Source organism: Hirundo rustica, chromosome Z, assembly GCF_015227805.2.
Source record: "Hirundo rustica isolate bHirRus1 chromosome Z, bHirRus1.pri.v3, whole genome shotgun sequence".
Taxonomy (NCBI): Eukaryota; Metazoa; Chordata; class Aves; order Passeriformes; family Hirundinidae; genus Hirundo; species Hirundo rustica.
The window spans coordinates 40,663,080-40,807,258 of NC_053488.1; the positions used below are offsets into that span (position 1 = coordinate 40,663,080).

At 39.0% G+C, this 144,179-nt stretch overlaps 3 protein-coding genes across 7 annotated transcripts; 1 reads left to right on the forward strand and 2 right to left on the reverse strand.

Annotated features, from left to right (window-relative positions):
• Nucleotides 1–10,669: 10,669 nt before the first annotated feature.
• On the forward strand, nt 10,670–41,404 carry HABP4 (hyaluronan binding protein 4). 2 transcript variants are annotated; one of them, XM_040089280.1, is made up of 8 exons: nt 10,670–11,165; nt 21,414–21,561; nt 22,298–22,459; nt 22,654–22,722; nt 24,474–24,557; nt 37,965–38,133; nt 39,670–39,852; nt 40,872–41,404. In XM_040089280.1, exons 1-8 carry the CDS (start codon nt 10,871–10,873, stop codon nt 40,926–40,928), a joined length of 1,167 nt encoding a protein of 388 aa, XP_039945214.1. In that variant the 5' UTR covers nt 10,670–10,870; the 3' UTR covers nt 40,929–41,404. The 2 variants fall into 2 exon arrangements, with proteins under 2 accessions (XP_039945214.1, XP_039945215.1); XM_040089281.2 differs by lacking the exon at nt 22,654–22,722.
• Nucleotides 41,405–50,015: 8,611 nt separating this feature from the next.
• On the reverse strand, nt 50,016–92,952 carry CDC14B (cell division cycle 14B). 4 transcript variants are annotated; one of them, XR_005704360.1, is made up of 15 exons: nt 92,793–92,952; nt 85,000–85,093; nt 84,047–84,122; nt 82,033–82,125; nt 71,257–71,333; nt 69,688–69,754; nt 68,201–68,263; nt 67,254–67,341; nt 66,695–66,925; nt 64,885–65,023; nt 64,597–64,750; nt 63,744–63,844; nt 61,168–61,313; nt 53,720–53,836; nt 50,952–50,967 (listed from the first exon to the last, which is right to left on the reverse strand). XR_005704360.1 is itself a non-coding variant. In XM_040089277.2 (14 exons), exons 1-14 carry the CDS (start codon nt 92,950–92,952, stop codon nt 50,931–50,933), a joined length of 1,497 nt encoding a protein of 498 aa, XP_039945211.1. In that variant the 3' UTR covers nt 50,016–50,930. The 4 variants fall into 4 exon arrangements, 3 of the variants coding, with proteins under 3 accessions (XP_039945211.1, XP_039945212.1, XP_039945213.1); XM_040089277.2 differs by lacking the exon at nt 61,168–61,313 and having other exon boundaries at nt 50,016–50,967; XM_040089278.2 differs by lacking the exon at nt 53,720–53,836 and having other exon boundaries at nt 50,016–50,967.
• A 2,629-nt stretch (nt 92,953–95,581) lies between these two features.
• Nucleotides 95,582–124,283, reverse strand: PRXL2C (peroxiredoxin like 2C). The gene is made up of 9 exons (XM_058424187.1): nt 124,154–124,283; nt 119,415–119,569; nt 117,931–118,033; nt 100,326–100,684; nt 99,762–99,830; nt 97,732–97,785; nt 97,192–97,297; nt 96,818–96,949; nt 95,582–96,275 (listed from the first exon to the last, which is right to left on the reverse strand). Exons 1-9 carry the CDS (start codon nt 124,281–124,283, stop codon nt 96,148–96,150), a joined length of 1,236 nt encoding a protein of 411 aa, XP_058280170.1. The 3' UTR covers nt 95,582–96,147.
• Nucleotides 124,284–144,179: the final 19,896 nt, after the last annotated feature.

The window sequence follows — 144,179 nt, forward strand, 5'->3', positions numbered from 1 at the left end:
CAGTGTGAATTACAGGCCCCAGAGTCAGGGCTCAGCGGCCCCCAGCTAGAGAGAGAGGGTACACCCCACGAGCTGACCTATGGTTCCTTCTGCGTGACCATGGGGAAGATATGGGAAGGTGGGATGGGAAACCCACTTCTGCCCTGGCAGCATGAGTGTGTGAGCTCAAGGAGAGAAACACTAACCGAGGGGGTTCCACTAAAATGAAAGTAGCCTCAGCATCCCATGACCAAGCTGCCAAGTATTATAGAAGTGAGGATATGTCAGATCCCTGTGAAGGAACCTCTACCATGTATGCCCAGGAAGGGAATAATGACCAGTGCTAGAGGGGCCCTGCCTCTAGCCAGGGAGAGCACAGGAAAACCGGGTCTATTGGACGGTGTGGGTCTGATGGCCTGGCACATCAGAGCCACAGAAATATGAAGCTTTAGTTGATACTGGTTCTCAGTGTACCCTGATACCATCGGAATATGTGGGGACAGAACCTATTTCCATTGCTGGGGTGATGGGGGGATCACAGGAACTGACTCTGTTGGAAGCCGAGGTGAGCCTGACTGGGAAGGAGTGGCAGAAACATCCAATTGTGACTGGCTCAGGGGCCCCGTGTATTTTAGGCATAGACTTCCTCTGGAATGGCTCTTACAAAGACTCTAAGGGACTCAGGTGAGCTTTTGGAATAGCAGCTGTGGAGGCAGGGGGCACTAAGAAATTGAATAGCTTGCCTGGACTGTCGGAGAACCCATCTGCAGTAGGACTTCTAAAGGTAGAAGAGCAATGAGTTCCAGTTGCCACCTCGACGGTGCACCGCCGACAGTATTGGACAAATCGAGAGGCCGTGATTCCCATCCACAAGATGATCCGTGAGCTGGAGGCCCAAGGGGTGGTCAGCAAAACCCACTCACCCTTCAACAGCCCCATCTGGCCTGTGTGCAAGTCTGATGGAGAATGGAGACTGCTGTGGATTACTGTGCCTTGAACGAAGTGACTCCACCATTGAGCACTGCTGTGCCGGACATGCTGGAACTCCAGTACGAGCTGGAGTCCAAGGCAGCAAAATGGTACGCCACAATTGACATTGCTAATGCATTTTTCTCTATTCATCTGCCAGCAGAACGCAGGCCTCAGTTTGCTTTCACCTGGAGGGACGTGCAGTACACCTGGAACGGACTGCCCCAGGGGTGGAAACACAGCCCCACCATCTGCCATGGACTGATCCAGGCTGCATTGGAAAAGGGTGAGGCTCCGGAGCACCTACAGTATATCGATGACATCATTGTGTGGGGGAACACAGCACCAGAAGTGTTCAAGAAAGGAGAGAAGATCATCCAGATTCTCCTGGAAGCCAGTTTTGCCATCAAGAAGAGCAAAGTCAAGGGACCTGTTTGAGAGATCCAGTTCCTGGGAGTAAAGTGGCAAGATGGATGGCATCAGATTCCCACTGATGTCATCAACAAGGTTTTGAAGATAATTACAAACTGGCCAGAATGTGAAAACTTTGGCCTCACGGATGAAGAGGAACAGGAACAAGTGACATGTGCTGAAGAAGCTCCACCATACAACTGACTGCCAGCAGAAGAAACACGCTATGCTCTTTCCACTGATGGTTCCTGCTGCATCGTAGGGATGAATCAGAAGTGGAAAGCAGCCGTATGGAGCCCCACACTACAGGTTACACAAGCCACTGAAAGAGAAAGTGGGTTAAGCCAACTTGCTGAACTCAAAGCTGTTCAATTGGCCCTGGACATTGCTGAAAGAGAGAAGTGGGCAAAGCTCTACCTCTACACTGATTTGTGGATGGTGGCCAATGCTCTGTGGGGTTGGCTGGACAGGTGGAAAAAGGCCAATTGGCAGCATAGGGGAAAACCAATCTGGGCTGCTGATGAGTGGAAGGACATTGCCACTCGGGTAGAGAAGCTACCTGTCAAAGTCCGTCATGTAGATGCCCATGTCCCCAAGAGTCGGGCTAATGAGGAGCACCAAAACAACGAGCAGGTAAATCAAGCTGCAAAGATAGAGGTGTCAAAGATAGACTTAGATTGGCAACACAAGGGAGAGTTGTTCCTAGCTCGATGGGCCCATGATGCCTCAGGTCACCAGGGTAGAGATGCCACCTATAAGTGGGCACAAGACTGAGGGGTGGATCTAACCATGGACAGTATTTCTCAGGTTATCCATGACTGTGAGACGTGTGCTGCCATCAAGCAGGCCAAGCGGGTGAAGCCCCTATGGTATGGCAGGCGATGGTCCAAGTATGGGGAGGCCTGGCAGATTGACTACATCACTCTTCCCCAAACCCACCAAGGCAAGCGCTACGTGCTGACCATGGTGGAAGCCACCACTGGATGGTTGGAGACCTACCCTGTGCCCAGAACACCATCCTGGGCCTTGAGAAGCAAATCCTGTGGAGACATGGTACCCCTGAGAGGATTGAGTCTGACAATGGGACTCATTTCAAGAACAGCCTTATAAACACCTGGGCTAGAGAACATGGCATTGAGTGGGTGTACCATATTCCTTATCATGCGCCAGCAGCCGGGAAAGTTGAACGGTGCAATGGCCTGCTTAAAACCACCTTGAAGGCAATGGGTGGGGGGACTTTCAAAAACTGGGAGAATAATTTAGCAAAGGCCACCTGGTTAGTGAACACTCGAGGTTCTACCAACCGAGCAGGCCCCGCCCAATCTGAGCCCCTGAGAACAAGAGATGGGGATAAAGTTCTGGTAGTACACATGAGAGGAATGCTGGGGAAAACTGTTTGGATTAATTCTGCCTCCAGCAAAGACAATCCCGGTCCTGGGGTTGTTTTTGCTCAGAGACCTGGCTGCACATGGTGGGTGATGCAAAAGGATGGAGAGACCCGCTGCATACCTCAAGGGGACCTTGTTTGGGGGTGAACACTGTGACTGTGTCTGTATCCATATTCACATGTATATATGTATATTATTTAAAGGTTTTAATTCAATATATGTTGGTATGGGGAAAAAATTTGGGCTGGATAATGTTGAGGGTTAGGTTTAGTTTTGTTTTTTTTCCTTTCCCTATAGAATTTTCTCTCCCCCCCCATAAGTTGCTAAGAGACTCAATACTGATGCTTAAAGGCTGCTTGACCCACACAAAAGAAGTGTCAAGGGTGGGGGAAGATCACTTAAGTTTAGGGGAGGGAAAGGCACAGTCCTCCAGGAGCTGAGTGTGCCCTTCTCCTGCCTTCGGCATCAGAGAGGACAGTCGGGTGACTGCTGGCTGTGTGAAGAGTCCACTGTTAACCGAGGGTCTGGTCCTGGGAATACTACCGCCATCCATCATGTGCTGGAGTGCCCAGGAATTCAGAGCTCCTCGCCTGCCCTGCTGGAGCTGGGTCAGCCGCTGTCCAGCCATTGTGGCTTCTTCAGCACTGCTCACTTTGCCTGCCAGGACACCCCCTGCCTGCTGGGGACAACCCACCGTTTCCAGTCAACAGCCCCAGAGTGTCCCACCATTTCGGCTTGGTGTTTTTGGGGTCCCAAGAGATCAAACTGCCCCAGGCTTGTGACACAAAGCCCCTCAAGGTTCTCGGTTCTGTTTATTATTATTATCATCATTATTGCTGTAGTTGTTGTTGTTTGCTTGTCCTGTTATATTTACTAGTAAAGAACTGTTACTCCTTTCCCCATAGCTCTGACTGAAAAGCCGTTTTAATTTTCTAAATTATAATAACTTGGAGGGAAGGGATTGGAATTCCCCATTCCTAGAGAGGCCCTGCCTCTCCCTAGCAGATACCTGTCTTTCAAACCAAGACACTAGGAATGGTGCAGTACATTGTGAGCAACTGAATATCACCATATTTGACTCTATGCTGCCCCAATGTGCACATTATGTTTTTTGATAATTTTCAAGAGGCTGGCAGCAGATTAACTTCTTTATGTGGATCTTATCAAATTTTCTAATACCAACTAATAGAATTTTGCTAATAGAGGTGACACAAGAGAAGGAAGAAGTTACTTGATGCCACATCTATATTTTAACTGTTCTGAACAATAGTGTTTCATTTTGTAATAGCCATAGCCAAAGAGAAGTGAACTTTTTCTCCAGATCCTGCTATTGGAAGACAAAATGTGCATATAGAATGTACCTGACCTAAAGGGCTTAAAACACACTGCTTTTCAGTACACAGTCATAGGTATAGTGATATATTATTATAATAGTTCATATAACATTTAAAACCAGTTCTAAAGTAAACCCAGTTCATCTGAACTGCAGTGTCTTAGCAATATTAAATATGTTTGCTTTTCATAGCATTTTGCTGTGCTACTAATTTAATGTGTGTCGTGGTTTGAGCCTGGCTAGATTCCAGGCACCCACCAAAGCCTCTATCATCCCCTCTGCAGCTGGACCGAGAAATTTTAACAAAATTTCTGGGAGGATCTGGGAGGGATCACTCATCAGATACTGTCATGGGAAATCAGGCTCAACTTAGAGACATGAAGTGAACTTATTACTGACAAAATCAGAGCAGGATAATGAGAAGTAAAATAACCCCTTAAAAATAACTTCCTGCCCGCCCCTCCCTCCTTCCAGCTCTGCCTCCTACCCCAGCAGCACAGGGAGACAGGGAATGGGGTTATAGGGTCAGTTCATCACCCCAGGTTTCTCCCATTGCTCAGGGAGGGGAGGTGTTTCCCTGCTGAACTGTGGGGTCCTTCCCACAGGGGACAGTTCTCCACAAATTTCTCCAACACGAGTCCCTCTCATAAGCAACAGCTCTCAGTGACCTGCTGCCATGTGAGTCCATCCCACGGGCAGCAGTACTCCCAAAATTGTTGCAGCCTGGGTCACTCTTCCACAAGGTACAAGTCCTTCAAGGACAGGCAGCTCCAGCATGGGGCCTCCCTTGGGTTCACAGACCCCTCTGTGCATCCACCTGCTCTGGTGTGGGTCCCTGCCCTAGGTTACAATGTAAGATGTGCCCAAAGTATGTATTCTATCACCATCTACGTGAGATGTTGAAGCTAGGTTGGGCAGTGTTTCCCTTGCCCCCTCCCTCCAGACTATCTTCTGTTAATGGCCCATCAATGCCCTGCTGCATGACTCATAGATAACTCCCTCCAGGAGCTATCTCTGTTTAATGGGCAATCAAGGACACATTACAAGACTGATAAAATGATATCAGCCCATTGTGAGATGCTCCACCCAGGGGGAGGAGCCAAGCATTCCCACCTGGATATAATCTGGGATTTGGGACAGCACAGGCAGCCTTACCCACTGGATTCCCAGAGGATGAGAGCCACCAGACTTTTCTGCAGGAACACTGCTTCAACAAGACCACTTCATCTGGACTGCGACCACTACCACAGGGTATCAGGTTGTATTCTGACTCTGTCAGTGATCCTTTGTACTATTGCATGTGTTTTATTTTGTTTTATTTTACCTTTTTTTTTTTTTTTTCCCTATTAAATTGTTTTTTCTGACTTGGAGTATCTCGCTGGTTTTGCCTTCAAGCCAGAACAGTCTCCTGCACCACCTCTGTATCCTGATGGACCTCCATAGTCTGCAGGGGCACAGCTGTCTCACCATGGGCTGTACCACAGGCTGCAGGAGAATCTCAGCTCTGGAGCATCTCCATCCCCCTCCTTCTGCACTGACCTTGGTGCCTGTAGATGTTCCTCTTGATGTTTTCTCACCCTCTTCTTCTCTGGCTGCAACTACATATGCACAATAACTTTTTCTTCTTTCTTCTTAAATCTGTTATCACAGGAGTGTTAGCACCATTTCTGACCAGCCAAATCTTGGCCAGCAGCCAGCGGTCCATCTTTGGAGGCACCAGGGACTGGCTCTGCCAGACATGAAGGAAACTTCCAGCAGCTTCTCACAGAAGCCACCCCTGTAGCCGTCCCCCCTCCAAAGCTGGCCATTGTAAACCCAATTCAATGCATTCAAGTATTAATATTTTAGTGTAGGAACAATAAAAAGTTCTCTCTGAGAGTTAAAGGACCAAAATAATGAAACATGTTACAACCTACAGTTGGATCAAATCCTGCTTATTACAACAAAGCATATCTTTTATCACATGTGACATAAGACAGGAATTATAAAAGGATAGGTAGCAAGGATTCAAGAAAAAGCAGGAGAAGTGCCTGTGTTCTATCTTGCTAGTTAGACTTGAGATAGAAACAACAATTATGGAATTTGAGGATAGTAAACTCTTTTAGAAATGAAAACAACTAACTCTGAAACAGAACAAAGCATGACAAATAAAGATGAAAAGAGGTATTCTACCTCTTTAAAGCATGCACTTTAGATTATGGCCCTTAGGTACATAATAACAAACAATCACACTGCATGTAACTTTACTGTCATGCTATAATATGGATTTACATAAAACTTTAGCAATGATAATATCTTTTATCTAAGTCTTTATTATTACATTTTTCATGTTTCCAGATTTCCTGTCTGAGCATTCAGATTCCACTCTAGGAGTCACATTCACAGTCTGTGAGACTTTCACTGCTGGGCCTGAGGTCCCTTTGCAGTGGGTGGCTTCAGTGACCTGGCGGGTGCTCCATTTCAATCCCTACGCACACCACGCTCATTCTGTCAGACAAGCCTCCTTTGCCATCTTGACCCCATGTTTCCCAGAGCAGCGTCCCAGATGCTGGGTTCCTGGAAGTATCTTGATCATGATGCAGTGACTCTGTAGCAGCACACACTGTTTCTAAAGAATCCCTGGGCTTTTACACCCTTACAATCTATGCGCCCGTCCTACATGCCCCCTGCACTTGCCTCTTTGTCCAGTGGTGGTATTTCGGCTGAGGTCCTCTCCTTGCTCATCAGGTCCTGCAGAGTCTCTAGGGGACTGGCACCCCCACCCCTACCAGCTAGAAGCACAGGCCCCTGTGCCCTTTGTTTGCAAAAGGTCAGTGCCTGTGTATGAGCTCCAGACATTTGGTGCCAGCCCAGGCACAATGTCCAGCTTGCATACAAGCTCTCAGCATTAGGTGTATTCCTCTATAAGCATGTCTGCCTTTGGTGATACAGCTCTCTTTTTGGCTTAAGACTTCATGTAGTCAATTTTGCTTAGTAGAATTGTGTTGCTGGAAAATGTATGTGATGGCTAGATCCTCTAAGTGACACAGTGTTAGCCTCTCTAGCTGTTCTGGTGCCATGCCCGGGAATGACACCTTGAGGCATGTGATATGTTCAGGATGCTTCTCCATCAGGCAGGAGAGATGTAGGCACTAGGAAATTAAATGTCCAGGGATGAGAAAATGTCTGTAAGAAAGGTCAGGTTCAGGATGACCCTTGCTGGTGATGAGGCATTTTGCTGTAAAGGTCAGAGAAACATCAGTCTCCATTCTCAATTCTGTCTCTTGTAATTAGGCACTTTTGCACCTTGGGGGGTTGGGGGGGGGGGAAGAAGTGGGAGGAAGGAAAAATAAGCAAGGGCTCTTTTGGTAAGGAGGTTTTATTCCATATCTACACCTGCTAGGCAACCCTGTGTAGGGTGCTGTTCTGTGTGTGTGAAATATCAGTTTGTGGAGAGAATGTGGATGGAGTAGCCACTTAGGCATGCAGCCCTCATCTTTACTTAACATGAGACACCTTTTGTCAGAAAGGTTAGGCACCTATGCCTAGTACTAAAACTATGAGATTCAGGCTTTGCATGCAAATATGTAATCACGCTGAAACCATCACTGTTACTTTTTGGCATAAAATTCCAGACAGAACATTTGGTTACACTTTGACAGTAAAATTCAAGTTTTCCTTGTCTGTCTCTATTATTTGTGTAAGTATGTAACTTGACAATCACACACTGATTACACATAGTGAAAAGCTGTAAGAGGAATGAGAGGGAGATGTTTTTACAAACAAACTGTGGACCTGCTGGTAGATAAGGCCAGGTACTGATAGGTGAAAGAAGAAATGGCAGGAACCATAAATTCCAGAGGAATTCCATTAATCGACTCAGACTGTTACTCACCCAAGGCTGCACTAAATTCCAGGACTTAGAACAGAGACACAAAGAAAAGGCGGGGGGGGGGAGGGCGGGGGGGGGGGGGGGGAGAGAGAGGATGCACATTAGAAGAGGGTCTGTATTAGGTGATTTGGGAAGTCTGTACTTCTCAAGTACCTCAGACAATGGGGAAAGAGAGAAAAAAAGGAGACTGAGAAATTAGGATAAAAAAGGAGGCTGCGTCCCCCAGCAGTTTGAGAGATCCCAGTTTGGGAAATTGCCTCATGACCTCTCCTTTTATTCATTAATAAAGCTACAGAACTCCTCTGTCTCCTTTTTGGACATAAGCCTCTGGCATTGTGGATTAATTTTCCTGACAGCTGCAAGCAAAAGAACAGATTGCAAATTACTTATATTTGTCATGCAAAAGTTTTAATCATTTGGGATGCTGGAATTTCTTACAGAAATTTTGTTTTGATTGATAGCTCGGAGCATCAGAAAACTAAGATTTTTTTCTAAAACTTTGCATTAATTTAAGGAAATAGAATTATACAGATAAAGGCAAGATATATTTATAGCAAACACTGGGTTTGACTGTCATTGTGGAATCTCTCTGAGCAGTTAGATTTTTTTTTTTCTCTTTTGAGGCTTCACAAAAAGAAGGCCAAATCCCACAGAAGACAAAATCTCTAATCTTACTGCTGAAATATTTCTGAATTCCTCATATTCATCCCTCTCCAGAGATACTATGACCTTCAAAGTACCTATTAAACCTGCAAGGACATTACAGTCAATAATGGCACTGACATGCATAGCATATCTTTGATTCAAAGCTGCAGAATATTTAAATAAAAATATTTCAAAAATTTCTAAAAAAATTCTGGATACAATGTGTGCTGATGAGACTAGTGTAGGCTGCAATGGATGCCAAAAGGCTCCAAAAGGATCTGCAAAAATTTGCTAAGTTTTTTGATATGCTGTAGTAATGTGATGGTGTTAATGTCATTCTCCAGATTAGTGCAGGACAAAGTAGCTTTCCAGTTCCTTAGCACTAAAAACACATGAAGTTTTACCTTTCTACAAAATAAACCAACAATTCAGAGGCAAGTAATATTGTAAGGCAGCTGATCTAAGCAAACATTTCTTATACAGTATTTTATTATTTTACCATATTATTGAAAATTTCTTAATGAATTTTTGTTAATTATAGGTAGCTACATTTTCCAACATAAAAACTGTGCAGAGATAATGATATTTTTCCTTTGTTGACTTGAATATTTCTGCTTTTAATTTGAAGCATTTCAGAGCCTGAGAGATTTGACTCAACTACCAGGATTTTGTAAAACTCCTTGAGAGCAGATAATTGCCTGAGTTTACTGTCATTAATTCCATACAAAACAGTTTGTGATCTCTTAAATGAAACTGAAACTTGAAAGAGCACTAAGTCAAACTAAATTTGTTTTATACTGCAGTAAGCATGCCCTGCACAAGTGGGTCTACAAGTGAAAACCAGGAGAGAGGCAATGACTATGTTCAAAGCTTGGAATAATCTGTAGAGGATACACCATATTTGTTTACAGTGGTGTGCAGAGACTTATCAGCACGGCAAAATGAAAGAGAACAGGGCTGTCTTTAATCCTGCCTTTTGAAACATAGCGAGAATTCTGATACGGTTTCAAGTTACTGTAATAAGGATAAGATTAATTTCAAAACACGGTGGTATATACAGCGACGTTATCATGATAGAGGAAGCACTAGTTTCCCACGAATGATCAGAATAAAGATACCCTCAATAAGCAGAAATCAAGACTGCAATCGCCATTCTTTGGGCAATTGTGGCTGAAGGGCTAAGGTTTTGTTGTTACCATGGCTGACAAAAGAGGTACTGGTATTTCGCCCGCCCAGGTGCCCATCCTCAGCGGAAAAAAGCCTTGATGGACACATCAAGGCGTGTCGCTGTTGGTCATATTTATTGAGACATATTTATTTTGAGACAGCAAAAGTACCCGCAGCTCTGTCCAGAACTGTGAGCAGCCGACACGGCTCTTACAGGGGTGCTGCACTCGAATCTGTGACCGTGGGGGCCTAGTGATGGCTTTCGCCGGACGGAGCAGCCCTCCAGGCTAAACTCTGAATCCCGCACGCTCCGTGCAGCGCTGCGAGCGTGAGCTGGTGGCAGTGCCGCCGTGCGGAACCGCGGAGCTGGCCGGCAGGATGAACACCGCTGCTTTTCTCGGCACGAGGGGGCGAGTCCGACACTTCGTGGCAACGCCGGACTTTATCCAAGCGCGCCGGAGAGTAGAGCTACCCTTGGGAGCTCCCAGAGTAGCGAGCGCCTCTTTCGTCGGTGTCACTTGTTACAGGACGTAGGCTGCACCAAAGGACACCAAAATCACCGTTGTGTCACGGATGGTACCACACCAGGAACGCTCGCTGCGGAGAGCGCAGCCAGACGGCCCGCGGCCGGCCGGAACAGGCGCCGCCCCCCGCGCTCGCGGTGCCCGAGGGTGTCCAGGCGCCCTCCGGATGAATAACAGAGCGGCACGCTGCATTGGCCGGTGGTTGTGATTGACAGCTCCTGTGCTGCACGTTAATTGGCCGAAGCCGGGCCCCAGGGGCGGGGCGGAGCCTAGAGCCGGGATTGGCTGCTCCCTTACTCGCCCGTCGCGCGTGCGGGCCGTGGGCGGGCTTGGCCGTGCTTATAGGCGGCGGCGGCGGTGGTGGCGGTGGCGGGTGCGCTGAGGAGTTCTCTTGGCTGCTGCCGCCCGGCGGCGCTGGGGCTCCGGGGAGGAGCGGCGGTCCGCGGGAGCTGGGGCGGCTTGCGGACCGGGCCGGCGTCGCTCTCGCCCGTCGTCGCTACCCTCCGACGTGCTCGTTGTTTCGGCCCCGCGCAGCAGCGGCAGCCTCGGGCGGGTGGTCGGGGGAGGAGAGGCGGCCGCGCGGATGATGACGGGGCTGGTGGGTAGCCCGGTGGCTGCCGTCATGCAGGATAACTTCGGGTGCTCCGTCGCCAATCGCTTCTACCAGCTCCTGGACGACGAGTCGGACCCATTCGACGTGCTGCGCGAGGCCGAGCGCCGCCAGCAGCAGAGGAAGAAGCGCGACGAGGCGGCGCCCGCCGCCAGGAGAGCCGTGCCCGGTGGCCGGGGGGGCGGCGGCAAGAGGGAGACGCAGAAGGAGCGCAAGCAGCCGGAGAGCTCTCCTGCACCCGCCCCTGCGGCGCCGCCGCCGCGGCCAGGTACTCGGGCGGCGCCCCTGTGGGGCCGGGTGGGGACGGGCGGGACCGGTGGCAGGTTTTGGGAAGGAGGGCAGAAGGTTCCCGGAGCTGCGACGCGGCTTGGATGGCCGTGGGCTCCGCGCTTCGCCGACCTCTTGGCAGCCGTGGCGTAGCAGCTCTGAAAAAACCCGGTTCCTGGTGTGGTCGTCGTGGTGAATGCACCTGAAAGTACCCTTACAGAAAGCAGTGACACTTGGTCACGGTCCTGACACGATGTTGTGGAGCGCTCTTAGCCGAGGAGGGCCTTGAATATCTAAATGTAAACTTCAGCAATATCCCCAAGAGACAAGTGCGAGAGCGTTGACTCCTACGCTGCGGCATCTACAGCGTTCCTGCTGGTTTAGCAGCTGTGTTGCTGCCTTTCATTGCTTGTCACCCTGGACCGTATCCTTCAGTGTCTGAAATTTCCAGGTGTGATTTCTCGGTACCTGTGAGTTTTCTGGCCTTTCAGTGTCTTCAGGGTTCTAACTGTGCTTATTTTGCCTTGAGGTTGCATTGGTGAACCAGCCTTTGAATAAAAACTTATTTCCTGGGGTTGCTCTTCTGCTCGGTGTTCAGGAATGGTCAGCTGCTAGGTTTTGATGCGTAATATTGCTTGGGGAAAGAGGGAGTCAGTTGGCTTTTGTGCTAAAATGTCTGTCACAGTCCTCTTTTCAGCTGGAGGCTTTGTGGGCTACAGCTCCTTGCATTTGGAGCTGATTTTTATGTTTTAGTGAATCTGATTGTTACTGCTTACCTGGTATTGAGCTTCTTGTTTATGGATTCTGTATCTGAAGTATCTGAGAACTGGTGGATTGTTTCCAAATATTGAGAATCTCTGCACAGAAGATTCTGTTTTCACCCTCTCTAGTTGTTGATTCCCATTCTCCTGCAGGAGGCAATGAAGGCTGACACATAATCTGTTATTGAGGTATTTTCTTCCTGTAATTAAAGCTCCTGTTAAACTCACAGTAATTGTACTGTGTGTTTTAATGTCCTAGAAAAGGCCTTTGAACTGGGGTTGCTCCATCAAGTTGTTGCCAGTGCTACCTATTCTATTGCTTAGACTTACAGTCTTAATTAAGCTCTTCCTTACAGCAGTTAGTTGATGCGTTGTTTGTGGAGAAGAGACTCTTGCAATGCCAGATATGTCCCGGATAATGAGCACCTTTGTAGAGGAAGATATCAACAACTTGTCGCTGTCTTTTTGGGCAGTTTTACGAAACTATCTTTTTGATGTTTCTCTGCAGATATGTGACTTGTCCCCTAAGACCAATACTCTGACTATAACAGCTTATTTTATTTAAAGATTACTTTATTGTGGCTGTCTACAGAAGTTGAAGGAGCCTGTTCAGTGAACAGCAAAGTCTCAAGTTCTGGTGAAAAAGTTCTTGAACAAGAATTGGTGTTCATTAGTAACTTAGCAGGAACATTATAGTATGGGAAGACCATCCTTTACCTCCTGCTTGCCTGTAGGTGTCTTCATTCTTGGCAATACACCATTGCCCTGTGGAGTGTCTGACTAGTCTCTGCAACCTTGTGTTAAGAAATCTCTTCTCTCGTACGGAGACAACAGGCATGTGCACCTTGTTTCAATTTTGTATTAATTTAAAATGAAGACTGCTAATGTCCTTAGTGAAAGGACATTAAGATCTATTTTAAGAATAGTTATTTTTCTTCTATATTTAAAAAATGCACTTTCTTCTTTAAATATAGCATCTGTTCTGGATTTTGTGTGTTTGTCTCAGGCTTGTTAGGAAGTAAGGGCTATAAAAGTACAGTGCTTAAGATGCTAAATCAGTGTGGGTAGTCAAGCTTGGTCCGGACTATGTGTTCCTCCTTTGAATGTGCTCTCTTAGCAAGCCTGCTCTGAATAGTAGAGAACCCTCTGAGTTTGGGTAAATACAAGTGATGATGTAGCTGACAAATGTTAAGCAAGTGGCAAGTTGAGAGAAAAATCTTGTGGATTTTTGGAAGGGAGGGGGTCAGCTGACTATTTGGACTGTACAGAATTGGTTTGTTACATAAGGTTCAGCCAGAAAATGTACAGATTTTATATATGATTCAGGTTGCTATCAGCTTAACACCATAAAATAGCATCTAGACCCATCTAAACAGTCGAAACAGATTCTGGTGGTATTAGAGTTGATAGAATTCACTGTATTGTGCTGGTGCTCTTAGAATCATCACAGAACAACAGGGGTGAAAGACCCTGTTGAAAGGGACCTCAAAGGATGGTCTAGTCCAACCTTTCCTAGGAAAGGCAGCCTTGAAGAGCTCATCTGCTGCCTTGTCCAGTTGCATTTTGAAAGCCTTCTTTGAAGGGGGCTTAATCCTGAGGAGGTTGTTTCAATGTAAGGTAGTACCAGAAAAAAATTCTGAACTCAGATGAAATCTCTTGTACAACTTGTACCCACTGTAGCCACTCACCTTCTTCTTGTGAAGAGAGCCTTTATCATTGCAGGCTTTCAAGTACCTGAGGTGCTGTGATGTGAATTACATGAAACTTGGTCCAGGGAGAAGAGGCATGGCTCCTTCAGTCTTTCCTCATAAGGCAGGCTCACCAACCTTTTCATAACCTTCACAGAATTTCTTTTAGAAATTCTACGGCCTGATCCTCTTCATAATCCTCCTTTGGGCCCCTCCACACTGTTTCATCTAATTGCTAGGTTGTTTGCTTGTTTGGATTACAAAAATCCTTGTTATGTTTCATGATTTTTGTTTTATTCTAGTATTATTTCTTGAGCATATTGAATCTCTAAAAAAGGGTCTTTAGAAAGACTTGAAGCACATTTAGTCTTCTATCTTGAAGTATAAGAAGTTTTAGAGTATGTATGAGATTTTTTGTGGTATTATGTTTTAAAGCTTGAGTAAAAGTTTAGTCACAAAGTTCTGTAAGGTGGCTTTTTTTAAATGTAGTTCTTCACTGAGTTTTTCAGAGCAGGTTTTACTAAGTTTCTGGAGATATTTTCAATTTGAAGCAAACCTCCTGAGAGGATTTTGTCAGATAATGTAATAGTTTGACCTTTAGAATCCTAACTGTTTGTTATAAAATGGCACAACTGCAAGGAGGCAGCTTTTTAAGCTTCATTTGTATGGAGAAAATGGACTCCTATTTAATTTTCTATCAAAACCTGTACTTTTGACCTTCAATGTGTATTTTTTTCTCTTCTACTGACTGCTGTTTTGTGGTTTTAGGCTGTATTAGCTGAGGATTAGGGTAAAGGCTGGTTGTAGGTATTGCAGCTCTTAAAATTGCACCACTTGATGTTAACTCAGTTCATTCTTAGCACAGTGACCAAACTGCATTTGCCAGCTCTTTATTCAAATGGCCCAGTTGCAGTGCTTGCATTCTTTACCAGTCCAGGAAAATTTAATTTGTTAATCATGCAGTAATGCTCTCTGTTCTTTTGAAATCTCTAAATCTTTCTTGCTAATACTTCTATAAAGTTTTCTTCTTCCATGTACATATGATGCCTCTGGTAACATTTATATGTAGTTCCTAAATACTGTTCTTTTGAATTTTTTCATCTGTGGTTTTAAAATGGCATGGAAAGTTTCTATGGAATTTTATCTTAGACTACCTGTAAATTTTCTTATTTTTAAATGGTTTATCCTGGTAGTATTCTTTTACCTACAGTGTCATAAGGATTGTCCAGAGGAAAGTTGTGACAGGCAATTCTGTAATTCAGCGAGTACTGGCACACATAAAAACAAAATGCAACAGGATAGAGTCTAACTCCATGTGTTTCTTTGGTGTGCTGCTTGCAATAGCTGAAGCTTTTTTGTATTTTGGGATACCATTATTCTTTTGCAAATCATGTAATTAGCCATGCTTTAATTAGCGAAATTAATCATTTGAAGTTTGGTATTAGAATTGCATGGTCACACACCTTTAAAAGGGGAGAAAGTAAAATTGGTTTTGGAGTCTTAATTCTTCTACACTAAAATATAGCAAAATAAGTGCCTGAGTGCCTGAATTGCTTTTTACTATTTCCAGTTTTGAAATTTTGCTGTAAAGGGAGATTAGTTGCCTTTGTATAAATTGTTAAAGAAGCTTATTCACCCTAGGCTTCCTACAGCTGAGTCTGCATCATCCAGTTTCTGGGGAAAACACACGAATAATTTTGTGGTACTGCAACAGGGACAGCTCAAGCTAGGTGCCTCACCAGAGGGACCCAGAACAAAGAAATACTTGGGATTTTATACCCTTACAACCTGTGTACCTGTTCTTTGCACATTTCACACACCTTGTACACACTTCTTATTCAAATGGTGATTTTTGTTTCGGGGTCTTGTTCAATATCACATTCTTGCTCTGTAGCTGTTTTTATCTGGTTGGATTGCAGCTTCTGGTGATAGCCATTGCTTCTTAATCGTTTAGTTTACACTGGTTTCTCTACTCTTAAACAGTAGTACAAGACTCAGCATTTCAAGGTGAAAGTTTGCAGCTCGTGGCCTAAAACTTCAGCACTTTGCTTGTGCTAAGATAAAATAATTCAGCTAAGTAAACTGAGTCTGCAACAGTCCTCTTTGTTTTTATTAAGCTTTCCCACTATTGTCAGAAAGAACTCATGAAGTCTTTCAAAGTATTTAAGTGCTATCCATAATGTCACATATGGTGTTATTACAAGTAACAGGCATAATATCCTAAAGCTTTAACAGCAAAATAAGTACATAGTAGGATGGTATATGACCATTTCCATTTAGGTTCTAATTTGGATTTCTGTGAAAACACCTTAATTAATACTTCAGCAGTACCACTGAGCATCCTTTTTTTGTTTGTTTTTTGTTTCCCACACATTTATTTAACACATTGGGTCGACCACTGATCTCCAAGAGGCTGGTTTGTAGTTTGCCAAACACTAGTCCTGTTGATGACAGACTTTGATGTTGGCAAGGGCTATTTTCCAACATTGCATAATATCCCAAAGTATACTAAACCTAAGCTTCAAGCCATTATAAACCTATCTGACTAGAAGTTTAAGTTTTTATATATATATATATATATATATATATATATATATAAAAATTTTTGTTTTGTTGAAGCCTTTTGTATGAGTTTGAGAGTGTACAACAGGAATTTCCCTTGAAAGGTTAATAGCTACCAGAATAGGATCTGGATTTAAAATCCATTGGAATTATTATTTTCTGCTGAAGCAAGGGACTCTTGTTTTTTCTGTAGCATACCCATTGCATGACACACTCCAAAAGCTTATTTAGACTCTGTATAAATAGTGACACTTGCTGGTCATGTCACCACAAGGCTGCTTTTGCTAATTCAATTAATTTGGCCTCTTGGGCCATCAGCAAGAGTTGTAGGGGTTCCGTTTCAAGCACCTGAAAATTTCTCAGCAATGCATAGCCTCTGTGTTGTTTTCCATTTACATAGTGTGAAGATCCATTAGTTGTAGATCTAAGGTCTCTAGAGGCTGATTTTACAAATCTGTCTGTAGCTGGCTGGAGTGGAACACATCGTAGCAATCATTATGTGGCTCACTGTTGGAAGGAGCAAATAGTTCCTTTAAAATGACATTCTTTTAAAGTAATAGTAATTAAATTAATGAATTCAAATTCAGAATCATTCACATTTTGAGGGGACAATGTTTGTGTATCATGTTTAAGAATGAGTTCTGCTTTGTGTTACACACATAGTTGTGGCCTGTAACCAATATTCCTTTTACAGCTTGGAATATCCTTTCTTGCTCCAGACTCCAATTCCACTTCCTCTACCTTAATAACTTCTTTCAGTGGTTTACTTAACTGCTGTAGCCCTGGTAGTTGGGATCTTCAGTACCCTACTGTGCCTAAAAAATTTTCTCACAATTGTTTTCTTTCTGTCTTTGTTTGGTCAAGGTATTTCTACCATTGCCTTGGACCTATTTTGGTCTACTTTGTCCTTTTGAAGTATACTGTGAAGAAGGATAGTCTTTCAAATGGATGGGGTTTGCTCCCTATATATTTTTTTTATTATTATTTTTGGAGAGAGGGTGTGGTTGTTGGTTTTTGTTGTTTTGATTTTTTTTTTGTTTATTTGGGTGGCTTCTGTTTAGTGGGGGCTTTTTTGTTTGTTTGTTTTTATTTATGGATTAAGCCCAAGCAATCAGTTCTACATCAATGCTGATTTTACTCCACAGCTTTGGGGCTGTGGATTTCAAAAATTCTGGTATTTTTAGCTCCTTTTGTTAGCTTTTGGTGACCACACTGCTTCCCATAATGATTAGGTGTATCTGTTCAGGCAACAAATGTAATTCCATATCTCAGGTCTGTAAGAGGTCTCTTTTTGTGCTGGGGAGTCTTCTGTCAGTGTGACTCTTCCACAAACACTCTTTTTCCCATTTGCTCTTTGCAATCAGTTACCTCTCTCAGCTTGTGAATTGCATGCCACCATCGCATCCTCATGTTCCCTGCAATGGGAGAAACAGCAAGATTCCTACTTTAGCTTATAGTCGCTGATAGCAGTTGAACGCTGGGCTCCTTGTGGTGTTTGTCTGAAGTCAAGGCTTTCTAAAAAAACCCAGCCACAAAAACAAACAACAACAAGAAAAACAAACAAACAAAACAACAACAAAAAACACCACCAAAATTTAAAAAAGGTGGGAGCACACTCTTTCAGTACAGGCCGGTGAAGAGCCACAAAACATAGAGAGACACCTCTTTCCAAGCAAGAGTCTCACTTGTTTGATGATGGATGATATGGATAGAGAAACTTGCTGAGGGCTGGACCGCAACACTGGAAAGGCAGCTAGATTTTGCTGTATCGTTTTAAATCCATCTGTTAATACATAGATATCCAGTGTCTGGGAAACCAAGCAATGCAGGTTATAAAAATTTGAGTTCTGCTTTTCCAGTTGTAAGTTCTGTGTACATACTTATTAAAAACATTTTTTAGAAAGTCTTCTTATCTGAGTGCTGCAGTGTTAGCAAGACTAATACTAATAGTAAAGTATTATTGTGGGGAAAGTGAAAACTGCTTAAGTATGTTTGCTCTGTATGATTTAGAATTCTAACAATGTCTCATGAAAACTGAGCTTTCTTTAGCACTGTCTAGTTCTAGTACCTGGTAGTTTTAGTATTTACAGATTCTTTCCCTCTAATAATAACTCAGCTGCTTCTGGGGAAAAAAAAAAAAACACCCACAAACCACAAAAACCAAAAAAACCAAACTAGCTCTGAGACATTTTAAACATCAGATTTCTTTTCTGATTCCTCAGTTTAGGAAGTAAAGTGGTAGGCAGCTTAGCCAACAGACTGGGCTGGTGCAGTAACGATCCAGGGAAACTGTGGTGAGATGGAGAATAGTGGGACACATAATCAGGTGAATACAGATTACAGATATAATTTTAAGACACAGGAAAATCACCTTAAAGAGAGGCTAAACTAGGTCACTAGGAAAGAGTATATTTGGGTTTTAGAATTATATTTGTAAGGCCTCAAGTAAATGACCCACAGAACTCCAGAGTTCGTGGTATTGGTTTTTGTTTGTTTGTTTTGGGGTTTGTTTTGTTTGTTTCTTTTTTGTTTTGGTTTGGTTTTTTGTGGTTTTGAAGAAAACCTGCATACCTGACTATATATACAAGCAAGCAGACAAAATTGAGGTGTACTTGGAGTGGTAGTTATTAAGCAGGCATTCAAAGTGTACCCCGGTTCTTTAAATTATTCTGTCAGTATATGAGATGGTTCCTGCTTTGTCTTGATTTGGTTGCCTTGGTTTTTTTTTTTATCCCCTGAAGGGTGGATAGCCCTTGAGCTCTGTAAATTAAACTGAGTCTGTTAGGACATACACATACATAGCAGAGGATTAAAATTGTATAACTTATGGTATTACTGTTGCTATGTTTGGTTTGCACTTAAATGCAGAGCTGGAAGTTGGGCTGGTTTTTTTGAACTGATTTACAAGCAGGTCACATAAACTTCTGCCCTGAGAGTGACTTGTCCTATTGGAGAGATGCAGGTGCTGCATCCAGTACAGTGCTGGAATCCACTACTTCATATCTGTCAAACCAATTAAAGATGTTTTTGTGGCATTTACTACCTGCATAAAAGTCTTTCTAGTGTTTAAAATCCATCTGCAGTAAATGAAATGACATTAGAAATGAGTGCTAGAATCAAAGTGAAATAGCATTGCATTGAAATTGGAGTTGAACAGATGGCTCCATCCAGTATGCTCAGTGCTGCTGACATGTAATACACTGACGTCTCTGGCAAGAAGACTTGTTTTGAAGTACTTCTAAGAGGTACTGGGTAATAGAACAAGGCACTGTATTTTTAAGATAACTTCTGCATCTTTTTTTGGCATTATTTTGCTAGTTCCAAGGAGCTCTTTGAATCGCAAGATGAAATTGAGGTTAACGTTAAGTATGTAGGGATGGGTGTCTCTGACTATTGCATTCTTGCCAAAAGAATAGTTTTAGAATAACTGATGCTTCTGATAGCCAATGAGAGAATCAAAAATTAATAACACCATAGTCTTCTATGCATTGTTGTGCATTCAGATCCAAAGAAAATAACAAAAATTAGGTCAGAAATTAGTAGTAATTTTTTCCACAGCAAGATTCCAACTTAGAATTAACGTTTACGTAGTTGGTAGTGTAGCTGAGATTTGTGTAGAGCAGATGTTTCCCAGTAGCATGTACAACTCTGTATCTTTTGTAATTTTGCTTTGAGTTAAAATGTCGTGATTTGAAAACCTTTCTCAGAAACTGATTTCAAAAGTTGTCCTTTATTGAGAGATTAAATCATAATTTGGGTAATGCAAATCTGCTCAGTGCTCTAAGGATCAAGTAACTGTAAACCTTGAGAAGAGAGAATTACTGGAATGTATTATGTCAAGGGGTTTATAGTTTAAAAAAAAGCAAAGCTGGAGTTGTTTCTGCACCACACATAAAACTCTCTTCTCTGTACAAATATGACTGTTCTTTTGGCGTAACAAAAAGCTTTGTTTACCACTTATTCACCAAGTGGATAGTTCTTTGAAGCTTTCTCTTTATGAATGATACTAGACTTTATCCTCACCACCTAAGCTTTGATCCAAAATCTTCTTATATAGGCATTTCTGTGGGGCTGCGAATTAATTTGCATCGTAATATTGTGACATAAAATAGCCTTTTTTTCCTATGTTCTAGCAACAGAGGTACAGTAGGCAGGGCTGTCACTTGTCTGCTAACCTGAGTTCAGAAATCTGATCAGCATTCCATAGATACTTCTTGTGGAAGCAGTAGCTCAGTTTTGTTTGAGACCAATCTTCCTGTTTATTGCTTGACTTACAGTATTGGCTGAAAAAGGTGTTGGTTTAAATATAGAAGCCTAGCAGACAAAACAGCTTGCTTTCTTTCTTCTCGAGAACTTGGTTCCAGATACAGAACAAAATTTGGGAAAATGGGAAAGGAAGTGCATAAAGAACCTTAATCTTCTGTTAGATCTATACAGCCTGAATGTAAAATTTCAGTTTATTCTAATTCACAATTTCTTTCCATTCATTCTGCCTAACCTGATCCTCCTTGACCCCAACAATGGCTGAACAAAACCCTAAAAAGCTTAAATGTATTTTATCTTGGAATATGTTTATGTTCTAGAATTAGTGGTGTTGAAGTCTTTCTGCTTACTGTTTGGGTCTCTGCCACCTGAGCTCAGCTACCTTTAGTGTTATTGAATGGTGCTTTCCACCATAGAACAGCAATGTGAGTGGGTGACCCTGTGCTGGTTGTTTGATACTGTGGCCATGAACTTAGAGGACCTGGAGGCTTAGACTTCGAAATTGAGCTTATCTGGCAGGAGGTGTTTTGTTTCACAATCAACACCTGTCTGTAAGGGGTCCTTCTCTTTCCCTCACTTTCATTGCTTCTGCTACTATCTTTCAATTGGCCTTTTCCATTGAAGCTTCTCCACCTCATCCTGTGCTATACTGTCATGATCCTTGAAAACATGAGAGAAACAGTTTTTGTTCTCCTTTTCTGTGACTTGTGAGCAAAATGAGATTTTTCTTTGGACTATTTTTTCTGGAATCTCTGACCTGTGTCAAAACCCATAGTATTTTACAGGTTCAGCAGTACAGAAGGTAAAATAAGTACGTGTCCGTCAAACAGTGTCTGCCAACATTAGCTATAAGGCCTTCTAATATTTTGGTGGACTTGGGTTTGGAAGTGTAACCAACTCACTTTATTCAGTAGTTTGGTAACTGCAATTGTGTTACTGTTGAGCTGTCAGTAATCCCTGTGTGTGTTTGTATAGGCCCAAAGCGAGCACCCAGGCAGGTAGAACAACAAGGGTTCAGTAACAGAGGCACAGAGGGAAAAAAAGACAAAACTGAATGGAGACCATCTTTCAGAGACTACCGTCCCTATGGAGCACAAAGAAAAGTGGAATTCTCAATGGAACGGTATGTATTCTGCAGAGAGAACTAAGGTCCCTCTCTACTTAATTCATGCCTGTCAGAGCTGTAGTTTAAGCTTCCTGGAGGATTGAGTTGGAACACTTTTGTTGAATGTTAGAAATATAAAGCAAAACTGAAAACTGTAAAGATCTGAAAATGTACCCCCTAGTCAGCAGCATATTTATAATGTTCGTTTCTGAGCTTGCATACCGAGCTTTGCAGAGCATGTGGGAGGTTCCAAGTTGGAACTTACTGCTTGGACAGTGAATGCATATTGATTTTGCTTTCTTCATAAGTACTAGAAGATTCCACCTTAACCTTTAGTGCTTCAGAATGTTCTCACTTTATACCATGATAGTTGATACTTAGCAGATAATAAATTGTCTGAAATTTTTAGTAGCTGCATACAGATATGAGTTTAGATGGTGTGCCTATTGCGTGATAAAGTTGTGAAGACTTGACAGTTTTTAATGTTTTCTTTAATTTCTGTAATGTTTTCACTGTTAACAACTGCTGATCTTTCTGTTCCTGTGTGCTATAATAATTCCTCTAGAGTTCAGTTTATGTCCATTTTTAATGACAAAACCAGAACAGCTGTAGTGTGTGCTGTATAAAGGTGCACTCTAAAAGTTGTGCAGTAGCTGCTATTTACTGATATGTCCCAAAGCTGCACAAATACAACAATTTTTTTTCTTGTTAACTGTTCTGTTAAAAAAAATCTGACTAATTATCTTCTTTTTAGACCAGTGGAAAGATTAGACTACGAGAGACCAATAAGAGGTCGTGGTGGAGGAAGAGGCAGAATGCGAGGCAGAGGAAGAGGTGGTGGATTAAATGGAAGTTTTGATGGATTTGACCAAAGAAGAAAACGGGAGCCTGAAAGACAAAGTGGGAATGATGAAACGTAAGTGTTCTGTGTGCGGTTTCTTACTTGATATACAAGTCAATAATAGTCAGCACTGCAGTACTATCTTTTAGGTATTCTGTTCCCTTCTTCTATCCAGGTTGGCTGGCAAAAAGTCAATACTGGTTTTAGTTTGAGGTCATAAAAAAAAAAAAGAAAAAACCTCTTAAACTCAGAATTGCTTTCCTCTCTAGAGGAGTGAAAGCAGATGACAGAAAGGGGGGAGGTGGAGCTTGCTGCTGTAGAGCAAATGAAGATATGAGGTATGTCATATAATTGTGCCCATCATAGACCATAATTTTCTGTGGCCTATATTAGATCATAGTTTTCATCAGTTTCTTGTCCATTTTGAGCATTATAAGCATCACTTTCTATTATTGTTGGAACTAATGTAATTTTACAGTTTTTTTAACTTGGCTCCTTCATGATGGTGAGATTAAATTGGACCAAAACATGATGATTCTTACTCACTTAAGACTGACAGAATCTTTTGACTGGAGCTGAGTTGTCTTTTAGTGGAAGTATGTTACTACTTTTTGCAACAGTCAAGTAAGTGGGACTCTGCTGTTTAATGGAATTGCTCCAAAATGCAGATTATAAGATTCAAACTCTGTTACTGGGCCTAAAGTCCAGTCTCTTTTCTGGAGTTTTATGAATACTTTCTAAATTGCAAAACTGTAGTACAACTCACTGTGGCCCTCAAGATTATGTTGAGCTGACTATACCACTGAAGTACATTTTAAAATGCTAGAAAAATCAGTAGCATATTGTGATTAAAGCCACTTCGAATTAAAAAAAAAAATCAGGAAATTTCCATTCAGTTCTGTATATCTCTTAGCAGTACTGGTTTCTGTTCAGATTTGTAAAACCTCCCTGATTATACTGGCTTTTGTCCATTCTTTGCACCTGCAAATATATTACTCTTTCCAGTATCTTTTATTCTCATATAAATTTAGAACTCTTTAAGTGAAGCCTGATAAAGGGCGGAGAAAATGCAGTGCTTTGAACTTACAGCAAATATCTTTGGCCCCATAGACATTCATTGACAAAATTGTTTTAAAAGTAAAATTTTATTTTAAAATAAAATCTGAGTTTTAAAACTTAATGGATTCAGACAATCATGCTGAAAGTTTGAAAAGTTTACAGCCTTGGTGTGTAATAATTTTTGGGTCTTGATATTCCAAATTTTTCTAAAAGGTTATACTAACTTCTTTCCCTTCTACAGAATTTTATATTGAGAGTAGATTGGTTAGGTGCTCTGGCTTTTCAAAGTATCAGCTAGGTTAACATTGTTCTGAACTGATAGTACAAAACTAGTTAGCAGAAAACTATCTTTAGGATATCAGGGAAGGCTTCATAAAAGGATTTTATTCACCCTTACATATTTTCTCTCTACTTATGGTGGGTTTTTTTTCCAGTTCAGTAGCGTCAGAACTTATACCAGTGTTTTCTTGTGATGTGGTAAAAATGGCATAAAATTAAAGCTCTCTGAATTATTCTAAAAGCATGTCTGTGCCTTGTTTGTGCTAATCATGCATTGAAGCTAAAAAGTGTTAATTTTAAATGCGTATGCTTGCTACTGGAATGAAAATAAGTTCCTGCTGTCATTTGACAGTGAATTAAAGACCGTATTACAGAAAATACAAATGTTAATTCTCTAAAAAAGGCAGAAAGGCAATCCCAAATGTCGGTATTATATTGACAACTAATACTAATGATTAGTATTCATGATTGAATTGTTTCATCTTCATGCATGCTTTTCTTTTTAAGGAAATACAACTTCTATTTTCCTAATACTACTCATTTTTTGTTAGTTGCTCAACTAGTTGCTTAATATATATTTTCTGCTTACAATCAAAGAGTTTTCATTTCTTTTTGCTCCTCCTTACCAAGGAATTCTGGTAGAAAAAGTAATGTATTGATTTGGTTTTTTCCAGTGTGACTCATGAAAACTGTGCCTTTGTTTTGGTTTTTTGTGCGTGTTTTGTTTTGGTTTGTTTGCTTATTGTTTTAGTGGGACGGAACAGACTGCATCTATGGAGGAGACTGTGGATACTCCTGAACAACCAGGGACATCTGAAGCAGAGCCTCTGAGCAAGTACAGTCAGACAAATATTTTCTTTCTGAATACAAAGAAAACAATTAACTCTTACTGATGTACTTGTATTGAGGGGCACACTAGAAATGTGAACTGTGAGGTTTTACTAGCGCTTGTATTTAAAAATAGAAAAGCTTTGTCTTGTATTTGTGAGCATTGGTGATTGAGAGATGGGGACATCAGAGTTCTGATCAGAAGCCCTTTTTTTGAGTATACAAGGCATTATATAGGGCTTTATTTGTATGGCACTAATATATATATATAGGGTTCTACTTTTGATAGCAATTTCCCACTGGTTACACATTCTTCATGACATCAAGTCACCTGCTAACATTATTTTATCACAAAGTTTCACAATGTATTTCCTGGTCACCTTTTCACCAGGGAGCATCTGTCTTTGTCTCATGGTTTCTGCTTGATCAGGCTTAAGATATCAGGCTCCTTTATCACTTCCATTGTGCTCAGTGTTCTATTCCCCATAGTGACTATGGAAAATATGTCCCTAATTCTGACTAAAGCTAGGTTTATATAGATGGTGATTGCATTTAATTGCAGTGGTGCTTAACTTCCTAAGATTTGGTGATAGTTTAAGGAGGTGCTTCATATTACATTTTACCTTTTAAAGTTGTCTAATTGGTAGGAACTACCATACTTTTTGACGTTCTCTGAGAAGAGGTATTCAAGGTGCCCATGCAAACAAACACTTTTAAAATACACTGAGCTCCCATAAGTTTGTATTCACCAATCACTAATATCATGCAGATATCATCTATTCATGAGAGGCCATGGCAGATTTTGGAAAAACTTTCTGGAAATGCAGTGAGCCATAGAAGTAGAGAAATTGAGAGAAAAATGTGTCCCTTGTCTTCTGGCTATCATTCTGATTAGTGTCACAACAAATAAATTAACATCGGCTTAAGAAAAGTAACTGGATGGTTTTGTCTAAGAGATTTCAAGAATAATTAAATAGCCTGTGGTTTGCATCTCCTAATGAGTGACAGATGGTCAGTGCAGTATGTCAACCTCTTCTGTTGCTGTTAAGCCTTTTTTACCGCATAAAGTAGCTCCAGATATTAGTGACACGGCTTAGTTTCTTATTTATAAAGGTAACTAGACCACAAAACCTGTTTTATGTGTTGAGGTTATTTAACCCTGTAAGAAGTTCAGTTGCTATAGCTTTGATTCTTTTAATTTTAGAGTAGGCTTTAATATATAGCCAAAGGTATATGGAGAAATCTGTCTTTGAATGACTTATTACTGAAAAAATGTTTCTAGGCTAAGTTAAATCTGTTGGGCAGTGTAGCTACACTGGCAAAATTGCACTGTATTAGCTATATAAGAAAACATCTATTCAGCTTTTTAAAAGTTTTGATTTTGTTGGTTGCTGATACCTTTTACTTTTTCATGCTTGTACTTGTTTCTACTGCAGTTCAAGCTCTTTGTAGATTTGTCCCAATATCAGTTCATTGTAGAGCTTAAGGCATGAGAAGTGTATACAGTGGAAAAGGCCTCCTGCAGAATCTGCCAGTTATCTTTAACTCTTTCATCTTAGAGACTACTAGGTATTCAGTCAGACTGGCAGCCTTTCTGGAGATTTTGCTGCTTTTTTTAAGATTAATTTAGGCATAGTCCACTGAAATTCAAATGATTAAAAAAAGCAAGTGACCTACAAGTACAAAATTCTGCACTCCTTTAAGTGCAATAAATACTTTCCCAAAGGCTTACAAATCTATGTACAAAACATCAGTTATATAAATCTCCCTGCACTTACCTTTTGGAGGGTGTCAGCTTGGTGACCTTATGCATTTTAGAACAGGAGACATTCTGTAACTTACGGGGTCTTGTCTTTTGGACTCTGTCTTGCCATTCCTGAGCTTCTATTTCCTGAGCAGAGTATTGCAGGATAAGAGTTTCTTTAATACTTGTATAATGTAAATCAAGTTGTTTATTCCCATATCCTCAAATTTGAGTGTATCAACAATGTTTATCTCTAGATATATAATATGAAACTGCATGCTAATATGTTTTGTTGTTGTTGTTTTTTTCTGCAAAAGCAAAACCTAAACACAACCCTGTATAAAATACACAGACAGTGCAGAAGCATAAACTTTCCTCAGAGTTGCTTTTGGTTGAGCTTTTCTTCAGAGTCCAAACAATGCAACACCCTTGTGTTGACCAATTCAAATTAGATTTTTTGATTTTATTCAGTATAACACATGGGCTAATCAGTTCCTATTCCTAAAGGCATTTGTAGAGCTTGTATTTATTAATCTTGCAGGGTTTTCTTACATTTTCTCTCACATGACATTTTCTCTCACATGATGGTTTTCCTTTTTGGTGGAACTGTGTATCATTTTGGTTATGTAATAGGGAACTTTTAACAATTTATCTTCAATAATTTTTAGCTATTTGTCTCATTTATTTGTTTTGTTGTTTAATGGTGACATAAAGCTGTTCACAGATCAATCAGAACTCCGTAAGTATTTGAGTCAGTGTTTTTCTTCCATAGTAAGTTTGTATAATTGTTGTTTGGTCTTACTTTGTTTAGATTTTACTACAGCTGGTGATAATGCTCTTCTAAATGTTTACTGGGAAAGCTTCATATCATTGATTTCTTTATAAAAGCTGGCTAAGCATTTGCTTTGTGCAGCTGAATAATACAAAAACAGATCTGAGAGAGACCTGCTGTCATTATTTTTAATGATATGAAAATAATAGCTGAGTAGATGAGCTAAATGCCATTCCTTTCCATTTGCCTTTCTTTCTTTAAAAAGAAGAGATATCTTTTTTACTGTATGCACAGCAATCAAGGCATAGTTAAAGGGTTACTGTAATGCTTTGGAGACATTGAAATAGTAGGAGCTATTACTGAAGGCTCTCATTTAATGATTTGGTAGGACTTTCATTATGAATTCAGTTTTTTCATGTCCATAGATTGTGCCTAGTTGTCTGGCAGTGTTTTGGGAGCATGATTGCTTGTGTCCCTAGGAGCTTATTAATTTGATTAATGAAAGTGCACACCAAGCAGTTACTCAAAATGTGTAAGGTTAGAATGTAGAAAGTAATGCAGAGAATGCACTTTAATGTTGGCTAGGGGCCTAAAATAACTTGCTGCAATTGAGTTTCTGTCCAAAATGCGATATGCAGGTTTCTATTGCTGTGCTTCACTCATAGGTGTTTCTCCTTGGGAGTCTTGACATCCTAAAACAAATTTGTACTGCTAATAACCTAGCAGTTAAATTAAAATCATTCTTTGGAGTAAAGACCAAAACTGTACTTCGCAGTTGAAAAAACCAAATATTTGCAGTGTAAATCCACAAGTATTTCCTTTGGAACTGGCAAGTGGGTGTTTTTGATGTATGTGTACTTTTCAAAGCAATAGCTCTGTTTGCTTTTTGAGAGATCAAGTTGATGTGTGGTCAAATGTTCTTATGTTATCTTACGATCATAGCAATTCAGAGCTGAAAGGGGTCTTTTGGGCCCAAGGCATGACCAGTTTTAATTGTTGCTTCTCATACCTGTCTAGTTGATTTTAATGTACTCTGCTAATGGAGATTTTAATGTTCCCTGGTAATCTTTCCAACACTTAGAAAAACAGAAGCTCCTATGTTAGTTGGTTTTTTTTTTTTTTTTTTTCTCCTGGATGTCTTGCCTTAATGTCATGGATATTCAAAACTTTTTTTAGCATTACGTGTATTTCCTTTGCACATCTTTAAAGGATTCCCATGTACATCATGTGTTTTGCACCTGTCATGCAGTGCTCTTGTGGACTTCTCACGTGTTCCCATGCAGAAGATATTTTTCAGCTGAGATGTTTTTCTACCAGCAATAACATCTGTTCCAAACAAAACTATTGATGTGGCTCCTTATTATTCATAGTATGTTGTTGAAGAAGGCATGCTTCTGCACAGTCTGGGGAGTTGGGGTCCTTCCTTCAAAGCCTCTGCCTTGTTAGCGGTTCTTCCTGTGTTGAGGTGGCTGATACTTTCCCTTGAGTGTACATATTTCTAGTTGTTCCTGGGACTTTCTGGTGATTGTTGTTTTGGTTGCTTGTTATCAAATCACTGGGTCACTTTAGCATCTCATACCACTGAATGGTCAGCCATTCAGTATTCTTGAATACTTGCACTATTGCCCTTATTTTGTGCAGTCTTTGTGCCACAGAAAATGCAGTAAATATAATTTTAGACTGTTAAGCTCCCACTCATATTCTTGGTTTTCTTTTGCAAATTGAAATATTTCATTGATAGCTAGTTCTCGAGTACTTTTTGTTATCAGTTCTGTGTCTTTCTGCAGTTCTTGCAAAGGACTGAAACATTAATGTGTCTCTGTAATGTGGTGAAAGATTCATGGGAGAGGAGGAAAAAAGACTTCCTGAAGTTCAGATATGCAGTTTACTGAGATAATGGATTAGGAAAAAATTAAACCAGTTTAATAGAGACACTTTTATTAGTTATGTTGATCTTTAATTCCTCTGACTGTTGACCACTAGTCTTGTTTTTCTAACATTTATTCCCAAAACTGAAGCTTCAGAGATAATTGATTAAAAGTTATCTGGTTTCTTACTCTAGGACCGCTAAAATGTTTTGGATGGTATGTGTTCTTAGTGCTCTTGCAGATGCAACAGTATTTGTTGCTGTTTTTCCAGAAGGAGCTGCTTCTTTCACAAGTATCCATTTTATGTAACTTAGTAAACTATTTTTTTTTTTCCCTAATAGTCCTTCTAATACGGTTTCAGATTGTAATGGGAGTGGAACTGCCAGCTGCTTACCAGTCTTTTAACCTTGAATTTCTGGTTGATAAAGCTGGAATTTTCAAAATCACAGGGCATAAAGGCATGTCAGAGGGCAGGCATGTAGTACAGGACTTCTGTATTTGTTGTTATTCTTCTGTGAAATAAATTTATAACTGTGTTAATCCTAGAACTAAAAATTAAGGGCTGCCTTAGTGTACAGTTTTGCTTCTCCCAGTCATATGCTGTGTGTTTAGAAAAACAGTCTTATTTTGACTGGCAAGAAATATGAATGCTTTGCTGCAAAATCAGATAAGAAGAGGGACCAGGCCTGTTCCTATGTAGGCTAGTTCTATAATGTATAGAACAGTCCCCAAAAATGTGTATTCCAATGGGTTGCTTGTATAACTTTAAAAACAGAATACACCGTGACTGATTGTCATTTGGGTCTTCATCTTTCTATGATAAAAAAAATCCAGCTTGCACCTAATAAACTGTATCTTTACACTGGGGAAATTATAATTATTTGACTGTGGAGCTATGACAGAATGAGGGAAACTAAATCCACTGTTCTCCCACTAGATGGGTTCTAATGAAGAGGCTTTCCAGAAAACTCATTGCTAGGGAAATATTTAGTTGACTCTGATTGCTATTGTAATTAATACCTAGCAGTTTTCTGTGTAAGGAGAAATGGTTTCTCAAGTGTCTTGGAGTAATCAGTGTGGGCTTTCCTGAAGCTCATGGTGTTTGTCCTGTTTATGCAGCAGACAGTTATGGTGATATAGAAAGTTGTGCATCCTGTATGTGGTGCTGGTTTGTAGGAAATAGCTTTGTATAGGTATCATTAAATGCACATCGGCAGTGTTCTGAAAGCTGCTGTCCTGGGCAGGCCTGTTACGATCATGAGCAGAAAAGTAGTAGAAGAGTACTCATGCAGTGATCAGTGGAAAATAAGATATTTTTGCTTATGTACTGTTACAGTGTGTTAATTGGATTTATATTGTGTTTAATTGGGTTTGTAATGTTTTCCCCTGTCCCCCTTGGAAACTATCACGTGGTCTGTTCCTGCTTGGCTCCGCCCATCCTCCCACACTGGAATGTAACCCAACTCTGTTCCACTCCCACCTTGTCCCTGGTTGGGCAGTGGCTTGTCCCTGCCTCTGGGCCCTTCCGCCCTGGGAAAAAGCCCTCGGCGAGGGAGGGGCGGTCTCTTTTGCCTGGAAACGGGGACAAGGAAGGAGCTAGCTACTGGCTTTGGACTTGTCAAGGGGTTGGAACCCAAATAAAGCCTTGATTCTCCCCCAGAAAGAGCAGACTCTCTTTCTTTTTGCCATCGACGGTTGTCTGGGTCTCTCAAAAGAACTCCCACATCTGGCGCCTAAATGTGCAGCTCAAAGCTGCAAGGGGCTCCCAGAAGGCTGGAAGAACCACGCGTGGAGCACATGGCTGAGGAATCTCATGCAGGCACGTGAGTCCTGAAACGCAGCCCACCCACACAGAGACAGACCCGTCAGGCTTGGCATTCGCTGTGAAGTCTCCAAAGCACAGGATTCCACAGGCCAGGGCTGTAGTTTTTTCCTTTGGACTTAAAAACCCGTCGGAGTGCTGCGAAGAAGCCCCACGAACGTCAGGCTGCTCCCAGAGAAGGTGACCACATGTTTGTGGAAAGCCGACCCTGGAAACCGGGACTGGAAGCTCTTTTTGCACCAAAAGGGTCAGTCTAAGGCAAAAGGTGTGGTTGGGAAAGAAAGGAAAGATTCGTCTGAATGCTGGATTTTTGCTGAGTACCACTTTGGGATATCTAAGGAAAAATCTTATTCAGAGGCATTGTTCCTTCAGGGAAAAGGTTTTTTTCCTTTGGGGGAATGCTTTTGCTTTCAGAGCAAACCTTCAGGGTGCTTTAATAGCACATTCTGTTTCAGCTGTGGGGGAAGGGGGGTGGAAAAGGTAACTCTTTCCCCTTCAGCTTATTTTTTTTCTTTCCAGCGAGGTTTTTTTTTTCCTTTTGGTTTCTCAGTCACAGTTAAAGGGGACACAGAAACCTAAAATCTGAGCCAAAAATGGATGCAAGGCTGTTTGTGTCTCAAAAAAGAGTCTGCTATCAAATTTTAAGTGCCTTGGAAAATGGCAGGACCCATTGTCCAAAGAGACAGTTAAAAAAATTAATTCAGTATTTGTTTTCTCATTTTCCAGATGTATCATCTGAGCAAATAAGCTCCCCAGAATTTTGGGAAGCTGTTGCAAAAAATTGTCTCAATCAAGCTCCCCTAATGATAAAGCAAATTTTGCCCTTTGGAGCTTGCAGTTTCTATTTGCGATGCAAAAACAAAATGAAAAGAAAAAAAAGCTGTTTCCCTGTAGACCTTCCCCAGTTTCCTCAGTTTCTCTCTATCCTGACCCCAAAATCCCTTCCCTAAAATTGGATATTCCTTGAGAAAACCTTAAACTTTCCCCAAAACTCCCTTCTTCCCCAGTTTGTAAACCTGGGGTTCAGTTCACTTTTGCAGGCAGTTGGAGTGCACAAAACCACCATCTTAGTGATTCCTAAACTAGTCTTAATTCAGAAGGGGGGTCACAAGAGGGAGGGGACTCCTTTGTTTCCCAAAATGGCCGAAGCCATGTGCTCTCGAGTCATGACGAGCCTCTCTCTTTGTCTGTCCTTCCTTCCCACAATCCCTTTCATAACCCCTTCCTCTCCCCAGACCCTTCCCTCCCTTCAGTGCCGCCCCTGGCACTGCCCTCTCCTCTGACTCTGCCCCCTACCCTCAAACCTCCGCCCTCCAACTCCTCCCCATGTGACTCAAGCCTCCAGTCCCTCCCTGCCCCTGGTTCCCACGGTTTCCCTACCCAAAGTCCCAGTTCCCACACCCCAGAGGGGAGGGTTGGGGGAGCTGGGAACCTGGAAGCAGGAAGTGATCCCAGCTTTTCTGCCACCCCTGTCACATACTGATGGTCAAAAAGAGGGGGGTGCTGTCCACAGTAATTGGGACCCCTTCCCTCAACAAGCAATTCAGGAGTTATGCAAAGCTCAGGCCAGTTTTGGACGTGGAAGTGAATACTTTCGCAGCCTTTTAAAAGCAAATTTAGTAGGGAATCCTATTGTTCCCTTTGACCTCCAACAGCTTCTTTCTTCCCTCATTTCGTCCACACAGTTCAGGCTTTGGGACTCTACATGGAAAAAAGGATTAAGGTATTTATTTCCGGAGCTTTGGCAAAATCGTGAAACGGCTGTTGATAATAATAATTTTCCAATTCGATTAGAACATCTATGTGGTGATGGTGAATGGGTCTCAGCTCTCAAGCAAGCTCAGGAAATTCCTTTAGCTGTTTTGGAACACATTAAAGATGCTGCTTCCAAAGCATTCTTTTCAATCCAGCCGGATGGACATTTCCTGCCTTACAGTAAAATAAAGAAGCTTCCATCAGAAACTTTTGTAACATTTGTGGAGCGATTAACCTGAGCTATCTAGTTACAGGTTAAGAAAGAAGGAGCCCAAGAACAGGTCCTGGAGGAAATGGCGCTGATCAATGCAAATGAACAGAGCAAGGCAGCCATCCTCAGCCTGCCCATGGAACCAGTGCCAACCTTAGATGACATGCTCCAGGTGTGTACCAGGAGGGTTCCCTTCATGACAGCTCACCTCAACCACAGTTCCAGAGATGCATTCAGACCACTGCAAAGAGCTGCCGCCGCAGATGCCATGCCCTCTGTGCCTGTGCCACAGCCACTGCTCAAGAGAAAAATGATGTGTCTCCTGTGCGATCAGGCTGGACATTGGACATCTCAATGCCCTTTAAAGAAGCAATTTCTGGACTTTTGGGACAATGGGGGCAGGGGGTCTCAAGGGTCCAAAGGGAATTTTTCAAAAAACTAAAATCTGAGCGCCTACTTGCCCAGCGTGCTGACATAAAAGGGGCAAGTCCGAGGAGGCGGGGATAAAAAACTAGAAAATGCAAATGTTAAATTGACTAATTCTGCTATAACCAGCTCTGCCTTTCAGCGGAAGTCTCCAGATATGACCTTTTCAGATCATGACGTGAGCAGATCCTGTCTAACCACAGAATATCTCCAAAAGCCTTTTAGGTTGCACCTAAGTGACACTGACTGGCATTTAGGTTCATTAGATCTGCAGGTGCCAGGCTCCTGGCAGCATGTTGGCAGTAAGTATGTCATCCTTGGGGACACCAAGTACACACCGAGAGAGATTGAGATCCTTCTGGGTCTCGTCTCATGTAACCCTAAACAACTAGTTCTCTGGCTGTGCTGTGTCCACCCACCTTTGTTTCTGCCTAAGGGGCAGATAATAGCTCAGGCATTTCCAGCTCCTGACCCATTCCCTGAAAAAGACATCACAAGGAACAAACACCTTGAGGTTTGCCCCACCCGAGTTATTGTGAGGGACAAATTCATAATAAGGTATGAAGTCTGTCACAGTATGGAAGTAGTAAACCTCAAAGGAGTTTTGGACGCAGGCGCAGATATAAAGATTGTACCAGAAAGGATGTGGCCCTCACATTGGGAACTGCAAAATGTGGCTGGGCACGTAGAAGGTATAGGGGGAATGAAATGGGCAAAACAATCAAAAAGTGTTGTGCAAATTAAGGGGCCAAACGGACAATTAGCTACACTGCGTCCATTTGTTTTAGATTATTCAGAGCCCTTGTAGGGGAGAGACCTGATGGCCCAGTGGGGGGTCACGATTGGCATTCCAGATGCCACCCCGGTTTTTCGGGCTGCAACCACTGAAGAGTGCCCTACCCAGAAACTCAATTGGAAAACTGATTCACCAGTATGGGTAGAGCAGTGGCCGCTCAGTAAAGAAAAATTGAAGGTGCTTCAGGAGCTAGTGGATGAACAGCTAGCTAATGGCCACATTGTAGAAACCACGTCTCTGTGGAATTCCCCAGTCTTTGTTATCAAAAAGGCAAACAAAGGCAAGTGGTAGCACCTCCACAATCTCCGTCAAATTAATAATGTCATTGAGGACATGAGTTCTCTCCAGCCAGGGATGCTGTCCCCAGTGATGCTCCCTCAAAACTGGAATTTGGCCATTATTGATATCAAAGATTGTTTATTCCAGATTCCTCTGCACCCTGATGATGCCCCATGTTTTGTCTTCTCTGTCCCTACCCTCAACCAAGAAGCCCCAAGGAAAAGATACCACTGGAAATTTCTTCCCCAAGGGATGAAAACCTTGCCATCTATTTGTCAGTGGTACCTCTCTTCCCTGCTGTCCCCAGTGCATGCAGCTGTAGGAGAAGCCATCATCCTGCACTACATGGATGATGTGCTCGTGTGTGCCCCCAATGATGACTTACTGTCCCACGTGCCTGACCTGACAATCGATTCTTTGGTTGCTGCAGGTTTCGAGCTTCAGGAGGAACAGATTCAAAGGATGCCGCCTTGGAAGTACCTGGGTCTGGAGATTGGTAAGCGGACCATTGTGCCGCAAAAATTGGTTGTCAAAAATAACATCAAGACCTTAGCAGATGTCCAGCAGTTGTGTGGGTCCTTCAATTGGGTAAGACCTTGGCTAGGTCTGACCACTGAGGACCTAGACCCCCTCTTTAATCTTTTAAAAGGGGAAGAGGAGCTAAGTTCTCCTAGGACCCTCACCCAAGAGGCAAGAGCAGCTCTAGAAAAGGTACAGGACTGTATGGCCACCAGATAGGCCAACAGGTGCAAATCAGACTTGCCATTCAAATTCATCATTTTAGGCAAATTGCCACACTTACACGGGATGATTTTTCAGTGGGAAAGAGTGGAAAAATCAAAAAAGGACAAAGACTGTAGGGATCCCCTCTTAATCATAGAGTGGGTTTTCTTCAGTCACCACTGGTCCAGAAGAATGACCAGGCCACAGGAACTGGTAGCAGAATTGATCCGGAAAGCCAGGATCCGGATCAGGGAGTTGGCAGGGTGTGATTTTGAGTGTATTCACATCCCAATTGAGATAAACTTGGGCCAAATCACAAAAGCAGTGTTGGAGCACCTGCTTCATGAAAATGAAGCTTTGCAGTTTGCTCTGGATAGCTACACAGGTCAAATTTCAATTCATCGGCCTGCTCACAAATAATTTAGAGAACAAATTCAGTTCAAATTGTCATTAAAAAATGTTCAGAGCAGGAGGTGCTTAAAAGCTCTAACCATTTTTACAGTTGCATCCAGAGCCTCTCATAAGTCAGGAATAACATGGGAAGATCCTCCAACTCAGCAGTGGGAAAAAGATATTGTTGAGGTGGAAGGATCACCTCAAGTAACTGAGTTGGCTGCAGTTGTTAGAACCTTTGAAAAGTTTACTGAGCCATTCAATTTGGTCACAGATTTGGCCTATGTAGCAGGTGTAGTATCCAGAGCTGAACTGAGTGAGGTCTCCAATTCTGCACTTCTCAACTTGCTCTCCAAGCTAGTAAATCTGATCTCCCAATGAGAGCAACATGTGATGCACATCAGATCACACACTGATTTACCAGGGTTCATAGCCGAGGGCAACAGAAGGGCTGATGCTCTTGCTGCGCCTGTGGACATGGCCCCACTCCCAAACATCTTTGGACAAGCCAAAATCAGCCATCAGCTTTTTCACCAGAACGCACCAGGCCCAGTCCACCAGTTCCACCTAACTCAGGAACAGGCTCAGGCAATTGTGTCCATGTGTCCCTCGTGCCAGCAACACGCACTCCCAGCCCTAAATGCAGGAGCAAACCCCAGGGGATTGAAGAGCTGTGAGGTATGGCAGATGGACGTGACACACATCGTGTCCTTTGGTAGGCAAAGGTATGTCCATGTATCTGTAGACACCTTTTCTGGAGCTGTCTATGCCTCTGCCCACACAGGGGAGAAGTCTAGTGATGCCATGAAACACCTAATACAGGCTTTCTCCTCCCTGGGCATCCCCAAATCAATAAAAACTGATAATGGACCCATGTACACATCCAAGGAGTTCAGAAGCTTCCTGCAGCAATGGGGAGTAGAGCACAAAACAGGCATCCCCTACTCCCCAACAGGTCAGGCCATCGTGGAAAGGACCCACCAAAACCTCAAAAGGGTCCTCAGCCAACAACATCAGTCTCTAAAATTAGAAACACCCCAAATCCAGTTGTCCAAAGCCTTGTTCACTCTGAACTTTTTAAATTGCACGTTTGAAAATCTTAACCCACCAATTGTGCGCCATTTCAGAGAGAACTGCCAACTGCAGCTGAAAGCAAAGCCTCCGGTAATGGTAAAGGATCCAGCAACCAGGGAAACAGAGGGTCCTCATGATCTGATCACCTGGGGTCGTGGTTATGCCTGCGTGTCCACTCCCTCAGGTCCCAAGTGGGTGCCAGCCAAGTGGGTGAAACCTTTCATCCCTAAAACTGCAAAGCCACCTGCAGAAGTCCTGCAAGTGGCCAGTGCGTCCTGGAGGAGGAGAAAGTGCCGAACCCTCTCCTTCTAATTATCATTTTCCCTTAACAGTATTTTTCTGCACAGTTTATCTGTACTAGGTGTCATTTTTTTTCTTCTTCAGCTTTAAAGGTACTCAAGGTCTGAACTCTGAACATCTCCCACAAACTGAGCCTTCCTCCTTCTCAATTTAATAAGAAAAAGGGAGATGTTACAGTGTGTTAATTAGGTGCATATTGTGTTTCATTGGGTTTGTAATGTTTTCCTCTGTTCCCCTTGAAAACGGTATCACGTGGTTTGTCCCTGCTCGGCAGTGCCCATCCTCCCACACTGGAATGTAACACAGCTCTGTTCCACTCCCACCTTGTCCCTGGTTGGGCAGTGGCTTGTCCCTGCCTCTGGGCCCTTCCCCCCTGGGAAAAAGCCCTGGGCGAGGGAGGGGCGGTCTCTTTTGCCTGGAAACGGGGACAAGGAAGGAGCTAGCTACTGGCTCTGGACTTGCCAAGGGGCTGGAACCCAAATAAAGCCTTGATTCTCCCCTGGAAAGAGCAGACTCTTTCTTTTTGCCATCGACGATTGTCTGGGTCTCTCAAAAGAACTCCCACAATGTACCTTGTCTTATCTCTGTGTCTTACATAAAACCTTCTGTCTTTACAGTTCAAAAATATGCAAGGCAGCCTCTGATGTATTCCATATGTTTTTCTAAAACTTACCATTATTGTACTTAGTGGCAAATGAAAATTTGGCTAGGATTAATCCAGTTTTGCCAAGTGATAAATACTGTTGGCTTGTCTGTTAATACATCTGACAAAAAAAATTAAAGGAAGCATCCTGTGAAATTAACAAGGAAATAATTACCTGGAAGTTCCCATGGTGTGATCATTATATGATGATGATTTTTGATTACTGAAAGCTACACTGAAATATGAACTCATCTCGTATTGTCATTGTGCGGTACAAGGCAATGAGACCATGCAATTGGGGTGTTCTAAAACTTCTTTGTATGCTTTTCTTTTTACTATGGCTGTATTTGCTAGGGGGTAGATCCGCTATTAAGCTGTAGGGTTAAGAATATGCCAGGTCAAAAGGCAGAATGATTTTGTCTAGAATCTAAGCAGTTGAATTGAGGATGAGACTGGATAAGTACTAACATAAGAGGCTGCAGACAGCATTTATTCATATGATTCATTTCAAAGTCTACATATATATATATGTTTACATTGTATATGTTCTTGTTTATCCTGGAATGTTACAAGCTAATGTTTTTTACTTTAAAACTGTAAACTTCTAGAGCTGCTGAAGGAGAACCAATGGAAGAAGTGGTTCAAGAAATGACTTTAGATGAGTGGAAAAATCTTCAGCAACGGAACCGACCAAAGCCTGAATTCAACATCCGGAAGCCAGAATCCACTGTTCCTTCCAAAGCAGTGGTGATTCACAAGTCAAAATATAGCGATGATGTAAGCACTGCCTCAGGAATTCTGTAAACTCCTTTATGACCAGGGTTAGGAAACCGTCTCTATTTTTTTACTACTACTTCTGGTGTTAATCTGAATAGGCAAGAAAATGATATCTAAGCTTTATCACTGCAATGACACATGCTCCAAAAGTGGCTTTAAATTGGGTGGTTTTTTGTGTTGGTTTTTTTATTTGTTTTTTTCCTGACTCAGATTATTGCTGCTATTTTCTATGTAAACATGTAATATATCAAGTTGTTGTACCTTATGGCTCAGCTGCTGCCACCTGTATGGGTCTCTGGTAATTCTGCTAGAAAAACTTGGTTTACTACACACTTCTTTTCCTCAGTTTGAATCCTGTTTAGCTTACTTGCCAGTATATACTTGCATGTATCTCACTGTGCACTTGAATATACAAACTTTTCTTTTTAGGGTGTGGTTGGTTTTTTTGGGTCCTGCTTCTTAGAACTAATCCTGGAGAGCTTGTGGTGCTGTAGTGTTCACCCTCTACCTAGTCCCCCTAAATTTTACTGCATGGTATTATTTAGATTGAAATTTCAGGGAGAACTACTAATTCTGAAAAGAGAGGGGAATCTTCTTTCAGATTCTAGCTTACTTAGATTTCAGATTTTCAGAAGTATGTGCATATGGTCTAGCACAATGGAATTTTGATCCTTGAAGTCTGTGTGCATTTATGAATACACATATTTTCTCTAGTTATAATGTTAACATCAGAACTTGCTTAATCACTTTAGATCATTGAGTCTATGTTGTTTTAAGTGAGATTTCTTAGGTCAGGGTTGCTATTATCCCTTTTTTGTTTTCTGAGAGAGATAGTGGTAGGGGTGGGGGGGAGCATCTTCCACAAACTCCAAAGAGAGAATACAGATGTGTGAAGAGTGCATACAAGTTTCTGTTCCTTTTACCCATAAAGTTTCTGTTCTGGTAGAGAAATCATTAAAATGGACACAGAATAAGAGGTACGGGAGCTGTGTAACATAGGCGAGTGAAATCCCTGAATTAAGACACTGAATAAGTGATTCATCATTGTAAGGGATAAGTTAAGATATACTTTATCATTACTACATTAATGTTAAAGTTACGCTGGGCAATAGTCTGACATGCACTAACTATTAGGAACACACAGTTATAACCAGTAATCTCATAGCTGCAGGCATGAGATAAATACATCAATTAAGTAGCTTTGATATGGCCTTTTATCCATTGCTTGGAGGTGACTATAGGAGTAAGTAGCTTAGGTCTGATGCTCTTTGAAAACCTAGATTATATTTCTGACAAACCTCTTCAGTATTCTGGAGTTGGTATAGAAGTTTTTGTTGTCAGGAATCTCTGAGCCAGCAAAGAACTATCCCAGGCATCTGGGAAGCTGCAATTACCTCATCTATGTTAAAATCCTGTGCAAGTTAAGGCTTGTGTTTTACTCCAGATGCCATCTTGGTTCATCTGCTGCTTAATCTGTAATATAAGTGTGAATGTGTATCTGGGAAGGGAGAAGCTTTAACCAGATCTTCTCTTTAGTTGCAAAAAGAAGACTTTGAAGATGATTCTCATGTCTTTAGAAAACCAGTGAATGATATAACTTCTCAGCTGGATATTAATTTTGGAAGTCTTCCTCACCCTGGCCGTGGATCAAGAGGAGCACGAAGTGGTCGTGGTCGTGGCAGAAGACCTGAAGAGACAGGACCTCGACCAGAAGTAGTGGTAAAGGATTTTATTGCATTGTTGTTGTTAATTTTTTTTCCCCCCGCCCTTTTCTTTTTTTTTTCCCTGCTGTTGATGTTTGTGTGTGTCCTGCCCCTTTCTGTGTGGAATTTTGATTTCCATAGTGACAGACTTGTTTCTAATTCTTGTCTCATCATATGTAGTCTTGCATATTGAGTTTCTGGCCCATATTATATTACTTGAAATTAAATAGTGACTCAGGCTTACAACTCTTAACACATTTCAGAAAGTCTGATTACTAGATGCTCTAAGGGTAACTAGAGGAAATGATGCCATGGGTTTTGAAATTAATTGGGAAGTAATTAAAATAACTAAAGGCTTGTATTTCTTTGAAAACAATCAGTATGATACCGTAATACTTTGGTTACTGACAGTAGAGATCAGTAAATGTGTGATCCTACAGAATGACTCATGTGTTTAATACAACCATTATAAAAAACTTCCTCTTTTTTTTTTTCCTTTGGAAAAAAAAAGCATTTGCACACTGAAACATGGCATCTTCATTCTTCATACTTACAGAAGCTTTACTGTGACTAAAATGCTTTAAGACTAGGAACTTTCAGAATAATATGCAAGTGTTGATGCATTTGTTTCATCTGGAAGAAAAAGGTTCTTTATAGTAACAGATCAGCGAGATTAAAACTACAGCCCAATATGTTCAGTGGTTCTAGAATGCAAAAATACAGTAATGCTGCTTTTATAAATATGCAGTATTTTGCTTGAGACTGTTTTACTTTTTTCTTCATTCAGTGGTGCACAACTTGTGACCTTTTGGTCCTCTCCAGGCAGCATTCACACTGAAAACAAATTACAATAGTCATAACTTCTGAGATGGAAGTTTGTGATAGAGATGGATACAATTTGAGCAGAAGTAGCATTTAGTAGTAGTAGCATTTGAGTAGAAGAATGAACCCTTTTGAGGGTAAAATATGTATACATAGCTGTCAGATACTTTTGAAATGCTTTCATTTTTATAAAACTTCTTTCTTCCTTTACAGGTACAGCTTGTTGCTCCAAATCCCGATGACCCTGAGGATTTTCCGGCTTTAGTTTAAAGACCCATCGTGAATGGTGGTATCTCAAAGTTGCTTTGTAACTATGAAGACACCAGTTCTATGCTGGTGTGGATTAAGGAAGCCTGTTTCCTTCTGGAAAGTTGTTTGGGTGTTTGGTGTGGAATGATTGCAGCTGTCTGCTAATAGAGTTGGGTTCTGGAAATATGGGTGGAGGTGGACTGGGATCCTGTCACAGGTTCTAATGTCAGCCTCCATTTGTGAAACCTATGGGAAGGCTTACAGTACTTCCCTACTAGGCTTCAAGTGAAGTTAAAGGGAAGAGTGTTTAAAAATGTATATATAGAGATTATATCAAGTTCTCCATGACACCATGGTGAAATGTAAACTGTTCAATGTGACCTACAATGTGGGTCTTAGTTTCACTGTACATTTGAAAGCTCTTTCCTTTGGATGAAGTGTATATTTCAGACAGTCACAGTTCTTCAGTTTGGCAAATAAAGAAAAGTGCGCATTGATTTGGGTTTGAGGTATTATTTTAAGAAGTCAGAGTGATAGGTGGAAGGTTTTGCTAGTTGGATGTAGTCTGGGGGGAAAAGCCCCAAACCCTAAACAGCAGTCTGTACTTACCAAAAAAAGTGAACACCTCCAAATGGAAGTGATCTTTAAAATCAAGGCAGCTCAGATGCTTTCAATTGACACCTAACTATAAGTCCTACTTCAGTAACAAGATATCTTCAAAGTAATTGCAGACTAGTAAATAAAATAACAAATTTGATATAATGACTATATTATTAAGGAAGCTTTTAATTTTAGCAGGAACAACTACAAACTAAAATGTTTCATGCCTTACCAAGAAATTTGTGATGTTGGGGATGAGGTGCAATGTACTTTCATTGCAACTTTAACATACTTGAGCCAGATTTTCTGTTTCCTGTCACGGGGACACTGAGAGCCATTCTGGGGGATCTGAGAGCAAGAAGAAAATGGTGCCAGATGTGATGACAGACAGAAATGAGAGGACAAGCACGCTGGACATTTTGGAAGTAGCTGTCAGCCTCACAGGAGTCTTCAAATGCCTGCTCAACTTGAACATGTTCTTTCAATTTACTGGGAAAGCAGATGACTATAAATCTTTCACATTTTCCAGATCTGTGCCTCACTTCTAAGCAATCTCCTTTGAGAACAAATAGTGGATGAAACTTGAAAAAAAAAAAAGTTTTGCTTTGGAGTAAGCTCTATGAGTACTCACCTAATCTTAAAAGACTTTTCTCACTGATGAGGCTTTACTCAAATAGGATGTAGTCATCCTAGAAACTCTTTTCTATATGCTCCAAACAGATGGTCTGCAGAGTAGTTCAGCCCAAAGGATTTTTTTTTTTTACATTGTTAAATTACTTACATGACAATTTGCTGTAACATGAGATTTTGTGTTCTGTAAGAAGTTTATCGTAGTGGCATAGAGATGCTCTGACTTGTAGTAGGAAGAATGTGCAAAAGTGGTGGTGTTAGAGGAACCCATGCTGCTGCTATTTGAATAACTGAACTGGATGAAATAATGCACAACTACTTCACTTTGTAGTCACAAGTAAGTCATTTGAAATCACTGCAGTTTAAGATTTACATGATGCTGCCCTTTTTACAGGTTTTGTTTGTTTTACCAAAAATGGCAATTTAATCAATGTGGAATCGAAGTGATTTTGTCTGTGGGGTTCTTGGAGTATTTTGCTTGTTTTTCCCTTGTTTCCATTTTCCCATTGGACAGGGAAGAATGTGTCTGAATTTTTATTTATATTTTTATTTGCTGGGATGAGCTTCTTTGCTTCTTCTATTTCCTGTCATGTTTTGAATGTAATCTTCTCTTCTACTAAGGCATCTTTTTGCCACAGAAAGTCTTCATATACTTAAACCTCCCTTTTTCTTTTAAAAATTTATATCTTAGCTATGCTGTGCTAGTGAGCTCAATCTGCTGTGATGTGTTCACTTTAGTTCTGACTGTTCTTTGGGAAGGCTGAGAGAATTGTTTTATTTTTCAGTCTCCTTCCTGCTGTTGCAAAGTTACTGTTTATTCCTCTAACTTTGATCTCTCTTTCAAAATAGAATGACAAATAGGTTCTTTGGGGAATGCTTTAAAGGACTTGTGGAAATGTATTTGTATAATCCACTTTTGGTCAACAGATTGTTAAACTCCTGATTAAAAAGAAAAAAGGCTGGTTACAAGACTGTTTAATTAAAAACAGAGCAACCAACCAAAACTAAGAAATACAACTCAGCCAGTCCAAAACTTTATGAGAGTGAGATTTAGTGTAATTAATTACTGCTTAAACCAGAAGTTTCTTAGAGCATCTGTGACAATTTTATTTTTCAGTCTGTCTGACTTGAATATAGCTTAAGAGTTTCTCTAGTTAATGGTATATCCAAGTATGGAAAAGAAATTATTAATTGTAAGTGATGAGTGATGTGATTTCTTTGCCTAGCTGTGATAACAGAACTGTGAATTTCAGTCATCTGTCATATTTAAGGTACCGAAACAGCTGTATCTGTAAAGCAAAGATTTGCTGCTGTCACTCCTTTTGTAGCTTTACTCCTTCGTATAAGGCAGTTGGCAGTGGGTGTAAATATATACACAAATACTAGTAGAACATGGCATGCATATAAAGAAGAGATTAAATTGTATTGAAGATCTTAGTCATGTTATTCTTTAATGCATTACTACCAGCTACTCTCTGGATTAATGTAGTGAGTGGCCTAGGAAAAACTGCTACATTTCAGCTTTAAGTTTTGGATTCATGTAAGTTGCAGTAAGTTTGCAAAGAAAGGAATTCACCTCTCTGTGACTGTCATTTCCATATGATAGTGTTGATACAATGTAGTTCAGTTGAATCATAAGCAGTACTTCAGTTTAGTATTGGCAAGCATATATTAATGTGGAAATGCCTTCAGAGGAAAAAGAGACATGTCTGTGCTTGAGATAAGAATACCAAAGAATGAATAAAAAGACTCAGAAATAAAAAACTGAGTTGATAAATAGGAATATTGGGCATTTGAGCCCACAAGAAATGAGCTTTCAGCTGCTTATACCTTTTTTTTTTTTTTTTTTTTTTTGGTATGAAAACAGGCCTTAGGGTATAAGCGTGCTTTGGGCCCAAACCCAAATACTGTACCTCTAAGTACATTTATGCCTTTAAGATTATTCTTAAATCTTATATTAAAATTTTTTCACATAATTTGTCCTTTTTTTTCCAGAGCTGTCACAGGCACATACATACACATTCATATAAAACCCCAAATATATGTATGTATACACACACACATATATATATATATATGCATGCAGTGTTGGAAGTAATGCAATAGTGACTCATTATCAGTGGATCAGTAATTGAATGTGAAACATTATTATCTTTGCATAAAAAGTACATTTCAATCACTGATTAATGGCCATGAAATCAGAGCTTTTTGTCTTTGAGTAGCATATGCTGAGCAAGTACTGAACAGTTTATGCTTGGGAGGCGGGCAGCCTTCAGTCTTTGGAAGATGTAACAACTGTTACAATTTGGCTGCATTACTTAGAATTTATCTTGCAGTACATTATATCTTCAGCAGCATTTTATTTCTCTGAAAACAAATTCCTTTAAAAATTTGTGATACAAGTGTTGCAGATAGCCGTGTCTTCAGTGCAGCCTGAGATACTGCATCACATTTAACGACAATGTTATATTGGAGATGAACCAGCCTAAATAAATTGAGTAAAGTTTCTGATCTCCCTGTTTAGGTAACTAAACTAGTTACTAGTAAAACTAACTAGTATGACTGTTCATAATCTGTGTTTTGTTGTCTCTACAGATGTTTTAAAGCTAATTAGCAGGATTCAATAAGCTGTTTCTTGCTTTTAAGCAATAGTTCCTCTCTTGAGATTTGTACAGTAGTTACTGTTTGAATGAAAGATACTGAATTTTGCGTATTGTAATTGAATCAGCAGGATAGCTCAGCCAAAACAAAAATAACAGCAAGGTTATAATAAGCTGACATACTCTGATCCAGGAATTCTATACTTGTTAGTTGTTTGGTTATACTTCTGTTGCTTATGGATTGAGTGCTTCTTTTCAGAGTTTTTGCTAGCTTTAGCAAGGACTTGGAACTTTAGAAGCTATTGTGGGAAAAAGTAAAACGTAGTAATCTTTTCAATGAAGCTGCCACCAGCACAAAAGATTGGAGGCTGGAAAGGTCTGATCAGTGGGAGGAAGAGACAGAACTGAAAAAAATCAACATTAAACAGTAGTTCACTTTAAAATAGGTATGATGTTGGTGTAGAGACTGACAAAAAGCACCTAGAAGCATGAAATTAGGAAAAATATCATGAATTGTAAGTACTGACTAGAGATTCAGTCCAGTGAGCACATACCATTTTGGGAAGAACGGTGAAAGATCAATCTAGTAATAAGAGAACATGAACTCAGGAAGAAATACAAGGAGGTCTAGAGAAAAGCTGTGTTTGAAGGAGGGATAATGAGGAGGTTGAGCCCTGCCACTGAGGAAGAAAACAGAAGAAATGGAATTATTCTGCCATATTAAAAGAATGGCATCAAAGCACTGACAGAGGCAAAAGCAAGTGAAGTGATGTTTAGTTATTTGCCCTCCTGCTGTTGGCATCACTCTGACTTTGTATTTTCTTGCATTAGTAATGCCAAGGGTCTATTCCCATTGTGCTGTCAGGGTACAAGGTACAAAGATTTGCCACTTTATCCTTATTAGTGCTGTAACTGAGCTGCAGAAACTGGCATGGTTAGAAGAGCTGGGAGTTGCAGGTGCTAGTGATACAGAAAAGCTTTTCATCTCTACTATGCTTTTATGCAGCAGGGCTGCATAAAATGAGTTGAGGGATCAAAACCACCAGTGGCTGCTTTGCCTGTCTGGACTCTTTGTCAGCCTTGAGAACTAGGACAGACTTTGACAAGGAGAGCATGAACCAGAAATTTTTGTTTGAAGGACAGACTTTCTAGGTGCCTTCTTCCACCTGCTTTGTGACAGTCCAACACTTGACAAGGCTCTTGGAAATATCCCATGGATGGAGGGTGTCATGTTTAATACCACATTTGCTTACTTCAAGATGGTTCATGTCACATGGCATTTCTGGTTTAGAGTGATATAAAGTATACTGAAAACACATACCCACAATATTATACTTAATATAGCAACTGCAGCACACAGATTCATCACAATACCAATGTGACTCCCTTTACTGGTCCCTATGAAATGCATCCTCACTGTCACCATGTCAGGTGTCCCCAGGTGTCAGAAGGAAGGGGAGGGTCAATCAGTTGAAGCCCATTGCTCTCTCTGAAATTCTTATGCCAGTTGTCTGGCTTTTATGTTCTGTGTATTCCCTCTCCCCATGCTGGCCTGGTCTTCATTCTTACTAAAGTACTGGTTGATCACTCAGACTTTGATAGCCATTTATCCAAAACAAAGACCCACCTCATTTTCCCTTTCAGTTGAGATAAAGTCATCTCTGCCACTGCTCTGGTCCATCATTCCCTGAGCTTCAAAAGCACATCACGCTTGTCTAGGTTCTCTTTGCCTTATCCATATTTAGGACTTACAAGTCAGTCACATCCATATGAAACCAACCCCAAAATGAGAAGTGCAAGTAAAGAACATCTCTTCTTTAACAAACCCTTGGTAAGGTAGGTTTAAAGCATAGTTTTGCTATAAAACTAGACTCAGATTTAATGTATAACAGCACATCCTTTTTGCTATAGCATGTTTTTTTTTTCTACTCTTACATAAAAATGTAGAAACTGCAATGCAAAGGAGGCTAAATAGACCCAAAGTGAAGCTACTCAGAACTACTGTAGACAGATTATTCTTGCAGTGCATTAACTTCTCAATGGAATTGTCTTGGGCCACTGTTCAATTTTTTTCTGTGGGATTCTTTAGTCCTCTTCCCTCCCCTGCCCAGTGCCAGTGCTCCTAAAGATGTGATAGGGCTTAACTGTGTTTTCCTGTGGGCATCACATGCATAGATTGGTGTTCTCCAGACAAAACCATTCACTCTTCATCAGGAAACTTGTTTGTTAAGGTGCTTAAACATTCATGTAAGTTTGGAAAGGATCACCTTACAACAGAAGAACACAGATTTTTCAACTATAAAACTCTATCTTGGAGGCAAGCAGAAGTTTACTTGCTTGTCAAACAGGCTCTGCTTGGTGTGTGCAAATTCTGCATTTTCTAATATAGGTAAGGTAAAGGCGGTAAGAAGTATTTCAGTTGGTCATTATTTTTTGCTGTTGGATATTTTTTAAAAATACTTAGCTAGGCAATCCCCTGTGCTTGTGCAAAAATCAGCGTTCCTAAAAATTTAATTGTTTTGGGAAGTCCTCACTGTCGTGGTAAGTATCAAAGTATATATTATATTTAAGATATTGCCTGTTAAGATTTAAGATAATACCTGTTTCTAAAAATTAATACTATATAAACATAGAGGAAGGAGAAATAATAACTAAAACCCCGTTGATCTGTCTTACTGTGCTTTTTTCACTGTGTAACAGTATCCCAACATTTCAAATACAGGTACTGTTTTCCAATGTGAGTTCCCAGAAATGTAGAGTCAGAAAGTCTCTATTTTTGGAATTTTAAAAATGTGTTTTAAGAATCTGTGCTTTAATTAAAGGTTTTCAGGCAGCTGAGTGTGTTGTGTTTTTTTCAGTCTGCTTATGAGTCAGTCTGGTACGGATATGATGGCTTTGTGATCATACTGGAAATAAAACAGAAAAAACCCTTCTGATTACTTTTAATTTTACACAATTCATGCTTACACTTTTCACTATTCAGTATTTTGTATAAAATCAAATGCAATCTGCAGTATTTTCAAATGACACACAAGTGCATATTGAACTAATTAATATTACAAGATAATATGAAGCTTTATCTTAAAAATACCTTCAGCAAAATAAACTTTTGTTCTGTCAAGCCAAGTTAAAAATTATTATTAAAAATATACAGTTTAAATATAATCAGGAATGAACAGTACTGATTAGTCGTGAAGTTTTAGACCTCAATGTACATGAGTTCATGTGTGACAGTCTGCAAACAATATAAAAACTGCAGTGCAGCAAACTGGTGAACATCACATTTATGTTTTTGGGGTTTTTTTCTACAATCTTACTCTATTAAATTAGCAGTACTTCCTCTACTGTCATACTGGGGCAAAAAGATAAGGTTCATAAAGGTCTCTGTTAATGTCTGAGTTTTTTTGATGTTGTAATGCAAAGCAGCAATTTCACGCAAGATATTACAGCTTTTAAGCATATGCTGTCTTTTGAGTTAAGAGATTGAGGAAGAATCCATCTGTCACATTTGACAGAGGAAGGAATTTCTAAGGAGAATCTCCTAACTGATGGTAGCAGCACTAACTTCATTCAGCTGCTCTGTTATACAAAGGTGATGTAGCTGTCACAACACATTCCACTTTGGCATGTAATACTTCATAATTCAGAAGAATTTAGAAACTAAGGACTTCCTCACCCATGTCCATTCTTCATTCTTGTACCTAAGACACCTTTGGTATGGTATATTAAAAATGTTAGAAAAAGTAATAAAAATTCATAAACTAAGCAGTATAACCAGATGGGGCACAATGAGGTAATGAGTTAATTTTCCATATAAGGCTATTTAGAAAGTTCAAATGTAAAATCCGTTTGACATGTATGTGTTTTTCACCAAGATGGTGGATGGGGTATCCTGAACCACATTGATGCCAAACATGCAGTTTTGGTTTAGCTAGACTTGCTATTGTTTGTGCACTTGTGTTACGCAAATTTACTTCTGATGAACCTAGTGACTGTGCTGGTTACTTTAAATGAGACAAATTCTGATCTGGAATTTGGAAGGGGTGAGAAAGAGACCACTTATTTTTAGCTTAAAAAAAGATGCTAAAGGACGCAGCTCAGCTGAGAGAAGGGCAAAGCCAAATACAGTAAATATTACTAAATTTTTATTCTGATTCTCACTTCACTATTTGCATCCCTTTTGCCTTCCAAGATGAGAATTTTGTTGAAAAATAAACATAGACTAATATTTGCACAACACACCTGCTCTTGTGGTTACCTGTACATAAGCTTTTGCACAAATGGCTTACTAACAAACCCATCCCACCAAAAAAAAACCCCCAACCTGAACCCCACTAAAAAACCCTAACCAGAAAATCCAAATAACTCCCCACAAAACAAACAAATCAACCACATTCAATCCCCTCCCCAATTTTAATTGCCTTATCAGGATGAGATCAGTCCTCCTCTTTTAAATGCTTTTTATCTAGAAGAAAAGGGGATGAAAAAGGAATTTTAAGAAGAAAACAAAAAAATATTTTCAGTGTGAGCCTTCAATGGTCCTTTATTTTGCATTAAACTTTTCTTTTTAATTTATATTCATATTTGCAGGTTTTAACTATCTAAGTGCATGGATGTTACCTGTAAGCTTACTTATACTTCACATCCTGTTTCCTCTCCAAATTCATCATTCTCTTGCTAGAAAATGTTTTCAAACCCCTTTGTGATATTCATACTGGCATTCAAAAGTCACCAGCCTAACAGAAGGTTTATTTCCATTTAAAAGGATATAGATTGAAACTAGTCACTAGGCATTTACATTCATTGAAATACACTTCCTTCTCTCACAGAGGTAATCTGCATCTTTAAAATCTTCAGTTATTCCATTTTACTAACATTTCAGATTTCTCCGTTTCTTTCACTTTCTAATGTAAGTCACTAAATCAACAGAAAACTAATTCATATTTAAGGCTATGTGGTAACAGCCCTCATCTGAGGGATATGCAGCTATAACCATCAGCTGGTTGACAAAGGTACATCAGTTTTGAAATGTCATAATGTGAAAAGCAGTAGGAAAAAAAACCCCACTATAGTCCTGTAGGGGATGAAAATTTCAGTCTCAGGCAGATTCCTCTAAAAATTACACTGCTTTATAAACAGGTAAATTGTAGTTCTTGAAGTATTAGGTGTCAAAATTTTTATCTGCCCCCGAATTCCACTACCTCAGTTGTATTACACCCTTATTTTCCTTTTTTTTTTTTTTTTTTTTTTTTTTTTTTTTTTTTTTTGGTGTGTGTGTGTGCTGCACTCATTATGTGTCCCAAAGCTAAATACTAGCACTGTCCACATGTTACCAAGTGTACCAATGAAATCCGGGGGGAATTCTTACCTTTCATATATGGTAATTTAAAATTTCACCTAAAGGACTTGGCAGGAAAAGAAACAGTAATGTTTCAGTGATTAAATAGTAATGACATTTCAACATGACAGCACTGCTTTAAATGGTAGTGGTTTTCCTCCCCTTTTAAATCATACCAGATTTAAAGTAGTTATAACTAGTTCAAAGAGCAATTAGTTGAGAACAACTAAAAAGCTGTCACTATTAAAAATGAGTTAATCACTTACATTTAGTTTTCCCTAAATAAATCACACAACTTTTAACAATAAAGCACTCTTTGGTGGACAATAGTTACATTGTGTACTCAGTAATGCAGGTTCATAAAAAACTTCATACAAAGTAAGAAAGAACAGCCAGTCAACACAGGAGAGTACCAATACTATTAGAAAAAAAGCGTTTGTGGTTGATTCTCAGACTCAAGTGAAGACTTCAGCCCAGTCTGAATGAACAATACAGATTTATATACTTAAAAGCCTCCACCATCTAGTGGTCAGCAGCTAAGTGATTGCCATCACAATTCACCACATGCATCATACATATTAGCAAGCCCTCTTTATAATAGAGAGCTCAAATATTTACACCTGAGTCTGAATATATGTAGATTTTGTTGGTTTTGAGAAAGTGTTAGCATGGTAGAAAAAGATCTACCAAACGTGTTGACATTTCATTTTATTCTGCAAGTAAGAAAGAGATTATTCTGTTTCATTTTCTGCTGAAAAATAGAGCCAAAGCGATCTTCCTTGAATTGCATCAAGTCCCCTCTATATCCCCTTCACTCCTGAATATCCTCTTCAACACTGGTGGTTTATTCGAAATTCAGCGCAATACTGTTCTAGTCTTTGTCACGGATTGGCTGTTGAAATAAAACATATTTGAGGGGAAAAGTTAAAGATTACTCAATGTGTATTTCAAGCAAGAATTTCTGGCAAGGTAAAATGAGCAAATGGTACTTCAAAGAAAGAAAAAAAAGTAAAAGTTACTGCCTTTAATAACACAGCAATACTGATTGTCAAGAATGCACAGACTGGTCTGATCACAGGCAATATGAAGAAAATTCTGTTCCACACAGAAATGCAAAAGGGAATTCAAAGTACCATAATTTCATTAAGTGCATTTGTGTAAAGCATTCCTTTTCTTTTTCTCCCTCTGAGGTATCAGATGGTAGGAAAACTAGGAAGAATAGGACACATTAATATTTGTTTAAAACTTGGTTTAGATTACATATAGACAGGCTCTGAAATGGTGCAGGTAGTTTTCAGTATTTGAACAAGGGGTGTAGAAGGCGACTTTGTAATACCTGGTAAAGCAAAGGCATATGAGATTTTTAAAGTGTAATTCCTATGTGTTAGATTTTGTGATATTCCCATATAACAGTTTTCATACTTTTTACCCCATGCTCCCCATTATAATTTTTGTAATAACTTTATCTACTTCCCTTAAGCACCTCTACCCATCAAAATGCCTTTACCACTTGAGATTTCATTTTTAGTCAACTACTTATTATAAATTTAATTTAAATTCTGTTCTGTGTGGTAACATGGAAAAGACCATTTAACTTGCATCTTATGACTCAGATGGTTTGGATGTGAAATATGCACCTTGTTAAAATACAGACATTAACTTCTCAGTAACTGGAAAATTTACAAGGAAAATGTCTTAACTGGAGAAATAAGGGCATCCACAGAGAAATACTGGGTTACGGGCTAGCAGTGTGATTTCCTGCAATTCAAAACCAGTATTATTTCAATCACAAGATATGTGTTATCTCAATCAGTACTTTCTTTCATAGATGGCAGCTGACGTCTAAAGATGTTCTACAAAGGAAATGCAACGAGCATTATAGATAGGATTGAAATTCCCTGCATTCTCTTTAAAAAGCCAGAAGAGTGTTTTAGCTGTAAATAGCTGTTTTAGCTGAAAAGTCATCCTGGAGACAGTCCACGGTAATGTCTCCAATAGCCTGAAGGATGAAATGGCAAATGAATTCTCTAGCTCTGCAGATTATACTGCATTAGGATGGGTCACAAGTGTGGTTCACATACGGAAAGAATTGACTAAAGTGACATAAAGCAGCAAATGAGATTGACGTAAAAATGATGAAAGATGTTTCCACTGGAATGTATCAGAAAGAAAATGAAAGAATAAGGATACACAGTAATGTCAGAAGTTCAGTAAAGTAAATGAAGTCTTGACAAAGACAGATGTTGGTTAGGGCAGGATATCAATATTGTAGAAATATTTATTCTCTACCCTGCAATCCACTGGATCTGGATCAAGTTCAATGAATCTGAGCACTATGAGATAATGCAAACTGCTCATACTTCAAGAACTGCTCATACAAGAAATTAAACTTAAATGAAAAGGCATGCTTAAAAAAAGACTGATACTTTTTCAAATACTACAGGAAAAATAAAAGGACACCTACAAGACTAACAACAACGTACTGCATTCTAAATCCATTAAATGATAGGATCATACCAAAACACCCTTCAGAGTGACCAGCACCCAATTAGCCCTCTCAGATTATAAAACAATTAAGAGATCCATAACTGACAGAACAAGGACAAATTTGATTATTGGATGGAAATATAAAAGTAACTGAACTTCTTAGACCTCCAAAGTTAAAAGAAAAGAAACAATATATTGTGAAGTATTTGGGGTAGAAATTTTAGAAAATCCATTAAGATATAAAGGCAGTATAATTTATGAAATTTGAGATTGGTCTGGTCTTTGGCCTTCAGAATCTGGCAATACACCTAAAGGACTTCTTACAAAATTAATGAAATCTCCTGTGAACGCTATGCTGTTATCTCCTAAGGATAGCTATTCACATATCACACAAAACAAAGGTCAGTTTGGAAAAGTGCTTTCCAGGAACTGAAAATCTCTCTTCAGATTTCACATGCAGGAATGCAGCTACAAAATGTTGCAAACAGGTTAGGTTAAAACAGGGAGAAATATGAAGAATTAAAACAGCAGGCAGAATCCCATAAATTCTATTCGGACCAAAACTGACATGATGAAAATTAGGCAAAATGGAAAAAAATCCCAACCAACCAAAAGGAAAACCTGGGAAAATACTACTGATTTTTAGTAAAATACCTATTTTGGGAAAAAGGTATTATTTTTTAGTATGTTATTTAATAAATCAAAACAAAGTCACAACTAAAAATTCTCTGAATAGAATTTACTGCAGTCCACTGGCTATTTCCACTGACTAATTGAGCAAATCTTTCATAACTTCATTTCCTTCAAGGTAACAGGATGAAGAAAGAGAAAGAAGAGCTCTGTGAGGAAAAAGTTGCAAACCAACTTAAATTTTCAATGATATTTATAAATCAAGCCACATAGCATAGGAAGTTATGTGCCACCTTTTACTTTTTCCAGTCAAAATCTCTTCATCACATGACAGACCCATCTGAAAGTTATTCACTAAGAATTTAAGACAAATTCCAGTAAATTGTAAGCAATGGAAACTGTCTGAATATCATTTTAAACTATGCTCTCAGGCTCGTCTTTTATAATGACCTGGAGAGTTGCCACAAAGAGGTGTGATCACATGCCTAGAAAACAGTCACAGGATCTGTAAAGAGGGTAACTCTCACCTTTTTAAACTGTTTTTTCTTGCAGCAGACCTGGTAGTTCTTTTAGTAATGACTGTACTGTCAGAAATGCAAGGTACAGAGGTTTTATTTTTCTGAACACTGGACTGCAGAGTTACTCTGTAGAGTAGGAAAAAAGAAAGATTATATAATTGGAAAGTTTCTAAAAACACTGAAAAGAGGGTGTTACAGTTGCAATAGAGCTAAAAAGCATCAACTGACTTCTCACAAATCCTTCCCCGAAGCAAACTTTTTTGCCGGAAATACATCCTTCTCTTTCCTAACATCCCTCTTATAATTAGGGTAAGGCAAGTTGCTTTTATTAGGAACACAGCAGCTTACTTTGCTGGTTGGTTTTGTTGGGCTTGTTTTACTTTCAAAGAATTGATCAAATTAATAGTTTTGAATTTTCTGTTAGGTTTTTGGAAGAAAAGAATATCCAAAACCGCATTTTAAATTATGCTACAAATAAATAAATACAAAAAAAAAAAAAAAAAAAAAGAAAAAACACCCAAAAACAAAAAACAAAAAAACCCCACAAAAACAAAACACAAAACAAACAAAAAAAACCCCCTAACTAACCAAAAAAACCCACCAAAAGCCAAACAACAAAAACCCCACCCCCCCAAACCCCTCAACCCAAAAAACTAAACAAACAAACAAACAAACAAAACCAAACAAACCAAACCAAACAAAGCCCCCCCAAACCCACTCCCACCATGAACTATGCAACAAAAACAAATATTATTTTCCAGACTGACATGCAATACACATAATATATTCAAAATAAACACCAATAAATTCAATTTGTGAAGATCTAAGCCTAAATCTCCTTCAGTTAACTAGGAGTTATCCCCTTCAAATAGGAAAATAACTGCAAATATTAGCATTTTGCTCTTAGAGGGAATTGTTGTGTTTGAAATACTCAAAACTCAGCTTCACCTGCTGGTTGTGCTCAAATGCTTCTCTAAAAGAATCTAGGGTAATATATTAACAATTTCTTAAACAAGCAGATAAATCCTAGTGTTGTTTACATTAAAAAAGAATTCCAGATTGTGAAATGCAAACAACTATTTTTATCCACCAGACAACTGGTTCACAAGAAAGCAATGTATTTTCCTATATACTTGTAGTGAAAGTATGACACTATGGAGAAAGTGACAACTGGTCAATGAAGTCCATGGGTATCTTTTTAGTGCTTCATTTTATACATCTGTTTTCTAGTCCATCTGTGCAAGGTTCCAGCTATGAAAGTATGCACCATTTTAGAGATTCTGACTTAAGAGTAACTTAGCTATTACTCTTTATTCTCCTGCGATTATTTGACTCTAATTTTCAGCGGCTTTACTGAGTCCAGTTGTATGAGCCGATTACACTAGACTGGAAATCAAAACCTTCATTAAATTGTGTAAGTTACAGTCTGGTCAGTTAATACTGTGAAGAAACTACTTTCACAGAATCCTATATATGAATACTGAATGCTAACTTTTGGAGCAAAAATGAACATGAATATATGGGGAGAAAAATATTCATTTATATATTCATGTAACATACTCAAAACAACCCCCCAGAAATGGAAAAGACCTCCAGTGTTTTCATTGTTTTATATGTGTTTGATTTCAGAATTAGAACATGTATTTGAGATAACACAATTTCATCTAAAATATATTCTTTATGCAGTAAAACTGATCAGCAATGCTATTTTTACAATACACTTCCTGATTAGCAAACAAATGAGTACATAATTTCAAACATTTTAAATTCTACTTGAAAAAAAAAAAAACCCCTCTTAATAGTTCAGCCTTGAAAAATACAGTCACATGATTTGCAAATGTTCAAACAAAACAGCCAGTTGCTGAGGTAAGATACAAGGTTTCAACATGAAGTAATGCAGAAATGCAATGCAAATTCTATTGTAAACGCAGAACATCCAAAGTTGAAAGAATTTCTTTTACGGGAGGCAGAAAAAAACACCCTCAGATACCTTCAACCTCATATAATACTTCTTTTGACAGAACAAATTCTACTAATGAAAATGTTTTCCTTGTATAACCAAGGTGAAATTTAAAACCTGGAAGCTTAAGAGTTTCTACTGTGATTGTAAAACAGTTTTAATAAAGGTATTGTTTGTTAAAATATTAAAATTCTTTTTTTTCAGTGCTGCAGTTGTCACACAGAATGAACAAATTCAGTCTACCACATTTTCAACCAAACACTAAAAATTACAGCAGTGGTGAAATAGGACTTGCATTATTCCTTTCATCTGTGCTGATAGAAACTTCTAGGAACAAACAGAAAAGCACAAAGTCTGCTAAACTTCATAAAATTTAGTCACTGAAATATAGACACGAACAAATCATGGCACATTCCGCTTTACTAGTGCTCATGCAGCCAGAAATAAGGAAATATCATGTTTTCTCCTTAAATACATTTGTTGTCTTTCAGCAGAAAATGAATGCAATGTAGATATAAAAGAAAGCAAAAGTTATTGGAATGTGATTTTTGTAATCTTTCTTTCATAAACACCCATTTTTTCTAGATACCAGTGTGGTGATGTGTTTTTGTTAAGTTATTGTGAAGTTATTCTCCCAGTGATTTGTTCCTGTTTTCCCAGATATGTTTGGTTTTACCCCAAGTTTTCTCCTCCCTTGCCCAGCTGTCATTCACTCCCTAGACCCACCTGCCTGTTACCTCATTTACATGATGTCAATCTTTTCTAGTCCCTTCCCTTAGTTCCAGAGAGTTTCCTATCAATCCTTGCTGTCTGTACCCCCTGCCTAAACTCTGCCTGGGAATTCCCCTATTCTTTGAGGCCCTGTTAGCCCATGTCCCCCTTTCCACTCCCCTTGCCTTCCCTATAGGTTGTCGGATTGTGAGTCCCTCCTCACTCCCCTCCCCATTGTATCCCTGATTGGTTTGAGAATTGTATCCTCCCCCTCTTCCTCCCCCATTTAAACGACTGTGCAAGCCCCGGGCTCTTCCGGTTTTTCGCCACTGCTCCCCTTGGGGAATAAGTCCTTTGAGACGCACACAAGAGAACCCTCCCTGTTCTTTGCTCTGATCCATGGCACATCACAACCAACAGCTGCAGAGAGCAGCCTCGCTGCTGCGGTACTTGGCAGCTCTGCTCCACAGCTACCCGAGCCCAATTTGACATGGGGGCAGCCAATCTTGGCACGTGCCGGGGAGTGCAAGCTAGCTGGGTTTCTCCAGCATCGTGTCATACCAGAAGTTCAGAAAGCCAGTCAATGTACATGGCTTAAACCCATATACTTATCTAACATGAACTAAAATATGAGCCAGCAGTGTGTCCTTGTGGCCAAAAAGGCCATGGTGTTCTGGGGACCATCAGGAAGAACATTGCTAGTGGGTCAGGGAAGGTGATCCTGCCCCTTCACTCAGCCCAGGTGAGGCACATCTGGAGTACTGTGTCCATCTCTGGGCTCCTCGGCACAAGAGAGACATGGAAGTCCTAGAGAGGAAGGATATGAAGGTGATGAGGGGACTGGACATCTCTCTTATGAGGAAAGGCTGGGTCTGCTCAGCCTCCAGATGAGACAACAGAGTGGACCTCATCAAATGTCTGCCAGTATCTGAAGGGAAGGTGTCAAGAGGCAGGCTCTGCTCAGTGGTGCTGAGCAATAGGACAAAAGGCATTGGGCACAAAACTGATGCAACAGGAAGTTCCACCTGAATGTGAAGAACTTCTGAACTTTACATCCAAACTTCCTTACTATGCAGGTGACCGAGCACTGGAACAGATTGTCCAGAGAGGTTGTGAAGTCTCCCTCACTGGAGATTCAAGAACCATTTGGATACAATCCAATCCAATGACTCTGCATGAGCAGGGAAGTTGGACCAGATGACCCACTGTGGTCTATTTCAATATTATCCATTCTGTGATTATGTGAAGCACTATCAATTATCAAGATAATATTTTGCACACACTAAATCATTCATCTTTTCAACATATCATAAGGTAGCCCTTACTTCCCAGAGAATTTCATCTTATCTGTTCAAAACAAAGAAAGAAAATAAAAGAAGCTCTAAATGGAAATGTAACTTATAATAAAAATAGCTATCATGAAACCAAAACAACTATGAAAACATCTTTTTAAGTTTGCTGCATTTGCCAAAGGGAGATAACAAGATGCCTTATAGGATCAGCTCAGAGCCAGCTGTGAGCAGGGTAGAGTTTTTAACATAATCTGCTCTTCAGCTGACATGTCATTTTTACATCTCAGATATATACAACTTCACTGGGCTACTCTACAGTAAAGAATAATTGAAATCTCTGTGAACAAAACATCTGCTAAATTATCACACAGACATTTCTAAATCAGACTAGAATTCTAGACTTCCAAGGCTGATAGCACCTCAAGGAAAACAGACAAGGTTCCATTTACACCACTGTCTGATGTGTTGTTGCAAATAAATACCCAGAGCTATCTTCAAGCCTGACAACTGTCAGCTGAGCAGCAGCAACAGTGCCATTACAGCTTTAATTAGAATGCTAATGCATATATGTTAAAGGTGAGAGAAAAACTAATGTATGGAATTTTGCTTTAGCACAATTAGACTAACAGCCTCACTTGATAGCTGGTTCAATAGATAGGTTTTATAATGGATGTGAGATGAAGCCATAGTAGAGGAAATCCTGCCAAAATGTCAGCAGGAAAAAAATATACCAAACTATATTAGAAAAGTGTAAGATCTCAGGACACCTACCTTACTGCTGTAGCTGTTCACATAAAATACTATGTCATAAACTTCCAGAAACACCAGCAAACCCATCTGATGTACACAAAGATTTTCTAACTCAATGGGATATGATAAAAATGAAAAAGAAAAAACCAACCAACAACAATTTTAAAAAACACCACAAAAACAAACAAACAACCACCAAAAACCAAACCAAACCAAACCAAATCAAAAAACCCCCCAAACCAGCAGGCTGCAAGATGTTGTAATAATCACACTATTAAACATACATGTACACTGTAAGAATTTTTCATCTCCAGTTCATCTGTAATGGAAACATAACTTGGTAGTTCTGATCCTAAATACACACCACAAACAGCAGACTAGCTTATACACTGCTTTCTTATTCAAACAAATATCTTAGTCTCTAAACAAATGAAAACCTATTTAAAAGGAACAGTGTTTAGGTCAGTAGAAGCAAATAACTCCTAACATTTTTTCATCATTTATCTCAGTGCAAGGGTGGAGCATAGGCACACCACCAGGACACAGAAGTCCAAACTCCACAACCCAAGACAAAATACACAAAACTTGAACTGCAAGCAGCGTAATACACACAGGACAGAAGTCAATCCACACAACAAGTTTTTTTAAAATACGTGTTTGCAGTATCCTAAGCAGGGATGAAGAAAAGAGAGGTTACACAGGTCTTCTCTGTCTGCAAAGGCATTTTAGTCTTACCAACCAGTCTGGGCAACCTGTCTTACAAGGTCTGTCAAGTGCAATACTGCTCTCTCCTTCATCACCTCATGATTTTTAAGAAAATAGACCTGAGATCTTCCAAGTCACTGGTAGGCAACAAGTGACTGATAACTCTTCAGCACACAGGGTTCTAGCCAACACAACTGCCAGGCTCACCCAGATTGATCAATGAACCTTACTGATAATTTGATCTCTTAAAACACAAGAGACATTAGCTGCAGAATGGAGAGAAAGTTAGGCAAGCTTTTAAGAAAAGCCTAAGTGTTTTCTCCCCTTATACTTAAATCACATTTGTATGATTGTTAGTCCTGAAAATCAAGCAGCAGCACCAGTAATTGGAAATTCACACCAAATGGGAATAAATAAATTGCTTGCATCACATCTACCAACATCAGTCTTTTTTCCTCTAGCAAGGAAAAAGTGTTTCTACTTTTTAGACAGAACACAGACACGGTAAGAGAAAGAAAGGATGATAGTTGATTGAAAATGATCTTTCAGCACAGTACAGCAAAACAAAGCAGATTGTTTCACATCTTTAACCTGTGTTTTAATTTTAGCATTTTAGTATGTGTTCAGAAATCTGAGGTCTGACTTCTAGAGACCAGTGAGAAAAGAAATAGTGCTCCATTCTGTAAAACTTCAAAAACACATTATTTGGAATAATGCGTCTCAAGTATGTTATTTAACAATGTTAAGGAAAAAAAAATAAGCTGAAGTGATCTTTATTTCTTCATCTTTTTTTTTTTCCTTAAAAAGAATAGATTAAGATGACCTCATTGAAGGCTGACTGAATAACTAATCTGTCCAAAGTCTCCCAGTTTTCATTCTATAGTTATTCAGTCACTTAAGTTAGCAGAAAGAGTTTCATGGTTTTTAAAAAGTGCAGACAAAAAGTTGCAAGGCCAAAGGTAAGGATGACAGAAAATCTCAACCCTCATGCCTGTCAGGAGAGAATGCCTATTCTTACTTTGTAAAAGATTTTCTGATCATTTTTTTAATCTGAGAGCACCAAGGTTTCAAGCATTCACCCAAAATAACCATTCTACTTTGAGGGTGGAAATGATGGAGAAGCTCCAGGAAGACTCAGAAGCAAGCAAAAAATTCATTGGCATTTCCTGGTAGTTCTGCATGTTGTTGGAACTTTTGTTTGACTAAAAGATTTAAGTTGTAATTTGATGAAAAATTGCACCTTTAAAGAAGAAGCAAGGCACAGAAGTAATTGCAGCTATTCTGATGAAAGTGCAGTGAAGAAAGAGTGAAAACTGTACTCAAGGAACTGAGATGCAATTAATGTTTTCTCAGCTGATGAATTCAAGTAACAGAATAAAGGAAAGTAAGTAGTCTCCTAAAGCTCTAGGAAACATAACTGTGAACAAAAGACAATGAAACCAGACTGGCTGGGTAAACTAGTGAGCCTTGACCTAACACTGTAACCTGCCCCACCATCTTCTTTTATGTCAAAAAGGTAAAAGTAGTCATGTTTTATGCCATGTCATATAATATTTGATCTCTTTGTAGAAACAAAGACCTACTGACATTTCTGACAAAATCTAATTCTTGGCATTTCATGGGAATGAAGTCATGTGTTGGGAAACTAGCCTACTTTGCAAGTTCATGGACTTCAACGTAAAACTGAAGCTAACATCTGTATCTGCAATATGCAAAGGATAGGATCATATTTCAAAGCAATACTTTTTCTTTCTTACAGATAATTTTGCTTACGTAGTTTTGCTTATCTGCAGAGAAGAAAAGCTTCAAAATTAAAAATTATTCTAATTATAAGAGCTTTTGCCTTTGTATATTGCAAGCTAGCCATAAAAATCACTCAATTATTCCAAATAAGATACGCAAGAATATAACAAAGCCAGAGCAGTGAAATTCACTCTCGCAACAAAGCCAGTAAGAAACATTACATGAAAACATGCATTTATGAGACATACTAGACAGAAAGTGTGAGCTATTGTAGAGAAATGGAATGGGACACTTACACAGTGGCTCTCTCTCAGGGGGTCCTGATGGTTACTATGTTCTTAAACCATCTAGACAGAATAGCAGGCTGGGCAGAAGGGAGCCACATACAATCCACCAGATGACAATGCTACACAGTGTAGACACCAGCATAGCTAGGAGCCATCTAAAAAGGGATTGGAGGGGGAGGTAGAGATGAAAAAAAAATTCAAAAGCAAAAGCTATTGGTGCATTTTAGCCTGTTTCAAGTTCTTCAAAAGGATACTGCTCTATGAACTTTGCCAAGAACTTCTTACTTTCTATAACTAACAATCCAGGCAGTCATAAATTGCCAGTGTAGTACCCATGTGCGGCTGGAATCAAAGTAAATCTGAAATCCTTACCAAAGTTACCTATTTCAAAGAAAGCCTATATAACTCTTGAAAATAAGTGCATTCAGGAGCAATAAATCTCTGACCACTTGCTGCTATCTCTTACGCAGTTGTATCAGCCTGTATTCAAACATCCTACTTCAAAATCACACATTCTGATACTAAAACATTACATCAGAGACAGGTAAGTTTGCAGAAACAAAAAACTTATGTAAACAACCAGATGATGGGGTGTATTACCTTTCCATGTAAGAAGCAAAAGCCAATTCTTAATCTTTTGCCACAGGTGCAGAGTACTACTTATTAGAACCTATTTAAAATATCCAGTCATCAACACATGAAGAATTTATACAGCTAACTTCAGTAAACACTATATAAACCTCTTGTGACTTAAAAGTAAATAATGCCTCTAGTTTTCAAAAACTGTAACTGTCCAAGCTTCTGGTGCTCTTACTTTGCCCCTCCCACCCCCCTTCTTTTTTCCTCTAAAATAAACATGCTTGGAAGATTTGGAAGCTTCTGTTTGTTTGTTTAGATAAAAGTAATCAATTTCATTGCAAGAATAAGTATTTTAATAGCCTAAACTAAAAAGGAAAGAGACAGACGCTTCTTGTAGTAGAAGAAACTTCTGACTCATATAAAGCAGACAAATATTCCTTGCAATAAAACAACAGTAACACAAAGAAATGTATGAATTTACACATTCATTTTTCACTAAAATATTTCACTACAAGTTGCAAACCATAATAATAACTCAGAGGAACATAAAGAGGTAAATTGAAACTCCTTGAGTGAAAATGCACAATGTAAAAACCAGATGTAAGCTCCAGGTCAATTATTTTAATTGTACACATGTACAAGCTAATTAGAGCAGACAGGTTGCAGAATGTTTCATGAGCCAAATAATATTTTAATAGTAGATAGGTCTTGTATTAAGAAGATATTAAGACAATGGCTCTGAATAGATTATCACACAGTGTACATCTATCATATGGAACATACAGTAAGTGTGTGGCAATTAAGTACTTCTGTGCCTTGGAAACTAATCTGCAAGATAGTTGTGTTTTACTGTGCTATTTGAGGTAACTGAGGTCATGTGTTTTGGCATTTTTTATATGTCAGCTGGGCAAAGTCTTTGTTCTGAGTATGTTGTTTCTTATATGTCTGCCTGTGTCAATGACAAGCATGAATAGAAGACAGTAATTTAAAACAAAAGCAGACATCAGCAATATGTGAAGGTTTCCAAAGATTGTATATATGTCCTTTAGCTTAAGCACATTTTTACTACCTAGTTCTCACTTTTTCTAAAAGTCTGATGACAGTGGTGATCTTAAAAAAGAAGAAAATGAAAATAAAAATGCCAGCAAGGTAGCAGCATCATATTCTACAGAAGGACAACAGAACAAAAGTCAAGTTGTCTGTGGCCTGTGACTTTGGTGATATGTACATTTGCAAAAGTCTGACAGCCAGGGGTCACCATTCCTTTCCTAGCAATCAAATGAGATACAGCGAAGTTTTGCAAATGTTGCATTCTCTTGCAGTTTATTTAAGGGCAGGCATAAATATTTTGTACCTAGAGTTGCTACAAGAGATGCAAACTTTCTTTTACAGGTGGTGTTTCAGGACTTGCCTAAAATAAAGAGACTGCCAGTTTCACTGCCAGAAATGCACTTCTTTGAGTTTGTCTGCTGAAACGGTGGCTACTCTACCTTCCAGATCCACCAGACATTATCACAAAGCCTGAAGAATTTAGGGAAAGTTCTTTTATAAGGAAAAGAAAATGAAAGGAAGCTAAAAATCGTTCTTTCAAACTCTTTTTAGGTCGCTGACTTTACTTCAAACAGCAGCACATATCTTATTTGAGCCAATCAAACGAAACTACACAGCCATATTCTTTCATTTTTACACTACCATAGGAAAGACAAGGGAATGTTTGTGATTAAACTAAAAGTAAAGCATTCAGAAGTGCTACAGGAGGTTGTAAAGTGAAGAATACCAGCACTGAAAACTATGCAGAAAACTAGAAAATCAGTCATGGAGTTCTTTAACCAAATTGTCTTGCCTTCTCAGCATTCACCAAGCCTTCAGAGAAATGGTGAATCTCATGTTTGTTTTAAGGGAGTAAAACCAGCATCAATAACAAACATTTGGGGGCAATGGAAAATATGCATGAAGAAGACGATAAAAGTGTTTCTGGCATTTTATTTATTCAGAAACTGACTTACGCTAGTGGAGATGTAGTTGGAGCTTTTGCTTGCCTTTTGCTTTTCAGAGCACGAAGCTTATCCCCTTGTGTTAAACAGTTTGCTTCATCATCATCACTGTACTGGATAAATGGAGGGCAGAAAGGGGTAAATCAAGATTAAATATAGACACTTTGATATTTAAGAATTAACCTTATCTTAATGCTTAAAATTAATATTTCAACAGGATAAAGTCAAAAGAAATTTACTTGCATATAGTTCTGTTCCTTCCAGTTTCCTGTTTGCTGTTTTGAAGCTGTAAACCATTAAGTGGTGTCATGAATTACATGCATCAGAATATTGTCTACTTCTAAAGAATTGGAAGCAATATATTATGAAATCTTTGCTTAGGTACAATATTATCTTCATTAAATACAGCAGTTCCCTCCTTCACTTGCCTTTTTAAAACAGCAGTTCTGTCTTTTAGAAAAAGCACCATCAAAAGGTATTACAGAAGTTGCAATTACTTAGAAACTAAAATGAGTAAAAAAATTCACCCTTTCATCCCCTCCCTTTAAATACATATAGTGAAGCAACAGACAATCCAAAACGAAATCAGTGGTTTTGATTGCAGAATGTGAGTACTTTTTTTCTATTATTGACCTAATTACAAAAGACTAAATCATGATGATGCTCCTACTTCACCTGTGTTCTAAACACCATTTTTCATAATTGCTGTCCCTAGTTTTCCCCCCCATATCCTTTTATACAAAAAAGGTGAACAGAAAAAAAAATTGATTTAACAAAGTTTTAGTGTACCACACAGGTCTTTTAAAAACCTGAGAGATTCTCAACAGTTCCAACTTTTACAAGAGCACAATATTTGGATGGTTACCAGTTCAATGTCCTTTTGGATGGTTCTCCTGTTTCTTGTGTTATTAATTGAAATATCATCTACTCCTGACAGAATTCTTGTTACAGCAATTTTATGGTTTCGTTTCAACTTTGCACGGAAAATATCCCCTTCTGTCCAAAGTTCTGCCTGTTTGCTATCATAACATGGAAAAAAAGGCCCAAAACACAACAAATTAACACTGAAGATTGTTAAGTGTACAATAGAAGAAGAAGAAGAAAAAGACATCTAGATTTATTTTTGGCAGTAATTTACACTCAGTCTACTTACTCCATCAGGAAATGCTGTTGTGGTCCAATCACAGAACCAGGTCTATTTATTCTGATCCAGGCAATAGTTTCAGCAGCTGTCATCCGATAATGCTTCATGATATAACAAGCAATAAGTGTGCCAGTTCGTCCAAGACCAGCTGTGTAAAATAAAATAATGACTTCTTTTATGTATCCATCTTTATCTGGAATCTGTTGTAACTATAGACACTGTTACTTGGACAAGTAGTACCTGCCTAATTTATCAACACAAACCTCTAATTATCAAATGTGGTAAGGGGAACTTACTCTTTGATCTTTTTCTCCCTATACAAAGTTACTAACACACTGTTCATGTTTTTTTTGAGTGAGATAACCTTCCAAAGCCAGCAACTTTACAAATATCCATAAGTTTAGCTACCATTATTTACCTATCGATGAATATGTATGAAGGTATATGTATGTTTTTAAGCATGGGATAAAACAGTTGGCCTTTTTTTTTCAGAATTCTCCCAGCACCTTCTTGCAAACTAATCATACATTGCACTGAAATCAGATGTTCTTCCAGCCCCTCCTCTAATTAATCTCTTTAATTCCCAAGAAAAATACAAATTTTGCAATAAGCAAGTCTGGCCACTAGTACACAGGTTAGAAGTGCTCCAGTGTGAGAAACCTTATTTAAAATGGCCCTCAAAACAGTTCTATTGCCTTGGGAAACATGAGAAGCAGAAGAGGACAGCTCCAGCTAAGTGGCATCTCTCCTCTGTCACTTGCTGTACATTCAAATCACACACCACCTTCTTTCATTTAACAACTGACTGATCAACACCAGTGTAAAATCTGTATAACACAACAGCCAAGACAACCACACAGCACCTTCTATGACCTGCTCAGTTTTAGGAACAGGCTACAGCATTCTATACTTCCTCAAGAGTAAGGCTAGACACAGGTTGGACACCATTAGTATGACATCTACCAAAGAACACCTTAATTTGAGTGAAAAAAGAGCACTTTTATCACTGTTACTCAGTGTTCTGGCATAACCAATTAAGTGATATCCCTAAATTTATCACCTCAGTGAAGAACAAGAGTATGCACTTGTTTCCCCAGAATCAACATGCTGGCAGACACAGGAAGAAAAATGCAATTTTTGCAGGTCCAAAGTAAACAGGTGAAGAAAAGGCCCTTCTCCTTCAATCACGGCATTATCAGGTACACTAGTGATGCAAAGTTGTGGAGAAGAAATGTCTGGTAGACTATTAAAGACTGTGGGAAGGGAAACATACTGCCTCTAGAACCATTCAGAAAAACTGAGTAACCATAATAGCTGCATTGGCCAGGCTCTTAAAATATTCGCAGTCTAACTCCAGACGAATGGAAATTCAGAGCATGCCCAAACTCATACAAAGAGGTTCTGAGGGATGAAGATTTTGGTGGTTGTAGAAGAAGACTCATATATTTTGAGGAATATCCCCAAAATGTTGTACTGTTTCCAAAAGTTTATGACTTGGTATATTTAAACATATTTTCAGAGAGAACTTGACAGGACTTCAAATGCCTGCCCAAAGCATCCTTTGAAAGTATTAACACTTTCTAGCAGAAAGAGCTGTTAATATTGGAAATCTCACATTCCCCAGTCTCATTTTGGGAATGGCTGGGAAGATTTTTCTGGAACTTAACAAAATTAGAAGATGAAGTACTGAATTTGAATGGAAAAGCTGCAGTTTCACAGAGAAGTTAATAACTAGATATAGTAGAATTATACTGCAAAATACCTCATGAACTGTATTTATAAATATCACTTGTAATATGAACTGGTTTTTACATCATACCTTTGCAATGAACAGCTATTACACCTTTAGCATTTTCACAAATATTTAGAAATGTTTTAACTATAGTATCACTAGGTGTGCTTCCATCAGCAAAGAAGAGATCAAAATGCTCAAATCCAGCGTCTGTAAATCGTTTGGCATCATACAGTTTTTTGTTGAGACGTATTATAGTTGTGACCTTATGTTGCTTGAAGTATGGGAAATAAGCCTCTGGAGCATGGTGGGGATAGCCTATTTGAGAACAGAAGATAAAAAAAAAGAGAGTAAGGCTTAAACTGAAGAAATAAGAAAAGACTAAAAAACAAGATATGAAAACATTTTCAAAATAGAGACAACATAAAGAAATAGACTGACTGAAAATGAAATTTTAATACAACCACCTAGGTCAGATACAATTAAACCAAGCATTAAATTTTTACTGCCAGAGTTCTTATAAAAGGAAAAGAGCCAAGGAAAAAACACACTGTTTGAGGAACAATTTTTAAAGCTTGTTCTTACTGATGACAGTCAACTAAGAAAGCAGTGGGCTTGTGTTTCCCACCTCCTTTTTTAAGCATACCATTTTCAATTTTACTTCTTGAATGAGGTCCACTGAAGGCAATGAATTTGTTTGGTATTATCCAGTTAAAATCTCCATTTTCTGCTCTCTGTCAAGAGAAAATGCTTGGTTTATCATTATCCCTGTATTTTCAGCCTTTTCCTTATTGTTTCAAAATACATGCTAGATAGAACTGAGGTACAATTTTTGTCAATTGTGTTAGTTGCCAGCTTTCTTTTTCATCATGAGGATGACAGATGCTCTCAACCTCACATTTCTCCTCTGTGCTCCTGTCTTTATAAATCAGTTTTAGAACAAAGCAACTGATGTGTTTCAGATGAAGAGCATTTTTTATTTTTTATAGGATTCTAAACTGGTCTTACCAATTGGTCTGTTCACAAATTAAATAATAATTTTTTAAGCTCTAGGAGCATTTAATTTTCTCTTTACAGATATCTGGCAGCTCTGCATATCTGAGACTGCATACAGTCAAGAGTTGCAGTCCTTCGTTGTCACAAGAATTTTCCCGATGTCCCAAAGTGAATTTTATGCACTTGGAAGTTTCCGAGCCCTATTTCCTTCTTTACCTTGAAGAGTGTTATTACATTTTTGCCATGTGTTCTTGAATACATACTTTGATTGTTCTGTAGCATTCAGTTAGACTTGGGCTTGTACACCCTTTAGTTTTTCATCAAGACTGCTCAAGAATATACAGAGTTTTAATAATAATGGAGACTCCCATTTATTTTCATTTTGGTTTCTGCTTTTCCCCATGTTTGAGAATAATTACACTTAAATCTGAATTTTAGTATTCTCTCTCTGACCATGAACTTTTATTTAATTATCATAACTTAAAGAGACGAAACAGAAATGGAACTTAATACTACAAAATAATAACAAAAAATATAAGCTATTGTTTTAGCTTTAGTAACAGCAAACAAATCAAAAGATTGATACTGAACACTTACTTCATAATGCTCATATTCATTTACATCAAACGTACTAAAATCCAGGAAACCATACTGCAAAGCCTAAAATTCAGAACACAGCTCTTAACAAAGATGCCTCTTCAATGAGGACCATTTATCACTCTTTTTGGTTACATAAAGTCGTTTAATACACACTCTCCTCTTTCTTCGCATAATTTAAGAAATACAGATAAACTCAGTCTTGCTTCAAAACAAGTTTGTAAATTTCAATATAAGTGAAGTTAGATGAGTAAATCAACTTTTTTTGTTTTCACTGAATCACTACAAAAATCCCAGATTACTTAAGCATTTAGCTTTTTCATTATTGCTAGGTGCACAAAATAAAAACAGCCAGCAAAAAAATTCTATTAAAGCTATGAGTAGATTCGAAAGACCGCATTCAAGGACTGGAAATATTTTTTGTGCATAAAAGCTATTTGCTAGTATCTTCACTCATTTCAAATTGTTTGCAGTCACAAAGTCCTAAGTAGCTACTACTGTGAGTCCATGGTATTACATCATAATTAGCCACAACCATAATATTTAACACTGCACAAAAATTTTAATTATTTGGGTAACTAATAGTTTGTCCACTTGTTAAAACAGAAAGCACAAACACAGATAAATCCCATATCTCCAGATATTAAAAATATTACATTCTAATTTTCTCTTTTACTACCTAATCTTTTGTAGCTTTCCTTGCTGTTCACCAGCAAGAATAGCAATGCACCAGTCTTGGCGTACAAGTTCAAAACTTCAAAATACCCACATACCCAAAACACCAAAATACCCAATTTCAAAATGTCCAAAAATCACAGATCTTCAAGAAGCTAACTTAACCAGTAAAAACATCGTATTTGGTATATACCCATAACACAAAAGACAATAGTACAGTGGAGAGCTGCAGAATTCCCCATTTCACTACTCATACAGACTAAAAAGAATGTTTTGATTCCCCTGTCCTTCACTGCTGCATTACTTCACAACTATATTGCTATAAAAACTAGATCTTATCATTTTATAGTTAAAAAAGAAGCACCTACCTCCTAACATTCATTCTATTTCTATTACTAAAGTAAAACTTGAAATCATTAACATATGCTGCAAATGCCTGAAGTGTATAGAAAACCTGTCCAAAATCATTTTCAAAGGCTATATCCAGCCTAATACATAACAGCAGGGGGCATACAATAGACCTACCACAGCTCTTAGGATTAGAGGTGAATTACTGTCCTGAGAGATTCCGTAAGTAAAACTCAAAATTTCATCTCTAATGTCTTCACTTGTTGATTATATAAGGTATTGTTTGACTTCTATGAATACTGTATCTACTTTTGTGACAATGCATAATGCATAGTAAACTAGGCAACAATCAGCAGATCTACTAATTCACTGCTCTAATTGGATCCTAGTTTTCTAAGCTGTCTTCTTCTGATGAGCAACATCAAGCTAGTTTTTTGAAATGTGAAAAATATTAGTTTACTGACCTTATTTATTGCATGAAAACAGTCCAGTAAGGTCAGATGAAAACTGCAAGTACCAAAGGAAGCATCCCTGTAAGATACAAGGACCAAAACATAATTATTGCATTTTAATCCAAGTGAAAGAAATTGAAGATACTTCTCTAAAACACTTTTTAAAAATTACTTCAAGATAATGATTATTGAATGAAATAATTATGTCAAATGATTACTTCATTTCCCATACATTGAATCTTACAAGAATAACAAAACATAAATTATGTTAACAGATACAACAGTAAGATTACTGTTGCTACAGTTTTTTAAAGCTGAAATGTTCAATTTTTGACATGGACTGTTAGGATAAACATTTTAGTAAATATAATAAAATATTTTCCTTAAGATGCATAAATAGTTCATGCTTAAACAAGAGGAGAAATTAGTTTCATTAAAACATCTTCTTTCAAGTACAAGTTTTTTGATTCTTTTGATCCAGGAATTGCATGTTCTTAGTATGTGACCATTATTAAATTTCATAAGCCCCACAGAGTAAGAATTCTACAGGAATACTATAGTAAAGTAGATAATTAAATAAAATTGAATCTACACCAGAGAATATTATGCCTTGGCAGAAAACTGTGAGACCATGCAGCCCTTATCAGCTAATGTTTCTAAAAAGTAAAAAACATATCATATTCGAATTTCAACTGAGAAGAAGAATTTTGGAGAACCTGGATGGCTGTATCTAGTAATTTTTTTCTATCCCTTCTTTCCTTATAAATCAGTGTGAAGAAATTAGCAGGAGACAGAAACAGTAGAATCTCATTCAAGTAAAAAAAAGGACACATAAAGGTGACATCACAGTAGCACATGTCTCATAGACCACCTGATGAGAAAAAACAAATGGTGAAGCCTTCTACAGACAGACAGAAGCAGCCTCACATTCTTAGGCCATTGTCCTCACAGGGAACTGCAACCACTCTGATATGTGTTGGAGGGATAGCACAGTAGGGCACAGGCAATGCAGAAGGTTCCTGGAATGCACTGATGACAACTTCCCACTCATCAAATATGTACAGCAGTCTGAAAATATTGTCTTGTGCATAAAGAATGCTATTAAGTACTGTAAGCCCTCTGTGGTGAATGAGATATTTTGACATGTTTAACTATCAGCTACTGGCCCAAAATCAGACTGCCAAGTGAGAAGCAATGTAGATCAAAAAAGCTCAGTGAATGGATACAAATGGTGGGGCTCCTTCACCTTCTGCTGGTACACTTCACTACCAGCTGATAACACCTCTGAGTCACTGAGCACCTAAAGTTCACACAGTGAGTGTGTCCCAAGTAAAACTTCAAAACACACACAAAAAAACCCAACCCAAAAAACAACCAACCAACAATCCAACCAACAACAACCCACAAAAAACCCCAAACAAAATAATCCCCAAACAAACAAAGAAAACACCTCAAAGCACAAAACAAAACAAAACAAAACAAAACGCCAGAAAACCAACAGAGCAGAAATTAATACTCAAAAATGTTACATTATTCTTCAAAATATCAAGGTACAGAAAGTTCTATCAACTTGTTATTTACCTGAAAGGAAGATATGAAACACTTCCTGACAATATAAGCCTGTACACATCTTCTGGGGATTCCCTCAGGTATATTATCTATTTTTGGAAAATGACAGAAAATTAAAAAGATTAACTTAAGACAAGCTTCAATTCATTTGTTTACTACAGAAGGCATAATTAATTATCACAGAGTGCAAAAGTGCTGGAAAAGAGTGGCATCAAGCACCAATGTTTGCAAGTGTGCAACAATAAGACTAACAAACAATAAAAAATCCTGTAAATCTAACGAATATGTATTATAAAGCAAACTACATAGATTTATGCAGGAGTTGTTCAGCTAAACACTACAGTGAAAAGGCTCCTGTTCATCTGGATTCTTACATTTCTACTACAACTCTGCTTGACCAGTTTGTAGATTTTTTTTTAAATTGAGCTTTTAAGATGTAAATCAAAACATAAAAACCTGCAGAGATATCAGCAAAACTATGAATCATCTGGTACACAACAGACAAGATTAAAACAGTTATTTATGTATATTTTGATCTTCCTACATCAGAACATTTGCATTTACACAAATTCTGTACTTCCTCCTTTGCACTGCTGAGGCAATATCCAGTAACTAAATCCAGAGCCATAAACGAAGAGAAAACAAAATTAAAAATAATAAAAGGAAATCTGTAGCTTCAGAAGCAAAGTACTAATAACAAAATGAATCAAACTTTCTACTGTAAAAAACACTCAGAAAATAATTCACAAAGGACCAACTTACGAGAAATATCCATATGGTCTTCCATCACAACATGTCTGATCCCTCTTGGATAGTCTTTAACACTAAGGCCTCCTTAAAGAATACCTAAAACTCCTCTTTTTTGATATCTCTTCTTCAAATACCATTAAACACCATCCCCAGCATGGCCAGGAGGTAACAACTGTTAATAACAAGCTGTCATTAACAGGTCAATATTCAGTAATTTCAAGTTAATACTTTTTCTTTGAAATTGCTTTAACACTCTACAGTAAGTTGTGGTGTTATTCACTAATGTTCAGTAAAATTATTTATTTCTTATATACTAACGACATCTTTCCTTAGCATTATTTGAAAGCAAAAATCCTCACGAGTATTAATTAAACATTTTCCAAAACTCAAGGCATGGTGTATTTACTTTCTGTTGCTTTGGACATCTTTTCTTTAAAAAGCCAGCATTGTCTTTCAAATTTGTTTGATGCTGCTGCAAATCAGTTTGAACAAATGGCTTAATATACCCTAAACATCCTTTCTTCACACACACACACACAGAGAAAACAAGAGTTAGAACACATGTTGCTAAAAAACCCCAACCAACAAACCCAGCTTGAAACAAAGCTAAACAGACAGCTAAAACAGATATGGCCAACAGGTGACCCCTTTGATTTTCCTGATTCAATTAATGTGTTAAGTATTTTCTGAGCATTCTTCCCTTGAAACTGGCAGAAGAAAACAGAAAAAGAAATCTTTCTTGAGACACAGCTAAGTAATGAATACTGCATGTTTTGTGTGTGTGTGTGTACTTTCACTGGGGCGAGCTAAGTGACTTCAGCATTTCTGTTTGCAAGTATACACCTAAAAGAGAAAAGCTACTTAAAAATCTTCCCCAAATATCATTGAATAACTTATCCTTCAATGGCAAAATTATTTTTCTATTCTGCAGGCATTCATAGCCTGGTTTGGATGTAAAGATTATCTTCCAAGAAATTTCAAATTGTGTGCTTTTAATACAGTCCTAATTTGCATCTTGCAGCAGAATTAACACATTTTGCTAGCAACCATACAAATCAAGCACTTCTTGTTTATCAGAAAGAGAGCTCTGTCCTGGAAAAACTTACAAACCTGAGACATAAAATGGAATTTAAAAACAGATAGTAATTAGACAGAGTTTGTAGCCAGAAATGAGTCACCTGGAAAAAACATGATTACAGAATCACAGAATTAGTTAGGCTGGAAAAGATCTCTGAGATCATCCTAGTCCAACCTTTGCCCAAATACGACCAGGTCAACTAGACAATGGCACTGTGTGCCATATCCAGTCTTTCCTTAAACATTTTGTCTACCATCTCCCTGGGCAGCCCATTACAATGTTTAATCAATCCTTCACCCTTCCTGTGAAGAAATTCCTCCTAATGTCCAACTGGACTTAAGTGCTATGACACCGTGTAGTATACGGAGTACTAACTGTACCACAGGCAAACAGAAATACAACTACTACTGGCTCATTTTGTAAGCACATATAAAAGCTCAGCTGAGGTATGGGAGAAATCCTTGGATTTCTGAGCTACCATCTTCTTAAAGGAAACAAGACTGAATTCGGAAGCATTTGTTTACAAGTGTAACAGCTGCAAGAATTAATTTTTTTCCATTTCACTGTGTTGTATTAAAATAAGTTAGTTAATTCTAATATGTTAGTTCCCAAGGACAGATCCTGCTTCTGAAATCACATTATGACAGAAACTGCTATAAACACCTTTTTAACATACATGCATATGTGTATGGACTTTCCTTAACACAGTTACATAGGAACACTTCCTCCATAAAAGGACATTTAAAAAACCCAATCTGATTTTGCAAAGCAAAAATACAACTTGTATTGTACAACTGAAGCAAAACACAGCATATTTACTGAAGAAGGAAACTTATTATGAAACAAAGAGAGATCCTGCTACACTCAGCTGTGACACTACTACACACAAGGCACAACAAGTGAACAACTGCAGAGACAGCAGTTGATGAAATGGTCAGATGGTGTACTCAGTGAAAAGTGTTTGCAAAAAAATTAGGTTAGTATGAGAATAGCTGGATAAGTGCAATGGTGTAGAGTGCTTCAAAGGGGAAGAACGACATTCACACATAATGGAAAAGACCATAGACAGATAATTACTTCACAAGGAAAGTATCCTGGCAGTAACAGAACTCAAGAAGCTGTGATAGTCGAAGTGGAGACAGCATCAGTTCCTGACACAGCTTAAGGGAGTACCCAGCTAGAAACCCTGGATATAACCAAGGCTGGATGAAGACTGAACATGGGTGGGGCCTGTTAATAGGCTGGGATGAACCAAATTCCATGTATGGTACTAGGTAAGACAGAAGAAGCAAAGCTCAGAGAAGCAACAGATGTCAAGGCAGCAGAGGCCACACATCTGCCTTAGGAAATGGTTTGCAACAAATGAATTCCACCAGTAGACAGAGAGCCAGCATGGAAGATCTGACATCTTTACTATACACTTCCAGCAGCTTTTAAGCTTAACAGCTGGGTTTAGTCTGGTCCTGTAGACTGAATGTCCATTATTTTTTGGGATTGCTCCTATACTGCTCTGTGAACTGAACCAAAATGCAGTAGTCAGCATTTAAGGAAAGATTGAGTAAAAAGATATTTCTGACACATCTATATTTATATCAAACTAAATATAATACTGTTGCTGACCTGGAGGAGGCCAGTGAAGCCTTAAAGATGAACAACTTAATTAGAATGATGTGAGTGAACAAAGGACTAAAAAAAGCAAATAAATGGGAAAGAGAAAGTCACAGTGATCAAATATCTGTAGCAGACAGAAGTGTTGAAAGAGAGAAGGATTTTCTAAGGCAGCGAGCAGAACTGAAGTTTTAGAAAAGAAGAGAATGGAAATGCTGATCTGATGAATAAAGAAACAAAGATATATTTGTAAATTAATGAGGTATGTACTGGGGGAAGGAGAGGAAATGAGAGAAGACAAACTCCAGAAATTAAAATATACAACAGCTGAAACCAATTTGTCCAGATACTGATTACAATTTATATTTATGCTGCACTCTCTAAGATGATGAAAACTTTCACAAATAAAGTTGTTTTCTTAGGTTAATGCCAGTAAAGCAACCAACAAAAATTACACCTTAAAAAAAAAAAAAAAAAAAAAAAAAAAAAAAAAAAAAAAAAAAAAATTAAAATAAATTTCAAGCAATGATATTAGCTGTTATTTAGCAGAAGCAGGCATTCTCTGGGATAATTTTTATCCTTCTTTGTAAATACAAATGAAGAAATACTATTAGAATTTTAAAATTATTTCTCAGGGGGCTCCTTTTCCACAATTAGGGAAATATTAAAAAAAAACCCAAAAAACCCCACCAAAACCGGCCCCCCCCCCCAAACCAACCAACCAACAAACAAAACAAAACAAACAAACAAACAAAAACACCCCACCAAAAAACCCCCCACACCTTCTTTCAAAAAAAACTTAAGTCAATGCAGCATGCGTCTACAAGTTCAGTTTTTAGAATTTTCCTAGAGTAAGTGCATATGTAAGTGCACTTCCATATGTAAGTGCAGATAGGAGTATACATACATATCTATACACACACAAATACAAAGAGAAAAACTCTTAGAATTTTAGAAATCTTCCACTTAAGTACCTTTCCTGAAACATGTTACTATAAGGAATTGACATCTTTCAAGTTAAACATAAAATTTTATCACAATCTGCAATCATTTTGTATTCAGATAGTTTAGAAATTAGCTTTTTTTATGCATACAAAAAATATCCTACTGAACTTCAACATATAGCCAGGAATCTGCTATTAGCAGTTGAACCACTAACAATGTTCTAATCATCCTTTTCATTTAGGATATCTGTTTCTAATTAGGGAACTACAGACACCTCTGTGAATGGTCAAGAACCATCCAAGCGGTGAACACTGTGAAAGGTGCACTCAAGCACACCTCCTGCTACCGTCGCTGTGCAGTCAAACAGCCACTTTCAAGTTCACTCTATAAAACACAAGGGTTTGCAGGATTAGGTAACCCAGCCTTTATTTATGAGCATTTAAAATGAACAAGAGAAGGAAAGCTTTTAGCAAGCCATGTTTTCATTTGATTCGTTAATGTCTTCAATTCAGCCTTATTTTTTAAGCAACCATTTTCTAGATTACAATCATTGGAATGGTATTCACAAAAGGATGCAAGGTATACTTGGTGGAAAGGGAAATGAGTCTCTGGTTAAAAAAAGGCATCTTAACTTTCAATACATGGCACTGCCAAGTGAAATAGTAATGCTGCATATAAGACAAAACATGTTTAGTAATAATAATCTCTGACATAACTTGTCGCTTTTTCAGCTATTGAAAAATTGAATAGGCTATTGAAATAACCTCTACTCTTAGAAACTATATCAAGTCTGTAAACAGCACTTTAAATTCATATCTATGATATGCTCAATAGCATCATGTTTATCTATCCGTTCACTGTCAATTGAAAAATCTGCTTAAGGTTGCTACCTAAATCATACATTTTACCAACCATGTTGATTTAGAAGCCAGAAAATAATGAGATAATTAATTTTGAACTGCTAACAAGCAAATTTTATGTGATACGACTATGTTCCAAAGATGTCACTCACCCAAGACAGCCTAAACTGCTGTAAAGAGAAAATAATTAAACCCACCCATTCTGAACCAATGCAAGTAACTGCTGCATGTGACAGGACTCAAACACAAGCTTGTACAGTTGTTATAACTTTAAAGGATTAAATATTTTATTTCATTAAAACCTTAATTGGATATACCACTCAGTTAGTAGATTAAATTTCAAACAATATTCCTTAGGACAAAATGCTAGATGTTGCAAAATTAAAACAAAGTTTATTAGGACAAAAAGCTTCCTGTATGGATTTGTGTTGTAGTGAAGAAATGCATGTGGCCAACAGTTTCGTCATTGGCAGAAACACAGTCATTAAGCAGATAAAAGTGATAGAGAGTGAATAACAGCCTGTCTCTGGCAACTGTTTGTTCATCATAAACAAAAGCAAGAAACTTCCAATTACCTTTTAAACAGCAGGAGGAAAGTATAAAAAAACCTGAACTGACTGGACGGGGAACATCACTACTTCAGGCCAAGTAAGAAAGCAACCTAAGACTATAGAGTGAGGGACCTCCAAAAGAATAAGCCTTCTTCTATAGACAAGCAGTTTTGTAGGAACATCCTGGAATAGAACCTAGTACAAACAGCAGGAAAAGTTGCCACTGTGAAGATTAATCACAATAACCCAAATACAACTCCGAGAAGGTAGCATTTTAGAGGACACAAACTCAGAGACTGCCAAGACTCCAGGCAACTTCTGCTTAAATGAAAGGTCAGTACTTTTTCTATCTTGTGTCTACCACTTGCTCATTGAGCACCTCTCACCAAAACATAGCTAAGGGTAAACATGGTTTACCCACTCTAAATCTGAGCACTGCCACAGTTACCCGTTCACCACCACCCAGCCTGGATCACTAGACAGGCTTATCTCAGGCTTAGCCAGAGATAATTCTGCAAGTGTCACAGTAAGAACAGAGCAGTTCAACACCAGTGGGTGCCAACTGATTCTCCAACCTCCATCTTCTACCCAGCATTAGGCCCACAACTAGGAAGGACACTAACAAATTGAAAAGGCAAAAAACCAATACTATGGATTAGAACGGATGAAGGAAACGCTGCTTACCCTGAAGAAAGAAGATGAGAAAATAGACAAAGTACAGAGATGAGTCCTGGAGAAGGTGACCTGAATTACAGCAGTTCATGGGGCGGTACCCTGGGAGGGTCACCCTCCAAGTACATAATTAGTGCCAGGCCTGAGAAAAAAAACACTGTTACTAAGTTAATGTAGCCAAGGGGAGAGGGGGGAACTTGGGAATTGGGTGAACAGGGCACAGAGAGTACATTTTCTTTTGACATAATAGAAGGGGCAATGATGGAAGAAGCAGACTTTCCTCACCCACAGCCAAGTCCTGGTGAAAATCAAGAGAAGCCACTGTAGATACCAACTCAGAAGATCACTGCTGCTTTGGTAGTGTGGTAAGGCCTGAACAGTGCAGATAGCTTTCAAGGAAAAGATTTTTCTTTAAACGGTGAAGAACAAAAGCTTCCCCCCTCCTCCCTTCTTTCCCTTTTCCCCCTCCACCCAAATAAAGTGTAAACATTCAACCCCAACAGACTGAATTCTGGCTACCCTTTGTGTAGCTGAATGTGCCCAATTTTTGCTAACCTACATAGAAGAATATTATTTCCATTATGTCTGTAAAAATGTAGAAACAAAATACAGAATTAAAATAGACGAAAGATGAACAATAATGGGATTATGGTCTAAATTCTTAAGATTTACTCTAAAAAATTAGTATTTTATTCTAAAACTACACATAGAACAATGTATTTGTAAACTTAGTTCTTCATTCTTAAGGCCTTGTTATACTGAAGAGCTTGAGTTAGGCTGTGCTGTCACATCAAAGTACACCTGGAAGGAAGCAGCAGATGCAGGAGGGGGGAGAAAGAAGTATGTAGTCTGGAGAGTTCATAAACTATCTCCACTGAAGAGGAAAGAAAGACAAGTTAGATGAAGGGGAATGGGGGAAATATTAAAACACATCAACTGTGAAGAAAAGACTGAAAACAGATTTTGCTTGAAAACAAGAACTCTAACAGCTGCGCTTAACACACCACAGTTAATGAAGACTTCATAATTGCCTTAGTAGTCCAAATGAGTATATCCCCACATGATATATATACACACATATACATTTGAACAAAAGATGACAAATGATAAATCATGCTAATATATCCCAGTTCTTTTAAGCAGAAATTGTAATATTCTGTTTAAGAAAACAAAATTGAGGTCAACAAGCCTTTGAAAAGACATGCTCAGAAGCTGAATGTATATGAGGGCATAGAAGTCCCAGAGGAGAACTAGTCATATACAGTTCATAACAGCTTTATAGCTTAAATGTAACTGTGTTTAAAAAAAAAAAAAAAAACACAAAAAACAACCAAACAGAAACACACACAAAAAAAACCCAAACCCAAACCAAACCAAACCAAACCAACAAAAAAAACCAAACCACCAACCCACAAAAAAAAAAAAAAAAAAAAAAAAAAAAAAAAAAAAAAAAAAACCAAACCAAACCAAAACAACAACAACAGCAACAACAAAAACCCAACAGAAATCACACAGGCTCTCTGTGCCTTGAAGCCTGTTATTCCTAATTAGTAACTTGTAGCACCTGCACCTACAGAGCAACTTGCACCCAAAATTGTGCCTAGGTCATCAAAAAACTTTCAACACAAGTAGACAAGCACTGTTTTTGTGACTGAATCTGTTGAATCTGTAAAGGCCACATTCCCTTTCTATTTCTTTGCTCTTCCTTGAATGAACTGGAGCTCCCCCAAAGTAATGTATTGCTTAACCACAGAGTTCCTCAACCTAAGGTAAACTGTTGAAATGGGAACAAACCATGAAGCTAAAAAATAGAATCAAGTAAGAAAACACATTCAATCCACAGAAAAAAACCACAGTATCAACCTACAACTTATACTGTAAGATCAGAAAATAAATTATGATAATCAGCTCAAGCAACAAAGAGTATCACCAACATGACACAGTCTGACTAACTAAAATTACAGAAAAACTCCTTAAAAGATTTGACCAGTATCTGGATCTTTCTTTAACAAAAACCAAAGCTTTCTGAACTAAAGAAGGTAGATACTTAAGCCTACATATGTTTTAAATAAAGAAGTCATCAATATTTCCTTTCAATCAGGAAATATGCTTACAGACATGTTTATCAGGCATTCTGAACAGATCCTGTATCACTGTTTGCTCTGCAGAGAACAGAAATATGTGACATATTTCTGCAGAAAGCAGAAATATGGGACAAGTATGTGTGAACACTTGATCAATGAGCCCTGTAATTAAGCTTGCCTTCTCATGAAAGATCATCAAAGCATGCCACAGGGAAAAAGAAAAACCTCAGGGGCATAGTTTTTCTTCTGTGATCTTTCTTTCGTGGAATCCCTCTTATATGAAACTGGGAAGAAACCCTGCCCTACTGTAAAGAAAAAGCAGTACCAAAGCCAAAATGTAGTGCACTGGAAAGAAAATCAACATCTAGCTAGAGCTAGCTCACTATTCCAGACTTGCAAATTTGCAAGATAGACATGCTTACATGCAAGGAGGTAACTGATACTCATACTGTGCTTCACTTTCCCCTGGGCCTTTGAGAGAAACTGCCAAAATATTCAATGTGTACAATACAGTAACATAAGCGTCTGTCCAAACTCTGAGAACTATCGAGAGTTTCGACTAGCCTCTTTCTGCTATATGCCATGTGTCTGTAACTAGCCCTACCACATGCCTTGGCTAGGCATCATGATCTCATGTATCTATGTGAGCATCCTTTCTTTACTCCGCAACTCCCACTTCCTTCACTGCAGCCCTCTAGAGCTGCCTACTCATCTGTACAACAGCCTCCATTTTTAATTACTGTGCTTTGGATTGTCATAAGCCATACATATTAGTCTTAGAGCTTTATTCAAGCCTGTTGAAGCATGTTATTACTGCAATACAGCAGGGCTACCAGATGATCAAAAATAAGATTTATTTTAGATTTTCTGTATACTTTTGCATAGTCAACCACAGTATTTTCTTATCAGATTGTTTTGCCATTAGTTAACCTTTTGTACCAAAATTCTGCTCAGAATGTCAGCTGCTGTGCCACACAATGCTGCTACTTACTACACATATTTAGAAGAAGAGTGTAGGAAAAAACAAAGCCCATTTTATTCCAAATAATGGCTGATAACTGAAGCCAGTCCCTTTTTGTTCTCTGGGCCTCAATTATGATCAAGTAATTAGGAAGAAGTTTTCCTAAAAGTTGCAGCTGTTTTGTCAACATAATCTCTTAACGGCAAACAAGCTTAGTAACTCCTATTTCCAGTCTCCACGTGGTTTAAGAATGCATAGGACTACAGCAAGATTCCTAAGTACCTGTGTTTCAAATACCAAGAGTGCTACATTTTGAAATTTAGTTCTCTACTTGTAAAAAGTGCCACAGAATATAGACAACAGAGAAATCCCAGGGAACAGAAAATGGACATCCTGCATGATGAAGAGAGGCAGCAAGGAGACTGCCTACGTCACAGAAAGTACTATGTTGCCTTTGCAGCCAATAAATAGGAATAACCTACGGCTACATGAACTTCAATGCCTCAAATCTCCAACATCAAAAAGTGCATAGATTCTCATTTCATTTTATTACTCAGTAAACAAGAGAAATGGTTACAACCAAGGTGTGCTACAAGTCAAAACAGAACATGAATATGGTACATCACAGCTTTCACCCTGAAGTATTCAGCATTTTACTCCTTTACTACATTTTTGTGTGACAAACACATGCAGTTGTGATGTAAAGCCAGTCCTTTTCCCCTCTGCGGCCACAGACTTGGCTTAGTACCTTTCCAGCCACATTGTATCATTCAAGGCTTTATACAAGCTTTAAAGCACACATTCTCACTGCTTCTCCCTGGTTAATTGAAGAGATTACCTTGTATTAGAGAGGAAGCAGCTCGGGAAGGAAAGGTTTATTTAAACCTGCACTGGCAACTGATACATTATACTTCATGCAAGATAGTATTTTTCCATTTTAAAAAAGAAAAAAGGTTGCATGGTCGGGGAAAGGCAAAACTTCAAGAACCATTCATTTGAATCTACATAAAAATATTAATACTGATTTTCTTTTTCCAGTGATGCTCTTATTTCTTAAGAACAGAAATGGCAGTAGGGAGGAAAAAACCTAAAATCATACAGCTTCACTCATATACCTGCTAGACTTTAGAAACTCTCTTATTAAGTGGTACATTACTATACTAATTACATTAGTAGGATGATTATTCAAGAGAAAATAATTTTTATCTTGCTATTCTAAAAATTGACTATGAAAAAAATGAACAGAGTTGGCAGCTGATGTAAAAATTTAAATACTTACTGCGTAGGAGCCTATGAGGAATGCAGCGTTCGTTTGCTTTTTCTGATCAAAGCCAGTATAATGAATTATTTTCTTCCTTATCAATGAAAATGACTGTATCAAGAAATGAATGAGATTATGATTTTGCATTTTAGACCTTTTACACCTTTTATAAAATCAGAGGAATGCAAGAGTTTGTTTACTTCTTTTCATCCAGCTGCAGTCAGAGAATGAAAAATACTATAGAGTAGTCCCTCAGAAGCTTTGGAAAACTGTATTGCATCCCTACCTAGATTTTTCCAGTATTTTTCCCAGCACTCAGCCTAAATAATTTTGGTACAAATTACTGAAATATTTTCTTTTACTTCTTAAATTAATTTTTTATATGTATTTATATTTTCTCCTTCTAAAATGCATGCATTTTTAGTTTGCATTTTTTACTTTAAGTCTTACGTAACAGACAGCCATTTATGAGAATAGGAAGTGGCATTCTCAAAAGCTTCACAGGTATATTAAAGTTGCAAAAATTTTAAAAACAGAGTTTACATCTTTTCATTTATTCATCAAACTCAGATGTAGATAAATCCACCAGTATTTGTTTCTAAGGATTAGAATCATACTTAGATTAAAATATTTTGAAAGTATTTCTAAATTTTATCATAAATATTTTTTTAAGTGTCATTTTGCCTTGTCATACAGTTTCTCCATTTATCTTAGAATGTGGGTGGAATGGCATTTTCAACAGAAAGGGCACATTCATATGTGGTGACAGTTATCCCCTTACTGGTCCTTGAAATAAATTCTGATGTACTTGAAACTGCACACTTTCATAAACTGTTAAGTTATCATAAAATATAATTTTATGCATTTAAATAGCGATGTTCCTTGTTCAAGATATTCAATGCACTCAAGACAAAAAACACAAAAACCAGATCTGTAGCATAAATATGTTCTCAGAAATCCTAACACATGGAAAGGGACTATAACATAGACCTGTGTTGTTTCAGAGCATCCTGTATACAAAAATCAGAGAATCTCATCTCTGGCAAACTACAGCTACCCAGGGGGAGTTTGCCACCTCCCAGCATGGACCACTAAACAGGTTATCTTAGACTTAGCCAGAGACAATTCTGCTAGTGCCTCAGTAAGAACAGAGCAGCAACATCACACCCGTGGGTGCCATTTCCTTCCACAATAATAAAGCAACTCTGAATTATGCAAACTATTATCTGTGACAGACATCAAGGAATGAAAAAAAAATTACACTGTTATTCTATAATGTGCTCTATATTTCCCACTTTTCACAGTACAGTGGCAGTTTAAAGATCTAAGTAGTTTTGAAGAGGCAAACCATGACATTAACAAAAATAAGCTTTTTTAACTGCCAAACAGGTTTTATACTCCAACATCTACTAAAAGCCAACTAACTTGTAGTCAAGTGTGTTAATTATTTTAAGAAATCTATTTTGAAGACACTATGCTCTATCAAGAGCCCAATCCCCAAAACTACTGAGCTCCTATAAGAGAGAGTAATCTACACTATGAGCAAAGCAGCCTCCTTCAGGCCAATGCTATCAATGTTACTAAAGATCAAATGTTGCCCATTACTGAAGAATGTCAGCATCAGAAGAGAAGATCAAGTCAAACAAAACCAATTTCAAATAAAAACATAGCACTACACCCTGAAGCTCACTCAATATTGGCAGGTTGCCAAAAATATAGAATTCCAAGAAATAAGCTTTTCCTTTATAAAAAAGGCTGTATTCATTTAGCAACTGATCTTCTAGAAGCTTAACAATATTTACTGCCACAGTTGTACATCTTCTGCTTCTTAAAAGTAAGTGGGTTGACCACCCTGATCCACCTCCTCCCTAAATTCACCTCACTAAAATACAGCATTTATATTCAGAATTCAGCTGGATTAGGAAAACAGTAGTAACAACAACAACAACAAAAATTTTGGCCCATTTGTTTTTGTTTTTGTTTTTTAAAAAGAAGTAATACTGGCTTTTGAATAAAAAACCCCAAGCATTACCTTTAATTTCTTATTTAGCTTGCAGCAGTATCTGTAGACCATTGCCAGATTGAGTGGTCCAAAGTCTGCATAGAAGCTGTTAGAAGAAAGAGGAAAGATTGTACATGATTCCTGTAAATGCTTTTCTTACAAGATGCACAAAGCAAGGAGTAATAATAGACATATTATATATGTACATCCTTCTGAAAACAAGTACACTTTCTTACATAAATACATACTGTTTTGTTGGAGGAAATGTTTTGACCTCTTTAAATATGGACTAAAATTTTTTTGTTTTTCACACAGCACCATTCAAAACCAATGCCTCAGATTTTAAAAACTATTTCTCACTACTGTATCACTCTGTGACAAAAGTTCTTAAACTCTATTTTAAGAGGAACTCATAAGCTTTACTTTAAAAGGAGGCAATTCATAGTGCTAGAGAAAAGGAAACACAGAGAATAAAGATTGATTAGTGCATTAAAAACAGTAAGCATGCCCTTGATCAAAACTATTTGAAGAATTAGCAACATTCCACATCATGTAAAAGACAAACACTGTTCACTACAGAGGAAATAATATATCCACTGTCAGCTCATAAAGGCTTGAATTGTCTTTGCCATTTTCTTCTCTGATTCTAGGAAGTTCAGACATTCTACTTAATACATGAGAAACCAAAGACACCCCTTTTAGGTCTATACAAGAGGCACTTCTGAATTTATATGGCTGCATCATGTTTCCGTGCCTTCTAACAGAAATGGGTACAATGAAAGCTTCTGCTTTGAAAATGTTTTTAAGAAATCCTAATGGAAAAGCAAGAAACCCTAGAAAGGCCTATAAATCATCATGGCACATAAGTCTTAGAAGACCAAACTCATGTAATTAATTCTCCAATAAGACTGAGTTCTCACTGCTGTTGCTCTGACTAATTTATTTCTGTAAAAAACAGAAAAAACCCCTAAGTTGGTACTTACTTCTCATACACAAGTTCATCATCTATGCAGAAATAATGGGTATTAGCAGCTCCACTCTTTGGTTTTTGGTACAGAATTGCAAAATAAAGGCGATCTGAAATGCAAGAAAATTGGAAGCGTTTATAAATATCATGTTTTTCTGCTGAAAGTCTGAAATATTACTTGTGAATGGGACAGCTTTAAATGGTTTAGAATGAAGAAAATCTTCTTTTAAGTATTAAATTAGGTACTATTATTTCTCCAGTGTTAAACAAGCAAGGCACACAAAGATTGAGGCTTTTTGCTCAGCGGCATTCCCATAATCCGCAGCTCTTTAGTGTTCTTTTCCAAAGTGTTCCTTGTTTAATGACTTCACAAAATAGCAGGAGCCTGACCTGCACCCACACACACAGCAGACATCTCCTTTGGCAGGTTTGGTTGTACTCCAAATACCAATGCATACACACCACCCCCCCAAACTAAACCACAAATCCCTCTGCTCCTCTGAGCACCTACGATGAACCACACATACCAAACACTTCTTCCTGTAAAGCCATGATTTTGACAGTAATTAAAGCCTGCTGGTAACAGTCTTGGGAGGGATGCAACTGGGAAGCCCATGCATGCCCATAGCCAGGCCTCCACCTGGACATCTCCAACTGAATCCCCGTCCCCACCCCAGCTGCCCCTTCAAAGCCTGTGTGCCTGCAGGCAGGAGGTATCTTGTACTTGCACTGGCTTCCTTTGTTAAGCTGAGGAGGGAAAAATACCAGTGGCATTCACATAGATATAAATTACTTTTATGGCCAGGGCAGCTGAAGCCCCAGTGAACTTTAAACACTGACTGTGCTCCTGTTATAAATTGCTGTGCTTGCGGTAATTGATCAATAAAAATTCAGGCTTGCACCACCACCACAATACTTGTATGCTTCCTGCTAAGAAAATATTATCATAAAATATTTGGATTAAAATTCAGACCCAAAACGAAAGCTTTTTTTTTGTTGTTGTTTCTGCAAGTTAGTTCCCTAGAACAGATATTTATAAAGTATCAAAACAGATCATGTGCATATATTACTTCAAAATATGATCTGTGATGAGGAAAAACTGTATGTCAGTTTTTAGACAGCGGGGTGGGGGGGAAATCACTTTAACCTTCAAAACATCCTCCATGACTTAGAAATCATTACTTGTATCTTGAAAATACATGTCCAAGTATGCCATGAAAGGAGTTGCCATATCTATATTTCAATAGTCACATGCTCATTGCTCACCAGACAAGCCCACCAAAAATTTTTCTTAATGCTTTTTTTTCAGTTAAACTGCAGCCTGATGTGAATGGTTTGGCTTAAACATTTACAGGTCAGGAGCAACAGTGGGATAGACAGTACCTCCTAAACAAGTCAGGCACTATTTCCTTACTCTCTAACAGAGAAGCAAGGCACTCCATTTGCTAATTTAATTTCTAATAGTCCCATCCTGTAAGCAGAGCTGCAAGTACTAGACGTGAAGTACATTACCTGCTTCCGTACCTCCCAGCATTTACCAAATCATTCCATGAAAACAAGTCAAAGGATAAGATTTAGAGTAATGTGTGCATTTTTTAAGAAGTGACTAAACTGGCCCACAAAGTGAATTATGTGTGGAGAAGTAAGTGCATCAATACTCCAGCTGGTATGCAAAATATGCTATGGTGAAAACTGCTTCATAGAGAGGCAGTCTGGGGTGGACTTTTGGGGACAGTTCCCCACCACTGTGTTAATCACTGAGCTGTGTCAAGGTGATTTGCATGAATTAGAAACTGTAACAGGTATCCCTGGGCAATACTTAAAAAAAAGGGGGGGTGGGGAAGGGATAAAAAAAGAAAGAAAAGAAAAATAAACGGGAAAAAAGAGAAAAGTGTAAAAGACGGTAAAAAGCTGTTTTTCTGACTTATTTTCCTCTGTTCTAAGAATGAAAGCTAGTGTGTGCAGGAGAGCCGAGGGCTAGGGAGGAAACAGAAAGGAGAACTGAGAGGATGTGATACCTAGGGATTGTGTTTAAACTGGCATTGCTAGATTAAACACATATCACTGCAGCCCCAAGCTATAATTTCACACCACTTCTAAACTGATTTAATGGCTAGCTGCCACCAGGTTCCTTAGAAGGAAAAATCTCTGAGTTAGCTCACTGAACCAGCCTGCTGGGGGTTAACAACAGGAATATGCAGCCAAAAGTTTTCCCTCCATGGCATCTGTCCTTAAGTGCCAGTCTAATTACTGACTAGATTGAGCTCTCCCTCTTTAATATACACAAACAATAATCACATCAAAGTCTGGGAAGAACAGCAGTAGTACTCAAACTGAGTACCTAGAGTACTCAAATGCTACTTTTTTGCACTTCAGCTTCTTCAAAGAAACTTCATATCACTTCTGAAAACATAAAACTAGTTTGCAAAGAGCAATCCAAAATCTTCAAATAGAAAATTAGGACAAAAATGAAAAGAAATATAATCTGCACAGGCCATATACCTAAATAATTTAGTGATCTGCTACAAAACAGGATTTGAAATAAAAGAACCACTTGCATCTTCAGTGCTTGTCCTGTTACTGAAATGCTTCTGCAGCTTGCAAAATTGTCCAGCAAAAAAAGAGAAATCCTATTTTGAGCAAGCAGTGTGCATGTGGCCTTCTGAATGGCTATTGGCAATGGTTCTGCTCTGGTATCTCTAAACTGTGTTCATTGTTGCTATTCTTAAAACACCTGAAAGAAACTTGAGTTCAATGAATTTACAGAAGTACCTCACAATAAGAGCAGTGTATATCAAATGCCAATATCCTGACAAGCATTCCTGTGCCCTGCTAACAATTACTCCCTATTATGTAAACAGCAGGCTCCATCTTTTTAACACATTTCCTATGAGGAGATCTTAGAAGAAGGAAATTTCCTGTAAGCATATTTACCCTTCTACTGATCTACCAGTCCAGCATCTGACAAATGCTGTATTACTCACCACATCTTTTTTTACCTGTTTTTTTCCAAATACATTCCAAGTTCTATTTAATCAAGGATTAGTGTGTTGGTTTTTTTTAAACAGAAATTAAGAGAAAGGAGAATTCCTTCATTAAGGATCTGATTGTAGGATCAAGAGTTTATATATAAAATACACTCAAGCACTGATGATTTGATTTCACTAGGATTCCACAAAGGTTTGGACTGCCAGGAGCAAGGCTTCCCTTTCATTATCTTCATGTCTCCTTCGGTAATTTTAGCATTTTAGCATTTAATTTACAAATAGTGCACTTGAGCACTTCCTAATTCCTGCAAAATTCTGATAAAAAATCATCCTAAAACTATCAAACCAGAGCAGACCTTTCTAATCATTTCTCAGAGGAATGACAGAGTAGGGTTCACTGCCTTACAGGCTGCATCTGCTCTGCAATTAGGAGATATGGCTGCAGCATGTTAGATATACTTTAATACACTTAATTTTGTCAGCCTTATATAACAAAACAGTTAAAAACCATAAGCACAGATGTCCCTGCAGGCAATTAATTTGAGTAAGCATCCAATGTACAACAAACTGAGCCTACATACCCCTAACTGAGGCATAGGTTACCACAGCTGTGTTACTGCTGGTACCTCAGCCAGTGAGACTTAAAGCTAGCACAAACATGACTGTCCAAGCTGATTGCAGAGTGTTACAGAAGGGAAAGCACTCTGCTTGTTTATCAGAGCTACAGTGTTCTGTGGAAATAGATGTGTAGAAAATTGAGAGCTACCACTTCAAAATCACATTAATGCGAATTTAGAGAAGTAAAAATAATCTCCTTCCTTTGCCCTCAACAAGCCTGATGCTTTTCAGGTTGTGCCGCACAGGCCTTCAAGAAAGAAATTTCATTAATTTAAGAATTACAGTTGGACTTGATGATCTTAGAGGCTTCTTCCAACCTAAGTGATTCTATGACTTTAAGTGACAGCTAAATATTAAACAGGCAGTAGTGGCAGGAAAAGTTTGCATATGATCAGCAAACATTATTTAATACAAACAGAAATTCTACAGTCCTACTGTTAAATAGATGGCTTAGATGAGAAACTCAGTGAATGACAGTACAACAAACCCCAGTGTTAGTCTGTTTTGAATCACCAGGAATGTAACCACAGTTTTTACTATTTAAAGAGCAGTATATTTCTAAATTCAGAGTTGATATATGGAATTTTGTTGTGTTTGACTTAAAAAACTTCAAATAATTGAAAGATATAAGAGAAAACATAAAAGGCAAATTCTGTTGCAATGCCAAGTCAAAAAGCAAAATTGTTTAAGATTTTACTTTTAGTCTTTCTATCCTTAAAAAAATTCATTGTCATCATCACTATGATATTTCAAATTAAGCTGATTGGAGAGTTGGCAATTAGGACAGCAGCCTTGACTCTGAAAAAGAAAATGAAAGTACACTAAAACGATAAAGGAATTTTTTTCTTAAACAAAAAACTATGAAAGCATTATTCTCAGTGCTATGTCATGACTGATTAACACTGTTACTTCACTTACATAGAGTGCTTCCACTCTTCTGCTCTTGACTAATACATGAGATTACATATGTTCATGCACTTTCAGAGCTGGATTGGACACTAAAAGCCTTAAACATATATTTAAAATCTTAACTTTGGAAAAGACTCAGGAGTAAGGTCACATTGATTTAAAAGTAGACTGTTTTTGTACTGAGACAGCTGCATAATAAAAACTAATCGAAAGTGTTGACAGTAAAAATATTGGAAGCCAAATGATACTTATTAGAAGTGTCCTCAGCATTCTAGAAAAATAGTTTCCTATTGGGTACACAAAATCTATAATGACAAGCCAGAACTCCTGGAAAAAGACAACTTAATGGTTTGAAAAAAACCAACAAACTCCAATATGAAACCAAAAACCACAACCTAAATATCAATGAATACATTAAAATTAATACTTAATTATCAACTCCAACTGACAGTATAAGCAAAATGATTCTCAATTAAGAAAAAAAATTAGGTATGTACACTGTAGCTTAGAGCATCCTTTAAGATGTTAGTTCCATTCTGTAAACAAAATGGATATACATTCAGCAGGAAGAACAATCAAATGTCAGGAAATTACCCATGACACTATATCACTTAAAATTAAATTCCATGTATAGTTATTGCAGTTATTTCATTTTAGAATTAACTACTCACAATAGGTGAGAGAGAAACCCACACCTTTTGCCTGAGGTTTATGCATTATAATTCCACCTCTTCTTTAATTTTTTTTTTTTTTAATAAAATCAGAGCAATGAGAAAGAAAAGCAACTGAGGAAAGGAAATTAACAGCTTTCAAGCATCTCACAGAGCACTGCTACATTTTATTTAGATCATATAAATTACTTCTCTCAGAGATCAGAAGGATATGGGAATATGCTTCTAATGAACAGAAGAAATGCATTCAGTTCCAGTAAATTGAATTCATACCAGCAAGCCTCACGCACTAGCTGACAAAGAGAAAATTATAAAGCTTACCATGCAGCTTAACAGACCAAAATAAACAACTTTTTAAAAGGACAGCTTTCCTCAACTAGTCTTAATACTAAACAAGAATATTTAGACAGTTCTAACTAATAGTTATTCTGACATATGGCTGATGCATACAATTAATTACAAAATAAAGAAATTCAATGATTACTGTAAGCATTTTGGGTATAAAATTTCTAGAATGTATTTGAAACTTTATTGTTTATGAATGTAATATCACACAACAAAAGACCCATAAATCTTTACAGCAGTTTGCAATGCTCTGCTTCTGTCTTTTGCAAAGATGAAAATAATGGTAGCCTGCAACATTCTTTAAAAGTTTGGCACTGTTTCTGTAAGCAGATAAGCTAACACAGATCACTCAGCCTTTACAGTCGTTCAAATATTTACCAGTACGTCCATTTTTAAGAAAAAGACCTTATGTTTTGTCTTCAGTCCACAAATATTAATTAATTTCTAAGCACTGCTATATGAGAAGGCAGAATTGGCACTTCAAACCTCGATATAACTTTAAAGCAGCTGAACAAAAATAAGCCTGTTAGCTTGTTATTTTAAGATTTCTCTTTAAAAAAACAAGTATGACATAACAGCAAACTAAACATTAGACTATAATTCGAATCAGAACTTAAAATTTGAGAATAAACAGCAGCCACAGTGCACAACAAGATAAAGACAAAATGAAGTATTGTTAAATATAATAATCTAGTGCACTTTAATCAAATTCACTATACCAGGTACTGCTGCATGTGGTGAAATCCCACTGAAAAAACACAGGTCAAAGCCTAGGTGCTCTACTGAATTTACATGGGTGAACACTTCCTTGAAGGAGAAAATACAGTAATTTATTGGGCCTGTTGAAGCCAGACACATACTACCAGATCGAAGCAACTGATTCATGAGAATGGTTAGACAGACCTGGTTTGCTGGAGATGTGAGCTGGACAGGGCTGTGTGGTAATCCAGGTAGTGAGATCACTTTGACAGTAAAAAAAGTCATTATCTGTTACATGAGGAGTTTCCGCACCTGACCTTAAAATCACACTATCATCATGTCCTATATAAACAGTTACTGCTATAGAAAAAATACACATATGGAGCCTTAAGAGTTCTGTAGATAAATAAACAATTATGTTTCTCTGTGTAGATTAGGCCTAAAATGCTGAATTTTTTGGCTGGAATATTTAGGATTTTACTCCCTGACAGTATTAAAGCCTTTTGAGAATAATCTGGTAAGCTCTGGCAGTTTACTTTCTTTCTATGTTGCTATGCCAAATTTTCAAAACAAAATATTATGGTTTGCTAAACATACCATTATCTAGGAGACACACTAATTAATAAAAGGAACCATGCTTCCTGGCACAGAAATAAATAGTACACTGGTGCCTCTTCTGCAAGTTTGCTCTTTGTATTTTTGCTTGCTCTGTCCACAGATATTTCCCATGGACTCCACAGAGATGTGCCGGGAGGTTTATTTCTTGCTTTTTATGAGAAGTTGTAAGTACACTAAAATTCTGAGATTATTTTTGTTGTTATTGCTGCCTTCAGAACTCAAACTCAAAGCCATCTTTTAGCTGGGGAACTCACACCTAAACACAGAATTTTCTGGCTGTGATCCAACAGGCTTCTTAAAAGAGGGAGACTCGTGTGCCAAAACAAAGCGCGGCTCAGAGACTGGAGTCACGAAAAGGAAGGACGAGACTGAGCAATCCTGCCTCACAAGCTCTTAGCACTTGCGTGTCAAGAGGAGGTGCGACGTTTGCCCACTAGTTTACCCATCAGCCAGCAAGCACTGATGCTATTACGGCATCAGGAGAAACAAATATCTATATATATCTATACATATGTGTGTGTGTGTGTGTGAGTGCATGTGTGTATATATACATATTCCTCCAATCCATGAAGAAATATGTTACTTTTTTTCCCACCCCACAACGTGTTGAACGAACAGAAACGTGTTTGACGTTGCATTCCGTTTACTCTCTCCGGCAACCAGAAAACGCCAACACGAGGCAATCGCTGCTGGCTACGGCTCGGGCTACCGGGACATCGCCAGGATGAGTTATCCCGCTGGACGAACGGGGCAGTTCTCAACAACACTTCGCCGAGTTCTGGGCTCGGGGACCGACCGGTCCACCGCCCGGACAGCAGCGGCTGCCGAGCGCCCCGGGGTCCCGCCGACGGGAAGTTTTCCTGCCCACCCGGAGCCGGCGCGGCACCCGCCGCCGGCGGGACGGGACGCGACGGGACACAGGGACGCCCCCGCCCCCCGCGCCCACGGCACACTCCCCTCACCCGCGATCCTCAGGCAGGTCTCCAGCCCGGCGGGGGGCAGCTGCCGTCGCCGCTCCGCCTCGCCCCCCGCCGCCTGCGGCGCCGCGCCCCGCGTCCTCTTCAGCGCGGGCGGCGGCGGGGCTGCGCGGCGCCGCGCTTCGGCCCAGCTCTTCCGCTTCATGGCGGAGACGGCCGCGGCGCTACGCTCCCCTCATCCCGCGGGGACCTGGCGGCCGGAGGGAGTGGAGGGACCCCGCGGCGGCGAGGGCGGCGGCAGCGGCTGACGCGTCTCCGCGGACACCGCCCCCTCCCGCCGCACCTTCCCCCCGCCGCCCGGCGGAGCGCCCGCCGCGCCCCCAACGGCCGCCCCTGATTGGGACGCGCGGTGTGGCGTCACCGGCGCGAAACGGTGGGGGGGTGACGTCATGGCGGCCGCTGTAACAGGTGGGCCGGGGCGCGCGCCCACCCCTCCCCCCCGCCCCCGGGGCGCCGCCTGTCTGGGCGCGCGGCCGGGCCGCGCCGCTGACGTGGCGCGTGGCTGCTCCCGGGATGGGGAGCGCGGCCCGGGCCGGGGGCACCGCGGCCGCCCCGGGCAGTCCTTGCCATCTCCTGGGGCCTCGCAGTCCTCCGGGCGCCCCTCTTGAAGTGTAACAAAAGAGGGGCCCGAGGATTCGGTACTTTGTAAGGCCGACTGAAACCAGTCCAGTATATACGGGCTGCTGGTCCGAACGTTAAATGGACTAATCTGAAAAGTTTAAATAACTGGGTTCGAATCTGCCTCTTAGATAGAGCAGCTATTTTAAATAGCTGTAGCACTAACCCAAGCGAGTAGGTAAAACAGCTTCTGAAAAACACTCCCTTCCCACCTCCGTCTAGTTGGCCGTGATGAAAGCCCTTGAGGAAGCATTCTACCGTCCGCCGAGTACGCGTATTTATGGAGGAAAACCTGCTGCTACTAGTTGCCACTTTTCACTGCATGGCGTTTTTTTAAAAAACTATCCTTTCTGAATAACACCAGAGACATAAAACTGTTCTGACGTTTTGGAAACAAATTCTCCCAAGAAAATTATCCCAAGGATAAATGTGGCCATCGTTGTTCCAATTCATTATGCATGTGGGAGTCACGGTCTCGCCAGGGGTCCAGCAAACTCTGTCAAGCTGTGGCCAGATGGAAAAGGCAGGGCCGATGCCCTGACTAGGACACTTCAGCTCTTCTGCTGAATCTTCCTCTTGCTTCCTCCTCCCTTTGCTTGTCTCCAGTTTGTTAATCTTTCTGAAGAAGTGATTTTGCTGGGATAACACAGAGGTTGTGACATGGTTCCTGTCAGTATTGAAATGGTGAGTGTGTATTACTTCAACCTAAAGAGCTGTAAAACTACAGTTTAATTAATTCTGGTCTCTTTTAAAAGTCCGTAGTTCTTATAGCTGTAGTTAATTTTGTTAAATATGCTTATTAGGACCAACAGAACTATTACCCATTGTATATTGTTTTAATTCTACTGAAAGGAAAAGAAGAAGGAAGTCAGCTAGAATATTTCTTTCAAAATCAAAAGCACTAAGAACAACTGTAAAACAAAAGTGGAATGGGAATCATTGTCCTTGGCTTTGATTATCAGGTGAATGAAGCAGAGCAGAAACACTACTAATAAACTGAATATTCGTCATTCATTCTATTTAAAAATAATTTTTCTTTGTTTACTGTCTTTGTTTTACAAACATATGACCAGTTTCCCAGCCTGCTTTTGGCTGTTGTTTAAGTAACATAAGGCAGAGCAGCAGATGCATTCCAGAGTCCCTGGCATGCTGAAAAATATGGTTGAGCTGGGGGAGTGCTGGAGGGAGGAGACAACACCTTGTGAGCCTGAGGACTCACTCCCTTGTAAGCCTGAGCTGCCTGTCCCAGTCCATTGTGCCAAGTTTGAGGAAGCCTCTGGCCTGCTCTGAAGTCACAGGGCTTCAGAGTCTGCGCCTTTATCCCTGTGCAGTGTGCTGTTTAGTCAATGCAGGAAACTGACAACAGTATTTTTCCATTAATAATATCCTTCTTCTAAACACATAATATCAAGATAGGGCTGTAATGAATAAGTTGCTAAGGCACTGTATCTTTAATAGAGTTACATCCTTCAGTATTGTTATGTTTCTTAAGCAAGCCTTCTTATTTTTCATCAAGGAAGAGTGCACTTAATTTCACATGCTCTTAATGGTGTAAAGCTTTCCAAACCTTGCCCTGGGCCTGCCAGTGACCTTAATGGGTGCAGGAAAAAACATCTTCAAAAAATGCCATTTCACATTTGCATTAAAGCTTAAAAATAGAGAAAATTTGCAGTTGAGAAATGTATGTATGGTAGCATTTTAGAGTGAAGGTCAAAGATCAGAGACTGGAGAGGAGGATATGCTTCTCCATAAATCTTGGACTTTTTTTTTCCCAAATTGCTAAAAAGAAATGTTTCCTGGATGAAGGAGGGCATGTCTACTTTAATAAAAGCAGTAGATGTTGAACATAAACATTTGTAGATATATGAATAATATTAAATATGCCAGAACTGCAAACCAGAATGTTATGCTTACTTCAGTTGTCTAAGAAACAACTAAGAACTATTTATTCAGAGACCTCTTGCTCTGAGAGAAAAAAAATACATATAAAGGAAGAACATTCTGCTGCAAATCTTCACAGGAATACAAATAATCTTGTTTACTCCAAAACCGATACGCTGATCAGATACAAATGTAAGACACACCTCTCTCTGGTTTTACAGACCCATGGTTTTTTGTCACACAAAAGAACTGCAGACAATACAGGATAATGTATTTAAAATATTTATTTGAAATTGTGAAATGTATTTCATAACTCCTGCCAGTGCCAGATGAAAAAGTAGGCATAAGCTTAAGTCCAGGTCTTCAAAATCGTGACTTTTCAAGGTGTATTTCAGTACAAAATTGTCATACAGTGCTGGAAGCTGCAAAACTGTGCAGCACTGGAAGTGCTGAGAATTCTTGGACTGAAAGCCAGTGTTGATCTGCTGGAGGCAAGAATTCCAAGTTCTTCCTGAGCAAAATCTGATTTCTCACTTTAGTGCACCTTGAACAATGATTTTTAAAATATATTAGCAAGCTTGTCTGATGAGACAATAAAAAGCTCCAGGATTTTTTGCAATCAGTCTCAGTTGTGTTTCAGTTTTTATTATCTTGTACTCAATGGAAATAGCACTTTTGTATCCATCTCTAGTGTCAGGTAGTTTTATTCTATGTTCTGATTTTCTACATAAGGTTTCAGATGTCCCACAAAGACACAACAGAACCAATGCTTGTTGGAATTCATTGGAGAACTGTTCTTGTAGAGCACAAATTTTAAAAAAAGGTATATATTACATCAGTGTCATATGTCAATAATCTGGGGTTTGTTTGAGAAATTCACTGTTTTAACTCCTGCCAGCTGCAAAACTGTATTGATAGGAACATGATCCAGCCTGTTTTTATCAAGGTGCAAAAAATGAACTTCATTGCCTGGAATGAGAATAACACGTAAATTGAATAACATTTTTGTTTATTCAAAGATGTAAGTGAATTGAAGCAGCATTCTGACTACCTACCAGTTATCATACAAATGCGTACTAGTTCTGTAGACTGCACGGTATACTGTATTTTAAACAATTACAAAAAGTTTTTAAATTATGTTAAAGAAACAAGGAATATTGAAGCACTACCCCTTCATGCTCTAGCCCTCTACTAAAACCACGTTAAATGCCTCAAATCAAATGTGAAAGCAGAATGTAGGTAAATACCACAATGTCAATAAAACCCTCCAAACTTTGAGGCAGTTTTTCCATCAGCACTCTAATTAGTTTCTGCAGGACTGTGAGAAGCTCTATGCCACCTCTATGGGAGACGGGACTACACAATGACACTTTGCAGATTTCTTCACGTGACAGAAATCACACAGTTCAACACAAGACCGTTTCCTTGGGACCCACAGGGACAGAAGGTGAAATGGTAGCAAACAGCTGAAGGAGACAGTTGTATTTCACACACAAAACAAAGCAGCTCACCTGGGCCTATAATCAAAGCTCCTCCCTGCTGAACAGGGTCTCCTTGAAAATCAAAAGCTGGGCCAGTCATTGCTCTCCATATACTCCTAATGCTTCCCAGAAATGTGTTTGATTTCACATGAGGGCTCCGAACTAAACAAAACCACAAAACATTTGCTATCTAGAAATATGGAAGTATATAAGAAAAACAACAATGATCAGGTGTTATGAATAGTTTTGAGATTACTGATTACTAGTGTTTTCACAAAATATAGCCTACGAGAGACAGTCTGGTGGGGAACTCACTTTCTCTTTACAGTGCAATCATACTATTTTATCAGAACAAGTTTTTTACATTTGTGAAAGTCTAAATAAGGTGAGAAAGTTATTCTTACCTGATGCTTTATTACCTTCACCTCTTTTCATGCCAAGTATTTTATAAATTTCCCTTTGTGGATCTACATACATTTCATGTGTATATCCAGTTAAACTGCAAAAGGGCTGCAAAATATAGGCATACACACAGACAGACACAGAAAAGGAAAGTAATATTTCTAAGGTTAAGGCAGCAACTAGTTAGGGTCTACTAACAACAGCAAATACTGACACCTGCCAGCTCCACACTACCCCTCTTATTTAAAAAGTGTATTTGTTAGTTATGTCAAGGTGGAAAATTTTTTAGCCTCAAAGCTTCTATTAAAACAAAGCTTCCAGTGAAATAAAAAAAGATGTTTCCTTAGCAACCCCTGGTGGTTTTTAAACTGCAAGTTTAATTATTTGCTTTAGTCATGTATTACTATTAGAATTGCCCAATGAATAGTATCCTTTTTTATTGCTATTGCAAAAGACCACCTTTTCATGCAAACCAAATCCCTCAATACAGACCATTAAGAAATAATAGAAGATACATTGTAATTAATGACTACTTTATTTACCTTGATGTGATGGTATGATGACTGTCCAATAACTATAAGCCTCACATTTGATTCCTAGAACAGAACATGGGTATTGAAGCTGTAAAGAGGAACTGGGTATTCCTACATGACTTCAAAGCATTAACAGAATTTGGTGTCCCAAGTTAGTGATCTGTGCACTGACTTAAAATTACTTGAAGTTAATGCAGCTTACATGTTTGGAGACTGCGCTTTTGTATATCACCTGTATTTAGCAGCTACATTAATTTATTAAGAGAAAAATTGTTTTTAAAGATAAACTTTTAAATTACAGTTGTGTAAACTTTGAGTTTCCTGTAGCATTGGTACGATTGTCTTTTCAATTGATTGTAACATGCTCTGATTTTGGAAACTCAAAATTTCCACTCAGTTGCACTGATGTCTAAAGAAGCTGCACACAAATTATGGAGCCCAAACATGGTTTATTTATATGGACCTATTAATAGATATAACTTGCATTCACACGCACTGCCATCTTTTGCAGGTGCAGCCTTAGGCCGGAGTCTAAAACACAGCCCAAAACTGAAGTTCATTTAGATATCAATAAAACCAGGTAATAAATATAAGGTTGTTTTATTATATGTTTGCTTTTCCCATATAGAATAATTTCCCATATAAAATAATTTTGCTTGTTATGAAAAGAAGCCCTCCTAGAACTGGAATACTTGCACTAGGAGAAGTGTGGACATTTTTGACTCTCTTTATACATTTATTTGAGGAGCCAAATTAAGAAAATGTCCTTTTGAGTAACACTGATCAAACAGTTTAGAAATATCTATCCTGAGAAGGGAAGCTGACAAAGAAATTTCTCCTTTTTGTCCTCAGATTCCTAGTCCATCTCAGATGGACTTAGATGGAGTTTCTGTTGGCAATGACCTGAGTCTCTGTCATTGGCTGTGCTGTTGGGAATAAAGTAGAACAGAATTTCAATCAGCAGTCTAGAAGGCACAGTTTAACCTTCCACATTTAGCAGGGGATCATTGTCTTCTCCGGTGTCTCCTACCACCCAAAAAATACATGTCAATAGCAACCTCTGCCCATTCTACTTCTCTTTTCTGTCACTGTCATTCCTGTTTGTGCAGCTGCCCTGGAGAACAGGACACAATACTAACGCAGCTTACAAATCACCATAGAAAAATATACTATTTTTAATCCAGATCAATTTTCTGATCTTGTTCTGCTGTAAAAGTGTCTGACTGTTCTTGTTCTGACTGTAAAAGTGTCAGTCAGCCCTACTAGCATAATGGAAAGGGTAGTAGTTAGCAGTCAGAAGACTGTTGTCCAGGGCACTACTAATACTGAAAGAAATGCCTGTCAGATGTCATCTAACTGCTCTGAACACAACAGTAAAAAGAGCACCAAGCTAATAGGACAGGGAGAAAATGCTGTTGCAACAGAGCGTGTAGTGCCATAAATCCTTTCCTATGTCTCCTAGACAGATTCATTATTGTGGTTCTTGAGAGAGACCCAAATGACCGTCAATGGCAAAAGGCACAGAGCCTGCTCCCTCGCCAGGGGGATATCACGGCTTTATTCTGGGGTCCTGCCCCCACTGACCGGAGCTCTTATTTAGCTCCTTTCCCGTCCCTGCCGGTGCCAGAGAAACCAAGGCCACGGCCGTCCCGGGGCTTTTTCCCAGGGGGGAAGGGCCCAGAGACAGGGACAAGCCACTGCCCCATCAGGGACAAGGTGGGAGTGGAACAGAGTTGGGTTACATTCCAGTGTGGGGGGATGGGCGTGGCCGAGCATGGACAAACCATGTGATACCGTTTCCAAGGGGGACAGGGAAGAAAACATTACAAATCCAATATAAAAATGAAACACAATATAAACCAAATTAATGCGCTATAACACATTATTGCTATTATTCCACCAAACAATGAAAGCGCTTCTTCTGAGTATTTTTTTTTTTTTTTAAATTATTATTCCTAGAAGCTTTATGTAAGCCTGTAGCTGGACATAACATACTTCCTTGATTGCAGCCACAAACACATTAAGAGCAGAGCACTTACTTGTAAAAATGCCTTGGGGACTTTTGCCAGATCTTCTACGTACTCCTTACAGGTGTAACACAAAAAATTCTGCAACATACCCAACTGAATGTGTCAGAAAGAGATATAATTGCATAGCTATGGAGCAGCAGACTTTGGGCACACACTACTTTGGTGGTGATCAGGAACCAGGAATGGGAAAGATTCCAGCCACCAAATTTGGTTTAGAATACTGTTTTAATCCAAGCCTGAACAGGGACACTGGGCCTGCACCCTTGCAAATATTTTTATCTCTAGAATTTTTAAGAATATGATAGCTGATTCGACAGCAGGGAAGTCAAGGAACACGATACTTGTTCCTCTGAACACCCGACTGAAATAGTGTTTCACTATTGTAAATAGTGCTTCCCTTTACCCAAGAACAGGGGGTTTCAGGAGCAGCACTGCTGTCCTTTGTGCTTCCTCCCCCTCCGCTCCAGACCAGCCCGTGCCATGCCCCCGCACCCCCGCCGGGAGCCGGGCTGGGCCCCACGACGGCCCCTCCTCACCCGCACGAACAGCACGATTGCTTTCTGCTTCGCGTACAGGGCCTGGAAGGGGACGCTCCTCCCGTCCGCGTCCAGCACCAGGCAGCGGGCGGCCTCCCACAGCTGCTCCTGCTCCGGCCGCCGCCCGCAGCTCCGCGCCCGCCCGACCTGCTGCGTGACCGGAGGCGCTGGCGGCCCGGCCATGGGAGCGCGGAAAGGAAAGGCGGAACCGGAGCGGAAAGGCGCGGGGCGTTGTGTGACGGCGAGGAAGCGACGGGAAGTTCCCGTCCGTGGGAGAGACCTGGGGCAGCCGCTCCGCGGCCCGGGAGGAGGTAGGGAGTTGGGATGAAGAGAGCGAGCGACCTGCGGCCGAAACCGCTGCGCGTCCGTCAGCCAGAGCCGGGGTGCAGTTTGTGCCTGGCAAACACAGGAGAGTCACCCGGAGCTTCCCAGGAATGTTGTGTGAGCAGGAGCAGTGACATGGTCATACGGCCTCGAGGTTGGCGTTCTTTTTCCGGGAGGCCGCAGCCCTGCAGAGGGCCGTAAGCGAGATACAGAACTGTTCTGGAGGAGCTGTCGAGCAGCTGTATCAGACAAAAACCACACCAAACTCGGTGTCCTCGTTCATGCAAAAGCAGAGCTTCACAATGTCTTGAGAGCTGAATAGCAGAATACCTCGAATGCATGCAGAAATGAGTGTACCGTTCTTAAAATAAGAAAAACACTAGGTTGTTGAAGAGTAGTGTGGTCTTTTAGACTGTAGTTTAAGCTGAAAGCTTATGAGGATGAGGGTACTTTTCTTAGTGGGCAGAGGAAAAAGAAGTATCAGACAGAATAGGACTGGGGAGACTCTCCAGAAGTTATTCTGCTTTGTGAAAATCTCTGATTATATTAATTCCAAAGTTTCTCTTAACAACTGTTCCAGGGTCTGTATGTTAATGTGATTCAAACTTACACCCCTTGTGCTTTGGTTTAAATCACTGCTTTTATATTACCAGGGGTGAGCACATAGAGAAGGTTAACTCTTGCAGTTCTTTATGTCCTCACAAAGGACTGTGATTTAAAAGGTGATGAATTCAAATTAGTAAAGAACTTCAGAAAATTGTGAAACTTATAATTCTCCTAGATGCAGTTGGACCCAATGATTTTAAAGGTCTTTTCCAACATAAGTGATTCTATGATTCTGAAAGAATATGAGTATTCCCCATTGTTGTTTTCATCAGGCTTCCTTGTTCAGCTACCAGTATGCTGTCCAACACATTTCTTCCACTGGCAGTTGATGAACCAAATTCTGTGCTATGCAGCAGTGCCCTGCAGTTCCCTCAGCAGTGCTGATGGGGATGTGCTGCCTACCCCTGACTACTGCAGGACACAGCAGAGAACTGACAGCTTTTGACAGGGTTTGGTCTTCTCTTGAAGTGGATAGGCTGTAACCTTGCTGTGTTATGCCTGCAGTAAAACTGGGAAGCATTGGGCAGGACTTGGGCACAGCTCAGGACTCGATCATCTGTAGAGCTTAAACCAGGCCCTTTGCCAGTGCAGCTGGAAATCAGAAGAGGCAGTTGTACCACTGTAGGGGATCTGCTGCAACAAGCCTCTGAGTGGGAGGACACATTGGGATGAGACTGCCGATGAAAAGAATTGGGCATTGTGGTGTCACAAACTGAGAGGAGACTGCCCTGGATCAGCCTGCACATAGCTGACCTTGTACATCCAGAGAGCTAATTCTTTCTTGATTTGAAATGAAATCTCCTGAGGAGCCCCAGAGAGGCATTCTGCCTGTCTGGGAGAGGTGGTGATCTTTCCTACTAGGCCAATGAAGACTGCCTGCAGACTTTGCTTTATTTATGTAATTTGGCCTCCTTAAACTAGCTGAAGAAGCACATCCTTGACAACAGGTTTCAGCAGTATACAAGTGAGGAACAGCAACTTTCTTCTGAGGACATTTGCCGAAGTATTCTCTAAAGCCCCTCAATCAGTGTGTTTCTAACTTTTGGTAGAGAGTCTTAAGTGTTGCAAGAATACAAATACAAATTGTTGTCACCCCCACTTTTATAGAGAAAGAACAGAAATGAAGGCAGTTGTACTCTGGCATGTTCTCTGAAAGTGGAAACACTCAAAATCAGCAGTCATGTTCTAAAAGCTGAAGCTTAAAGCTTTCATTAATACATGCTTAACAAAAGTGCAGACATAAGTTTCACTTAGTTGTGAAGAAAAAATCCATATCTGCTGATACTCTGGACAGTACTAATTGTCAAGGTGTGCAGTCTGCTAAAACCATATAATTCTTCAATGTGTGCTTCCCTTCCCCTGTTTTCTTTATAGCTCACAAATATAGAAAAGTGGCTAACTTAAAAAAGCACATTTGTCAGAGTGATGTATTTTCCATTGTCCTAAAGAGAATCAATCAATGCATTTAAATTATTTTTGATTCAGGATGCAAGTCATTCTCTTCACTGAAGTGCAATTTACAGTTGTGGAGAGAAACTTAGCTATTATTTAATTAATCAGGGGTTGGGTTACTTTTTACTGTGGATAAGAAATTCAAATTCCTACTGTTTCAAGAGGGGAAAAAAAAATTGTGTAAAGATGGTGGTTAATTTATTTGTTCTGTATTGACTACTGAAACAAAATACCAGCTGTAATTATGCAACCATAAGTCCTTTATATACCGCAGCTGAACAAAATATTTGACAAGGGAGGTGTTCTGGAAAAAAAGAGAGTCAGAGACTTGCCTTTTTGTATGTTTCTTTATTATCAAGCTTGGCTCTGGGGGAGCTTGCTTGCTCCCTTGGCAACGTGGAGGAGGAGGTACACACAGCTTCGCTCCACAGCGAATCTGGGACTCCCACACCCCTCGCGGGCTTTTTCCCCTTGCCGGGGAGTCCGTTTCGCTTCACTGATCAGGGGTCATCCAGTGATGGGGGACTCCTCCTCAGGTCACGGTGACTAAATAAAGCTGCTTTGGCGGACTCCTGTACCCCTTGCACTAGTCTAAAGTGCGACTTCAGTCCTGGATTCTACTTTGGTTCCCTGCTTTTTAGAGTCTCTCCTTCTTGAGACATTCCCAGAATTCCGTGTTCTTTTTATTTGCATATTCAAACACTATCCGATGAATGGGAGCAGAGATACAGGTAATAAGGTGAATTCTTAATGAACAAACAAGTAAATAAGGTGATTAATCAATATTAAAACAGGAATAATGCAAATTCTTTAAACAAAACTAGCATTAACAATCTTAATGGATTTACTTAACAATTAAGTAACTAAAACATAGATCATTTGAATAGAACTTATTTATAACAGGAGGTGTGGCCTGTATCAATACCATAAATGCGCTGCCTAAAGTATATGTTGTTTATTTGTAAAGCAACATGGTATTATCAATTTACTACATGATGTACTGTTTATTTAACATAAGAATATTTGTTCTTCTTTACATTCTAATTCTAATCTAAGTCTAATATTGGTTAGCTAGAGATAATAAGGTTATTACTTATCAGCAAAAATAAATTAGTGTTTACAGTTCCAGGGAAAAACATCATGCTAAACACCAGCTAGGAATTAGTTGTTTTTGAACTGTTGTAATTACAAAGGAGTAAAAACGTGTACTATTCTATAGATAAGACAGTTTGAAAAGACAGGTATCTGGTAGGGAGAGGTGGGGCCTCTCTAGGAATGGGGAATTCAAATCCTTCCCTCCGTGTTATTGTAATTTGGAAGATTAAAAAAACCCTTTTCAGTCAGAGCTATGGGGAAAGGAATAACAGTCCTTTACTAGTAAATATAACAGGACAGACAAACAACAACAGCAATAATAATAATAATAAAACAGAACCAAGAACTCCGAGGGGCTTTGTCTCACGAGTCCCGGGCAGTCTGATCTCTCCGGGACCCCGAGAGCACCAAAGCGAAATGGTGGAAAACTCCGGGCTGATGGCTGGAAACGGCGGGTTGTCCCCGGCAGGCAGGGGGGTGTCCTGGCAGGCGAAGTGGGCAGTGCTGGAGAACCCGCGGTGGCTGGACCTGGGCTGACCCAAAATCCAGCAGGGCAGGCGAAAAAAACTCCGAATTCCTGGGCGTTCCGTTAACCGTGGAATCCACGCAGCTATCAGTCGCTCGACCATCCTCCCTGGAAAACCAAGAGCCAGAAATACAACCCCCCCCCACCCTCAGGTCCCGGGAGCCTTTTCTTCCCCCTAAACTAAGTGATCAACTCCCTTTTGTCTGGGTTAAGCACCCTGTAACTATCAGTATTTAGTCTCCTAGCAGCTTATGGGGGGAAAAATTCCACAGGAAAACTTAACCCCCAACAGACAGATTCTTCTCTTATGAGGGTGGTGAGAGAAGTATCCCAGAGAAGTTGTGGACTCCCTGTCCCAGATAGTGTTCAAGACTGGGCTGAACTGAGCTTGGGCCAACCTGGTGCAGGGAAAGGTTCCCTACTTTAGCAAGGGGCACAACTGGGTGATCTCTAAAGTCCCTTCCAACTCAAACTATTTTATAATTCTGTGATAAGAGGCTTTTTCCTTTATGTCTGCCTTTCATTGTTCCCTTAGTGTCATGATATCCTGTGGGTATGCTTGAATAGCACATGCAGTGATTCTTCTGAGCAGCAAGGACAGTAATTTGCACCTTGAAAGTAATTTTGCAAGTGGTGGGTTCCTCTCTAGTTTTCCTACCTGCTGTGTTTTCTCATCCTGATGTTATTTCTCATCACTTTTGCTTCCTGTTTTGTGTTTAGTGGTTGTTCTTTGTTTGTTGGTTTTGTGTGCGTGTTTTCTATTTGGTTTGTGTTTCCCTGTTTTTGCTTGTTGAGGGGAGGTTGGTTGGTGGTTTTTGGTTGTTTTTTTCCCTGAAGGGGGAGTTACTACCTTTTCAAATCTTGCCTGAGTTTTGATTTTTGGTGCACTTTAGAAGTTCAAGATTATTTACCAGAGTAAAGGGCTTTGTAAGTCTGGCTGCAGTATCAGAGTATCAGTGTGCGTTGTGTGTTTCATATTGACTAACTGTTGTTTCGCAACACAGATAATAGAAATGTAATTTAAAATCCACTCAAATAGTTTGGGGATTATAATGACATATGGAGAGAAAATATTTTTCCTGTTATATATATTTAGTTTTGTAAAGCCAACCCTACACTGAGAGCAGTAGTAGAAAGTTTACTACACAACAGAGTAACAGTAATAAGTGAAATGTGCACATTTTATTTAATATAGCCTCAAGGCACAAAGAGAACTTTTAATGCATTTTGTAAGAACTCTCTGAATTTGATCTATTTCTGTTTTGCAGCTATCTACTCTCTGTGCTGCAAATGAGAAACAGAGATGACCATCTATGTGTCAAGAACAGTATGTGTGAAGACGTTTATTTACTCTTAAGTGCCACTGGTTTGAATCTTTTAAAAAGAACTAAGAGGTGGCAAAATACCATTTAAATAGATGAGACATGGTCAAAAAGTCAATAAAAGATCTACTACCATCCAGACAAGCCAAACAGAATTGTCTTGTATCTTGTTAACAATAAGACTCTTAGAAAGTAAGCTAATTATCGTTAGTGTAAACCAGATGAGAGGATTAAAAAATAAAGAATGTAAAAGAAAAAAAAGAAAAAAAAAAAGAAAGAAAAAAAAAAAGGTGATTTTATGGAACATTCAGGGAAGATTAAGCCTTACTTAAGACTGGTATCCTGCAAGGTAAACAAAAACCTTCTTGAAAACTTTAGATACTGTTCCTTTTTTAGCTTCTCCCCTTTTCCCCCACTGCCCTGATTTTTGCTTATATGGAAAAGCATGTTGTGAGTAGGTTGTAGTTCCCAGTTCTATTTCCATTTTCTATGTTCACAGAGAGTTGGATATTTACTTAGCAGTAGATTCAGTTCAAATGGCTCTTTTATTTATGACAACATTGATATTTAGCTACAGTTAGGAATTCCCTTCTTGGGACTAGTGGATTGTATAACATTTTTGCTGGAGGCTAATAGCTTGTGCTAATTATAGCACACACTTGAAACATTTCATTTATTTCTTGGTATGTAATTAAGAGTAGCATCACTTTAGCATCAGACATATCTCTTGAACCTCTTTTCTGGAGAGATCAATTAGAAACCCCGGCCAGTTCTCATAAAGAGGTAGATTTGATTTTTTCACGAGCTTGCCTGAGTGGTTGTATCCTAAGGACTACAAATCCACAACCCATGTCCACTCTCCTGCCTTTCAAAATGGCTAAAAAATGTTGCCTCTCTTAGTATTGACTGACTGAGGTGATATATGTGCTGAACTCTGATGAAGTAAGCCACAATTTTCATTTAGTGGATACTTCCTTAAGAAATTATTTAAATAAGAAAAGGAGTCCAAAGATAAATTGGCTAATAGCCATGTGAACCCCTCATCAGAAGCTTTAGACATTACAGCTTTCCAGCTGGCTCTCCTAGGAGGGCCTTTAAAATCCTCTCTGGTGAAAATAATGTGTTTGGTTTGTTAACAATGAAAGCTTCGACTACAACCAGTAAAATTCATGCCACAGCTGAGGTGGAGGGCCTAGCCCTGAAAGCCTTTTCAATCTGGAGTTCATGTGGATGCTGGTGTGAATAATGCACTTGGTGTTTTGAGAGACGATCATTGGCTTAAGGCTCAAAATATGGCCTCTTGTGTATCTTCAGTGTTTAAACAAGAAAGCTGTTTTTTCTTCTGTTGTTTGCACTGTAATTATGTTACTTACTTCAACAAAGATGTCAGTCTGCTCCAGACATTTCTTTCTTAATGAAGCTATTTATTCTTTCCCTATTTTTCAATTCCTATTTTCAGTTATCTTTTTAATATATTTCTAATGCAGTCATTCGTTTATGCACAAAACTAGCAGTTAAAGTGAAGATCAGAATAAAAAGGCGAATATAGATACATTAAATATATTTTAGTTGGAGACAACCATAAATTAACATATATTAACATATCAGCTAAACCACAAAATCTTTAACTGAAATGTCTGTAAATGTAAAACAAGCATTATCTTTCTTTGCATATTTTTCTTATGGTGAAAGATGATTCAAATTAATTCAAATTTATATACTGTTGTTTCATAACACCATCATCTTTCATGTTGTAAGTTAGAATGTGCAATATCCTTCTGTCTACTACCTAAGATTTCACATGTAAAAGCTGAAGAATAAAGTGCACAAACCTAAAATCTGTTGAAAAAAAATAATGGAAAAGGAATGAAGATTTCCTTTAAGCTCCATTTCTTTCTTTTTTTTTTTTTTAATTTATTTTCCTCATTGTTCTTCTATAAAATGTTTGCAGCAATTTAAACCTTTTTTTCCTTGATGCTCATGTTTCTGCGTCAATCATTTGTTAAATGCAGCTACTGCCATTTCTGCATAGTACATCAGTCAGGTTTTTTTTTCACACTGAATTGACTTGTGCTCTCTCCAGAGAATGATCAACAGCCCCTGTTTAAAAATTCTCTTAAGGCACTTTAGCATTCAGGCTGTGGCTCTGCCATGGTTTACAATGTCTTGACATAGAACCCTAGTGATTTCAGTATCAATTTAATCATACAAATAAGTTAGCTAGGTATCATAACAATCAATCCGCAAAACATATGTGTTTCTCTGTTGCTGCTGTCATTAATTCTACACAGGAAAATCCCTTTAAGAAGTAATAGTTGTTTAAAAATATCAGAAGAGAGAAAATATCTGGCTTACAGTCCAAATGGGATCAACACAACTGTGTCTGGAATTGCTGTACCAGCAGGAATTTCATCTTGCAAATGTAATTTGTGTGTCCCTTTCTGAGTAGTAATTGCTGTATTGCTTTTCTTAAATGAAAAGCCTGTATGACAGAAAAGAATGCATCAGAACTGAAGAATTCTTATTCCTTCCTACTGCTTAGTGGACTGCCAATTGCTAAAGCAGGCAAGACTAGTCAGGGATTGTTTGTATATATTTATTTATTTATTTAAACAAATGTGTAAAACAAATTTTGATTGGCTTAGTCTAATACTTATCTTAATCTAAAATGACTTCAGGATGTATGGGCACTTGAAAATATATGTATAATTATTCTTTTTCTCCATGATACTTTTTTCATGTGTGTGTATCTGCTTTGGAATGCTACATCCGGTTGCGTCCCCGCTCCGGGTGGGAGCTGACCCCCAGCTAGCTCGGGTCAACACAGACACAAAGTTTCCAGTTCGTTTTGGCTTCTCAGCTTGGCAGCTGGACCCAAAGGTGACAGTCAACAGCAGCCGAAGAGAAAAGGCTGGCTCTCAGCTTAGCAGGTTAAAGGATGTTTATTAGCAGAGATCTCCAAGCTCCGAGGCGAGCGGCTCGGAGCTTCCAGGCTGAGAACCCAGCGGCTGAGAGAGCTTGCTCCTCCCTCCCACCCCCTATAAGCGGGGGAGGGTCCCAGGGAGGATACAAAAAAGACCACAAATCAGGGGTTTCAGGGGGTAACAAGGTGTGCCCACCCCCAAGCTTCAGACCACTAAAATCCAGAGCTAAAGGAATTTCCCCCAGGCTACCTATCACCTGAAGCTCTCTCACGGAGATTTCACAATCCGGGAGGGACCCCGGGAGTGATAGGCAAGCTGCCCCAGAGAGGGGGGTTGGGGCAGAGGGGATGTTACATGTCATGTGAGGTATGGGATGATTGACACAAAACACCTTATTATACAGACAACACAAAAGGGATACAGAATTGGGGATACAGTGAAACGAACCATAACATAAACTTCTTACAAAAATCTAATAAAACAGTTCTGCACCACCACAGAATGCTGCTTCTGCGGTCTTCCCTCTGTGTCTTGTGGCAGTGACTTTTGCATAAAAGTTTTGATAAAGTACTATTGAAAGTCATACTTTTTAGTTATTTTTCCTTGTAGGTCTATGTAGCTGTATTCTAAACAGGCCATTGTAATTCAGCCTCTGTTTCCGACAATGTAATAAAGAGATTGTTCACACTTGAAAGTTAATTCTGATTAAAGATGTAGATTTATTTCTGTAGCTGTTACTGAATAACTTCACTTGTTGTTGTGCTTATTTGAACTCTGCTTAGTTGAAATAACTTTCAAATAATGAGACTAAATCATAATAAGGGATGATTCTCTAGGAAAATAAAGATGTAAAAATATGAGGGTGTTCAGAATACCTATAACTCATATTGTGCACATGCTGTGAGAAATCTTCAGTAGGACATGCTTTTTTAGGGAATTTCAGGAGATAAAAGCACCTTGAAGTATCTTTGTTGTCATCTCTGATGTCACTTAGATTAGAGAATTTTTATCTAATTTGAAATTTACCTAAAAATTCTGCTTTCTTTGAAGGAAATGGGTGATGATCTTCTAGAGCAAATTATTTACGGGATTCCAGTGCCAGAGAAAAAGAGCATTAAGATCATGGAGTCAACAGCTGGCTTGCTGAATGGTAGATAGAGCAGCCTTTACACAAAGAGGATGATACAGTATGTCTGCAGTTTTCCACACAAATTTAAAAAATTTATGTAATACAAGAAAGATTTTATGCCTTCCTTGAGTTCTTAGAAAGAGCTGTCACACATTAAGTAGAAGAGCTGTCTGCTCTGGGTTATAAAAATTCCATTTTCCTGGATGCACTATCTGTTTCTGTGCATTTTTGAGGCATTTGTGGGGTCAGAACAGTGGTTTGCCACAATGCTTGCACTGGAGAGCATGTAAAAGATGAAGGGCATGGGAGAATAGTGTGTCATGTGTGCAGAAGTCTCTGTTACTAGTTCTCTTTCCTACTTCAGCAACATGTCAGCCTGAAGTCCCAAGCTTCCACTAGAAAGTTAATGATTCTTCTTCTGTAACCAACAGAAGCTTGAAAATAATGACCATGAATGTAAGAATCCAAATTCTGCTTAGAATCACCAAGTGTGACCTTTGCAGAATCTTTGAAAAGACTCTGCATCAAAACCAACCTTTACTTGAAACTGGCAATGCTGAAATTACCTCTGGCTACTACTTCTTAATGCTTTCTGTAGATGCTCCAATGTCTAGCCTATCCCACTTCAAGTTAACAGTGCATGACTTGTGCTTCTAGGGGGAAATGTAGTTGTACCACTTTTCTCAAGTCTGAGTGAAATAAAAGCTCTTTTCTCATTGAAGCTGTGGCATGACCTTGTTGAGTGTTTCTTGACATGTGAGATTCTAAAAGTGTGCACAACTACAGCACAGCAGTTGAAGACAAGAGGCAAAGGAGCCTAGAGTATTTAAACAAAAATGCAGTGGAAAATTTAGTTTGACAGAATGCAATTGCAAAAATGTGATTTAGTCAGAACTCCAGGGGAAACCTTGTTCACAGTGCACTGGAGTTCTCTGAGGACCCTAAATACTGCAGATATAAGTTTAATACTGCATCTAAAAGAGTGAAGCCAATAATTCAGCCTGACACCATGCTGGCAAATTATTTAATACTACATCTTAGAGGTAAGAATGCTACCTATGAAGTTATTAGTGTTAATGCCTGCTATCTAACCTAGAAGCATGTGCTATTTGACAGTTACTTGTTCCCTTAAAAAGAAGAAATGGTAAAACATATGTTTTGTGTGACTTACATGTAATAAATTTTCAGACTAAATAGTCTTTCAGAAGGTTGGAGTATACAATAGCACTTGGAGGAAACAAGAACTTGTGAAACTCTTCATTCTAGGCCTGAAAAAAACTCATTATCTCTGAGTGTGCAGAAAGAGCTGGGGTGGGGTTTTCACCTTTCATGTACCTCTCACATGATCTCTTGGAAGATTATCTTGAGCTGGTGGGATTCTATTCAGGAACCATTCATAAACAAAACAGTCACAATCTGAGGAGCCAGAGTTGGGGTTTTAAACCTAATGATTTCTTTTTGCCAATCCTTTCTTCTTGTTTTCCTCTGCCCCCGGGGTGTTTCATGCAAGGCATGAACAGTGAAGTTTCTGCCCAGCATATGTTCTCTGTGAGTCATAGTCCCTTCGGAAATGTCTCACTACTGGTAGTGATCATCTGTGGCCTGTAGCTCTTCAGGGGTGTCCCTACTCTAATGTGTGTCACTAGTGGACCCTTCAGGGCATCCTCACTGTGGGCTGCAGTCCCTTCAGAGCACCTCCTCTGCATGTGGAGAACCTCTGAAGAGCACATCTCCATCCACGCTATCAACAATATCCCCATCATATGTCTCCTCTGTCCATCCTTTCCTGGCAGCTGCCACATTTTTTAAACATGTCTGAACAAAGGCACCATGTGGTTGGTTGAAATTTTCGTGTGGGGCATGGGGTGCACAGTGCTTGCAGAGCCAGCTGGAAACAGCTGTGACTACACAGTGCAGCTGTTGAATTCCTCCCTTCAGGGCACCCTTGCGGCCACTAGGTACAGAAACCCCCACATTTGTGCCCCAAACCAGCTGGGTACAATCTCTTGGCATAGCATGCTCTGCTCCTGCAAAGACAAACTTTTACGGAGTGGATTCTAAAGACATTCCAAGGGGATTCAGGTTCTACCTAAATAGTAAAATCTGTTTTATTTATTCTGTAGTTGAGTCTTGTTACTTGATATCTATGAAATACTTAAAACAGTAATAGAAATCAGTTGCATTTCTTGTTTGTTAGTAGAAATGTCTCTTTGAAAATAGCCCCTCCTCGAGGATGTTACAGTGTTCATTGGATGTAGCAGTTGAAAACAGAGGAGAAAAACTATAATAAATGGAATTGGAATTGAGTCTATTCAGAAATTAAATATGATAATGATATGACAGTTCATGACACTGACTTTTTTTGAAGAAAAAAAGTGCCTTCAATTACCAAAGATGAGTCTTGCAAAACAATGGGTTAATTTGAAGACTGAGGAGATGCTAACCATCACAGGAGCAAAGCTTCTGTTATGATTTATATCTGAAGCTGGTGATAGGCACCAGTTTTACCTGGTGTAAATGCTGCAGGTAATTTTCTTTTCATAAACAAATACACTACCAGAAGTTGCTATGTTTGCTGTGATTCTACATAGTCTCTTATTTGACTTCTAGTATGCATTCAAGAGCCTTTAATTTTTTTTTTTGTAGTTGTTACATTTACATTTTGATGCGAAAGATCAAGAATGTAAAGGCTGTAGTTAAAAATCTCTGGGCAGATGAGAAAGTTTCTTCATTGAAGTCACCTGATTATGAAGTAAGCTCATGGATGAAATAAAAATGAATTTAAACTGCAATTAGCAATGCTTGCCTGTTAGGAAATTTTTTTTGTGTGTGTGTGTGTATTATTGCTGACAGAATTATATTAATAGAAAGGTTAAAAATTAAAGAAATCAACAAGAAAATGAGAATTTGAGCATGCTTGGTTTAAATGTTTAAATGGAGACACTAGGAGCTCAGGGTCCATTGTGAAGCATTCGTTGAAAGACCTAAAGATTTGAAAATGCATAGGAACTGTGGAGATGGCTGAGTTACATAAAGCAGAAATAAACAGAATGGTACTCATTTTAATTGTTAATTAGATATAAACATTTGAAAGGAAAGTGGATTTTATCTTTTTTCCTTGAATGCTGGTCACAGTTAATAAGCGCATATTTATTTACAGCTCAGAGAATCTGAAGACATCAGGGTCTCAATGATCATTAAATCTGGGACGTAAATTGTCTCAACAGAATGACAGTCATGCTGGCATTCGTTTTGCCATTCTTCTTAGCTGGTATGTGTGCTGGCTTAAAGGCAAAACCAGCAAGAGACTCCAAGTCAAAAAACCACCAATTTAATAGGAGAAAAAAAAAAAAAAGCAAAATAAAATAAAACAAATGCAATAGTACAAAAGATCACTGATAGAATCAGAATACAACCTGATACCATGTGGTGGTGGTAGCAGTGCAGATGAAGTGGTCTTGTTGAAAGAGTGATCCCATGGAAAGGTCTGGTAGCTCCTGTCTTCTGACAATCCAGTGGGTAAGGCTGCCTGTGCTGTCCCAAATGCCAGATTATATCCAGGTGGGAATGCTTGGCTCCTCCACTTGGGCAGAGCATCTCACAATGGGCTGGTATCATTCTCTGAGTCTTGCAATGGGTCCTTGATTGCCCATTAAACAGCGATAGCTCCCGGAGGGAGTTACCTATGAGTCATGCAGCAGGGCATTGACGGGGCATTAACAGAAGATAGTCTGGAGGGAGGGGGCAAGGGAAACACTGCCCAACCTAGCTTCAACATCTCGTGTAGATGGTGATAGAATACATACTTTGGGCATATCTTACATTGCAACCTAGGACAGTATGTTTTGTGTTCTGTCTTGCTTCTCTAATAGCAGTATGGGAGGGGTTTAAGTCTGTTATACCTCAGGCTTGGGTTTAACTTATGTAGGGGCTCTTTTTTGTTGCGGTGAATTAGATTTTAAATTTGTAGGTGTTTTATTTCACAGAATGTGTGTATGGCTCCTCTTAGATAGGATCTTTTAAAATACTTAATCTGATGTCTGAATTGAATGTTATTTTGAGTATGAATGAAAGAAATATAAAGGGCTGGAGTGAAATGAAAATAAAGTTTAGGTGGCATAACGTGGCTCTATTATGAAAGACCATCCTAGGACATGTAATCCAGCCGAGAGTGAGCTGGATTTTTAAATAAACATAATAATGTTTATTTAATTTAAATACAACTTCCTCTGAACAGCCTTTTGAGGGCTGTTCGGGCGGCTGACAGAATGCACCTCTACTGATGAACACATGGTGTCAGAAAAGCATAGCCCAGCATTGCTCATGTGTTGGGATTTCAGTCAGGCTGGATGTGGCTAAAGTTGTATAGTCTTATTTTTGTTATGTGGCTTCAGTAAAAGGCTGGCCCTCCTGCTTCTTTATTCTTACTTTTCTTTTTTCTTGTTTTTCAATCGTTAGGTTTTCTTGACCCCTTCTCCCCACACTCCTACTGTCTTTATCTTGTCCTTTAGCTGCATTTTTTGTTTTTGCTAAAACTCTTGTATAATGAAGTCCTGCTGGTAAAATAAAATCCTACTGCAATGATTTGGCAGGTGTTGTGCAGGCAACACAAGACTTTCCTGATTTTTTTTTTTTTTTTTCCTGTGCTCAGAATTTTTTCCCAGAATTGCAGCTTGACAGAATGCATCTTTAAAGTAAGCTCTCTGTCTTTAAAATATTTTATACAGGGTATTAAAAAAGTAGGCTATGCATCTGCTCAAAACTTAACAAAAAATCCATTTGTTTAATTAGGGAAGAAGATGCTATAAATTGAGTAAATATCAAGGAGAGCTAAAAGGGTTTTTTAAAAGGATTTATGTTATTTGGCTCTCCCTTCCCTCCCTTCCCCAATACTTTGTTTCTAACCTTTGCACATGCATTCAGCAAGGTATTGATCAGTCCTTTCCATCTCTCCCACTTCATGAACATTTTGCAAAGCCAAAGCAGCAACAGTTTTAGTGTTTCTGGGCTGGAAAAAACACAGTTCTTGTTGCAGTCAGTTTATCTGTCACTGTGCTGTTTTGAGCATGGAAGGATGAAAAACAAAGTAAGGAATGGGTCTGATAAGCCAAAATAAGAATTTAATACAGAAATGTGGACATGTTTCTAGCCAAGATCTTATTTAGAAATATTTAATGTATCTCAAATTGAAACAGAGCCATACCTAATACTGGGGTGTGAAGGTGTTTTAGAGTATCCAAAATCTAGCTGTGTCCCTAGACTTAACATCTTTTGTTCATGTTTGTGTTGGAAAAGTATTACAGCTTCTTAGAAGCCCTTTCTTCTCTTTCCAGTGGAGCACAACTTACTCTGACACCAAGTATGCCTTTATGGATACTCAGTAGTTGCTAGATGTGCATGTTTTTGGGCCAATATACTTGATTGAGAATTCACAGTTTAGTTTCGTGAGAGTGCCTGCTGTGACAAAAAAACCAAACCAAACCAAAACAAAAAAGAAAAAAAAAGAAAAAAAAGAAAAAAAAAGAGGCAGTCACAACATTCAGGTTGTGACTGCCTTTTCAAGGAAGCATTTATCAGAAGATATATTTGTCCAAAAATGAATTAATTTTAGACTGGGATTTATTGGAGTGGTGATTTGGGGAACGCACTCTCTGAGAGTATAGAGGCACAAAGGCGGGATGGAGTAGATCCTACTAACTCTGGTTTGCCACAGTCTAAAATGAATACTGTTTGAATGCTGTTTTTTTCAGGCCACAAGAAACCCTGTCAGAAAAAAACCACAAAAAACCTCAAATAACTAAAAAGGACAATAATGTACTTTTGTGTTAATAAATGGAAGCTGTAGTGAGCTCCAGAAAATGGAGTCCTCACACTCTACTTCTTATTGAAGTATTAGCTGGGGTATTTTCAGAATATGGAAGGAAAAAGTGATATATGCTAATGCAGATTGTGTGTCCTTAATTCAGTCTTTCTAGTTATGTAAACAATAGGATGTTTACATCACTTTGTTTCCTATTGCCTAGCTAAAGCTTCCTGATACTTTGGTGCTGTAATTCTTTGAAATCTGATGCAAATATATTTAGGACACAAATATGAGGTTACAAAGCATTGTGGTTTACAGGGAATTTCCATATATCAGACTTTTAATGAAGCTTCTTATCCCTTTCCTTTAAGATTCAATTGATCTCCGCAGCCTTTGATATGATATTCTAGTACATGGCAGCTTTTTCTTTTTTACAAATCAAAATCGGCCTATGTGTATATCTTAACCATTTTGATGTGGAAACCTCATTTTCCATCCTACAAAATCAAAAATAGCCATTCTTTCAAAATTGGAAAAAAAAGTCTTCATGAAATAAAGAAGAAGGAAAATGAATATATAAAGCAACATACAATTTGCACTTATAATATACTGTATCCCTGTCACTACCCTGACTCTTTACACATCCACTCTGAATTAGTTTAAATCGTCATTAACATTCCACAAAGTGCAGTGTATAATAGGCATTGTGATGATGATTCTGGGCAAGTGGCAGTGTGAAATTAATGGGATTAATATTCATTGTACACGCTTTGTAAAAAGCCAGAACATGTTTTTCAGCTTCACTGCACATCTGTGCATTGTTGCATGTGTATTGTGAGCCCTGGTGGCTACTGAACAAGTTGAGCCAAATCTGCCACTGGTTATAATGTTAAAAATCTGGATAAATTATATTCTTTTAAAAAGAGAGATAATCTCTTTCACCACTGTGATCAGAGACCCAATGCTTGTTTTCGGCTGCTATGGTTGGTTGATGGTCTGTGTTTAATGATATTACAGGCCTACAGTCTGAATAGAATTTACTGTTTTTAAAGACTTACATGATACTCTCATTAGGAAGAAATTTTTAAAAAAGAGAAAAAAAAAGAAGAGGAAAAAAAAAAAAAAAAGAACGCCAGCCTCTTCTGCTTTCAAAAAGGATCTTTTTGCAGACCTCCCTGATCTCTATCTTCTACATGCACCTACTCCCTTCAGGAGCTTTTCTTATCCTCCAGGTCAAAGCCTTAGATACTCTCAGATTGTCATGGCTACAAATCTGGGTTCTAGGTAAAGCTTTTTTATGGTTGTATATCAATGTACTTTGTCTTAGAAACTACAAGGTAACTTCCTACTGTGTATATTCTGCTATATATCCTTGCTGAGTGCTAGAGATCAAACCTAGTTCTCAGGTGACAGGACATACCTTGCATACAGATGTGTGAGAGGTAGTCTGATAAATTGATTTTGGTTTTTATTTATCCTGGGTTATGTGGTTCTGGTTATTTTTTCTAATTTGCTTAGTCTATGTTACAAAGCACCAATACTATTGTTCTTGTAGCTATGGAAGTTTCAGTGTTAACTTTTTACTGAGTTATATTCAGAAGAAACTGAGATGCACAAGAATGTTACTGGGATAAGTGATTTTTATTTGTTCCCATATGTCTAGCGTCAGCAGAAATTATTATAGTAAAGCATGTATGAGGTAAAAATTCTCAGCTTCACGGTCCACAGTATTTACAATCAGTATTTACAATCAAATCACCTTTATATAGCAACTGGGAAAATGACCTAATGTTTTTCTAACTTTTGCCAGGACAGTTTGTAAGAATTGACATTTGTAACACTTCATTCTGAATCACTGCCTTTATGTGACAGTATATTTATTTTTTCAACTATGCTGGCAAAAAAATTGCTCAGTTCATAATGTAGGTTTTCGGTTGATCCAATCTGCCAACCCAGTCTGTGACTGCAATTCTGAAAATATTTTCCTAATTTCATTGTGCCCATCCTGATTGGTAGCAATGATTATTTTAAAGAAGGTATATAAGGAAAAAACAATTATATGATTTCCTCCTTGGGGCAAAATTGAGGAAAAAGGACACAATAAAAATTGGAGTGTAAAGCACTAAATTCATACAAGTATATAATGGAAGATGTAGTTGATCTGTACAGGACTACAACCAATGGGTGTATTTTTGCCTAGAAGTTTGCTGAAATTTAGATATGCTTGATATATCAAGTACATGTAACTACTAGCATGTACTTCTGCCATCTCTGTTTATGGTTCCTTTCTACTTATATGAAAGCAACTGAATAACATTCAGTAAGTACTTATTGATTGTAGGTGGTATTAAATGTAGCCTGCAAACTTCTTCACAGCCATTGCTCAAGTACAACTTCGTGTCAGTCCAGATCTGTGTTCCTTCTGCTTAGTGAACTGTGATGATCGTGTTGTTATTTTTACCAGTATACTGCTGTACACACCTGCAACTTCCCGTCCTGACACCTTTGATGACATCACCTTGCAGCAAAGAATGACTATTTTCATCCTTTTCCCTGGTGGTAGTCTGCAAAAAAGGCCAATTAATGTGTTTAATCTCTAGGTTAAGCAGTGCATCCTCTGTGTTGCACTGATTAAAAGCAGGTGTCTTCATCTTTGCCTAATCTTGAATGTATCACTGAGTTACCTCAAAGCTATCTTTTGAGGTGCAGTGGATTTATCTTTGCTCTTCTTCTCACATTGCAGCCACATCTTCTTGCTCAGTCAAACCGTGTTGTCTGCCTAGAAATCCATTAGTTTCATTTCCATGCGGGGATGATTTTCATCCTACCTCACATCTTATCCATGTTTACCACAGAGTGGCTGTCCATCAAGGTGATTGTTTTTGGGGTTCAGCTTTTCAGCAAGTTGTTGATTTAACTGTTATGAAACCTCTGTGAGGATAGCATTCGTTAAAAAAAAAAAAAAAAAAAAAAAGAAAAAAGAAAAAAAAAGGTGCAGAAGAATATGCAATCTATCACACTGTTCCTGTCTTCTGCACAGCTGTAGTCCACTGGCACTCCCAACTGATAAATTTAATAGTAATATTGCTAGAGGGTGTACTAGGCTTTGTTACCTCACAGTTAAAAGGCTTAAGTGCTGACACTTATTGACACAGGAGAAAAAATACGAGTTTGCATTTTGTAGGTTAATATTGTATCAGAAGGACAAAAAAATTCCTTCATCTGTGAGTTGACTCTATAGAAAAGCACACAAAGAAACTAAAATTGAACTTCAATAGCTGGAAATTACTCTGATGAGAAATTACTCTGATGGGAATAAACACACATCAAGCAAATAAAAGGCCACAAAAGGAGTAAGGGCCAGGAGGGCTAGATTTTTTATTTCCTCTGTATTATGGTGATATGACTCATATTTCTGCTTTATTTGATATTGTTTGATCACTCCACAAAGAACTCCCTGATTCATCTGAGCTTGTTGCTAAATATCTCATTTTTTGAAAGAAATTTCATGTTTGAAAACTCGCCGAGCTGACAAAATAGTATGTTGGTGTCTACAAAATGTTAGTTCTTAAGAAGGAGAGCTTCAGATTTTTCCACATTTTCCCACTGTTCTTCTTCAAACCTGCCCTAAAGGATACACCTCTCTGAATACAAAAGATGTTCAATCACCTTGCTTGTTGAGTGTGGTCTGAAATGTGAAGCAAAGAACTTTAGCTGTTATATACTTCCTGTAAAATGGAAGAGACAAGTATATTTGTTTTACTTCTGATTTGAAGCATTGCTTTAAGAGTGAAGGGTTTTTCATTTTTTTCCAACTAAGATATCCCGACAGAGATTCAGCAGGCCTGAACTGCAACATTTTGTCTAGCAGCACACTCCGTGTATAAGAATATCTGCTGCTTATGCATATTAGAAAACTCTTTTTTTTTTGTTAAACATCCATACCAGCTCTGAACGAAGTGGTTCTTGAGTAAAGCAAACCTTCAGGTCTCTGCAGCGTGCTTTGTCGGAGAGGGCTCCACAAGATGGCAATGTGTATCCAGAATCTGTTTCTGTCTGCTTTAGACACAGAGATCTTCCACGTACGTCAGCAGATTTTGCTGGTGGGATAAAATATTTAGGAGTTCCATATGACAAAACCTCCATTTAATTAAATAGTTTTGATTATTTTGCTTAAATTAAAATAATTGTGCATTGTTTTAATTTTTCTAGATTAATGTGCAAAAATAGAATTGCTCTGTAAAATGTTTTCTTTCCCTGACACATTCCATATCATAAAATTTATCTTTCATCAGACAGTATTATTTTATTGAGATAGACGACTCTGTATAGAAAATACAAGTAATTATGTCCATTCATAATTCAAATAACACCCTTTTTTAGAGATGGAGTCATTGCAAATTAACTGTTCCTGTCTTTGTATCACTTTCTCTGCTCAGCTTAGTTGAAGATTGCTTTTGAGAGGATCCTGACTCATACACATAAAGTCCATTTCAGATTAGGAATGTCTTTGTGAGGCAGACAGGTGAGCAGGGAGGAAGTTCTCTTGTCAAAAGAGGTAGGCAGAGAATATTTTCCTGGTGATGAAAGACACAGAAAACTCCCTTTCAGCCTGAACAGAAGGTAACCCTTGCTTCTTTATTACTGTTGGGCTCTAGTGACTTCCTTCTTTACATGAAGTAATGGATAAGCAGAGGCTGTTGGTCCCAGGGGCTGGGTGCAGTAAGACTTAGGGAGCAGAAGGGCTCAAAGCCTGCATTTAACCACAGAGGCAAAATGGAATCAGGGTGATACCAACGGAGGCTGTTTGAGCAGATTTTTAACAGTTTATCACAGACACACAAAAAATGAAGCTCATTTGTGAGACAATGAAAGAAAAGGGAGCAGGACTGTGAGAGAGAGAGAAGGAGAGAAAAACAGTTCCTCCAGAAACTACAATGCTATTAAGACCTGGCTCCCAGTGGATGGCTGTGCCTTACGGGGTCTAATAGGTATGAGCTCCAATCTAATCTTGGCTGGCAGTTGGAATATTCAGAGATTGCTGGAGAACACCAAGTTTCTCTTTCTGGGGGTATCTCAGGTGATTAATAATGTCAGAATGCATGCCTTAGCCTCTCCATCTTTGGGTTGCTAATGCAGCCTCTCTCTTTTCCTTGCCTGCCTGTTTCTAAGGAACTTCCTTTGAGACTCCTTTGTCTTATTTGGCTGAAATTGAACATAAAGTTCAAATATTGCCAAAGGGAAAGAGACTGGCAGAAACAGACTGAGATATGGGCACATAGCAAGAGTATATAAAAGCAAATTTTCATCCTTCATGGTGGTAGTGTGAAAAACAGAGTGAAAAAATTCAATTTTTGTTCCTTAGCTTTAACTTCTGAGGAAGACACAAGGTCAGTACTGGGGAAATGAGGCCACACATGAAATGGTATGTATTTTAGCAAAGATGAAGCTATTTTGGGAGACAGATATTTACCTGTATTGGGTTCCTCAGGATATACGGAAATGCACTCTCAGTGCTGATGGGCTGCTTGTCTCTCCTTTTACCCTCTGGTCTCCTAAATTGAGAAGAGCCTGCTAATTTTCACCACTAGAGTATACAAACAGTTCTTACTGTGCATGGTCACTGGTTTTCTATAATAAAGGCAGCTCTGTAGAAATGCACATTACTGAGGAAACACAAAATATTTGCTTCTGTGTAACTTAACCTGCAAGTTCTCAGCATGCATCTTTAAAGATTTCATTCTGGAATGTTGTTGAATTTGTTTTGATTACTTTAGTCAAGTAAGAAACTCTTCACAACACGTTGCTAGCCTGCCTCATTTTAGTCTGTCTTTAGCAAATACCTAGAAATTCTGTAGTTTATTGAAACACCTTAATTTTCAATTTGCTGAAATCACTCAGCACTTTCTCAAAAATATTTCAAAATTACATCTTTTGTTAACATACATATATGAGGTAACACATGGTCTTGTGGAGTTATCTGAGCCACCAAAGGAAAATGCCAGTTTATCCATGCTCTATCTGACTGGTAGCACAAGTGATTTGCATATTGCTATGAGACTGGCAAAATGATTCTCATTTCCTGACATTCTTTGGGTCATGCAAATCAAAAGTGACCCTTCTTGAGTCTTGCTATATAAACAGAAGTCGAAATTTTGGCTTCAGTGAAGTTAAAACAATATTCTTACACACCTGAATAGAAACCCAGTAGTATGGTTTCAATCTTACTGTCTGTGAAACTTGTTCTGAAGGACTTAAACCTAACTAGGCAAAATGAGGTTGGGTTGGTTTTTTTCTTGTTTGTTTCTTTGTGGCTTTTAGATTGTTTATATTGTGGTATTTTGTGGTTTTTTCAGTCTGAGGGTGGGTAACTGGAATACGAGGAATTTAAGTGGGAACTTTTTAAAAAGTGCACAGCCAATAAGCAGTGGAACCTGGGAAGTATAAGAAGTGCCTGTGCATAATACCTGCATAATACCTGCCTGTGCATAATACATCTTTGTCAGTGACATGGGCAGTGGGATTGAGTGCAACTCCAGCAATTTTGCTGAAGACACCAAACTGTGTGATGTAGTCTCCTGATGCTGGAGGAAAAGGATGCCATCCTGTGGGATCTTCACAGCCCTGAAAGGTGGGTCTGTGCAAATCTCACAAAGTTCAATGCAGACAAGTGTTGTGAGAGCCCTGGGAGAAGGAACTGGGGGTGTTGGTTGATGAGCAGCTCTGCATGAACCATCATTGTGAGCCTGCAGCCCAGAAATCCAATTGTTTCCTGGGTTGTATCCAAAGCAGCGTGGACAGCAGAGGAGGGAGGGGATTCTGCCCCTCTGCTCTGCTCTGGTGGGACCTCATCTGGAACCCTGCATCCAGCTCTGGGGTCCCAGCATAGCAAGGACATGGAACCACTGGTGTGGGTCTGAAGGAGGGCCATGAAGATGATCCAAGGACTGAACACCTCTCCTTTGCATAGATATCAACCCAAAACTGAAAAGCTTATTTAAAATTGGAGATGTGGTAGATGACTGCATCAGCAACATAATTCGCACAGCATATGAATAAATCAAGTCCCATTGATTGCTAATGAAAGGCTTTTCAATATGCTTAACACTAAATTACTTTTGATTAAAAAGCTTACTGGAGAGACAAATGTAAACTATAGCTAGGTGCACTCACATTAGACAGTTATGTGCTGAATCTAATTTGAAATGGATAAGTGCTAACACATTTAATTTCCTGCATACTCAGTGAGACAATGTTCGCTTTTTTTTAAAAACAGTAATTTCGAGTGAGCCTTTCAAAATGATTGAGTCAGCACCACAGCAAGAGTGTTTGGAAAGATGATCATGCAAATGGAACTTCAAGTGATTTAATATGCTCACCAACACAGGTAGATAGCTTGATCTATGGCATACTTAGAATGATGGAACAAGCTGTATACATCTGTGTTGTATTTCAAGCTGTTAGTATTCACAGCAAATAATGTTTAATATGGGTTTATCTTTAGTCTGGAAAACTTACCAGAAAGTGTGATGAATAACAAAATTATGGAAGCAACAAAATAAATGAGAGTGGATATCTGGATGTAATAGCAGAGAGGAGAGAGAAAATAAACCGTCTGGGTTGGACCATAACTAGTTTTGAGCTCTTTATGCTAAATCATGTCAGAACTGTGATTTCTTTTGATTATTCCTCTGACTGGAAGTTTGAAATCAAAGAGAAATAGCATGTGTGGTACAAGTTATCACAGAAGGGAAGTCATATAGCTATGTGGAAAAGGATGCACCACTGAGTTCAGGGTCAGTCAAAGAGGAGAAACAAGTACCACACTAATAGGTGAGGTAATGGAAGTACTGTAAGTAGGTAACTTTGTACTAGAAAAGGGTATTTCTTAATGGAAAAAAGCCTTGAGGTGAAGGAAAAAAACCTGCTGTTCACTGATAAAAGCTTTTAAAAAAGGTAGTCTGTAATAATTTTCAAAAATGTAGCCAATTCTCTTTGTGATTGTTTTTGCTCAAGGGTTGCAATCTAAACAGGTATTGCATACTAAACAAATTAATAGGCTTGTATCCAGTCCAAGCAGCCTTTTCCAACTCCCAGAAAGCAATGAGTACATTCAATCTTTGCTCAGCGTCACTCCCAGAGGAGATTTTGTCCTTTATAGTAATCAGTATAAAAAGTATATTTTAAAAATGAAATGGGTGCCTATTTAAAAAAGGATGTAGCTCTTATACCTGTGAAAGTCTAAATAGGTAGATGCGCTTTTTGTTGTTGTTGTTGTTGTTGTTGAGACACTTAAAGGGATTTTGAAATATACTGATATTGCTAGACTTTTCAATGCAAATTTATGGTTTGAACATAACTGACTTTCTTATTTCTGTTCTGACCAGACTTTCGTCACAATCTCTGTGATGGCAGCAATCTGTTATTTGGTTTGGTTTCTCACCTGCAGCAGAAAAAGGAGCCTCTGGACTATAGTGAGGCAGAGTAGCAGCTGCACAGACACAGGTCTATGCTGAATTGAGCAGGAATGATAGGTCTGAACAACTCCAAACCCACTGGATTATTATGCTTTTTGTCCCTGAAATTTCTGCTTCAGATAACTTTTTTTTTGCAAGGAAATTAAAAAATATAAATAAATAGATAGATGTTGTATTCCATGTTACAGACATTACAGAAAAGTTTACATTGAAAGGAACCCTTGGAAATCACCTTATCCAACATTCTATTGAAAACGAGGCCCTGGATTACATTATGTAAGGCTGTGTCAAGACGAGTCTTTAGTGCCTCCAACAAGGAAGATTCCACCGCTTCCATGGTTTCGTGGACACAGAATCAAAGTACAGTTAAGGCAAGATGGGACTCCTGGAGGTCATCTGGGCCAACTCCCTTGCTTAAACAGGTTGCCCAGGACTTTGTCCTCGTGAAGCATTGTTTTTGTTATATCCATATCAAATTTCCCTTGAAGCAATTTGTGTATCTTGTGTCCTGGCACCTGTATGTTCCTGTGCAGAGAGTGATTTCATCTTCTCTACATCTGCCTATTAGCTACTGGAATACTGTCATAAGGTCTCTGCTTGAGCTGTCCCTCTTCTAGGCTGAGCAAACCACATTTCTTCAACATTTTTTCTTTGTACATCACATTCATCAGTCCTCTAATCAACTTGGTGCATCTTTGTTGGGCCTTCCTTGTTTCTTCAGTATTCTTGAGCTGAACAACAGGATGAAGTATTCCAGATGTGGCCTGACAAGTATCAAGAGGAATAATGGTAGCCCTCAAGCTGTCGAGTTACCTTTGGCTGACACAGTCCAGGACTCTCCTGGTTTCGTTACTGTCAGGGCACTCTGCTCACTCTAGCTTGCTGTCGCACAGGGACTTCCTAACAAGGTATTAAGTGTCCCCAGCAGAGCAGTTAAGTATGTCACCAGGTTCATCTATCTGTCTGATACTCAGGACATCTTCCCAGGTCCCCTTCCACCACTTTTTACTGCTTGTGTGTGGGTCTCATGTGAGAAAGATTTAAAATGTGAGTTAAACGGTTGAATTTTTCTAGTCCAAGGGAAATAGAAAACAAGTGCTCCTGCTAAAGGTTTAGGAAAAGGGATAGGTATGTTATGTCATGATAAAAGTAAGATTCCGGTCAGAGAAAAGATATCTCAAGCACAAATTGTACTTGAGCCTGACCATTCAGGAGCAGTCAACCTGAATACTTAACCATCCCACCTTTGAGGAAGGGATGACATGCTGTTATTTTTCTGTTCAGTGAATTATTTAATTAAATATAGATATGTGCATTTTATCCACCATTTACCTATCTGCTGAGGTTTTTTTTAAATTTTAAAGTACGAAAGAAGAGAGTCAAATACAAAAGAGATACAACACAAGGAACAAAAAGATACAGCCATCTCTCCAACACAAGTGTCAGCCTCTATGTTGACTCCATTTTACTTCATGTGGCTGAAAAATCCCATCCTTCATGCCAAAATTGATTACATCATACATCTTCTGTTTCTGATGTTTGTATAGGCTCTTTAGCCTACTGAGACAAATGTCTGTTTTTCATGTTTCATCACCATTACTGTACCTATGGAAAAGTGTGTACTCAATCCAACTTAGTGTTAAAAAGTACTGGTTTTTTTTACTCCATATTGTGGGATAATAATAAATGGATATATTGTTATTAATCTTCTTTTAATAAATCTTAGATTAATCCATGCACATATGCTTTAAACTGCCCTTTACATTTTCTGTAATTGAGAGGAAAACACCTTGTTATTAGGATAATGCAAACAGAAGTGGAAGAAACTATAGTCCATACTCCATTTGCAAAAACCTTTAAAAATCTGAACTCCATATTTAATAGAAATACAAAACAAAAGGAAAACTAAATGTAATACATATTACATGACATAATATAGTTGTATAAGTAATGTGAAATCAAATACTTTAGAAGAAAACATGACTAGAATTTGTATCAATGGTTGATGTTTATCAGATTAACCTCTATTCTGTAGCTGGATATGAATTCTCAGATACCTGGATAGTGCTTGACATAATAGGTGCCTTTTCTAAAATAACAATATAATTTGCAAAAGGAAAAAAAAAGACAAATATGTAAACTGTGTATGCTCCTTTCTGTCGTGTGCATATATATTTCACAAAGATGGAATGGTAAAAAACACCAACAGATCTGGTAGGAGAAATAAAGAAAAAAACTCTGTGTAAATAGGTATACATGAAACATGATTTTAAAGAGTTAAGATTTTAGCTGAGGGTTGGAAGCAATTTATATTGATCAAGATGTAAGTTAGATTAGTAAATGGTAGGTTAATGATTATTAGATGTCCAAGCTAGAGCTAACTGTTATATTATGAGCTTGTTTATAGAAAAAGCGGAGTAAGTGAACTGTCATAAGAAGAGATTTTAACCACTAAGAACAATGGACTTGGTATCAATCAATCAGGAAGCAGGGGACCTTGGATGGTGCCAGAGGGTCACAGAGACCTGATGAAGATTCTCCTGCCTTCATCCTTTGAGACCACTGACCCAATTCGAGACGACCGACCCAATTCAAGAGAAGAACTGCGCATGCGTGAAGGACGAATAGCCTAATTTTAATACAGAGCAGGAATGGGAGGTGCTGGGGTTATGCATATGTACTGGATGTAAGATCTTGGAGAATAAATAGAGAGCAAAGAACCTTGTTCAGGGTGGCCACGCCTTTCGAAAATGACTCCCGTGCTGCCCACCAGTGAATAAACATACTACTTTCTAACTTTCATTAGTTAGAGGGTCTTTGTCCGTGACTATATCGGTTTTCAACGACTCATACATGAGCTGTTATATCAGTGAACTAACTACTTGTTAACACTAATGTGTACTCTTTCATGTATAATCTTTTGTCACCTGGCAATACATGGAATAGAATCTGATCAATAATAATCAGAATCTGATTAGATCTGCTCTTAAAATAACCTCCCAGTTTGTTTTATTTGTAAACACCTACAGCCCCCTTTGTGATACAGCTCCCACAGAGCGAATAAAGAACTGCATTATCAATTAATTTGCCTGACTTAATTTCCAGCTGTACATCAGTGTCATGCTATGTACTAAAATGTCTGTCTTCATAGATTTTCCAGCAGGAAATAAAACCAAAATAATACTTTTTGAAGCTTAACTGAGAACCAATAATATAAACATAATATTTTCAGTACTGCGAAGAGAAAACTAACATTTCATACTGATAAAAATCCCTTCTGTTGAAAATTATTAACATACTCCCTGGTAATATTTTCCTAGGAGACTTTCAAATTTCTGTTTCTCAGTCCTTCAGTATTCTCTATTGCAATGTGTTGTATTTCCCCACAAGACTAGACGACCACCGATGGCAAAAGTAAATGAGTCTGCTCTCTTTCATCGGGTGGGACTTTGTAGCTTTTATTCTTGAGTCCTGCCCTGCTTGGCTGGAGCTGTCCCGACGACTCACCGCTGCCACAGAGAGCTCACCACACCCCTGTCAGGGCCATTTTCCCCCAGGGGGCAGGGCCCAGAGGCAGGGACAAGACACCACCCAATCAGGGAGAAGCAGAAGGGAACAGGGTTGGGTTACATTTCAGTGTGGGGGATGAGCACTGCTGGGCAAGGACAGATCATGTGCTACATAGAAAAAACATTACAAATCCAATGAAATATAAACCAAATTAATGAATTACAACATTTCCCCTTTTCTTATTAAATTAAGGAGAAAGGCTCAGTTCGTGGGAGATGTTCAGAGTTTGGACCTTGAGTACCTTTAAAGTTGCAAAAGAAAAATGACCTTTAGTGCAAACAAACTGCCTAGAAAAACACTGTTAAGGAATAATGATAATTAGGAGAAGGTTCGGTGCTTTCTCCTCCTCCAGGCAGCACTGGCCACTTGTGGGGCCTCTGCAGGGGGTTTTGCAGTTTTAGGGGTGAAAGGTTTCACCCACTCAGCTGGCACCCACTTGAGATCTGGGGGAGTGGACACACAGGCGTACCCATGACCCCAGGTGACGTGATCATGAGGACTTTTTGTTTCTCTGGTCACTGGATCCTTTACTATCATATCCAGCGACTTTTGCTGCAAGGCAGAACTGGTTAAGCAGGATTATTTAGTTTAACATTTACATTTTCTATTTTTTTAAAAAAATTCCCTTTGGATCTTTGAGATCTCCCACCTCCATCATCCCAAAAGTCCAGAAATTGCTTCTTCAAAGGGCATTGAGATGCCCAATGTCCAGCCTGATCGCACAGGAGACACGTTGTTCCTCTCTTGAGCGGTGGCTGTGGCACAGGTACAGGAAGCACGGCGTCTGCAGCAGCAGCTTTTTGTGGTGGCTTGACTCTGGAACTGTGGTTTTGATGAGCTGTTATGAAGGGAATCTTCCTGACACACACCTGGAGCATGTCATGTAAAGCTGAAGCCGGTTCTATGGACAGGCTGAGGATAGCTGCCTTGCACTGTTCGTCTGCATCTGCCAGAGCCAGCTCCTCCAGGACCTGTTCCTGGCCTCCTTCATTCTTAACCTGTAACTCGATAGCTCAGGTTAATCGCTCCACAAATGTTACTAAAGGTTCTGATGGAAGCTGCTTTATTTTACTGCAAGGTTGGAAAGACTTATCGGGCTGGGTTGCTAATTGAATTGGCAGATTCTTATTATCAACAGCTGTTTCTGGATTTTGCCAAAGCTCCAGAGGTAAATCTTTTTGGAGGTCAAAGGGAACTGTAGTATTCCTTGCTAAATGTGCTTTTAAACAGTTGCAAAACTATTCTCTTTCATATTTGAATTTGGCCTGAGCTTTGCATAAACCCTGAATCGCTTGTTGGGGGAAGGGCACTCCCTCTTTTTGGTTGTTGATATGTGACAGGGGTGGCAGAAAAGCCGGGATCGCTTCCTTCTTCCAGGTTCCCGGCTCCCCGCCCTCCCCCAGGGTGTGGGAACCGGGACTGTGGGCGGGGAAACTGTGGGAACCAGGGGCAGGGAGGGGCTGGAGGCTTGAGTCACATGGGGAGGAGTCGGAGGGTGGAGGTTTGAGGGTAGGGGGCAGAGTCAGAGGAGAGGGCAGTGCTGGGGGTGGCACATAAGAGAAGGAGGGGTCTGGGGAGAAGAAGGGATTGCGGGAAGGAGGGACAGACAAAGGAAGAGGCTTCTCGTGGCTCTGGAGCACATGGCTTCGTCCACTTTGGACAAAGGAATCCCCTCCATCTTGTGACCGCCCCACCTGGGGACCACTAAGATGGGGGGTTTGAGCACTTGGACTGCCTGCAAAGGTACAAGCTGGGGAAAATTCACAAAGAACTGGCTTTTTTTCCTTTTTATTGTGCTTTTGCAATGCAAACTTAATTTTTAAGCTATAAAAAGCAAAATTTGCATCTTCTTTATTATTAGGGGAGCCAGATTCAACTATTTTTTTTGTTATAGCCTCCCAAAATTCTGGGAAGCTTATTTGCTCTAATGATAAATGTGGAAACTGAGAAAACAACCACAGAGCTAATTTTTTCAGCTGTTTATTTGAACAATGGGTCTCGCCATCATCCAAGGTATTTAAAATGTGGTAATAGACTCTTTTGTGAGACACAGACATCCTTGCACCCATTTTTGGCTCAGATTTTGAGTTTCTGTGTCCTCTTTACTGTGACTGAGAAACCAAAAGGAAAAAAAAAAAAAAAAACCTCTGGAGAGAAAAAAAAAGCCAAAAGGAGAAACAGTTTCCTTTTCCATCCCCCCAGGCTGCCGAAAGAAGCGTGATATTAAAGCACTTTGAAGGTTTACTCTGAAAGCAAAAACCGTCCCCGAAAGAGAAAAAACCCTTCTCCCTGAGGAACACTGCCTCTGAAAAAGGTTTTCCCATAGAAAACCAAAAGTGGTACTCACCAAAATTCCTGCGTTCCTTTCCTGTCTTTCCCAATCACTCCTTTTGCCTGAGACTGACCCTTTTTGGTGCAAAAAGAGCTTCCAGTCCGAGATCCCAGGGTCATATTTCCAAGAACATGTGGTCACCCTCTCTGGGAGCAGTCTGCCGTTCGGGGGGCTTCTTCGCAGCACTCCAATGGGTTCTTTAAGTCCAGAGGAGAAAACTACAGCCCTGGCCTGTAGAATCCTGTGTTTCAGAGACTCCACAGCGAACGCCAAGCCTGACGGGTCTGTGTCCCTGCATAGGTGGGCTACGTTTTGTGACTCATGTACCTGCATGAGATTCCTTGGCCATGTGCCCCCCAGGTGGTTCTTCCAGCCTTTTGGGAACCTTTTGTGGCTTCAAGCCACACGTAAGACGCCAGTTGTTGTGTTTCCCCACGAGACTAGACGACCGCTGATGGCAAAAGTAAAAGAGACAACTCTCTTTCACTGGGTGGGATTTTACAGCTTTTATTCTTGAGTCCTGCCCTGCTTTGCTGGAGCCCATCCCAATGGCTGGCCAGTGCCAGAGAGACCTCGCCCCTCCCCTGTTGGGGCTTTTTCCCCAGGGGGCAGGGCCCAGAGGCAGGGCCCAGAGGCACCACCCAATAAAGGAGAAGTGGGAGGGGAACAGAGTTAGGTTACATTTCAGTGTGGGGGATGGGCACTGCTGGGCAAGGACAGATCACGTGATACATAGAAAAAACATTACAAATCCAATGAAATATAAACCCGATTAATGCATTACAGCAGCAATGCATCTGTTTATATTATTATTTAATTATTTTATATTATTGGATGCATTTCAAAGAAAGCTGTTTGTTACCATATAGTATTTTCCTCATTAAAATGATTTTATTTCATAAAATGATTGCATGTTTTAACCTCTTGTCATCATGACACTGTTTAATTCTGCGTTTTCCATTTTCAAAAGATTTCTTGCAGATCTGAATCCTCAGTTAGGACAACGGAGTTATCATTATTCAAGAACCTACCATCATGTGTGGAATGTTAATGCGAGTGGTAAAAGATGATCTATCTAATGGGTTAAATCTGCATGGAGGAAGAGCTGGGAGTCAGTGTTACAACACTAACTCAAAGAAGCTGGAGATGGCTGGCTGAGGATCTCCAAAGGTCCTCCTCCAAGGCAGTGCCCTGCATGTCCACTCTATTTCCTGGCTTGGGAGACTGACTTCTGCCAAGTGAAAGCTCATAGTATGTACAATGCTCATTTTATCTTTGGCTGAGTTGCTGATACTGCCGACAGAAGGGCAAGCTTGAGCCATCTGCAGTGGTCATGTTCTGGTGGACAACTTTGCTGTAGGATCTGATCTGAGATGGCCAACTCATTTCACACAGATTACCCAACAGCCTCCAGTTAACAGCAGCACTGGTTGTTATGGACCTGACCTGGATTCAAGCTGCTAAAGCATGAAGGGCTCCATATGCCAGTGCATCCCTTGAGCCATTAAATGACATATGGTTTCATTCTCAGAAAAATGATGCTAAGCTGATCTGAAATTATGTATGCAAAGGTTAAAGTCGTCTTTTGCCGTACCTCAAGGAATCTTTTTACAGATATTTATGTCACAAGGGAGAGATCTATAGTATGGAAATTATAAATCCCTTCATTCATTTAGTATGCCTATTCATGTTAAAATGAATGAGCATTGTTATCCTCAAATGACTGAAGAAACCTTTAGGCCTTACAGTGGGTTTTTCTCAGCTTAAATTTTTTAATGTGGGAGGGGGTTTTTTTGTGTGGGTATGTATGTATAGTTATTTTTTGTGGTTTGAGGTGTTTGGTTTGTTTTAATTTTGTTTTGGTTAGGTTTTCTGTTTTGGGGTTTTTTTTGGGGGGGGTTGTTTTTGTTTTGTTTTGTGGTTGGTGGGAGTAAAGATGTTTGCAGTTTTTTTGTTTGTTTGTTTATATTCAGCTATGTTAATTGCTTATGAAAAAAATGTGTATTAATTTATCTTCTATCTACAATTTCCATGTCATCTTTACAGAATTCTTGTATAACCTAGCCAACAGAACTCCTAAATCTACCTTTGCTGCTTTTAGCTGATAGGCACAGTTGAACTGCTGTTCCTGTACTACTCCAAAACACAGTTAGAAAATCTCCTGAGAAAATTGTCAGAGGAGGCTGGAATATGCTATCTGCAATTGAAGATCATGTTGACATCGTAATTTCTTCCAGACTGTGGATAAAATTTAAAATATTCAGTTTTCTTTCCCCATTTGTTTGAGTCCTCATATCTAAACCACACAGAGATTAACTTCACTTAACTTACATTTCACACAGTCCAGCAGAAAGAAAATCAGCAGACTCTTTTCCCTTCCCTCACCAAATATTTTGGAAATCTACTAAAATTGGCTTTAAGTATATGCACATTTAGAATAATGTGATCTCATGGCCAGGTCTTTACAGCCAGTCTGAAAGACACCAAGTGAGGAACACACCCAGGTTCATCTACACCTATGGCTAGATTTGTGAAGAAAAAAATCCTTAGAATGAAATAGGAGTCTAGGAGGAGCCTAGTTTCTGTACTCACAAAAATCTGGTCACAGATAAGACTTCCAAGGCTTTTGTTAGCACCAGTCAATTGCTGAAGTGCTTACCCTTACTAGTTCTCACCTAAAAGGCTTATGTCATAGTCTCTTAAGTTGGAAAAATGGCACAAGACCTGAAGCAGGCCTGGTCATTTCACTGAGAACTTTCTGGTGTTTTTATTCTCCTCACATTTCCTTCTTATTAACCAATGTAAGTGCAGATACTACAGTGGGCATAGAAGACGTTATTATTATCAGATGTGGGTCTACAGCTGTTGCACCAAAGAAATGTTACTTCTGATGCCCCTAAACTTTTGTTGTAAATATGTCCCCAGAAGAATAAAATAAGATTGTTAAAGGCGGGAAGCTACATGTAAGGGGAAGCCTCAAGAGGAAGCAGAGAATGATTGAAGTTTCAAAGGAAAGCTATAGGAGAAAAAGTCTTTTGTAAACCACAGAGAAGCCTGGAGCATACTCTGTGGGATCTGGAGGAAGAGATAAAACCAAGGAATAAAAACATGTTCACTCACAGAATGATGTAAGCTACCAGGAAAAGAGGAAGTGGTTGCAAAGAATGAAATTATGTATCAGACATCTGCTGGAAATGAAGGTGAGACAGAATACGAACTGATTTTGAAAGTGATCCTGTCAAATTATATACTGTGTATATATATGTGTATGTGTGTGTGTATGTGTGTGTGTGTGTGTATACACACACACACACACACACACACAGAGTGTATATAATATATATATACACACACACACAGAGTATATAACATATACATATACACACACTGGTTTATAAACAGCATGAATGGAAAAGGTGTTTTTAGCCTTTAGTGCAAGTAAGAGTAAGCAACATGTATTTTAATAATTCATTTCCATATGCCATTTTTGTAAACATATTATGAAATACTAAGTCCAAAATTTGAGTTGAAGATTTTATACCACCATGGACAACTAAGCAAACTGAAATTCTGGCTGCTGGAATAATTCTGAGGATTGAGTATAGGAAATAGCCTGAACCCCGTGTATTTTGCTTTACTTTGTTTTTGTGCCCATGTCATTCTTTTAATTTCTTTTTTGACTCTATGCTAACATGTATAATTAACTGCAGTTTGTTCTGTTTTGTTTTTTTACTGGAGCAATCTACAAAAGCTACCACTCTGTGTTTATGTAGCTCTCTTAATCATAACCATGAAAAGAGTTGCTACAGAAGCTGTCATGAGCAGGTCAGAGGTCAGTGCTAATTAAGAGAAGGACTTGCAAGAGGAATAGTATGACTCTGACATCAAGGCTGGGATGTTTGGACAGAAAAGGGTTGGGCAACATTTTCTTCTTTTAGTGTGAAAGCTCATGAAGCCACAAAGGAGGAAGCTGCAGTAGTAAAGATGAGGAAATGAGACAGATGTGTTAGAATTTCAGTAGTGATGCTCTTCAGGCAATGGTCCTCCCAATTTGCTGCTTGCTGGGTGATAAGTGAGGAATGAGGGCAGACAGCACAAGGATCAAGTTCATGGTTCAAAACCGGGCCAAATTTTTTACTTGCTTTCTGTATTTGAGCAGTTTCTTTCAATTTTAAGTGTAAATCAACATACTTTCACTTAATAGAAAATCTGAAGATATTGCTGGAAAAGTAGAGGAAAAATTCATAAATTTATCTGTTCATGGGAGACAGAGAAGTCACTTATGCCATTGCCTGAGTGTCTTCTGAACAGAAATGACAGATGAAGATTGTTTTATTAAAACTGCTTGTACTGTCCCAGATTGACTTGTAAGTTTCCATGGGAGGTCAGGGCTGTTTTATCTCAAGGTGACAGTTTTCCATAGGGAAAATTAATAACTTATATTCAGAGTCTAAACCACAGCTGAACTGTGTGAGCCTAAAGATTTACATATATCTCTGCAGAGTGAAAACCAGGATCTGACATTAAACTATTTACACCAGCCACGGATATACAGTTTAGTAAAGTGAGTCAGGTTTTAGGCAGGTGACTATTTTATAAGATCTGCTCTGATATTTGCTATTTTATAATCCAGGTCTATAAATATTTGCCACTTTCTAGTATTTTGCTCCTTAGAGAGGCTAATTTTTTTTAAAACTATACAAGCTGGTCTAAATTTAACCATAATTATGAATGGAACATGATTTATAAGCATTTAAAAATCTCTTAACTTGATCTAGTTAAACCAACATTTGGGTAATAAATAATTATTTTAAGCAGTTAACCAAGATCTTTTTAATTTGTACATCTCTTTCCAATAGGTGGCACTCCAACAATTTCTGTAAATGTTATGCTGTTTGAATTTCAACTCTTGCAAAAGCTAAGGAGTCTGTGCAAATAATGAAAAATTGATCTGTAATTATTTTTTAGATGTCATGTAAAAAATTTCTGTGTTTATAAATTATATGTTCAAGGGTGTAAACTAGGGAAATAGCAGACAAAGAAGAAAATAAAAATCTGAAATTGTTTGTTTATAAAATTCTGTGAAATATATTGTGACAATTTAATTTTGTACACTCCAGTTATCTCTCAAAACTACTACAGTCCTCACCCAGGATGTCTTGAGTGCCTGGCATGGAGACAGCTCTATTGCCCGTGATACTCTGGAGTTTGATTCCACAAAGCAGTGATTCTTCTGTCCCTAAGAAGAGCTTCTGCCAGTGAGAGAAAAACAGATAGAGTCAAGTTGAAAGAAATCAGCTTACAGGGGAGTCCAAGAAGTAATTATGAGTCTGGATTTACCTAAATGCACAATAATGGTAAAATATTCTGAGCACAATGGTGTGGTTGCCCCTAAAAGTGTGCTGACTCAAATTCACTGTCATTGTCTGGCTGACAAATGAAGCTGGGGAGAAATCCTGGCAACACTGAACATAAAGGCAAAGCTCCATTAAATTGATAGAAGCTGAGATTTGACTTCGTAGCACTTACTTTCCATCCATTGTCATCTCTTGTGACAGAGGGAATAGCAGTGCTTTGGGAAACACTACAACTGGTTCTGAATGATCTCTAAATCTAGTTTAGCTAAGAAAACTAGTGCATGTCCTTCACTTTACATGATGTAAATTTGGTGACTCAGTGTGCTCAGAAGACTGGGGCATCTCATTGCAGAAAACTTGATCTGCCAAGCAGCAGTGGTGTTATGACTGAAAGCTTGTTGCGCTGCTGGTACTACATGTGTTTCACATGGATCTTTATTTTTATTCAGGATGGTCAATCTTGCACCGCAAAATTTTGGTAAAGTAAAGAAAATGTCTTGGTGATTTCTTAATTAATTTAGACATTCTGCCTGTCATTCTGGGCAACGGCTCATCCTTTGTTCTCCCCAAAATCAGCAAATTTGAAGGTAAAATACAATTTTAGTTAACTTATAGTGTAGTAACAAACATCCAACTCCATTTCCTGAGGGAGTTTGTCATGGTTAGTGGAGGTTGCAACCAAAAATTCCTGAAGGGTAAAAGTGGGGCTTTTTAAGCTAAACTTGCGGAAATCTGGCAAGACAAAACAAGATGTTGTATTAATTAAAAAGTTTCATCATTGTGTAGAATTGGTTTCATGTTTACAGTAAATGGCACAGGACTTGCCTTCACTAAATATTTACCTGGAACACAGAGAGCTTTACCCTACATTTAATGAATATTTTTTGTTTTGATGGGATGTGAGAACATAAGCATGCAAACCAAATATATAACTATGTATTGTCTTACTGTGAAGAGCTGTAAGGGCATACTAAAGAACTAAGACCTAAGCTTTGGTAAGGGCATACTAAAGAACTTTTCTGAACATTAACTGCAATGTAGAAAGTCTTCTCTTTTTGTCAGCTACTCCTTTACCATGCCCTTCATATTTGGTCAGAAAACCTCACTGCCTTTTTCTGCTGTCTGTATTTGTTTTGATAAATCTGTCAAAACAAGTGGCAACAATACTAGAGCTGGACTGTGCAAAACCTTTATTTTTACATTTCTGTAAAAGGTTTATGTCCTTTGTAAGCACTATGGAGGAAAGCCATAATTAAGGAGGAATCCTAATTGTAAATTGAACCACATAATTTTCTCCACCCCACACGAGCAATATAAGGTAAGACTAGATTTCAAGAGTTGTGACACTCCTCCCTCAGTTCTAGTTCACTTGTTTCATCTGGAGAGAAAACAAGCATGTTAAAAGGCAGTATAAAGCAGATAATTTTCATGAATGAATAAGCATCTTTCAGCATCAGGAAGTTTTTAAAAACCCAGCTATTTATCATGTTACATATTTGTTAATTGCCTAGTTTCAGATATCAAGGCAATATGATCACATTTGTCAGGCAGGGAAGTGAATTTCTAGTTGTGTCCTCCTGGTGAAGGGTTCAAATTTTTAGCTTCTCTTCTGCATCCTTTCTTATCTTTTTGCCATCCTAAAAGGATTAAGATTTGTCTCCTTTGATTATCCACTTGCCTCAAAAATTCTGAAAAGTGGCTGACTGGACCACATAGACTAACTCCAACTTTTTCTTGTGGTTTGCACAGGCTGGCTCTCTCTGACAGCTTCAGCTGAGGATTTACGACTCCAACAGATTAGCTATGTCATATTTAGTTGCAGGAGTTTTGGATATTACCATCCCCACCTGCCCATGTCTCCTTACCATCTGCAGGTTAGTGCATTTCCTAGGATGACAGAATGGAACTTACATCTGTACTTCAGTTGTCCCAGGTCAAGGACTCACATTTCAGTGTAAAACCTTCACTCTTGGCTAAGGCTGGCTCACCAAATTTTGTACCTGTATGCTTAGATGGGCTGGGAGCCTGGGAGCCAGAAAACTGGTACCAACAATTAGATGTTTCAGTACTAAAGCTGCCAAAACCTCTTGGTGGGAGCCCTAGAAAACACTAAAATTGAAACTTCTACTTTGTCTTGTAACAATAGAGTAGTTTTTAAACCACAGAGCATTTATTTTTAACTTCTTGGGAAAAAAATCATATTTATGCAGGAATCCTGTCTCTTTGCTTTCCTTTTACTTTGAACTCATGAAAACCCACCTATATTTAGCTTTTAATTTGGCTGTGAACAAATGTGTGAAATCTTAAGTGGGCAAAATCTACATGCATATTTGCTAAAATATTTTTGCTTATCATATCCTCTATTTAATATTGATATCAAATTATTAATTTGTACATAATTTTTAATATACTGAATATACAGATAATATTTTTGTCAATTGTTGTTCAACATTTTACTTTGTTCACATGTATTTATATTTTTTATGACACCTAAACAAAGCTAATTTTTAACAGAAAACATATCTTGCATTTAGTTGTATTGAAGATCTAAGGTATACAAATAATTATGCTATAGAAAGAAAGTTAGGTGTTTATTAAGATACAGAATTTTCGCAAATACAATTTGACATGAAACTTTAGGATTTCTTTTGGATTTTCTCAAAAAAACCCCAATACCATGCAATTCCCATGCCTTGGGAGTTCTGTATTATGGTATGACAAATTCTTTCTTCAGGGAGTAGGTAAAATAATGTCACTCTATTTCCTGGCAGTTGGGGAAAGATGCCAATTAAAGCATGAATTTGGTTACCTGTGCTTATTAGCCTATCCCTAACTAACAAGGCAACAAGCTCTTGAGTTTTGGGAACTGAACTATATTGTCTTTAACTCTTTTCCCCTGTGAGAATTGCAGAGCTGAATCTTTTAATGATGCTTCTTCTCTTTGGAGACAAATAAATGTTAAATGCTGTCAGTACCTTCCTTCACAATTTTTCTTTTAGTTCTGTCTGAATAGCTTTCTGCTTTTACTTGTTCCCTTGATGCAAATTTTTTTAAAATCTCAATTCCTTGCAAATTGGGTCTCAAACTACCTTTTGAATTTTGTCTAGAGGAAACATGCAACATTCTCTACTGAGAATGGCTGTTCCTCTTTCTCTTTTCATGCATTCTCACTAACTCCATTGACAATGAATTATTATTTTACTCACTTGTGTGGCATCTTTTCCCTTCTAGCTGATAGGGATATTTACATCATATAGTGTAACTTGGAGGTCATTGATGTAGGACTCTGGTAATCTGACAATGAACACAAAATTTATAAAAGTCAAGGCTTCTTGATGATTTTTTGGAGAACTTGACCAGTGGAGATTCATTATGAATTTTCTGGATTTCCTTTGCTGCTAGAGGTAGCCAGGGCAAGACTCAGAGTTTTGAATCCCTGGAAATCAAGGTCTTCTGTTGTAATGCATTAATTAGGTTTATATTTCATCGGATTTGTAATGTTTTTTTCCATGTATCTATTCTATGATCTGTCCTTGCCCAGCAGTGCCCATCCCCCACACTGAGATGTAACCTAACTCTGTTCCCCTCCCGCTTCTCCCTTATTGGGTGGTGTCTCTGGGCCCTGCCTCTGGGCCCTGCCCCCTGGAGGAAAAGCCCCAAAGCGGGAGGGGCCAGATCTCTCTGTGGCACCGGTGAGCCATTGGGATGGCTCCAGCCAAGCAGGGCAGGACTCAAGAATAAAAGCTGTAATATCCCACCCGGTAAAAGAGAGCAGACTCTTTTACTTTTGCCATCGGCAGTCATCTAGTCTTGTGGGATAATACAACAGTCTTCCCAGACAACCTTCAAAGCCTTGCATGAATTACAGGCAGAAAATGTTGTCTTCAAGGTGGCTGCTCATCCTCAAGTCACAGGACTCATTGAATTAAAGAAGCATGGAGGCAACATACTCTGGTTTTGCATGTTCACAACTGGCAGCATAAAGCTAGAATAAGGGAGTTATATGTTTTGTATGTGAATTTATGATGAATGCAGGGAAATTGCTTGGTGCGGGTGCAGCAGATTGCCCCTGGTGAGGGGTGGCATTTGCCAATCTGAATGTGAAGGTCAGCACATACCTCTTCTCAGCTGCACTTCCACTCCCAATTTAACTCATGTGATGTTTCACTGTTCTCAGCCAAGGGTGCTTGTCCTGGGTAGGCCAGGTCTCAATAACCCAGGAGAAATCTCACCCAGGAAAAGTCTGGCTAGTATCAAAGGATTGCATTAGTGTCATATTTGCAGTTAATAACTTATTTTACTTAACATTAGCACTGAAATATCTTGCCTTGACTTCAGTTTCTGTCTTCTATTTCTCTGTTGCTTAGACATTCCTTCCCCTGTTACGGAGCTGCTAGGGAGCACTGAAGAGAAACATTGTCTCATATGCACCAACCATGGTTTTTCCTGTGACTGTTGTGCTGCTGCAGAGGGTTGAATTTGGAACTGACATGAGAGCAGCCAGCAGTTCTCAAGCAACTTCAATCAAATGCCATTTCAGGATGATTGGAAGAGGAGAAGCAGAAGGAGAAGGAGAAGGAGAAGGAGAAGGAGAAGGAGAAGGAGAAGGAGAAGGAGAAGGAGAAGGAGAAGGAGAAGGAGAAGGACAAGGACAAGGACAAGGACAAGGACAAGGACAAGGACAAGGACAAGGACAAGGAGGACGAGGAGGACGAGGAGGACGAGGAGGACGAGGAGGACGAGGAGGAGAAGAGAAAAGAGAAGAGAAGAGAAGAGAAGAGAAGAGAAGAGAAGAGAAGAGAAGAGAAGAGAAGAGAAGAGAAGAGAAGAGAAGAGAGAAGATCAAAGTGCCTTCAAATTTCCGTCCTCAGGGCCCTTTCCTGTGTTGCCTCTCAAAAACAGGAGGGCAGCTTCAAGTAGCTCAGGAAGGCTATGAAAACTGGGGCCAGGACGTCACTTTGTCTCTGCCCTGCTAGCAGAACATCAGCTGTGGAGGCAGCTATCTGGGTAGTCTTCCATCTCACATGGCCTTCTCACAAAGATCTTTAGCATTTGGAGAAGATGCCGGAGCATACACTACCTTACTCCCCAGTCACCCTTTGTGACACAGAGTAGAGATGTAAAACAGGCCCTGTAGGAAAATGAAGAGCTTATTTCCAAACTGAGGGAGCAGAAGCTCAGCTTGCCATTGCCAGGGACTTAAATGCCCGTTCTTTGTTCTTACTCCTGTGAGAGACTCCCATACCCTGCATAAATACACTGATAAATAAATGAAAAACAAGCCAAAGAATATGTTAAAATCTTTTGTTCTGTAAGCAGCTTTATTTTGTGTTTAGAGCTTTCTAGAAGCTGTGTGCCTGAATATGCTGGGGATCTGCTGAATCAGTGTTTTACATTCCCTAGCATGGTGTTGCTCTCTGATGTATTCCTTCTATAGCAGGGAAGCAGCCAGGTGCAATTGTTCAGAACAACAAATATTAAGGGACCAGGAGATAAAGTATGCTCACTGTGTTGACGTAGGGCATTAGAAACTGACATTTTCCTAAAATAGAGATTAGAATTGCTGAAGCATTTAAGATAAATTTTCTGCATGTACTTCTCTTTGGAATAACCAAAACCCTTATCTTCAACTGCAATTCTAGTCCCCTATGTGGAAGGCTTTCATTGTTTCATTTATAACTGATTTAATACTGCTACTAGAGAAATTACATTTCCTGTGGGCAAAATTCACATGTATGTGTTTAATTTGGTTTACATTTTAATCAACATGTTAATCTGGAGTAATTTGAAGAATCAAAAACCATTATTGATTACATTTATTCTATTTGTTTCCAGTGATTAAAAAATTATTTTCTGAATCAAGTCTTCCAAGCAGAATTTTCTTGTTAGGAAATATATACATGTACAAATCAGGAATTGCTCTGCAGCCTAGGAGATACAGCTTGGAGAAGAGGAACAGGTAGAAATTACATGCCAGACTAGAACAAAGCTCCTGAAGCCTGTCTAGAATTCAACAGAGTTGATTAGAATTCATGCTAGCAGTCCGTATTTTTCCCAATTCAAATTTTGATTTTGTTTCTTGAAAACGTAAAGACCCCCAGACTCCTCTGTTCATAAGTCCTGTAGCTGACCTGGGCACTCTTCTTGCCCACTTACCAGCAGAAATACTGGATTTTCTTTAGGCTAGTTAAGGACTATCAGCCAGAAGAATTTGCACTTCAATGGTAGCCAAGTGCAAGTGAAGTGCCAGTGATTCCATGTAAGAAAATACCTCAAATAAAAGAAAGAGCAGATGGAAATAGGCAGTGCAGCTGATCAAATTCACTGGCTTTTGTTGAAAATGATACCTCAAATCTAGCAGTATTTGGGCTAGTCAGTATTGTATATTTAAAACTAACTTGCTGGGAGAAATGTTAGTCTTATTGTCAGGACTGGTTGTGTTCCCTGGTGATTGCGGAGTATGTAAAAGCAGTGCTCAAGTTAAACTACAAATATAGCAGCTAAAGTAGTTCAAGGTATACTTATTTTTTACATCCTTAATCTTTGTAGTGATACCTTAACAGGGTGCCATCAAAATCTCTGCAGTAAAGCTGAAAGGTATGTCTGAACCTACTTTGAGATGTTCTTCAAAGGTGCGCTATAATAAAAATAAAACCCTTTTGGTTTTGAGATAAAGGGATTTTTTTAACTGCATCCACCAATTAAAGCAGTAAAATATCCAATAGCATTTTATCTGAACATAGTGAAGTGTTACATATTAATTACCTCTAGGTATTGCTCCTTATTAACTGTAGTGGACAAAGGTAACTAAAATTAAAATAAACAAGACATGTACAGAAATTGTCTTCACCCAACACATGCTACAGAAGTTTGAAATGGCTCCAGAAGGGCTTTTTATAGGTAGGAAGCACTGAAATTTGCCTATGATTTAGGCATAAATTTTTTCAAACATGTGTGCACTTTAGTTTGTTGATAGACTCATTCCACAGTCCTCTAGTACATATAATAGAGGGGTCATTAGTTCTGGGAAAATTGAGTATTTTTCATCTCTAGCAGAAGTGTGTACATATCATAAATGGAGCCTGAAGGGATTTAGTTCCAGGTTATTAAGTGCTCATTTGAGATAGTGGATAATAACTGCTGTTTCTGATGTTTTAGATTAGATGGCCCTTATTGCCTGTAGGGCTTATTTTCAGTGACTGTTAGGCTTATTATTACAAATACATATTTAATGACTGAGGCAGTATCAACAAAATCAGTAAACACAGGTGCTATCCAAAAGCTAGAAAGTATTGATTTATTAGTTAACATTTGGTCATTAAGTGAATTCTAACAGAAACTCTGCTGCAATGGTATCCCGTAATTGAGGCAACATTGTTGTTTGAAACTTTTTAATGTAAAAATGGATTGTGTCAATTCATTCACTTACTAGGATACATAAAAGCACCGATAGGAATCTTATAGAAAACTTTTCCTTAAGAGAAGCTGCAGTGGAGTCAACATCATGCTAAAAAAAAATATAATTTAAGACATTAGTGCAAACACATGTAATTTTTCAGAAGGATTTCAGAAATAACACTGTTGACCACCAACATAATGTTGTGTTTTCCTCGCCTAATTGGATTCATATCCTGTACTGCAACCTCAAACCCTTAACAATAATGATGCAATTGTCAAATGGAATAGCACATCAGAGGGAGAAAAATAGCATTAACCATAGCAAACTCTATTTGAAAAAAATAATTTTCTTCTGCCTTTATTTATGCTTATTTTCTATGTACTGAAAAGACAGTACAGACTAAGCTATACTATATCAGTATTTTTCAGATATGATTCCTTTGATTTAGATGCAAAACTAATAGAATCAAGGACTTTTCAGTATTAATTCAGTTTTTTTGAACTCTTCCCTATGGCTGAATCATCAACACACATTGTGAAATCACAGTTCTGATCAAATGGCACCAATATTTATGCTGGGCATGTAGTACAGTCATAGTGGAAATCTAACACAAAGGGACAATTTTGTAAAGAATTGGCCAAATAGTTAAAGCAAATATATTACCATTCAGATTTGTCACTGCATTTTTTCCTGCCCCTTTGATTCTTGACAGGTGTGGTGGTGTGTTTTTTGGGGGGGGATTTGTTTGTTTGTTTGTTTTTTTGTTTTTAGTACCATAGCTCTCCTTGATGCTTCTGCTGTTTGCTATGGAGAAAAAACAAAACAGTGACCCTGATTATGAACCACTGAAATCATATCATTGAGTCTGAACATTGGCACAGCCTACTAGTAGTCTCTCACATTCCATTAGATGCTAATAGGATATTAGTTCATTTAAGGGACAGTGTTTGAGACAAGTGCAGCTAATTATGGAGGTAGCACATGATGACCCACTGTTAAGTTTGGCTTCCCTGGTAGTATAATGCTTTTTCAGTCGGTTTGTCAGCCTGTCATATTTGGAGCTTGAATTTTTCCTGCTTTCTGTCCATTGTAGCTTGAAATATGTTTAAAGCACTGCCACTAAATAACACTCAGATAAATATGGACAGCTGAAAGAGCTGGGAATAAGAAGTAGAATTTTGAATTTTCTGTCTGGACTATGGCATTTTTGTATTCAGTTTTGTGTTAAATCTATAGCATTATGGATGTTCTTGGTAAGAAATAAATAATATAATAATGTTTAATTCACAAATGTAAGTATTCTCAGGAAGTATAAGACTTTCAAGAGCTACTCTCTGATTCATTCTTATTTATCTACAGATGCCTTTTTCAATTCAGAAGTATTTTTATGTGATTTACTATTCCTTATTCACACTATGGTGCAGTTAAGTGCTGTTTATTAGGAAATGTAGAGAACAGCATCCTTCAGGAGACAGGCAGTTTGTAATCAGTAGGAATATTTGGTCTACAAAGTTGGTAATTATCATCATATGCTATCATTTAACTGTAGAAATGAAGTATACATACTGTTTTATG

What these genes read in the sequence shown, in the direction of transcription:
- HABP4 (XM_040089280.1), top strand. Translation starts at nt 10,871, where the DNA reads ATGATGACGGGGCTGGTGGGTAGCCCGGTGGCTGCCGTCATGCAGGAT. An exon ending in GGCGCCGCCGCCGCGGCCAG is followed by an intron (nt 11,166 to 21,413) that starts GTACTCGGGCGG and finishes GTGTTTGTATAG; the next exon opens with GCCCAAAGCGAGCACCCAGG. An exon ending in AGTCAAAATATAGCGATGAT is followed by an intron (nt 38,134 to 39,669) that starts GTAAGCACTGCC and finishes TCTTCTCTTTAG; the next exon opens with TTGCAAAAAGAAGACTTTGA.
- CDC14B (XM_040089277.2), bottom strand. Translation starts at nt 92,952, where the DNA reads ATGAAGCGGAAGAGCTGGGCCGAAGCGCGGCGCCGCGCAGCCCCGCCG. An exon ending in GACCTGCCTGAGGATCGCGG is followed by an intron (nt 85,094 to 92,792) that starts GTGAGGGGAGTG and finishes CTTGCATTTCAG; the next exon opens with ATCGCCTTTATTTTGCAATT. An exon ending in GATGAACTTGTGTATGAGAA is followed by an intron (nt 84,123 to 84,999) that starts GTAAGTACCAAC and finishes TTCTTCTAACAG; the next exon opens with CTTCTATGCAGACTTTGGAC.
- PRXL2C (XM_058424187.1), bottom strand. Translation starts at nt 124,283, where the DNA reads ATGGAAGCGGTGGAATCTTCCTTGTTGGAGGCACTAAAGACTCGTCTT. An exon ending in GTGTGTACAGCAGTATACTG is followed by an intron (nt 100,685 to 117,930) that starts GTAAAAATAACA and finishes TGTGTTTGCCAG; the next exon opens with GCACAAACTGCACCCCGGCT. An exon ending in CATCATACCATCACATCAAG is followed by an intron (nt 97,298 to 97,731) that starts GTAAATAAAGTA and finishes TATATTTTGCAG; the next exon opens with CCCTTTTGCAGTTTAACTGG.